The sequence below is a fragment of the Salvelinus namaycush genome, chromosome 3 (genome assembly GCF_016432855.1).
Source record: "Salvelinus namaycush isolate Seneca chromosome 3, SaNama_1.0, whole genome shotgun sequence".
Lineage (NCBI taxonomy): Eukaryota > Metazoa > Chordata > Actinopteri > Salmoniformes > Salmonidae > Salvelinus > Salvelinus namaycush.
This window is the reverse complement of record NC_052309.1, coordinates 79,536,527-79,680,705: the sequence shown is the minus strand read 5'-3', so window position 1 is coordinate 79,680,705 and position 144,179 is coordinate 79,536,527. Positions and strand designations below refer to the sequence as shown.

Genomic DNA, 144,179 nt, shown 5'->3' with positions numbered 1-144,179 from the left:
AGTCAACATTCAAGAGAAGACTTCATGAGAGTAAGTACAGAGGGTTTACTACAAGATGTAAACCATTGGCAAGCCTCAAAAACAGGAAGACCAGATTAGAGTTTGCCAAAAAACATCTTAAAAAGCCTGTACATTTCTCGAACAAAATTCTATGGACAGATGAGACAAAGATCAACTTGTACCAGAATGATGGAAGAAGAGAGGAGTATGGAGAAGGGAAGGAACTGCTCATGATCCGAAGCATACCACCTCATCTGTGAAGTATGGTGGAGGTAGTGTTATGATGTGGGCATGTATGGCTGCAAATGGAACTGGTTCCCTTGTATTTATTGATGATGTGACTGCTGACAAAAGCAGCAAGATGAATTCTGAAGTGTTTAGGGCGATATTATCTGCTCAGATTCAGCCAAATGCTTCAAAACTCATTTGACGGCGCTTCACAGTGCAGATGGACAATGACCCGAAGCATACTGCGAAAGAAACCCAATACTTTTTTAAGGCAAAGAAGTGGAATGTTCTGGAAGGGCCAAGTCCATCACCTGACCTGAATTCAATTGAGCATGCATTTCACTTGCTGAAGGCATAACTGACGGCAAACGCCCCAAGAACAAGCAGGAACTGAAGACAGCTGCAGTAAAGGTCTGGCAGAGCATCACCAGGGAAGAAACCCAGCATCTGGGGATGTCTATGGGTTCCAGACTTCAGGCAGTCATTGACTGCAAAGAATTTACAACCAAGTATTAAAACTCACAATTTAATGTATGATTATGTTAGTTTGCCCAATTACTTTTGAGCCTCTAAATTTGGGGGGCTTTGTATAAAAATGGTTGTAATTCCTACACGGTTCATACAATAATTTTGACAAAACCCTTAAATTAAAGACGCAAGTCTACAATTAAAGCACATCTTGATTGTTTTATTCAAAATACATTGTGGTCGCATACAGAGCCAAAATTATGCAAATTGTGTCACTGTCCACATACTTATGGACCTGACTGTATGTACAAAACAAAAATAACAAACATTGCATAGATTGAGACAGGAACGAAACTGGAATGGAGAATAACTGAAAGTAGGCCTAAGTCCAATAATAAGTTGGGCTCAAAATAGCCAGGCCTCAATCATGGCTGTAACTGGCAGCACGCCAACCTTACCCTGACTCACAAAGGCCTCAATTTAAAAATACCAATATTAACCAATTAACAAGTTCAAATAAGGCATGAAAGTACAAATAACATATTCAGGCAATTATCAGAAATATACACATTTTCATTTTCTGTTTAACCCTGCTTTAAGCAGTAAGTCAACCAGGGAACACATTTATCTCCTTCTTCGGATTAAGCAACATTGCATTAACCACACAGGATAGTTGGTGTTCCTGAACGCAGCTCTGTTTGACCTGTTTGACCCCTCCCATACCCCCCACGCTAATGGGCGTGTTCAAGCAGATACATTTTGTAAAGTTGTTGACAATGTCAGTAGCATTACGACTGAATTAACTTTACAAAAAACATGATAAAAGGTTATCAAGTCATTGCAGTTTCTTCTCACCAATTGCACCATGCAGCCATCACCTGCATTTTGGGAGCCACTATTTGTCAACCAATCATTAGGGTGTTTTTGGTTGGCCCACACGAATGTGACCAAAGACATGACTGAAACAGGAACCAACTTTTCCGCAATTCTAAAGCTACAGGGGATACAAATGAAAGTGATACTTGAGACCTCTCTCTAACCAATTAATTGCACAGGCATTATGCGTTCAGTTAAAAAAAGGATTTCACCTTTATTTAACCAGGTAGGCTAGTTGAAAACATGTTCTCATTTACAACTGCGACCTGGCCAAGATAAAGCACAGCAGTTCAACACATACAACAACAAAGAGTTACACACGGAATAAACAAACATACAGTCAATAATACAGTAGAAAGAGTGTAAATGAGGTAAGATAAGGGAGGCAATAAATAGGCCATGGTGGCGAAGTAATTACAATATAGAAATTAGACACTGGAGTGGTAGATGTGCAGAAGATGAATGTGCAAGTAGAGATACTGCGGTGCAAAGGAGCAAGATAAATAAATAAATACAGTATGGGGATGAGGTAGTTGGATGGGCTGTTTACAGGGCCATGTGATCTGTGAGCGGCTCTGACAGCTGGTGCTTAAAGTTAGTGAGGGAGATAAGAGTCAGCTTCAGCGATTTTTGCAGTTCGTTCCAGACATTGGCAGCAGAGAACTGGAAGGAAAGGCGGCCAAAGGACGAATTGGCTTTGGGGGGGACCAGTGAGATATACCTGCTGGAGCGCGTGCTACGGGTGGGTGCTGCTATGGTGACCAGTGAGCTGAGATAAGGCGGGGCTTTACATAGCAGAGACTTGTAGATGACCTGGAGCCAGTGGGTTTGGCGACGAGTATGAAGCGATGGCCAGCCAACGAGAGTGTACAGGTCGCAGTGGTGGGTAGTATATGGGGCTTTGGTGACAAAATGGATGGCACTGTGATAGACTGCATCCAATTTGTTGAGTAGAGTGCTATTTTATAGATGACATCGCCGAAGTCGAGGATCGATAGGATGGTCAGTTTTACGAGGGTATGTTTGGCAGCAGGAGTGAAGGATGCTTTGTTGCGAAATAGGAAGCCGATTCTAGATTTCATTTTGGATTGGAGATGCTTAATGTGAGTCTGGAAGGAGAGTTTACAGTCTAGCCAGACACCTAGGTATTTGTAGTTGTCCACATATTCTAAGTCAGAACCGTCCAGAGTAATGATGCTGGACGGGCGGGCAGGTGCGGGCAGTGATTGGTTGAAGAGCATGCATTCAGTTTTACTTGCATTTAAGAGCAGTTGGAGGCCACGGAAGGAGAGTTGTATGGCATTGAAGTTCGTCTGGAGGTTAGTTAACACACTGTCCAAAGAAGGGCCAGAAGTATACAGAATGGTGTTGTCTGCATAGAGGTGGATCAAAGAATCACCAGCAGTGAGAGCGACATCATTGATGTATACAGAGAAGAGAGTCGGCCCGAGAATTGAACCCTGTGGCACCCCCATAGAGACTGCCAGAGGTCCGGACAACAGGCCCTCCGATTTGACACACTGAACTCTATCAGAGAAGTAGTTGGTGAACCAGGCGAGGCAATCCTTTGAGAAACCAAGGCTGTTGAGTCTGCCAATAAGAATGTGGTGATTGACAGAGTCGAAAGCCTTGGCCAGGTCGATGAATACGGCTGCACAGTAATGTCTCTTATCGATGGCGGTTATGATATCTTTTAGGACCTTGAGCGTGGCTGAGGTGCACCCATGACCAGCTCTGAAACCAGATTGCTTAGCGGAGAAGGTACGGTGGGATTCGAAATGGTCGGTAATCTGTTTGTTGACTTGGCTTTCGAAGACCTTAGAAAGGCAGGGTAGGATAGATATAGGTCTGTAGCAATTTGGGTCTAGAGTGTCTCCCCCTTTGAAGAGGGGGATGACCGCGGCAGCTTTCCAATCTTTGGGAATCTCAGATGATATGAAAGAGAGGTTGAACAGGCTAGTAATAGGGGTTGCAACAATTTCGGCAGATAATTTTAAAAAGAGAGGGTCCAGATTGTCTTGCCCGGCTGATTTGTAGGGGTCCAGGTTTTACAGTTCTTTAAGAACATCAGCTATCTGGATTTGGGTGAAGGAGAAATGGTGGAGGCTTGGGCGAGTTGCTGTGGGGAGTGCAGGGCTGTTGACCGGGGTAGGGGTAGCCAGGTGGAAAGCATGGCCAGCCGTAGAATTATAGTGGATTCATCTGTGGTGACAGTGTTTCCTAGCCTCAGTGCAGTGGGCAGCTGGGATAAGGTGCTCTTATTCTCCATGGACTTTACAGTGTCCCAGAACCTTTTTTGAGTTTGTGCTACAGGATGCAAATTTCTGCTTGAAAAAGCTAGCCTTAGCTTTCCTAACTGCCTGTGTATATTTGTTCCTAACTTCCCCGAAAAGTTGCATATCACGGGGGCTATTCGATGCTAATGCAGAACGCCACAGGATGTTTTTGTGCTGGTCAAGGGCAGTCAGGTCTGGAGAGAACCAAGGGCTATATTTGTTCCTAGTTCTACATTTTTTGAAAGGGGCATGCTTATTTAAGATGGTGAGGAAGGCACTTTTAAAGAATGACCAGGCATCCTCTACTGATGGGATGAGGTCAATATCCTTCCAGGATACTTGGGCCAGGTCGATTAGTTTGTGAGTGCACGATATGGGAGTATAGAAAAGTTTATTTTGACATTTATAAAGACAAACTTTTATAAACAATAGCAGCTGTGTTGTCACTGCCATTTTGATCTGAGCCTTGCTGTTTGGAAAACCACTACCATGTCTGACTTTTGGCTGTCACAGATATACCGCCCCCGACTTCACTCGCCAATTTCCATCTATAGTCGGTATCGTTAGCCTTTCTGCTAAAACACACCCAATATTAGCGGAGCAACAAACAAATTGTTTTCCAATAAAACAAAATGAATGTTGTCATGCCGACTACAAACTTCAAAAAATCCCTTTTGGATAGGCTACTGGCAAGGTTTACTTTTGTGAACTCTATACTTAATAAACTTTATTTACATAATACAGTATACAGTAAATGTTTTCTTAATGATCCAGAGTGCTCTCCAGGATTAACTCATGGACCAACAGGAACACATTTATAGCTTGATGTCAGTGCTTGTCAGGTGGGCTGCGGTTTCTTTAGGATAGAAAGCCCATTTATCAAATACTTAGACTTTTTAAAGAGTTTAGGATTACTTTCCTTGGCCTTTAACTTAGAAATGTAACACTGGTGGCCTGTGTGGTCCAATGGCTAGTGCCGCGTAACCTGGCACACATGTACAGCCTAGGCTACCAGAATTTGAATCTGCCCTATGCACTTCTGACTTACAATCTATCTTACCTTTCCTGTCTCTTCTTCACTGTCCTATCTCAATAAAATACATGAACATATACAGTATATATACTGTATATACAGTGCTGTGAAAAAGTACTTGCCCCCTTTCTAATTTTCTCTACTTTTGCATATTTATGATACTGAATGTTATCAGATCTTCAACCAAAACCTAAAATTTGATAAACAGAACCTGAGTGAACAAATAACACAACAATTACATACTTATTTCATTTATTTCATGAACTAAGTTATGCAACACCCAATGCCCCTGTGTGAAAAAGTAATTGCCCCCTTACACTCAATAAATGGTTTTGCCGCCTTTAGCTGCAATGACTCCAACCAAATGCTTCCTGTAGTTGTTGATCGGTCTCTCACATCGCTGTGGGGGGATTTTGGCCCACTCTAGCATACAGAACTGCTTTAACTCAGCGACATTTGTGACTGACTGCTTCGATTCAGTCTTATGTAGCAACATTTGAAATTGTGTTTTTTACATTGGATAAAAGTAGAGCAAAAAACATTTATATCATACACTGCAGTTGAGGAATAATGGGAAAGTAATTCTGCTTTGAATGTTGATAAACTTGTAACCCCACGTTTGAGAAGATGTCCCTTAAATGTTTGGTACACATACTGAAGAGCTCTTCTTTGTCTACACCCATTCAGCATCATTCACACCCTCTTAAGCCTTAGCCCCACCCATCTCTTTAAGGATTCACATGTGAGGCCATGTGGTAAACACACGCTATATCAAATAAAATTTATGTTTATTTGTCACATGCACAGGATACAGAAGGTGTAAACGGTACAGTGGTAGTACTTGCATACTTTCATAGTAGCAATATCAAAAACAGAGTGTACAGATGTTCATGAAATACAATCGATGGCCGTAATCACCCCCAGACACACATGCTAATTTGATGGGTCATGTAATAATAATCCGGCCGAAGTGGAGTCTTTTGTTTAGACATGTAGCTAGCTAGGTAGCTAGCTAGCTAGCTAAACAATGAACCGGCATAACCCCAACTCATACAACTACCAATGCAAAAATTGTCATAGCTGTAGTATGAATCTGCAGGTAGCTAAAGCTAACAAACTCGGTTCAATGTTAGTGAGCTAACATTAGACTATAATTAGCAATGCAAATTAATTTCTGATTCAAATAATATTACTATACAGATCATACAGTATGTTAGCTAGCGAGCCAGCAAGCAAACGTTTGCTAGTAACTAACAGCACGCTTTAACTCGCAATAAAAATAACTTTCTGACAAAATTAGAAACTTATATCTGGAAAATGTAGCTAGACTCTTACCCATATACATGGATGAACACTTCACGGCAAACTGGAACCATTTAACTCCATTTTGTTTGTAGCTACATCTTGTTTGGCCAGCTTTGTGTCAAGTCACTCTGGTTCACACTGACCGTGGCGTGTGCAGAAAGTAGCCCATCACTTTTTCCTACTGATCTGTCGATAGCGCCTGCTAAATTCAGGGCATCAATGTTGCTGAGAAAAGTAGCAAAACTTTCGTAGTTCTCGATGGCTAACATTATATCTTTCAAAAACGGCATGGTAGAAAGGACTATCAACACATACTGAACAGTTCAAGTTATAGACAGAAGCATGCTATATGGCAGACCAATCCAAACTCATCTACCGACATGTCCAGCCCATACATTATCTCAGCCAATCATGGCTAGTTGGAAAGTTCCTGCCTTTTTCCATGGCTAAACCAACTAGGCTTGTAATTTTACAATTGTATTCGTATTTATGGATGGAATATATGTTTGTTATTAAGGCACATGAAGGTTCACATGTTCCAGAAGGAATTTCAGCCCAAAAACAAATGTTGATAAAAAACAAATGTTTACGTTCAAATGCGGCTCCTGTGAAGTACTGTGAAATTGTGTCAAGATGTGTGACATACTGTATGCCTAGTTTCCTGAAACGAGTCACATTTGTGGTTTTTCAAGCATGAACTGCTCATTTCAAGTCCTGCTACAACATCTCAAATGGGTTAGGTCTGGACTGCTTATAAACCATTTTCATGTAGACTTTATTGTGTGTTTTGGATCGTTGTCTTGCTGCATGACCCAGCTGCGCTTCAGCTTCAACTCACAGATGGATGGCCTGACATTCTCCTGTAGAATTCTCTGATTCAGAGCAGAATTCATGATTCCTTCTATTAAGGCAAGTCGTCCAGGTCCTGAGGCAACAAAGCATCCCAAAAGCATCACACTACCACCACATGCTTGACCATTGGTATAAGATTCTTACTGTGGAATGCAGTATTTGGTTTTCGCCAGGCATAATGGGACCAATGTCGTGGATGAATACTATCCGAATGCACTGTATATACCATATATATAAAGTACCAGTCAAAACTTTGGACACACCTATTCATTCCAGGATTTTTCTTTATTTGACTATTTTAAACATTGTAGAATAATAGTGAAGACTTAAAAACTATGAAATAACACATATGGAATCATGTAGTAACCTAAAAAGTCTTAAACCAATCAAACTATATATTTTATATTTGAGATTCTTCAAAGTAGCCACCCTTTGCATTGATAACAGCTTTGCACACTCTTGGCATTCTCTCTACCAGCTTCATGATGTAGTCACCCGGAATCCTTTTCCAACAGTCTTGAAGGAATTCCCACATATGCTTAGCACTTCTTGGCTGCTTTTCCTTCACTCTGAGGTCCAACTCATCCCAAACCACCAATATAAAACATTAGGAACAGCTGCTCTTTCCATGACATAGACTGACCAGTTGAAGCCAGGTGAAAGCTAAAATCCGTTATTGATGTCACTTGTTAAATCCACTTCAATCAGTGTAGATGAAAGGGAGGAGACAGGTTAATAAAGAATGATGTTTAAGCCTTGAGACAATTGAGACATGGATTGTGTATGTGTACCATTCAGAGGGTGAATGGGCAAGACAAAAGATTTAAGTGCCTTTGAATGGGGTATGGCAGTAGGTGCCAGGCACACCGGTTTGTGTCAAGAACTACAACACTGGGTTTTCACGCTAAACTGTTTCCCGTTTGTATCAAGAATGGTCCACCACCCAAAAGACATCCAGCCAATTTGACAGAGGTGTGGGAAGCATTGGAGTCAACATGGGCCAGCATCCCCGTGGAATGCTTTCGACACCTTGTAGAATCCATTCCCTGACGATTTGAGGCTGTTCTGAGGGGAAAAGGGGGTGTAACTCACCATTTATGTTTTGTACACTCAGTATATATATATAAAGGATTGCAACAGTGTATGCACTTACTCTAGAGTGTAGGCCTACTGAATACCAAGCAACTGTAGGCAATGATGAAATAATTATTTGAAATAATTGCAATACATTTACACTGATTCAAATCAAATAAAAGTTTATTGGTCGCGTACACACACTTTTGCAGATGTTATCTCAGGTGCAACGGAATGCTTATTTTTCTAACTCCAACAATTGTCACGACTTCCGCCGAGGTCGGTTCCTCTCCTTGTTCGGGCGGCGTTCGGCGGTCGACGTCACCGGTCTTCTAGCCATCGCCGATCCACCTTTCATTTTCCATTTGTTTTGTCTTGTTTTCCCACACACCTGGTTTACATTCCCTCATTACTTGTCGTGTATTTAACCCTCTGTTCTCCCCATGTCTGTGTGTGAAATTGTTTGTTGTAAAGTGCTTGTGCACTCTGACTGGTTCGCGACGGGTTATTTTGTACCCATATTTTGTTGTTCTGGGTGCCGTTGGTTTTGCATATTAAACTGCTCCGGTTATTACCCAGTTCTGCTCTCCTGCACCTGACTTCCCAGCAGCCAGTCACACACCCCTTACAACAATGCATCAATATCTTGCAATACAATAACAAAACACACATAATCCAAAAAGTAAAAAAAACAATACATATAATTTTTGGCAAACCAGAATGAGCAATAGCAGAAGGAGCTATTTCAGAGTCATGAAAGGATCTGTCTTCCTGTGTCCTCTGGATGTGTGGTGTCATGAAGTACTCAAAGGAAAACCCCATTGTTAACCTTTTCACACATACCAACACACAGGTGTTGAACACATATTTAGAACATCCAGTTTCGGTATGATGCAACAATCAGCATTTGAGCTGGCCACACTGTTCTTTCAGAAACATTTTGCACAAACACAGTCCTTACAAAGGTATGTCCAGAATGTGAGCAGTTTATTTTTGGATGCAATGTTCAGACATTCACAGAAGTATCTACAGCATAACACCATCATCCAAACCGGAAAAATGCAGGCTACATTTGTCCTAGAGCTTTCTGAGGAAAGATTGACATAACACAAGCGGTCATATTTTTATAACTCTCAGCTGACAGAAACTACAATATGAATTAGCTCATAGCAATTACTATTTATAATTAATCACATCACGGGTGAGCTCACCATTGATTGAAATAACTGAGTAAAACACTTTATAGAAATCGAAAATAATCTGAGGATGGGTAGTTTCTGCGCGCCGCCATGTTTTTTTTCTTCTCGCATCAACCAAAGATAATAAGAGGAGACAAGATGAGTTTGGTCTGTTTATAGTATGCATGTTGAAGGGGGTGTGTCGTCTATGATCATCCACTTCCCTTCATTCACTTCCAGAAGTTTACCTGAAAGATGAGTGAACCATTCCTTCACCTCATTATAACATCTTTGGTGTGACAGATACGTGACACCCAGAATGCATTGTATAATATCAACAAACATGGTGCCACACATAGCTGGCAAATAGCTTAGCTCCTTATAATCAGTACAACCCTCAAAAAAGTATTTTCCACACATCATAGGTGACCATTACAACATTTGCAATAATCGGAATGCATTATTTGTCACCAGTAATTGAAAACATGTGAATAAAACTGTAAATACATTATGCTCCATACATACATACATACATATATACATACTGTATGCGCCTACAGTTGAAACGACAACACAATATACAGAAAATAAGGAACTTACTTTGACAGGAACACACACATGTCCAAAGTTATTATGTGTAAGGAAAACAACAAAGAAGGCAAAGCGAGCGCCAGCAAGAAAATGTTTCTTGCAAGACTGCGCAGATATATGCATACTTGATCTGCGCAAACATGAGTGAAGTACGGTGCTCTCCTCAAAGAGAGAAGTTTATCCTGCTTAGTAAAGCCTCAAACATAAAGTGTCCGCAACGCAGAAATGGGCTGCTTTTCATGCTCCCAATTAAAGTGCATATCTCTATAAGTTCCACTGCATTGTCTTCCATTACTTTTACATTCATGGTTCTTCTTCCTTTCTGGTCAGATTGACAGTTTCTTGAAAGCATCAGAAACTTGGGAGAGAGAGAGAGAGAGAGAGAGAGAGAGAGAGAGAGAGAGAGAGAGAGAGAGAGAGAGAGAGAGAGAGAGAGATGTGAACTAGAAAGGGTCAAAGCTAAATGAGTAATTCGTTATGAAATGTTGCTCCTCATGAAAGGATCTCAGTCTACCGGTGTCCTCTGGATGTGTGGTGTCATGAAGTAGACTCAAAGGAAAATCCCATTGTTAATATAGTGTTTGGCGCTATATTGGCGTGTTTGGCGCTTTATACTTAAACATTTATCTCTGTGTCTTTGTGTCTGCTCCAAGCTGGATAGACTTTGCTCAGCATCACAACTGGCGAGATAACAGTCTAGCTCTACACATGAATGTAAAACTGGAATAGAGGTAAATCCCAAGTTTCTGCTGCCTTCAAGAGACTGTCAATCAAACTAGTATTGAATCAGAAAGGAAGAAAAACCATGAATGTAAAAGTAATGGAAGACAATAGAAGACAATGCAGTGGAACTTATAGAGATATGCACTTTAATTAGGAGCATGAAAAGCATGGGCTGAATAAGCAGGGCTAATACAATGGCTATTCTTTGCAGGCTAACCTATACAGGAAGCATGAATCATTATACCGTAACTATGAAGCATTAACTGAACAAGCAAGACAGCATTACTGTCATACTTGTTAGATCGAGTGGTTGTATAAATCAAATCACATTTTATTTGTCACATACACATGGTTAGCAGATGTTAATTCGAGTGTAGCGAAATGCTTGTGCTTCTAGTTGCGACAGTCCAGTAATATCTAACAAGTAATCTAACACATTCACAACAACTACCTTATACACACAAATGTAAAGGGATGGAATAAGAATATGTACATATAAATATATGGATGAGCGATGGCCGTGCGGCATAGGCAAGATGCAATAGACGGTATGAAATACAGTATATATACACATATGACATGAGTAATGTAGGATATGTAAACATTATTAAAGTGGCATTATTTAAAGTGACTAGTGATACCTTTATTAAATCCATTCATTATGTATACACGTGTCCTTCAGTGTAAATGTATTGCAATTATTTTTAGCCACTATTTCATCCTTGTCTACAGTTGGTTGATGTAGAGTATGTGCATACAGTGTTACATTCCTTATAGATATATACAGTATCTCACATTTGTAAATGTATCGAATGCTCCCTTAGCTCTGTTCCACCATTTATGTGTTCAGTCTATGGGAAGTTGCCCTTCAAAGTTCTCCTGGGGTAAAGCTGAGAATGCATGCAGTTGATAAAGACAGTGGGCCTTTTCCACTTGTCCTCCACACCATCACAGCAGTGCTTCTTGTTGCAGAGATAAGGAGGCGGTTGCCTTGTGGGATCAGACGCCGTCAAATCACAGATCAGGACGAGGCTGTCGAGCAGGAAGAGGAAGACAGGAGGCAGGGAGTGTGTCTGTGTGTGTGGTGTGTGTGTGTGTCTGTGTGTGTGTGAGTATTCACTCTTGTAATCATGAAGAGACACACCTATTGATAAGCTGCTGTCCTTGTCCACTGACACTGAACATCTGGCCTGACCTAGTATCCCCCAGCTAAGTGAACAGGGCTGAATGATAATCATGTTTTAACAGCCTCCCCACCCACATTAACCTTTATGAACAGGTGTTTGTACAGACCTCTGTTTGTTTGTCTACCCTTCTGCATTTTCGCTAACATTGTTCTACGAGGTCTGACTGCTGCCTGGGGGCATTTTTTAGTACGTACTGTGACTATTAAACTCTCATACTTAGTGAGGATGAATGGAATTGTAGCACTTAAATAGGATTATACAAGTAAAGTGGAAATAGCTGTAAAATATGATCTTGCCTGTTGTTTTTCATGATGCAGGATGTTGAAACAGACAGAATGGGCCAGAACAGCAGCACCTGTAACTTGGCAGCCGTGGAGGAGAGGTTTAAAACAGGAGGATGAACTGGATGTGCCTGTCCTGGTTCTGCCAGCCTAACAGTGACGAACAGCTACATTAATCAACCCCGTCCAGCAGACAAGGGGTGAGTCCAAAATGAACACTTCACCAAATTTAGCCGCTACTGAAAGGTTGCTTCCGCCTCCCCAGGAATACCCTGGCCCACTTCTCCCTCTCCCTCGATATGTCTCCCCCTGCACTCTCCCTCTCCATTCTCTCCCCTGTTTCTTTATTCAAGAGAATCTTCCCTTTGTTGATATTAAGGTTCACTTCCCTGAACAGTTACTATGTGAAAATATGAAGTTGGTTTTGGCAGACTGAAGCACTATATGGTATTGTTATGCTGATGACTTTGTGGTTGGATTGATTACACAATCTAGGCTACTTTGCATTGCTGCTTGTCATATCGAAATAATAGAGGCTACATTGTCAGAGTCAAAACCTGTAACCTGTAAACAAGTGTATAGAAGAAGAGGATCTGATGCACCAATAGGATTACAGTGTAAACACATTGCAGCACCAAACCTACCCAGAATCTCCCTTTAGGGAAACTGGCTCCAGAGTGACCAATAGGATGCCATTTACAGTGTAAACACACTGCAGCACCAAACCTACCCAGAGCCTGGCTCCAGAGTGATGGGCCTGATTGTTCTGGGGAGATAAGATTCAGGCCTCTCTGATGTAGACAGCTTCCTTTCACACAAAGACACAAAGAAGCGGACTGCATTGATTTAGTATCGATTCAAGGGCCCAGACTTTGGAGATCTCTCCAGTTAGTTCTCGTCTAGCTGGGAGTGTGTTGAAGGAAGCAGATAATATTGTGAGAGAGTGAGACAGCCAGATAACACAGTTAGAAAGCAATAGAGAATAATTATATTATTGTGGAGCTATGATTTTCTCGCCCATCTAAAGGCTCCTGGTAGCGTCCCAATGGCCAATGAGATGTAATTTTGTCACGGTAGAATGAGCACCTGTCTGTTGAGCCTACAGGCTGCTGGTGGCCCGTTAGTTATGGTGAGAGAGAGTATGGCCATTTATCAGCTTGGGCGATTTCTTAAATGAGGACATATTGGGGCAGGTGACAGAGCAGCACGAGAGGAGATTAGGCCTGTAAATCGGCTGTAGCCAGAGAGCCGAAGTGACAGCAGGCATCTCCCCTGGATCTAATAGGAGCTAGGCTGTCTGTCTGTGGGCTCCTAATGCACAGGGTCTGTTCCACTATTCCCAGTCAATTCCGGGGGCACTGGAGAGCAAGGTGCTGGTATCACGTTTTGAGGTATGACCCAGGTGCAGACAGTGTTGAAGAAACAAAAGCTTATTCTTTAAACAGGGGCAGGCAAACGACAGGTCAAGTGTAACGCTCGTCTTCCTCCTCGTCTGAGGATGAGCAAGGATCGGACCAAAATGCAGCGTGGTTTGAATACATACTTTTAATAATATCAACGAAGACGAAAAACACTTGATAAACTACAAAACGACGTGAACAGACCTGAACATGAGAAAATAAAACATGAACGCACGAACAGGAACAAACGAACGAACGAAATGAAACAGTACCGTGTGGTGAACAAACACAGACACAGCAACAATCACCCACAAACAAACAGTGAGAACAGCCTACCTTAATATGGTTCTCAATCAGAGGAAACGTAAAACACCTGCCCCTGATTGAGAACCATATCAGGCTAGTTGACAACCCAACATAGAAACACATAACATAGAATGCCCACCCAGCTCACGTCCTGACCAACTAAACAAGACTAAACAAAGGAAATAAGGTCAGGAACGTGACATCAAGGCAGGCAGGGGTCAATAATCCAGAGAGGGTGTAAGGCACCGGAACAGCAGGCGGGCTCAGGGTCAGGTCAGCAGAGGTCAGTAATACAGAATAGTGGGGCAAAGGTACAGGACGACAGGCAGGCTCAGGGTCAGGGCAGGCAGAACAGTCAGAACCGGGAACTAGAAAACAGGAGCAAGGAACAGGCCGGATCAGGGAAACAAAACGCTGGTAGGTTCTACAAAACAAAACGAATTGGCAACAGACAAACAGAGAACACAGGTATAAATACACAGGGGATAATGGGGAAGATGGGCGACACCTGGAGGGGGGCAGAGACGAGCACAAAGACTGGTGAAACAGATCAGGGCGTGACAGCTGGAGTACCTACAGTATCCACGATAGGGAAAAACTGGGGACAGAAGGAAGGGAGTTGTCGCTGTTGTAATAATGGCATGCATGAAGGGGCCCTGGCAGAATTTTTGTCATGGTTTCTAATGCTAAATCAGAACAAGGGAAACAGACAGTCCATCTTGACAATTACCCAAATGTAGAGACTTTAATTCCGCACAAATGTGAACTTGGAATTCAGAGAACTGTGTATCTCTAAAAACAAATGCAAAAACAGGAACCTCATTGTACAATGGATGTTTTCATATTGCCAGATTTGTGACTGTGTCTGTTTACAGATGATAAATCACAGACTTGTATTTTGAGTATGACTGCAGTCGGCCTGTTATTAATTGGCGTAGGTTTTGCTAAATGGGGTTACTTGAAGAACAGCACAGCCTTGGCCATGCAGAGCATGAGAGATGTGACAAGGCCACTGATGAATTTAAAACAATAGAGTCGACCAAGGAAAGAGGATCATATATTAAGTCATACAGACAAGATAAGTATGGGGGATCAATTATATTTGCCGCAGATACAAAGGTTGATGGATTATGGCTGTTCCCAAACAGTAAATTAAAATGCAGTATATTTACCTCTCCAAGTGCCTCTTCTGCAAAAATATGTGACTGGGGCAGTCAGCAGAATTATAAGTGTCTTTGGCGGTTGGTTAAGATTCATTAAAGAGTTCTGTAGTTGGGACCCTACTGAGTCTGTGTGCTTCTGAATAGCCCAGAAAATAAATATTGTGTTTCACCCATAATTCTTTCTCTCCCAAGGATTTATATTAAAGAGAAAGTGGGCATGCGGCAATCAGCTAATGGCTAGGCTGGCCGCAAGCTGAAGGCTATTAGCTGTGGTGTTGCACGGCAATTAGCTTGTGATTGCAAGAGACAGCTGAGACATGGCTGGTTTTCTCTGTGGACGATCTACTGTAGCGTTCGACTTAATGGGATGCAACTTAAAATGTTGTCCTTTATTTTTACGAGTAAAACTTTCCCAAACGTCATAACATGGACAAAATGTGTATTCCTTCACAGCTCAAAGGGACATTTGCAGATCTCTTTCACAAAACAGCTATGAATTGGCAGTACTCATTTAGAACTGAAAAAACATTCCCTGATAATAGTATGCTGTTGACCTCCAATGGATCATCATGACTCTGTCATCCATATGGGTCATTCATGTTCACTACTCTCCATTCTTCCCCCCTCTCCTTCTCTATGCCTCTGAACATAACATGTTCTCTGCCATCGAGCTGTCACCACTCAACTGTAACCATGAAACATTGCAATTTCTGCCTTTTATAAATGTGCAAGCTGTTTAAAAAAAAAATATATATATATATATAATATATATATATATATATATATATATATATAAAAAAATATAAAATATATATATATATATGTATATGTATTCATATGTATGTATGTGTATATGTATGTATATATGTGTATGTATACGTGTGTATGAATGTATTTTTGTGTCTGTATGTACAGTTGAAGTCTGAAGTTTACATACACCTTAGCCAAATACATTTAAACTCAGTTTTTCACAATTCCTGACATTTAATCCTAGTAAAATTCCCTGTCTTAGGTCAGTTAGGATCACCACTTCATTTTAAGAATGTGAAATGTCAGAATAATAGTAGAGAGAATGATTTATTTCAGCTTTTATTTCCTTCATCACATTCCCAGTGGGTCAGAAGTTTACATACACTCAATTAGTATTTGGTAGCATTGCCTTTAAATTGTTTAACTTGGGTCAAACGTTTTGGGTAGGCTTCCACAAGCTTCCCACAATAAGTTGAGTGAATTTTGGCCCATTCCTCCTAACAGAGCTGGTGTAACTGAGTCAGGTTTGTAGGCCTCCTCAAGCTTTTTCAGTTCTGCCCACAAATGTTCTATAGGATTGAGGTCAGGGCTTTGTGATGGCCACTCCAATACCTTGACTTTGTTGTCCTTAAGCCATTTTGCAACAACTTTGGAAGTATGCTTGGGATCATTGTCCATTTGGAAGAGCCATTTGCGACCAAGCTTTAACTTCCTGACTGATGTCTTGAGATGTTGCTTCAATATATCCACATAATTTTCCTCTCTCATGATGCCATCTATTTTGTGAAGTGCACCAGTCCCTCCTGCAGCAAAGCACCCCCACAACATGATGCTATCACCCCAGTGCTTCACGGTTGGGATGGTGTTCTTTGGCTTGCAAGCATTCCCTTTTTCCCTCCAAACATAACGATGATCATTATGGCCAAACAAAATACTCATACAAAATAAAATAAAACGATTCTAATTGTCTTCTATTAACCTCTTGTACAAGGCATTCAAAGCCGTGTGCCCAAATTATTTAATAATTTAACCCCCAATGAGAATTTAAAAAAAAATTTTTTTTGCATCTCCATAACCTAAATAATTCTGCAGTGAAAATATGCAAATATTGCGAGACGTGCATGTTTAAATTCACAAATTATAATATTCAATTTCTTGCTAAGGTTTATATTATAACTATTACATTGATCTGTTGATTGGTCAAAACTACACAGTATTTTTGTTTCATCAGACCAGAGGACATTTCTCTAAAAAGTACGATCTTTGTCCCCATGTGCAGTTGCAAACCATAGTCTGGCTTTTTTTATGGTGGTTTTGGAGCAGTGGCTTCTTCCTTGCCGAGCGGCCTTTCAGGTTATGTTACTGTGGATATAGATACTTTGTACCTGTTTCCTTCAGCATCTTCACAAGGTCCTTTGCTGTTGTTCTGTGATTGATTTGCACTTTTCGCACTAAGGTACGTTATTCTCTAGGAGACAGAACGCGTCTCCTTCCTGAGCAGTATGACGGCTGTGTGGTCCCATGATGTTTATACTTGCGTACTATTGTTTGTACAGATGAACATGGTACCTTCATGCGTTTGGAAATTGCTCCCAAGGATGAACCAGACTTGTGGAGTTCTACAATTTTTCTTGGCTGATTTCTTTTGATTTTCTCATGATATCAAGCAAAGAGTCACTTAGTTTGAAGATAGGCCTTGAAATACATCCACAGGTACACCTTCAATTGACTCAAATGATGTCAATTAGCCTATCAGAAGCTTCTAAAGCCATAACATAATTTTCTGGAATTTTCCAAGCTGTTTAAAGGCACAGTCAACTTAGTGTATGTAAACTTCTGACCCACTGGAATTGTGATACAGTGAATTATAAGTGAAATAATCTGTCTGTATACAATTGTTGGAAAAATGACTTGTCATGCACAAAGTAGATGTCCTAACCGAGTTGCCAAAACTATAGTTTGTGAACAAGAAATTTGTGGAGTGGTTGAAAAACGAGTTTTAATGACTCAAACCTAAGTGTATGTAACCTTCGGAATTCTAACTGTACATATGGACACAAACATACAGATACATACAGTACCAGTCAAAAGTTTGGACACACCTACTCATTCAAGGGTTTTTATTTATTTTTACTATTTCATTTTTTTCCTTTTACTAGGATTAAATGTCAGGAATTGTGAAAAACTGAGTTTAAATGTATTTGGCTAAGTTGTATGTAAACTTCCGACTTCAACTGTATATATATTTCCCAAAAATATATGGGGGATTGGAAGTGACGCAGACATTGATGGAAGCTACAATCTATCTGCAATATTAAAGCTGATCTAACCCCTAAAAAATTAAAAAGCAATAAAAAAACAAGCAAGCTGGTTGACTCTTTCCGGGAACCATTTGTTCTATGCGCAACACCAGTGTGTATGTGTGTGTGCGTGTGTGTCTTTGTGCGTGTGTGTCTGTGTGTGCGTGCGTGCGTGCTTACGTGTGCATGTGTCTGTGTGTGTGTGTGTGTGTATGTGTGTGTGTGTGTGTGATTGCTATATTTCTCCTTTCTCCTGTAACAGTAACACAATATGAAAGCCACAGCACATACGAAGACAAAGAGGGTCATAGTCATGCTAATTTTTGTCTGGTGCATGCTGTCAGGAAGGAGAACAAGGGGGAGAGCTCCAATGTACCAACAGAACTGTAGTGAAGGGACCAGGGCTCTGATGTACCAACAGTACTGTAGTGGAGGGACCAGGGCTCTGATGTACCAACAGTACTGTAGTGAAGGGACCAGGGCTCTGATGTACCAACAGTACTGTAGTGAAGGGACCAGGGCTCTGATGTACCAACAGTACTGTAGTGGAGGGACCAGGGCTCTGATGTACCAACAGTACTGTAGTGGAGGGACCAGGGCTCTGATGTACCAACAGTACTGTAGTGAAGGGACCAGGGCTCTGATGTACCAACAGTACTGTAGTGAAGGGACCAGGGCTCTGATGTACCAACAGTACTCTAGTGAAGGGACCAGGGCTCTGATGTACCAACAGTACTGTAGTGAAGGGACCAGGGCTCTGATGTACCAACAGTACTGTAGTGAAGGGACCAGGGCTCTGATGTACCAACAGTACTGTAGTGAAGGGACCAGGGCTCTGATGTACCAACAGTACTGTAGTGGAGGGACCAGGGCTCTGATGTACCAACAGTACTGTAGTGAAGGGACCAGGGCTCTGATGTACCAACAGTACTGTAGTGGAGGGACCAGGGCTCTGATGTACCAACAGTACTGTAGTGAAGGGACCAGGGCTCTGATATACCAACAGTACTGTAGTGAAGGGACCAGGGCTCTGATGTACCAACAGTACTGTAGTGAAGGGACCAGGGCTCTGATGTACCAACAGTACTGTAGTGGAGGGACCAGGGCTCTGATGTACCAACAGTACTGTAGTGAAGGGACCAGGGCTCTGATGTACCAACAGTACTGTAGTGAAGGGACCAGGGCTCTGATGTACCAACAGTACTGTAGTGAAGGGACCAGGACACTGATGTACCAACAGTACTGTAGTGAAGGGACCAGGGCTCTGATGTACCAACAGTACTGTAGTAGAGACCAGGGCTCTGATGTACCAACAGTACTGTAGTGAAGGGACCAGGGCTCTGATGTACCAACAGTACTGTACTGAAGGGACCAGGGCTCTAATGTACCAACAGTACTGTAGTGAAGGGACCAGGGAATTCAAGTCTTCCTGTTTTATCTCCAACAACTAACTTGGTTTCAAAGATAATCTTGAGCTGAATGCAAAGAGACCAAATGAATACTCTTCTTGAAGCTATTGTATAAAGCCCTCAAAGCATTAAGTCCTGGTTTGATTAAGTCATTTAGATATTAGAAGTACATGAGATTTTGTCTTGATGATAATCAGTGGTCTCTGTAAATGCATTTTTCTTGTTAAAAAAGTTCAACTCTTTCCAGTGACTAGAAAATGACCACCTCTACCTGAACTTTCTCTTAATCTATATTCCATTTTCACAGTGACTGGTGATACCTCAATATTGTATTATAAATAATGTTATATAGGCTTAATCTTTAATGGGTACCAAACATTCACTAACACAAGCACACAAATATAAGTGTGTGTACTGTGTACGGTAACTCATTATTCATTTAACTGCCTTGTTACATCTTTCCCCTCACAGCTGCCCCACGTCATTCTGTTCTTAATGTAACCTAAAAGGTACACTCTTAGAGAAAAGGGTTCCAAAAGGGAACTCCTTTGATTGAGTCATGTAGGCTGCATTTAGACAGGCAATTTTGCTCTTTTTTTCACTAATTGGTCTTTTGACCAATCCAGTCAGCTCTGAAAAAGATCTGATGTTAAAATATTTGATGTGATTTATGAAAAGACCAGTTGGTGGAAACAAGATCAGAATTGGGCTGCCTGTCTAAACGCAGCCATATAGACCTGTTTCTTTATCTGCATTGTCTTCTCAGTAAATATTGTAGTTGTAGTAAGTAGAAGAAACCCACAGTGTCTTTACTCTAAATGCGAATCATCAGTGAGAGCCATCCATCTGGGGCTTCTCAGTGACAGAGGCAGGGGTGTGAGTGACTTTCTTCAATAGGATCCACAAGATTCCTGTCTTTGTTGATGATTCCTGGGGATGTTCCTGGGGAACTTACCCACGATGCAGCCTTTATCCTTGGCCAATTCCCAGAACAGCGGAGGAGCCTGGTGAAGAAACCCAGATATTGTGTGATTTATTTATATATACTTTTTTTGTCTACATTCTTTTTCGTCCCTCCCTCTTCTTCCAGTGTGCCATGTCGAGGTGCCTGGGAGAGCAGCTTCAGTGCCATCAGCTTCATTGTGTACCTTACATGAAAAGAGAGTGAGATGCCTCCCCTGCGGTGGATTAATGATTTACTGCACAGCCTTCTTGCTCTTCTCATCTCACTTGTAAGGGGGGGAAGAGAGAGTTTAACAAGCACGCTTGTTTTCACCCAGCCCTCAGATAGTCCCCATTTAGAGCAATGAGAAATGTGCCATGGTGCCACTCTGTGCAGCTGTGACCCAGTTCATAGACTCTCACCAGCACAGTGTTGGTGGGGAGGACACCAGATCCAGAGTGGGAACACATATTTGATTTTCTGGGGCACACACACCATCCCCCTACACTGGCACTGCCACAGCTTTCTATAGTGCCAACCTTCTAATGACAGACGAAGGCAAAAACGGCATTTGTTGACTTCTGATGTGGCCATCATATCTTATAAAAAAATTGTGAACTTAGTTATTTTTAATTTCTTAGCTTGTCAAGAGACTTGCTGTATTTAACAGGGGTTAATTCTGTATAAGACTAGTCATGGCATCCATTTTGGCAGAGGACCTACAACCTGGCAGAAGAACACTCCCCTTTAGAGAAAGACTGTATTCATGGTATCTGTGCCCAGGTACTCCAGGTCGGAGAAAGGAAGCGACTGCACCTGATGAAACAGAAAACCCCATTGGGATTCTCACTAGCTGACAAGATTTAGCACTTAAAATACTGCATATTGATTTCATACCAAGTCTAAGGGATTAGGGCAACCCAATTTCACATTTTGAAAGGAACATCAAATAAAATGAGCTTATTAAATAGAAAAAATACTTTAAAAAAAGTTTTAAATAGATTTTAACAGTAATAGAGATGAATAGGGCAATATAGCACCTTGCTGCTATGTCTGTGAACTCATATCTACCTTGTTAAAATGTTAACAATTAAGTCCATATTTTCACTTTGAAAGTTTGAGATCTTGAAGTTGAAAGCAGTCTTGACCATTCACTCTGTTCTATCTTGTCTCATCCTGTCCTCAACTTAAACTATTCTGAATAATAGTTGCTAGTGAAATATTGAAAATAATTTCCTTACCAGCATCTGATAACCATCCATTCTAATCCTTTAGTGTGATTAGACCCAAATTCAATTAGTTTCAAATGAACCCCCCTCTCTTCCTTTTTACTTTTCTGGCTAATTATCTTTCATTCATTGTGGGAACATCATATCTTTCATCAGTAGTTTAGAGAGTCTCCATTATTAGAGCCTTAGAAACAGCTGGCCATGGGGTTGTTTTACTATGGGCCTTCTGCATTTAAACTGGGGGATAACTTTACTGACTGTCTGGCACAGGTTGATTCTGTGTCAATACACTATTACACTTGCGTGGATGTACTCAGTCACAACCATGTTGGAGCCAAAACCTCTCAGCATTTTATGGTTTAACCAATGATGCAATACAGTGCTCTCTACATGCCAAATGAATTCCTAGATCTATTTTTATCTTCTTAAAAAAATAATTTCCTACAGTAGCAATACAGTGATCTCCCTCATCTCTATATGAACTATGACCACACCATTCAACAGATTCAACAGTGCATTGGATATAGGAACAGCTTGTGTATAGAGCTCAGTCATCCATGGGGATAGAGTTGTTGATGCACCTGTCAGTTCTGTGTCCTGTGCCTGGAGCTGTCTGAGTGGAGATACCTGCCCTTATTAAGACTCATGTACAATCACTGCATCTGGCTGTTGGGCCTGTGTGTTTTGATGTCATTTCTCCATTCCATACAACACAGGACCCCCCCTTGATGATCTTTTTCATATGACATTGATTTATAAGGAGGTTATTACAACTGACAATGATGGATAATGCTCCTGTATTTAAGATAATTATATTGAGATTAAACATGTTTCAGAAATTTCAAATGTCAAAAACTATTAAAAAGTAAAAGAAGTGAAAGAAAGACCTGTTGCTATGGTTCCTTGATCAGTCATTTATTTGAAAGTAAACATTTGAAGAATGTGAGGTTTACTCTCAGGATATTTCCTCTTTACCCAGACACCATTTTCTTCTATTTTGTCTTGCCTGTAGTAGACAACCTTCCAACAACTTCCATATAGCATAGCCAGCTAAACCTATCCAACAACATATTGTTTGTAAACACATTGCAACTACATGAAAATTACTGTCATGTGAAAACACAGTTTGTCACGCAGTTCAAGTTTTGCAATCAGAAAATATCTATCTCTCGAAAGGTCTCACAGGTTTCAAACAGGCTGTGTGATTGAAGTCTGTCAGTGCTTCAACTACTAGTGCAGATAAATGGAGAAAGCAGTGACATGGGAGCAAAGAAAAGACTGAAGCGGATCAAGCCAAGACCGCTGGGCTTCAGTGAGCCTGTCAATGAACCACATACTTCAAGAGAAAGCTTGAAAGTTTCCCGGGCTGAGAAACCTTCCCCTAGAATGGCATGGTCTTAGTGCCTAATTGGGCTGATTAAAGGAACTCCTAAGCTGGCACATTTGATTAAGTGGAGTGATGGGGGTGATAAAGCCTGCCTGTCAGGTGGGCCAGGCCCATTAGATGGACAGAATGAAGGGGAGTTCACATTTTCCTCCATCACCACATCACAGGGAGAGAAGGAAATGAACACATCAATCGTTATGAAATCATTATGGGCTGTAGCCATCAAATGTACAGTCACATCTACAGTATATACATCTACAAATATGAAGTCACATCTACAAATATAAAGTGGCTCAGGCAGCTCCTGACTCACGGGCGGCTCAGGCAGCTCCTGACTGACGGGCGGCTCAGGCAGCTCCTGACTGACGGGCGGCTCAGGCAGCTCCTGACTGACGGGCGGCTCAGGCAGCTCCTGACTGAAGGGCGGCTCTGGCAGCTCAGGACAGACGGGCGGCTCTGGCAGCTCAGGACAGACGGGCGGCTCTGGCAGCTCAGGACAGACGGGCGGCTCTGGAGGGTCCGGACTGGAGGGAGGCTCTGGAGCGTCCGGACTGGAGGGACACACAGGAGACTTGGTTCTTAGAACAGGCACAGTACTCACCAGGCTGGAGAGATCTACTGGAGGCCTGGTCCTTGGAGGAGGCAGAGGATAGACCGGTCCGTGGAGGCGCACTGGAGGTCTCGAACTAAGAGCCTGAACAACCCGTCCTGGCTGGATGTTGATTTTAGCCCGGCACTTGCGGGGCGCAGGCACAGGACGCACTGGGCTGTGTAGACCCACGGGAGACACAGTGCGTAGGGCTGGTGCCATATAACACAGACCGAGGAGACGCACTGGAGACCAGATGAGCTGAGCCGGCTTCATTACTCCTGGCTCGATGCCCACTCTAGCCCGGCCGATACGAGGAGCTGCAATGTAGCGCACCGGGCTACGTATGCACACTGGGGACACTGTGCGCTTCACCGCGTAACACGGTGCTTGCCCGGTCACTCTCTCTCCACGGTAAGCACGGGGAGTTGGCTCAGGTCTCCTACCTGACTTAGCCACACTCCCCGTGTGCCACCCCCCCAATACATTTTTGGGGCTGCCTCTCGTCCCAGCCGCGCTGCCGTGCTGCCTCCTCATACCAACGCCGCTCAGCTTTCGCTGCCTCCAGCTCTGCCTTGGGGCGGCGATATTCCCCAGCCTGTGCCCAGGGTCCCTTTCCGTCCAGAATCTCCTCCCATGTCCATGAGTCCTGAGATTTCTGCTGCTGCCGATATCACGCTGCTTGGTCCTTGGTTGGTGGGTGATTCTGTCACGTTCGTTATAGCGATGAGACCAAAGCGCAGCGTGATTAGAATGCATCTTCTTTAATCAAGAAAGAACACAGGACGAACTATACAAAAACAACAAAACGAACATGAAGCTATATACTAATAGTGCTGACACAAGCAACTAAACATAGACATAGATAATCACCCACCAAATACTCAAGGAATATGGCTGCCTAAATATGGTTCCCAATCAGAGACAACGATAAACAGCTGCCTCTAATTGAGAACCAATCTAGGCAACCATAGACATACAAAAACCCCTAGACTGGTTACAACCCCATAAACAATACAAAAACCCTAGACAGGAAAAACATATATCACCCATGTCACACCCTGACGTAACCAAAATAATAAAGAAAACAAAGAATACTAAGGTCAGGGCGTGACATATAAAGTCACTTCTACAGTATCTACATCTACAAATATAAAGTCACATCTACAGTATCTACATCTACAAATATAAAGTCACATCTACAGTATCTACATCTACAAATATAAAGTCACATCTACAGTATCTACATCTACAAATATAAAGTCACATCTCCATCTCCAAATATAAAGTCACATCTACAGTATCTACATCTCCAAATATAAAGTCACATCAACATCTCCAAATATAAAGTCACATCTACAGTATCTAGATATACAAATACAATGTCACATCTACATCTCCAAATATAAAGTCACATCTACAGTATCTACATCTACAAATATAAAGTCACATCTACAGTATCTAGATATACAAATATAATGTCACATCTACATCTCCAAATATAAAGTCACATCTACAGTATCTACATCTACAAATATAAAGTCCCATCTACCGTATCTACATCTACAAATATAAAGTCCCATCTACAGTATCTAGATATACAAATATAAAGTCACATCTACAGTATCTACATCTACAAATATAAAGTCACATCTACAGTATCTACATCTACAAATATAAAGTTCCATCTACAGTATCTACATCTCCAAATATAAAGTCACATCTACAGTATCTAGATATACAAATATAAAGTCACATCTACAGTATCTAGATATACACATATAAAGTCACATCTACATCTCCAAATATAAAGTCACATCTACAGTATCTACATCTACAAATATAAAGTCACATCTACATCTACAAATATAAAGTCACATCTACGGTATCTACATCTACAAATATAAAGTCACATCAACAGTATCTACATCTACAAATATAGTCACGGCTATGGTATCTACATCTGCAAATATAAAGTCACATCTACAGTATCTACATCTACAAATATAAAGTCACATCTACAGTATCTACATCTCCAAATATAAAGTCACATCTACAGTATCTACATCTACAAATATAAAGTCATTTCTACAGTATCTACATCTAGAAATATAAGGTCACATCTACAAACATAAAGTCACATCTACGGTATCTACGGTATCTACAAATATTAAGTCACATCAACAGTATCTACATCTACAAATATAAAGTCACGGCTATGGTATCTACATCTGCAAATATAAAGTCACATCTACAGTATCTACATCTACAAATATAAAATCACATTAACAGTATCTACATCTAAAAATGTAAAGTCACTTCTACAGTATCTACATCTCCAAATATAAAGTCACAACTACATCTCCAAATATAAAGTCACATCTACAGTATCTAGATATACAAATATTAAGTCGCATCTACAGTATCTACATCTACAAATATAAAGTCACATCTACAGTATCTAGATATACAAATATTAAGTCGCATCTACATTATCTACATCTACAAATATAAAGTCACATCTACAGTATCTAGATATACAAATATAAAGTCACATCTACAGTATCTACATCTACAAATATAAAGTCACATCTCCATCTCCAAATATAAAGTCACATCTACAGTATCTACATCTCCAAATATAAAGTCACATCAACATCTCCAAATATAAAGTCACATCTACAGTATCTAGATATACAAATACAATGTCACATCTACATCTCCAAATATAAAGTCACATCTACAGTATCTACATCTACAAATATAAAGTCACATCTACAGTATCTAGATATACAAATATAATGTCACATCTACATCTCCAAATATAAAGTCACATCTACAGTATCTACATCTACAAATATAAAGTCCCATCTACCGTATCTACATCTACAAATATAAAGTCCCATCTACAGTATCTAGATATACAAATATAAAGTCACATCTACAGTATCTACATCTACAAATATAAAGTCCCATCTACAGTATCTACATCTACAAATATAAAGTCACATCTACAGTATCTAGATATACAAATATAAAGTCACATCTACAGTATCTAGATATACACATATAAAGTCACATCTACATCTCCAAATATAAAGTCACATCTACAGTATCTACATCTACAAATATAAAGTCACATCTACATCTACAAATATAAAGTCACAACTACGGTATCTACATCTACAAATATAAAGTCACATCAACAGTATCTACATCTACAAATATAGTCACGGCTATGGTATCTACATCTGCAAATATAAAGTCACATCTACAGTATCTACATCTACAAATATAAAGTCACATCTACAGTATCTACATCTACAAATATAAAGTCCCATCTACAGTATCTACATCTACAAATATAAAGTCACATCTACAGTATCTACATCTACAAATATAAAGTCACATCTACAGTATCTACATCTCCAAATATAAAGTCACATCTACAGTATCTACATCTACAAATATAAAGTCATTTCTACAGTATCTACATCTACAAATATAAGGTCACATCTACAAACATAAAGTCACATCTACGGTATCTACGGTATCTACAAATATTAAGTCACATCAACAGTATCTACATCTACAAATATAAAGTCACGGCTATGGTATCTACATCTGCAAATATAAAGTCACATCTACAGTATCTACATCTACAAATATAAAATCACATTAACAGTATCTACATCTAAAAATGTAAAGTCACTTCTACAGTATCTACATCTCCAAATATAAAGTCACAACTACATCTCCAAATATAAAGTCACATCTACAGTATCTAGATATACAAATATTAAGTCGCATCTACAGTATCTACATCTACAAATATAAAGTCACATCTACAGTATCTAGATATACAAATATTAAGTCGCATCTACATTATCTACATCTACAAATATAAAGTCACATCTACAGTATCTACATCTACAAATATAAAGTCACATCTACAGTATCTACATCTACAAATATAAAGTCACATCTCCATCTCCAAATATAAAGTCACATCTACAGTATCTAGATATACAAATACAATGTCACATCTACATCTCCAAATATAAAGTCACATCTACAGTATCTACATCTACAAATATAAAGTCACATCTACAGTATCTAGATATACAAATATAATGTCACATCTACATCTCCAAATATAAAGTCACATCTACAGTATCTACATCTACAAATATAAAGTCCCATCTACCGTATCTACATCTACAAATATAAAGTCCCATCTACAGTATCTAGATATACAAATATAAAGTCACATCTACAGTATCTACATCTACAAATATAAAGTCACATCTACAGTATCTACATCTACAAATATAAAGTTCCATCTACAGTATCTACATCTCCAAATATAAAGTCACATCTACAGTATCTAGATATACAAATATAAAGTCACATCTACAGTATCTAGATATACACATATAAAGTCACATCTACATCTCCAAATATAAAGTCACATCTACAGTATCTACATCTACAAATATAAAGTCACATCTACATCTACAAATATAAAGTCACATCTACGGTATCTACATCTACAAATATAAAGTCACATCAACAGTATCTACATCTACAAATATAGTCACGGCTATGGTATCTACATCTGCAAATATAAAGTCACATCTACAGTATCTACATCTACAAATATAAAGTCACATCTACGGTATCTACATCTACAAATATAAAGTCACATCAACAGTATCTACATCTACAAATATAGTCACGGCTATGGTATCTACATCTACAAATATAAAGTCACTTCTACAGTATCTACATATCCAAATATAAAGTCCCATCTACAGTATCTACATCTAGAAATATAAAGTCACATCTCCATCTCCAAATATAAAGTCACATCTACAGTATCTAGATATACAAATATAAAGTCACATCTACATCTCCAAATACAAAGTCACATCTACAGTATCTAGATATACAAATATAATGTCACATCTACATCTCCAAATATAAAGTCACATCTACAGTATCTACATCTACAAATATAAAGTCCCATCTACCGTATCTACATCTACAAATATAAAGTCCCATCTACAGTATCTACATCTACAAATATAAAGTCACATCTACAGTATCTACATCTACAAATATAAAGTTCCATCTACAGTATCTACATCTCCAAATATAAAGTCACATCTACAGTATCTAGATATACAAATATAAAGTCACATCTACAGTATCTAGATATACACATATAAAGTCACATCTACATCTCCAAATATAAAGTCACATCTACAGTATCTACATCTACAAATATAAAGTCACATCTACATCTACAAATATAAAGTCACATCTACGGTATCTACATCTACAAATATAAAGTCACATCAACAGTATCTACATCTACAAATATAGTCACGGCTATGGTATCTACATCTGCAAATATAAAGTCACATCTACAGTATCTACATCTACAAATATAAAGTCACATCTACAGTATCTACATCTCCAAATATAAAGTCACATCTACAGTATCTACATCTACAAATATAAAGTCATTTCTACAGTATCTACATCTACAAATATAAGGTCACATCTACAAACATAAAGTCACATCTACGGTATCTACGGTATCTACAAATATTAAGTCACATCAACAGTATCTACATCTACAAATATAAAGTCACGGCTATGGTATCTACATCTGCAAATATAAAGTCACATCTACAGTATCTACATCTACAAATATAAAATCACATTAACAGTATCTACATCTAAAAATGTAAAGTCACTTCTACAGTATCTACATCTCCAAATATAAAGTCACAACTACATCTCCAAATATAAAGTCACATCTACAGTATCTAGATATACAAATATTAAGTCGCATCTACAGTATCTACATCTACAAATATAAAGTCACATCTACAGTATCTAGATATACAAATATTAAGTCGCATCTACATTATCTACATCTACAAATATAAAGTCACATCTACAGTATCTAGATATACAAATATAAAGTCACATCTACAGTATCTACATCTACAAATATAAAGTCACATCTCCATCTCCAAATATAAAGTCACATCTACAGTATCTACATCTCCAAATATAAAGTCACATCAACATCTCCAAATATAAAGTCACATCTACAGTATCTAGATATACAAATACAATGTCACATCTACATCTCCAAATATAAAGTCACATCTACAGTATCTACATCTACAAATATAAAGTCACATCTACAGTATCTAGATATACAAATATAATGTCACATCTACATCTCCAAATATAAAGTCACATCTACAGTATCTACATCTACAAATATAAAGTCCCATCTACCGTATCTACATCTACAAATATAAAGTCCCATCTACAGTATCTAGATATACAAATATAAAGTCACATCTACAGTATCTACATCTACAAATATAAAGTCACATCTACAGTATCTACATCTACAAATATAAAGTTCCATCTACAGTATCTACATCTCCAAATATAAAGTCACATCTACAGTATCTAGATATACAAATATAAAGTCACATCTACAGTATCTAGATATACACATATAAAGTCACATCTACATCTCCAAATATAAAGTCACATCTACAGTATCTACATCTACAAATATAAAGTCACATCTACATCTACAAATATAAAGTCACATCTACGGTATCTACATCTACAAATATAAAGTCACATCAACAGTATCTACATCTACAAATATAGTCACGGCTATGGTATCTACATCTGCAAATATAAAGTCACATCTACAGTATCTACATCTACAAATATAAAGTCACATCTACGGTATCTACATCTACAAATATAAAGTCACATCAACAGTATCTACATCTACAAATATAGTCACGGCTATGGTATCTACATCTACAAATATAAAGTCACTTCTACAGTATCTACATATCCAAATATAAAGTCACATCTACAGTATCTACATCTAGAAATATAAAGTCACATCTCCATCTCCAAATATAAAGTCACATCTACAGTATCTAGATATACAAATATAAAGTCACATCTACATCTCCAAATACAAAGTCACATCTACAGTATCTACATCTACAAATATAAAGTCACATCTACAGTATCTAGATATACAAATATAATGTCACATCTACATCTCCAAATATAAAGTCACATCTACAGTATCTACATCTACAAATATAAAATCACATTAACAGTATCTACATCTAAAAATGTAAAGTCACTTCTACAGTATCTACATCTCCAAATATAAAGTCACAACTACATCTCCAAATATAAAGTCACATCTACAGTATCTAGATATACAAATATTAAGTCGCATCTACAGTATCTACATCTACAAATATAAAGTCACATCTACAGTATCTAGATATACAAATATTAAGTCGCATCTACATTATCTACATCTACAAATATAAAGTCACATCTACAGTATCTACATCTACAAATATAAAGTCACATCTACAGTATCTACATCTACAAATATAAAGTCACATCTACAGTATCTACATCTACAAATATAAAGTCACATCTCCATCTCCAAATATAAAGTCACATCTACAGTATCTACATCTCCAAATATAAAGTCACATCAACATCTCCAAATATAAAGTCACATCTACAGTATCTAGATATACAAATACAATGTCACATCTACATCTCCAAATATAAAGTCACATCTACAGTATCTACATCTACAAATATAAAGTCACATCTACAGTATCTAGATATACAAATATAATGTCACATCTACATCTCCAAATATAAAGTCACATCTACAGTATCTACATCTACAAATATAAAGTCCCATCTACAGTATCTACATCTACAAATATAAAGTCCCATCTACAGTATCTAGATATACAAATATAAAGTCACATTTACAGTATCTACATCTACAAATATAAAGTCACATCTACAGTATCTACATCTACAAATATAAAGTTCCATCTACAGTATCTACATCTCCAAATATAAAGTCACATCTACAGTATCTAGATATACAAATATAAAGTCACTTCTACAGTATCTACATATCCAAATATAAAGTCACATCTACAGTATCTACATCTAGAAATATAAAGTCACATCTCCATCTCCAAATATAAAGTCACATCTACAGTATCTAGATATACAAATATAAAGTCACATCTACATCTCCAAATACAAAGTCACATCTACAGTATCTACATCTACAAATATAAAGTCACATCTACAGTATCTACATCTACAAATATAAAGTCACATCTACATCTACAAATACAGAGTCACATCTACATCTACAAATATAAAATCACATCAACAGTATCTACATCTACAAATATAAAGTCACTTCTACAGTATCTACATCTACAAATATAAAGTCACTTCTACACTATCTACATCTACAAATATAAAGTCACTTCTACAGTATCTACATCTACAAATATAAAGTCACATCAACAGTATCTACAAATATAAAGTCACTTCTACAGTATCTACATCTCCAAATATAAAGTCACATCTACAGTATCTACATCTACAAATATAAAGTCACATCTACAGTATCTACATCTACAAATATAAAGTCACATCTACAGTATCTACATCTACAAATATAAAGTCACATCTACATCTACAAATACAGAGTCACATCTACATCTACAAATATAAAATCACATCAACAGTATCTACATCTACAAATATAAAGTCACTTCTACAGTATCTACATCTACAAATATAAAGTCACTTCTACACTATCTACATCTACAAATATAAAGTCACTTCTACAGTATCTACATCTACAAATATAAAGTCACATCAACAGTATCTACAAATATAAAGTCACTTCTACAGTATCTACATCTCCAAATATAAAGTCACATCTACAGTATCTACATCTACAAATATAAAGTCACATCTACAGTATCTACATCTACAAATATAAAGTCACATCTACAGTATCTACATCTACAAATATAAAGTCACATCTACATCTACAAATACAGAGTCACATCTACATCTACAAATATAAAATCACATCAACAGTATCTACATCTACAAATATAAAGTCACTTCTACAGTATCTACATCTACAAATATAAAGTCACTTCTACACTATCTACATCTACAAATATAAAGTCACTTCTACAGTATCTACATCTACAAATATAAAGTCACATCAACAGTATCTACAAATATAAAGTCACTTCTACAGTATCTACATCTCCAAATATAAAGTCACATCTACAGTATCTACATCTACAAATATAAAGTCACATCTACAGTATCTACATCTACAAATATAAAGTCACATCTACAGTATCTACATATACAAATATAAAGTCACATCTACAGTATCTACATCTACAAATATAAAGTCACATCTACAGTATCTACATCTACAAATATAAAGTCACATCTACAGTATCTACATCTACAAATATAAAGTCACATCTACATCTACAAATACAGAGTCACATCTACATCTACAAATATAAAATCACATCAACAGTATCTACATCTACAAATATAAAGTCACATCTACAGTATCTACATCTACAAATATAAAGTCACATCTACAGTATCTACATATACAAATATAAAGTCACATCTACAGTATCTACATCTGCAAATATAAAGTCACATCTACAGTATCTACATCTACAAATATAAAGTCACATCTACGGTATCTACATCTACAAATATAAAGTCACATCAACAGTATCTACATCTACAAATATAGTCACGGCTATGGTATCTACATCTACAAATATAAAGTCACTTCTACAGTATCTACATATCCAAATATAAAGTCACATCTACAGTATCTACATCTAGAAATATAAAGTCACATCTCCATCTCCAAATATAAAGTCACATCTACAGTATCTAGATATACAAATATAAAGTCACATCTACATCTCCAAATACAAAGTCACATCTACAGTATCTACATCTACAAATATAAAGTCACATCTACAGTATCTAGATATACAAATATAATGTCACATCTACATCTCCAAATATAAAGTCACATCTACAGTATCTACATCTACAAATATAAAATCACATTAACAGTATCTACATCTAAAAATGTAAAGTCACTTCTACAGTATCTACATCTCCAAATATAAAGTCACAACTACATCTCCAAATATAAAGTCACATCTACAGTATCTAGATATACAAATATTAAGTCGCATCTACAGTATCTACATCTACAAATATAAAGTCACATCTACAGTATCTAGATATACAAATATTAAGTCGCATCTACATTATCTACATCTACAAATATAAAGTCACATCTACAGTATCTACATCTACAAATATAAAGTCACATCTACAGTATCTACATCTACAAATATAAAGTCACATCTACAGTATCTACATCTACAAATATAAAGTCACATCTCCATCTCCAAATATAAAGTCACATCTACAGTATCTACATCTCCAAATATAAAGTCACATCAACATCTCCAAATATAAAGTCACATCTACAGTATCTAGATATACAAATACAATGTCACATCTACATCTCCAAATATAAAGTCACATCTACAGTATCTACATCTACAAATATAAAGTCACATCTACAGTATCTAGATATACAAATATAATGTCACATCTACATCTCCAAATATAAAGTCACATCTACAGTATCTACATCTACAAATATAAAGTCCCATCTACAGTATCTACATCTACAAATATAAAGTCCCATCTACAGTATCTAGATATACAAATATAAAGTCACATTTACAGTATCTACATCTACAAATATAAAGTCACATCTACAGTATCTACATCTAGAAATATAAAGTCACATCTCCATCTCCAAATATAAAGTCACATCTACAGTATCTAGATATACAAATATAAAGTCACATCTACATCTCCAAATACAAAGTCACATCTACAGTATCTACATCTACAAATATAAAGTCACATCTACAGTATCTACATCTACAAATATAAAGTCACATCTACATCTACAAATACAGAGTCACATCTACATCTACAAATATAAAATCACATCAACAGTATCTACATCTACAAATATAAAGTCACTTCTACAGTATCTACATCTACAAATATAAAGTCACTTCTACACTATCTACATCTACAAATATAAAGTCACTTCTACAGTATCTACATCTACAAATATAAAGTCACATCAACAGTATCTACAAATATAAAGTCACTTCTACAGTATCTACATCTCCAAATATAAAGTCACATCTACAGTATCTACATCTACAAATATAAAGTCACATCTACAGTATCTACATCTACAAATATAAAGTCACATCTACAGTATCTACATCTACAAATATAAAGTCACATCTACATCTACAAATACAGAGTCACATCTACATCTACAAATATAAAATCACATCAACAGTATCTACATCTACAAATATAAAGTCACTTCTACAGTATCTACATCTACAAATATAAAGTCACTTCTACACTATCTACATCTACAAATATAAAGTCACTTCTACAGTATCTACATCTACAAATATAAAGTCACATCAACAGTATCTACAAATATAAAGTCACTTCTACAGTATCTACATCTCCAAATATAAAGTCACATCTACAGTATCTACATCTACAAATATAAAGTCACATCTACAGTATCTACATCTACAAATATAAAGTCACATCTACAGTATCTACATCTACAAATATAAAGTCACATCTACATCTACAAATACAGAGTCACATCTACATCTACAAATATAAAATCACATCAACAGTATCTACATCTACAAATATAAAGTCACTTCTACAGTATCTACATCTACAAATATAAAGTCACTTCTACACTATCTACATCTACAAATATAAAGTCACTTCTACAGTATCTACATCTACAAATATAAAGTCACATCAACAGTATCTACAAATATAAAGTCACTTCTACAGTATCTACATCTCCAAATATAAAGTCACATCTACAGTATCTACATCTACAAATATAAAGTCACATCTACAGTATCTACATCTACAAATATAAAGTCACATCTACAGTATCTACATATACAAATATAAAGTCACATCTACAGTATCTACATCTACAAATATAAAGTCACATCTACAGTATCTACATCTACAAATATAAAGTCACATCTACAGTATCTACATCTACAAATATAAAGTCACATCTACATCTACAAATACAGAGTCACATCTACATCTACAAATATAAAATCACATCAACAGTATCTACATCTACAAATATAAAGTCACATCTACAGTATCTACATCTACAAATATAAAGTCACATCTACAGTATCTACATATACAAATATAAAGTCACATCTACAGTATCTACATCTACAAATATAAAGTCACATCTACAGTATCTACATCTACAAATATAAAGTTACATCTTCAGTATCTACATCTACAAATATAAAGTTGCATCTACAGTACAGTATGTAGCCTGCTGTATCTGTTTCTCTAGTAGCTTCTAGGAACTGACAAACCACATTTCATTCCTGATCTGACGCTAGAAGGTATCATTCATATAATATGCATAATCTAACAGCTCTCTAGTATATCTTGTTTTGGTCAACTCTTCACTATTCGCCGTATTTTTCTCAAGTCTTATGATTTGAGAATTTTCTTCTTTAAACCAACATTTTTCACGGCACAATACAGCACTTGTAATTGGCAGATAGCATACCATTTTCTTTGAAAGATATTGAAACAAAAGTATGATTCAATTTAAAAACAATAACAAGAAAAGGAGAGGAGAGGCTTCTATGAGATCCTGAGGGCATGTGCCATAATTAAATTTGGATGCCACAAAAACAGTTTGTTACTTGGCTCTATTCCAATGACTTACTGTATGTGTGCTGTGTACTCTGCGACTTTGTCAGTGTGCCCCTGCACCCCTGCTGGGTCCGCCTGGTCCCTGTAGGCCAGAGCCTGCATGATCTTCTGGCCATCTTGATAGGACATTTTACATTGCCAACACACAGCAGGGCACACACAGACACACACACACTAAACACAAGGGGCAGGGTTCTCTCGAAGGGCCGGGATGAAACAGAGCCTCTCAGTATAATTTAGGAACAGCAGTCTCTGAAAGAAATTGGGTAGTTGGAAACTTGGCATTGACAGGTTAGGGTGGGATGAAGACTTGTGTGGAGAGAGTCACATTGAGGCTGCGGGTCTAAGGTATCTCTCACACCTGGTTTAATTGGTTGAGTCATTTCAGATCAGATTTACCCTGAAAAATGTGCCTGCTAGTTTTTACACATTTTGTAGTGTGGAACTAATGCAGGCAAGTTGGGTAAAAATAACTTACAAATGACCTCTGATCTGATCAGGACTTCAAATCAAATCAAATCAAACTCAGCAAATGGTATGTGTGAAAGCTACATTAGACCAGAGAGGATGTGCTCTCTCTCTCTCCTTCCCTACTATTCACCTCATCCACTGTCTGTCTTAAGTAGCACTTTGAAAACTCCGCCAGATGCATTTTGCAGAAGCTACTTAATAATGCCTTGTGATCTGAGGGAGAGGGAGCGAAAGAGTTAGAGGAAGAGAGAGAGAGAGAGAGAGACTGGGATATAAGAATAGCTGGTAGTTCAGGATTAACAGATAACTACTCTTTCATATGAACCACGTCATGACAAGATGCCCATTACATGAATCATTGAAGTTTCAAAGATCTGTTTTGCTACTGCCGCAGACATTGAAAAAAAACGGTCAGTTAAAAATCCAGAGCCCAAGAACAATCTATTGAGAAGACATGAGAGGGTATGGCCACTATGGGAACAGGCCTATTCCTAGTCATACTACTGTAGCTGCTTGGTTAAAGCTGTACAACCCTCTAAACTATCCTACTTCAACACCTCCTTACAATAACCATTGGCATTTCAATCAGTTAACTTCATTTTCTTCAATTCACTGACTATCGCGTATCTTATGAAATTCCCTTTGGCCCTAATTTTTATAAAAACGTTTATTTGAAGAAAAAAATAGCTTTACCTTCATGGTTGCCTATAGCCTCACTCATCACTTATCACTACACCATTAATTATTCATATACAAATGCAGTGTCTTTTGTAAGGTTTTGATAAGTACATAAAATCTAAGGAACTGCCAGGGCTGGTCATGGTTACTGTCGCTCCAAGTGCTAAGGTAATTTGATGTATACAGTTTCATGCATGTTAAACTGTGTGCAAATTCCCCCAGAGACTCTCTTTCCACCAGGCATCGGTTTCCTCTCAATCCTGGTCCAGCGACAGTTTGTGATGTAATTCCAAAGCTGTGACATTTACGTCCAAATGGTAATTGATTCAGAGGAAGCTGTTGGTATGCAGCTACAATTTAACAACCCGTCTCAGGGGGTGTCAAGCTGTGGGAAGGAGAAACAGGAAATGAGTTGTACTGAATGTTTACAGAATGCCAATTTGAGACTGCCCACGTTCCACACCACAGAGAGGGCAGCCAAGCCCGGGGAACTGTGTAAGAGGAGATTGGAACAGATTTCTTGTTCTCCACGTTCTGCTTAGCGGCTTACCTTACTCTACAAACATCCAGGCCCAGCACAACCCTGGTAGTGAGACAACCCTGGTTGTGAGGCTACTATTGATTGGCTGCTGCAGGAATAAAGGAACCTAGTGCAAGCTCTGTGCTGTGTTTACTGGTGCGGAATAGTCTCCACCACTGCAAAGCCAGGCCGCCACAACAGGGACAGACAAGCAACAGTAATCCTCCAACTTCCACAGACGCTGTCAAGCTTTTCCCAAGGAAAGTCTGGCAACAATCTCAGTACAAACCACCCAGGATTCCAAAAAATGCTGAAAGAGTCCCTCACAGTTACTTCTCAACAGTATTGACCACGGTCATTTATAAAGATGACATCGTAAAGACGAATGCCGTAATGATGGGCATTAAACATGACCCGTGGCGATCATCAGCACTGGTCATTTTGTGCTATTGTCCTCATTACACTTTTCTATAACAGCTGTGTATACCAATGTGCTTATAGCTACTCATTTATCATGAACCACATTAAGCGGCAATTAAGGAAACATAATGTTATCACGGCAGAAGAAAATTGTATATCTGTTCTCTTAATGTTGTTCAGAATGATAAAAAGAGAACACTCATAATGGTCCTGTATACATTTTCACTGTGTTCGTGTGTCTGTAGCCTACTTGTGCTGGAGGTAATGGAATGTCAGTCTCAGTTAGTGAAGGACCAGGTTAGTGTAGAATTGTCTTTCCCTACAGTGGGGGAGTTATTAAAACAGTGTTTTCTTCCATACAACAACCAATCTTAGCTGCCATGATGCCTTCCCAGAAATGCACGTTTGTTCATCCAAAAGCAACTGTGACATACAGTGCTGCCTGTCCCCTGTTCCCTCACCCTCCCCTATTACTGTCTGGGGGGGTGTTTCTATTTTACTAGTGCTTTTTACACTCACATATTTTGTTTCCTTTCAGTGTGTTTTGCTACACTGAGGTTCCACCATGTGTGCAGATAAACTCTTATAATGTGTTTTACCATTACAGATTTTTTTTTTACCTGAAAGGTCGACATGTCCACATCCAATATGTCCACCTCGACTGTGCAATGATGTTGTTATGTCTCCATTAACTGTGTCCTGGACTTATCATGATGTTCAATACCCAAATAGTGAACTACATCACACAGTGTCACGTCAAGTAAGTAACAAATCAGTCCACATGGAAGTTTAACCAACCCTTCTACTATGCCCTTCCTCTGAATCACAGAGCACTGACGTGTTGGAGGGAGATAAGGTTTTGCTGGCGTTAACCGCTAACAGCACACCACACAGAGAGCCACTCCTTTCATGGTCTGAGTGTGCCAGCAGCAGCAGCAGTTGCCTCAGTCAGTGCTGGCTGTGCAGCTTTGCTGGGGCTGATAAAGCGAAAGAGGGAGAGAGAGGCAGTGCTGCTACAGCTTTGCTCTAATTTTCCCCAGACTGGCTGCTGTTTCTCTTTACTCTGTCTCTCTCTGATAGCATGGTGTGGTGGAACAGACACAGGCCAGAACCGCCTCCTCCTCCTCCTCCTCCTCTCTCTAACCATAACACTCTCCCTCCGTCCCTCCATGCTCACTTTCTCTCCACATGCCACATGGGTTCAAACTTTCTTTGACACATCCCACTGGACCATGTTGTGGTTCTTTACTATGTGCCGGTGCATTTCCCGAAAAACGGCATGAAAGCAACCATATAGATACGGCAAAAGTGTTTGAAGTCAGTAACAACTATGCCGTTCTGGCTTCACTCTGAAATTGGAGATAAGGATTAGGCCACACAGAAGCTGCCTAGTATGCCCCAAATGACTAACTTTGATAACATCAGCTTTGATAACATCGACTAATTTCCCCATGCCTATCTGCTCTTGAGAGGAGATGGCTTGGGCCTGTCAAAATGAAGGAGATAGGGTGCCATTACATATGTTCTCATTAAATTGAAAGGTGTATTGGTAGTTTGAAGTGGGTTTACTTCTACATCTCAGAGGACATTCATGTAGATTTAGCATAACCCTTCCAGACTCAATGATTTTGGGACTTTGGAATACATGGATGTGGGCTGATGGTACTTCTAGGAATTCAAATCTTATAAAATCTTATACAAATGCCTTAAACAATTCATTTTTTAAATAGTATTTGCTTTTTTGATGAAACATTTTTTGACAGTTCCATTAACTCAAACGTACCCAAACATTTCAACATTACACACTACTCTGTTTTGCATAAGAACTGGGGCAGACATTTTGGTTATGCTCTGAGCTGAAGCCCAAACAAGATCCACATACAGTCCCTGATTGAAAGAGCAGGTTTTTAGACACACAGCAAACAGATGTGGTACAGTAGGTGGGGCATATTCATGATGTCATAACAATGACACCTCATTATTGTCACTTAGTCTTCTGTTTGGAGAAAACATAACATTAGACAGTATTGTTTCCAATTAGTTGTTGTTTCAAGATGTTGCTCATTCCACTTAATTGGGAGAAAACAAAAGAGCAGAATTCCCAGGTTGGAACCCTAATGATTCCATTCTTCTGAGGAATGGTCTCATTATTCCTGAGCCAATGTCGACCCAGTCGTTACCTGTCAATGCTTTTTGCTGAGGCTAGCTTTCTCCGCCCTAAGCTGTTAAACATTAATGGACAATCCTTCTTCCCTTTGTGCTCGATATGACATCTGATGTGTCATTTTGACTGACAGAGAGTCGGGGGGCTAATTTGCAAATGCTGCCATCCATAGCATCCAGTGAAGAAACACATTTATCAAAAGCCCTGTGCCCTTTTCTTGCCTCCTTGTCATATTAGCTTCTGAACACTGTCAGGGCAGCGTGGAGTTTATGGATTTCATTTCAAAGGCCTCGCTGTTTTCAACATGCAACTCAACGTGTGGACAAATTTAAAAAAGGCTACCTCATTCAACCATGGGCCACAAAGTAACTTACTGAGTAATAGTAGCTCATCATAGCCTTATACTCATACTGTAATATGGGTCAAACACAACTGAAAGTACACAAACCTGTAAAATGAAAAATGAGGGGGGAAAGTACATCAAATATGTAGAGTTGTCTGAAACGATAGGGATTGTTAGATTTAGATTGCACAAGGTCTCCCAGGAAACTCCACTGAACTAGGGGCTGAAGTCAATTATGTAGGCCATTGTTCTTTTTCAGTCTCCACTGCCTCATCCAAAATTACATGGAGGTTGAACATGATGCAGTGCCTTTCATTCAAAATTAGGCTACTGCGGTTTCTGGAGCCTCCTATAAGTAAGTGTGTTAGCTTTAATGCAGCTTTTTCACTGAATATTAACCAACTGCTTTCCGTTGTAATGTATGTTGTCTCTCTTTCCAACGAGCCACATTCCAGATTAGATATCAATGTCTTAGGAAATATAGCCACTTTTCTGAACACCAGAACGGAACATTCCAATAGCCTGGAGACAAACTCTGCTATCATGGCATGTTAAACTGTGTATTACCAGCATATTGTGGCATGTTATTGTATTACCTAAAGCAGATCATTCCCAATCTCTCGCATAATAGGGCATAATAAAAGCCAACTATATAGAAGCACCAACAATTGCAACATGCTGCTGTTACATGGTATGAGTGAACGCAGCATTGTGCAGTAGAGCGAAGATTTACACCACCAACGTCGCACTCTGAAAGAGAAAGCTCTAATGCAGTTCTAGAATGGTCCAGATTATTGAGTGCAGCCTGTAGGCATGACCGAGCACACTGCTGTCAGGGGCCGTTTTCTAATTAACTGAGGTACCTGTATTGGTGACGTAGAGGCGCTCATGTGGAGGGGGGAGTGAGGGATGGAGTCGGGTCGGAGCAGAGCGGGGTCTCACGCGGAGCTGAGGTACTTTGGTTCAGTCCGTGGCAGAGTCGAGACACCCAGTTGCCGGAGACCATCAACGGGTAAGTGCTTATCTGTTTAGTTGCTGTGTGATTTTGGTTGTCTTGTTTGTACAAAAGTTTCGTTAGATTCGTCTTCTTCTCTCCATGAATAGAGCTGGAGGAAAGTAAACTTCGTACAAGAAAAGAGGGGGGAACTACCAGCATTGAATATGTTAGGCTATTTCTCTGGAAAATGAGTTAAGACTTTTTAGTTGTCTGCGTTATAACTTTGAAGTGGACATTCAAAAATAGAAAGCATAGCACCAAGAACTACTCAAAGATATATCCGCATAGTGTCCGCGCTGGGTTGCGCTGTCCATGGTGCTGAAACAGTTCGCGCGTCTGCGAGGGAACGTTTGTTGACTGAGCAGAATTGTTTTACGCGTGTTCATATGCGTCTGTTAAATTGGCAGTGATACGCAATTCATAAAATTAGATTTAATTTTGTGCAGATTGTTATGTTATTTTTCTTATGCAAAATGTTTGGTCCTTTTTTTTATTTTAACAAAGTATTTTTTTACAGTAGGAATTTACTGAATCCTCTGTCTTTCTCTCTGTCTTTTTCTACAGAACACAATCAGCGTTCAACTGTACAAGATTTAGAGCTTTGCTAATAAAGATATACTTATGGTAGATGGCATTGTCGGAGACAGCCGGAGGGGATTCTTCAGCCCATTTCTCAAGCTGAATCCAAATGACACTTCCTCCAACCAAAAGTCCCCCGATGACCACAGAACTCCACTTATATTCGGAGGATGCTGCACAATGTGTGACACGGTCGTCCGACTGCAATTGATTGGTGCAAGAAGCGTCCTTCCCTCAACCAGAGCATGACACTCTCAGCAGTGGACAGTTGGAAAAGGGCTTCGGAAATGAACCCCTGTGGACAGCCGCAAGACTGGGTCAGTGGCAGGAGCACGGCTAGGTAAAGAAGCAGAGGTCTTCGTGTGAGGAGAGAAAGCATACAACTAAAAAAAGTGGGGGGCAAACGATCGGATCAGCAAAGACATACAACCTCAAATCATGGGGATACAGCATCTTCTGCTTCTTTTGATTTACTTGGACCCGCTGAATGTACTGTGCGCGGCTACAGCCAACAAGAAGAAAAACGCTCCAAAGCGGAATCAGAAGATGAAGGAGGTGAACGGCACGGAGGCGCCTACTGCGGTTCCGCGGCGAAACACTCAGGTCCAGGCACCTTCGATCGCTACCCATGACACGTGCCTGGGCTACTATGACGTGAGCGGAGCGTACGATAAAGTGTTCGAGTGCAACAACACCGAGCACCGCTACTGTTGTGGAAGTTGTTTCCTGCGCTATTGCTGTGCAGAAAAAGGGAAACGCATAGAACAGAAAACTTGCACAAATTATAACACCCCAGATTGGATCAAAACGCAGCCTCCCTCCCCGGCACCAACAGGTGACACTTACGACCCTGACTTGGATCAGACTAACACAACGGTATACATCACCTGTGGTGTCATAGCTTTTATCATACTCATCGGAGTTTCTGCAAAAGTTGCCTACGACAAAGCAACCAAGCCCCCTCAGGAAATGAATGTCCATAGGTAAGTCACCCTGACATTCAGGTTAAGAAATAGTAATTTATTATGGGGGCCACTTTTTTCCGCTGTGTGTGTGTGTGTGTGTGTGTGTGTGTGTGTGTGTGTGTGTGTGTGTGTGTGTGTGTGTGTGTGTGTGTGTGTGTGTGTGTGTGTGTGTGTGTGTGTGTGTGTGTGTGTGTAATCACTGTTAAGAAACACCAACTTCAGTTTTCACAGACATGAAAAGTCTGCTGATGACAGTAAAAATGTGTACAGTGGGTATAGAAAGTTAAATTAGATTTGTGAATAGACTAAATCATGAGTACTTCATCACAATGATGCATATAAATCTGACCATCACAGGTGTGCAGCTATATGCTCAACTTTTGAATAGGGATGAAGCCATAATTCACAATGATGCTCAATTTCATTCCTCTCTGAAAAATAAATGTTACACCACCTGCAAGCCATTATGCAAAGGGAAACTGATCATTACAATCAACTCCTTTTCAAATACCTCTCTTATGCAGATATACGCAATCCCCCAACTGACAGTCAACCCGATTCACCACTACCACCACCACTACTACCACTACCACTACAAACACCACCACAACCACCACCATACATTGGAACATTAAATGTCTCTTGTCAACTAAAGTATTGTTCCGTTTTCATCAGCAGCACAAACAAACCTCCATGAGGCAGGTGTGGAATTGAATGGCTCTGTCAAAGAAAAGGCATCACATTCATGGTCACGGTATAACATTCAGGCTAGGAGCAAGGTTGGGTTGCTTCACTGCTAACAACCCAGAGGACATACTGTACAGATATCACTCTCCCTTCTTTTGATTGGCTTTGTATCTTACGTGATAATGACCCATGGATGGACTGCTGTTGGGAAAGTATGAGCTAAACACATTATAGTGGAATACATCTAACTGCTGAGGAATCAATGTCTCAATGTATTCATTATATTATGTCCCTATGAAAGCATACTGTACCAACAATCCTTATAATCAGGCACTATGCAGTCCAACAATTTCCAAGTATTTGGATAGGTGCTGAAAATAACAAATTGCCTCCGCAATTATTGAAGCTGGTGATTTTTTCCATGACACATTAGAAGCCTTGACTATATTGTTAAGCACTTCCTAGAGCTAGGAGAGTAACTAATGTACTGTAGTCTGAATTGAAAGACTGTTAACCTTCTGAAGTGGAGGAGTATGTTAGGGATTTTGTGCTCTGACATCAACCCGCCATGATGAATTTTGCAGATTAAGCCAGCAGCTATCTCATTCACTCACGGTGTTGTATGTGAGTAGTATACCTATGCCTTGCAAGAAAAGCTTTAACAAGACAGTACCCAAAGAGATGGTTTGGGTGGAGAAACCACATGTGGTTAGCCAATCATTGTGGTTGTCTAATGGTGGTCTGGTGTCTATTAGCCCATAGCAGAGGGGGTTGTCTACCTGTTCAGCCAAAGCTAAGATCTTGATTAAAGCCCATGTGAGGCTAATTGTGCCTTGCTAGGACTGGCTTCTGTACCCTCGTTACCTGCTGGCTCCATAAAATCAAGGCAGTGAGTGGAATTCAGATTGATTGTTCTCAGACTCCATGCAGTATTCATTTGTACCCATTCTTAAGCAAGCCCCTCCCATGGCATCAACCCTAGATAGAAAATGTATATTTCTCCACTATAGATCATTTGTACCACAAACCTAGTGGATATAGTGGCTGGTCTAGCAGACTGGAAGACCTTTGTCTGGAGTTAAATGCAACTTGAACTGTAGCGGTGGCCAGATGTTCAGTATGGGGTAAGCTCCAAGGATGACAAGATGACTGTCATCTTCTCATGACAGGGATCTACAACCATAGATCTGTCTCCCACAACATCCATTAACCTCAGCACCTGTTTTCTCCATTAATACTTCTGCTGTTAGATGAGTCACACTCACACTGTTGTTAGAAGTCCATACTTCAGCCTGTCAAATGTCATTGACTCCTAGCTGAACAATGCATATCAAAGCATTAGAAAGGAAACCTTTTTGTTCCCCTCAGTTTATTAAACGTCTGGTTCTGAAGAGAAATCTTTCAGGTGGACGGTTCTGTTGACAAAATATAGATACGAGAACAAGGCTTGGATAAGTGCCCCCCATTCATTTTTCCTTTCGAAAATTCATGGTTATGTCTACAACCTCAATAGCTATTGATTTAATAGTCACACCAAAAGATGGTGTCAAGTACAGGTCTTTGGTTTAAGAGATAATGTTCTCAGACACATTTTTCTGCTCGTAGAGTGACATTCAAATATACAATCCTTAAATGCAAGCCAAGCCATTACCTTGACAGTTTCAACGATGACAGTACAAGTAGAAATATGATACCAATATCTGTCTGTCTCTAGTGTATTCCTACAGTTCTAGTAAAAGCTATTTCATGCAACCTACCAAACGACTCACTTTGATCCCACTAAAGAGTATTAGACTTCTGAGGCTGTGGCAGTGCCTCCATCTCAGTACTCAGAACTGAGGAGACTGTGAGGATTTCTGGCCCCTTAATGCTCTCCTATCCTAGCCATGGGGCGTACTTTCAAATGGAGATGCTCACTGCCACCACCACATCAGTATGAGTGGTGGTGAGAGAGATGAGACAGATGCTGCCCAATTCAGATTTTTTTTGTACTAATTGATCTTTTGACCAATCAGATCAGCTCAAAAAATATATAATGTGAAAATATCTCATGTGACTGGTCAAAAGACCAATTAGTGTAAAATCAGAATTGGGCTGCCTGTGTAAATGCAGCCAGAGTAGGGATGACTAAACGAGGTGACATTGCATAGTGGACATTCAGTAGCTTTTTTAATGATTTATTTCCAACAATCATTTGGCACATTTGGTAATAATGATCTCTCCCGGGGGGAAAAATTAACTTCTGTGGCTGGCTTGAGACATCCATGCTGATAACCCTATCTAGAAAGCTGTATTGGAACATGGGATTAACTATATACTAGGCAATGGTTTAAATGTATTTAGCCCTGTGAAGTGATTCAGAGTTTTATCTCAGTGACTGGGGCTGGATTGTGAGGGGAATGCTAAGGCATTGGCAGACCTTTGTTGTTTCTTCTGTGACCTTCACGGAGGCACAATAAATGTCGAGTGAAAGCCAAAGCCAGGGATTTGAGTGGTCTATATTGATCACTTTCTCGAAAGCAAACCTGGATGCAATTTAAGATGGATCTGTTGCAAAAATGTATCTACTCTCAGATTGAGTACATATTCGGTTTTGTTATGCCAGTGAGAGTCAGTTCCAATACATTCAAAAGGGATTTCTAAATTGACCTGCATGCAGTGAGATTGAATATGTCATTTTTGAGCGATTTTATCCTAATATTGGGCAGAGAAAGCAGATTGGGTGAGGTAGGTAAGATAGTATGACTTTGCAATGTCTCTTGTATAATATTAATGTATGTAAAGCACACCTACATGGATTTATTTCCTCTCCAGTGTCTGCTTCTACTCCATTAGTGGTTGGCATATCAGTGATATCCTTCTCTTTGCTCACATTGGGAATATTCATTTCTTTGGTGTTCCTGACAACCTAATCTCTCATAGACAGACTACATATACCTAATTGGTACTGGTACTGGTCCTCGAGCATCTGACCAAATTACAAAATATTTTAGTTCTGCATTAACCAAGATTACTGACAACCTGATAGGCAGGGTCAATGCTGCAATACTTTTCTAACATATTCATTCAGCCATGAATCATGGCTTGACAAACATTTTGTGGAGTTCAGGATCCAAGGGGAGTAGACATTCACATTGGTTTCCATTTTTGTCTCCCCAATGCTTTTGAACCTATTTTAATTGGTAAATGGTCCGGTGCAGCAAAGAAAGACCTAGTAAAGCTGCAGCTGGCACAAAACAAAGCAGCCTTGCCCTTAACTGTACACACAGAACTAACATCAATAGCATGCATGAGTCTTTCATGGTTGAGGGTTGAGGAGAAAGGTGTTACTTTTCTTCTAGTCTTTTTAAGAAATGTGTGTGTGTTGAAAATGCCTAACCACTTGTATAATCTATATGCATACACTTCAAACAGACATACTGTACATACTCCACCAGATACGCCACCATGGGTTTCTTCACAGTACCCAAACCAGAGACAGATTTAATGCATCGCTCAGTTACTGTATGTTTAGAGCCATGTCATTGTGGAATGCTCTGCCACAAGACCTTACTCAGGCAAAAAGTAAGTTTAGCTTTAAAAAACGGACAAAAAAAATGTATGTTGTATCACATCATCTCTCCTATTTCTAAAGATTTAATGTATTGTATATAAGAATATGAATATGTGAATACTATGAATAATATGAATATGTAAATACTATTTTTGTTGTCTCTTGGTCTCTTTCAAATATATAACTCTTATTTAATGTGCATTTTTAATTTTTAATTTAATGTAATATCTTATGTTTTTCTTGTCTATAACTGTTCTGTACTTTGTCATGTATTTGTACATTGTATGTGTACCCCAGGAAGAGTAGCTGCTGCATGTGCAGTAGCTAATGGGATCCTAATAAACTAAACTAATCCGTTTAGAATGCAGATGATAGACTTGTTGAACATCTACACCACATGCTCATAATAATTCAATCTCTGTCTCAGTCTGAAATAATTGCAAACATGTCGCCATATCTGTAAACACATTCTAGGCTTCCTTATCTGTTTGACAATGTAGAAATGTGTTAAAATAGAAAAAAAGAGAAGAAAAAAATCCCATTTCACTGCGGAGGCAAGTCCCTCTGATAACCAACAAGACTGAACTACATCCTCTGTCATGTGCTGCAAGTGCAGTGTAAAGGGAATTACAATTTATTTTCACTTCTCTTTACAATATTTACTTTACTTCCTCGATGGATGATGGGTGTATCGTTTGAAGATTATTTTATACGTTCCCATTTCTTGTAGATGTTTTTTTCCCTTCCCATACATAGGAATGTACTGGTGCTATTGAAACATGATTTACCTAAGAGATTTTGTAGGAGAGGAAACTGTGACAGGTCTAGACTTTGGGGCTTTCAAACACAATATTTTTACAAAGCACCTCTATTCCTCCACTGTGTGGGACTGGTTGAACGTGTTCCTGCTATACAAGACACAAAGTAGTCAACTGGGGCGATGTAAACCAGGTCGCCTCAGTCTGTGAAAAGGATATGGTTAAAGTGTGCCCATCCTAGAAGGGAAAGGCTATTAATACATAGCTCCCAAAGTCACAGAGAGTTATGGAAAGAAGTTGACTCAGGTCGACTTTGACACAGTTACATTACCCTTTCAGCTCTTTGAAGAAACCAATATGTCCACCATCCTCACCACTGTACTTCAATGGGGACCAATGTTAAAAATGGTGATAGCAAGATGCTTTGTGTAGAGCCCTTAAAAATTGGTAACTTGGTAGGAGTTAGATTCCCATTTAAACCTTAGTAGTGGGGGCGTATAGCTCTAGCAGAACGTTCTTCAAGGAACATTGATGAATGGTTTTAGCTGTCTTCCCTTGGCCTGAAGGGAAAGGCCCATCTGTACTCAGTGTGGCTCAGTATTGAAACCTGGCCCATTGGCCACCTTGGGTGTAATTACACTTTACACTGTGCCTTGTTCTGGAGCTCCACCAACACAATTGGAGCTGTATGTAACTAAATCAATTAAGTAGACCTTCTGGGGATGTTGAGAATAATGGTTGTCGGTGATTGAAAACAGGAAAGTATTTCTGGTTCTGTTTGTATAGTCTGAAAACGATAAAATTACATCTGTGTTTTTACATTTCTTTTGCAGAGCCCTTGCAGACATTTTGAGGCAACAAGGACTAAATAAGGAGAATGAAAATATTGCAGCGTTGGAGGGTTCACCCAAAGACATAGACACACCTCTCCGAACGTCCAAGAACCATTACACCCCAGTTCACACCATGCTAGCAAACCACGGTGGGTACCTGCACTGTTTTTACTTCACATATTCACAAGAATATCTTGCAAAAATGATTCAAACTGTATTTGTCCTAAGCATAGGTTCTGAAATGGTCTTTACCTCTAGTACGCTGCATGGTGCACTATGAGTTGAATCAAAGTCCTTTCTCTGTATAAAATCGATACCCAAGATGACAGAGTTACTATGGAAACAGAGGTTATGTTAAATAGTTAGATAAAATAAAAAGAGGTTCAATATAAATGTCATGAGAACATAAAAGAGAAGGTGTTATTAAAGCCATATTCTTTGCCCTCAGTTACATTCTCTGAGTGGTGGAGATCCAGTCTGAATTTCATATATACAGTAGTGATTGGTAGGAATTATGGAGGTAGATCTATAGAAATCTCATAGAAACGAGACAAGCAGGGATGACTGAATAAGGAGACATTCTATTATGGACTTTCAATAGCTTTTTATGACTACACAGTAATCTCCATTGTACACGCTTCTATGTAACAGTATATATAACTACTGTCATTAAACTTGGCTGACATGTGTACAACAATGTTATTTCTATGGTATGCGACCTTTGCATTGTAAAGTGGGACCTTATTGCTTTCATTATTGGTCAAAATGGTCTTTGACACACGCACTGAAATAGATGATGGGCAGTGTTGGGGAAGCTACTCTGAAAATATAATTAACGAGCTACCAGTTACTTCACACTATTGTAAGTTAAACTACACTAAAGCTAACCTTAAAGTTACTTTTAAAAAGTAGTTCACGACATCCAAACTACTTAGCGAAAAATTATCATACCTGAATCTGAAATGTCACAGACTACACATTGCAAGAACATATCACTCTGGAGTCAGATGTTAACAGCATGTGTATTCTGGCCTATTAAACTCAAACATGTGGAATTAGGCACACAAAAAGTGTTTCAAGTGAGAATTAGGCAGGTTTGATGCTGAAAAATAAAGGCAATTCTTGCCTACTTCACCAATATTTTATTTTTGCAAAAAAAAGAAAGTTGTGTGTAGTTCCAGTAGTAAGCTACACCACTACATGGCAACAGAGTAATGAACTACTGAAAACACTACCAAGATTTGAATTTAGGTCAACTACCACAAAGCTACTGCAAAAATGTATTTAAATTGCTAGTTAAACCACATGTAGTTCACTACTCCCCCAAATTGATGATGGGGCCCTGCTTCTTAAGTATATATTTTTTAAGACTGAAAACGATATAGCAGTTTAGACAAAGGGCCTCGGCTGAGTCTATTTTCATGCTGGGGTTCCATAAGCCTACTCAGCATTGGCTCAAAATGGAGATGCAAATTAATATGTTCTTCGGGAGACACATGGCTTTTGTCCTGAGATAATTCTGTCTTGCATCGCTGTTCCTCCTTCTTTTATTCGGTCTGCAGATCCCTGCTCCGGGGATCGCTTGCTAAGTGCCCGAGTATGGTGTCCCAGATTCAGTGTTATGTTTCACTCTCGTGTCAAAGTAGACACTCCTCCTCACCCAGGGATTGTGTCAGAGGAGAACTGTTACGTGCTACACCATGGGATATGAGCCGCTTTTCTCAGACTTGACTCGAGCCACAAAAGCCACAGCTGCTGGTATGTGCAGTTTATTAAATGAAACCACTGTAAGGGCTAGCACACAGAGGTAGTTACAGTTATGTTTGCCTGAATTCCAGCACTTGACACTTCAATAATTCTCATTGGAATCAATAACCACTTTGACTGCCATTTTACAGTTGCCCAAAACTAGGATTGTCTAACCCCTTATCGGCTTTCATCCCCTCTAACAGCTCTCACTGTGCTTCATTAATCCATAATGTTAACCCTGAAGTGACCTCCAGACTACCATTACACCCCAGTGTTTTACATAATAATAAGAGAATAATAAGACATAATGCTGGACACATCCCCATAATAAGAGATTATGGACTGTGCTGCATACTTCCCCAGTGTTTTACATTAAGAGATTATGGACTGTGCTGCATACTTCCCCAGTGTTTAACATTAAGATTATGGACTGTGCTGCATACTTCCCCAGTGTTTTACATTAAGAGATTATGGACTGTGCTGCATACTTCCCCAGTGTTTAACATTAAGAGATTATGGACTGTGCTGCATACTTCCCCAGTGTTTTACATTAAGAGATTATGGACTGTGCTGCATACTTCCCCAGTGTTTAACATTAAGAGATTATGGACTGTGCTGCATACTTCCCCAGTGTTTTACATTAAGAGATTATGGACTGTGCTGCATACTTCCCCAGTGTTTAACATTAAGAGATTATGGACTGTGCTGCATACTGTTGGAATCGGCTAAACTTTGAACATTGAGATATTAAATAAATGATAGAGACGAAGCCTTGAATAGAAATAATCTGTAGCAACCCAGAAGGCTTTGGAATGTGTTTGATGGAGGAGAGGAGAGCGATGTGTTGATGTAGGGAAGACAGATGGATATCTGTGGATTAGGTGAAGGAGGGGTGAGGTCAGTTCCCCTTAAGGGAGTAATCAGGGTTAGTATCTGGTTACCTTCTTTCTCTTGGGCATAAACGAAGGATGGAGAGAGGGAGTGTCTTAAGTAGGATGTATATAACTGTGATGGAGAGAAATGTTTTGCTGTCTGATTACAGCTCTACAGAACTTGTAGGAAGAATTACACTTGGTTAAAGCTTCTCTAGTGTCCGTGAGTTATTTACTCTAAAAAATAAGAACCTGACAATACTTCCCCAGTGTTTTACATTAAGAGATTGTGGACTGTGCTGGACACATCCCCAGTGTTTTACATTAAGAGATTGTGGACTGTGCTGGACACATCCCCAGTGTTTTACATTAAGAGATTGTGGACTGTGCTGGACACATCCCCAGTGTTTTACATTAAGAGATTGTGGACTGTGCTGGACACATCCCCAGTGTTTTACATTAAGAGATTGTGGACTACGCTGGATACATCCCCAGTGTTTTACAATAAGAGATTGTGGACTGTGCTGGACACATCCCCAGTGTTTTACATTAAGAGATTGTGGACTGTGCTGGACACATCCCCAGTGTTTTACATTAAGAGATTGTGGACTGTGCTGGACACATCCCCAGTGTTTTACATTAAGAGATTGTGGACTACGCTGGATACTTCCCCAGTGTTTTACATTAAGAGATTGTGGACTGTGCTGGACACATCCCCAGTGTTTTACATTAAGAGATTGTGGACTACGCTGGATACATCCCCAGTGTTTTACAATAAGAGATTGTGGACTGTGCTGGACACATCCCCAGTGTTTTACATTAAGAGATTGTGGACTGTGCTGGACACATCCCCAGTGTTTTACATTAAGAGATTGTGGACTGTGCTGGACACATCCCCAGTGTTTTACATTAAGAGATTGTGGACTACGCTGGATACTTCCCCAGTGTTTTACATTAAGAGATTGTGGACTGTGCTGGACACATCCCCAGTGTTTTACATTAAGAGATTGTGGACTACGCTGGATACTTCCCCAGTGTTTTACATTAAGAGATTGTGGACTGTGCTGGACACATCCCCAGTGTTTTACATTAAGAGATTGTGGACTACGCTGGACACATCCCCAGTGTTTTACATTAAGAGATTGTGGACTGTGCTGGACACATCCCCAGTGTTTTACATTAAGAGATTGTGGACTACGCTGGACACATCCCCAGTGTTTTACATTAAGAGATTGTGGACTACGCTGGATACTTCCCCAGTGTTTTACATTAAGAGATTGTGGACTGTGCTGGACACATCCCCAGTGTTTTACATGAAGAGATTGTGGACTACGCTGGATACTTCCCCAGTGTTTTACATTAAGAGATTGTGGACTGTGCTGGACACATCCCCAGTGTTTTACATGAAGAGATTGTGGACTGTGCTGGACACATCCCCAGTGTTTTACATTAAGAGATTGTGGACTACGCTGGATACTTCCCCAGTGTTTTACATTAAGAGATTGTGGACTATGCTGGATACTTCCCCAGTGTTTTACATTAAGAGATTGTGGACTGTGCTGGACACATCCCCAGTGTTTTACATTAAGAGATTGTGGACTACGCTGGATACTTCCCCAGTGTTTTACATTAAGAGATTATGGACTGTGCTGCATACTTCCCCAGTGTTTAACATTAAGAGATTGTGGACTGTGCTGGACACATCCCCAGTGTTTTACATTAAGAGATTGTGGACTGTGCTGGACACATCCCCAGTGTTTTACATTAAGAGATTGTGGACTACGCTGGACACATCCCCAGTGTTTTACATTAAGAGATTGTGGACTACGCTGGATACTTCCCCAGTGTTTAACATTAAGAGATTGTGGACTATGCTGGATACTTCCCCAGTGTTTAACATTAAGAGATTGTGGACTACGCTGGACACTTCCCCAGTCTTTTACATTAAGAGATTGTGGACTACGCTGGATACTTCCCCAGTGTTTTACATTAAGAGATTGTGGACTATGCAGGATACTTCCCTAGAGGCTGACTATTTTGTTTGGGTTCATGTCAGTCCTGTAATTGGTCTTCATCCCTTGTGGCCTCCTTTCTGAAACGACTCATCTTTCTGTTGTGAAATACTGTACGGGTCTCTCTCAAGTCTGGCATCAGCTGTACTATACTGGGTTAAACTGGCCTTGACTGAACTAGCCTCAAATACAGTATGGTTCCATTACATACTGTATTACAATGCTAGTTGGTGTCTTTGGTGGCTCATGTAGATTATATGTGGATATACCTGGGAATCTGCAGTAATACATAAGATCCTCAAATGATTATATCTGTTTTTCACAATTCAGATTCTATTCTATGTTGTTTTATTTTCACACTTGGAAATATATTATGTTCTAACATATTTTTCTCATTGATGTTGGTTGGTCTCTGCTTGGACCCTAAAGTCTTCTGCTAAAGGAAAATCAGTTAAATTACCCGTTCGAGATAATGTATCAGTGTATTTCAGCATAAGAACACAATGTATCATAGTCAACGTCTCCTACAGTAGAACCTGAATTCAGCCCTTAGGCGCTGTCCTTAGAGTAGACCAAGGTTAGAAAGCTGATTATCCACATCACAGCTTGTCAAACACTGGCGGAGATACAGTGCATTCGGAAAGTATTCAGACCCCTTCACATTTTCCACATTTTGTTACGTTACAGCCTTATTCTAAAATTGATTAGTCCGCCTCTGGCTGGGCCACTAAAGGGTATTCAGAGACTTGTTCTGTAGCCACTCCTGCATTGTCTTGGCTGTGTGCTTAGGGTCATTGTCCTGTTGGAAGGTGAACCTTCGCACCAATCTGAGGTCCTGAGCACTGTGGAGCAAGTTTTCATCAAGGATTTCTCTGTATTTTGCTCTGTTCATCTTTCCCTCGATCCTGACTAGTCTCCCAGTCCCTGCTTCACCATAGGGATGGTGCCAGGTTTCCTCCAGACGTGACGCTTGGCATTCAGGCCAAAAGAGTTCCACCTTTCTTCTCATGGTTTGAGAGTCCTTTAGGTGCCTTTTGGCAAACTCTAAGCGGGCTGTCATGTGCCTTTTACTGAGGAGTGGCTTCCGTCTGACCACTCTACCATAAAGGCCTGATTGGTGGAGGGTTTCAGAGATGGTTGTCCTTCTGGAAGGTTGTCCCATCTCCACAGAGGAACTCTGGAGCTCTTTCAGAGTGACCATCAGGTTCTTGGTCACCTCCCTGACCAAGGCCCTTCTCCCCCTATTGCTCAGTTTGGCCGAGCGGCCAGATTTAGGAAGAGTCTTGGTGATTCCAAACTTCTTCCATTTAAGAATGATGGAGGCCACTGTGTTTTTGATGACCTTCGATGATGCAGAAATGTTTTGGTACCCTTCCCCAGATCTGTACTTCGACACAATTCTGTCTTGCAGCTCTACGAACAATTCCTTCGACCTCATGGCTTGGTTTTTTCTCTGACATGCACTGTCAACTGTGGGACCTTATATAGACAGGTTTGTGCCTTTCCAAATCATGTCCAATCAATTGAATTTACCACAGGTGGACTCCAATCAAATTGTAGAAACATCTCAAGGATGATCAATGGAAACAGGATGCACCTGAGCTCAATTTCGAAGTCTAATAGCAAAGGGTCTGAATACTTATAAGGTATTATAAGGTATTTCTGTTTTTTTATGGGGCATTCTGTGTAGACTGTGTAAATGATTTCATCCATTTTAGAATAAGGCTGTAATGTGGAAAAAGGGAAGAGGTCTGAATACTTTCAGAATGCATTGTATGTGTTGTAGTTGTTTTCCCCTTGGTATTATTCTAAGCCAAGAACACTTCATGAAGGCATACTTCGAACAGATAAAAAAAACTTGCACATTAAAGCCTCTTTTTATTCAGCATAAATTGGACACAGTCAACTTCTTAAATCCTGAGGGTCATTACGTATTTACTAGTTTCTAAGTATGAAAATCCCAAAGTAACAGTGATGGGCAAAATGTTTCAGCAATCAGTTTACAGTATCCGTTGGGCTTGAAAACAGAACCAAACAGGCTTTAGAGAGCTCAGGCCTGTGTCAAACGTCAGTGTAATGAAGACCAGGGCTAATGGTCCCAGGTGTTCCTTCTCATTATGATAATTTGAAATGTGGTTCGATATCTGCCTCTATGGCCCAAAGGTCTGAGTGACGCTATTGACTTTGAAGTTGCTCCATTGAGATGAGGCTGTTGAACTATTTGCCAGCTAATGCAGACTGGCACTAACAGGAAGGAAGAGAGCTAGGGGAGGGGAACTCAATAGGCCTTTGTAAGACAGACCGTCATGTTGTTTCTCCTCTATTTTCAGTTTAAGCTTTCACTGTCTGACACACACTCACTTTCTCAGCCTACCTGCATCTTTTTGTGCACAACATTTTGGTGTTCGATTGGCAGGACAAATGGTTGTCGTCAGACTGCTGGCAGGCACTTTGACGGTCCATTGTGGACCTCTGCACTCTCATTTACAGGACTTGTTCCAGCCAGACGCAATATATCATCTTGGAACAAATTATGTTACATTGTGATCTTTAAGACCAAGGAAATCCAGGATGAAATGTTTTGTTGCAAGGCACATTTTTTATAAACTGACATTTCATAGATACAGTACTACAATGCAGCTGTCATGATTATGAAGATAGATCCAATTATACAGTTCATGAATCAATTATATAAGGTCCCTCCATATTGTAGGTCTATGTGGGGCAAAAGTGTTCTACTGTATAAATTGAGGATGGAATGAATCAGTTTTAAAACACAGGAGAGTGTCTCGGTTAGAAGGGTTCTTTAGAATCTCTCCACATCTTCAGGGTCAAGTGCCCAAGCCTGAAAGACATTTTGCCATCCAATTAAAGTTTGAATGTCTTACCTGCTTTGGCAAAAGGGCAGGGCTTTTGACCCTAAATGGGAATCTTTGTTTAATTTGTGAACGATATGAGAAGGGGAGGTCTTCACTAGCTCCCCCAGCTCGCAGCTTTGGGGAGTGTGACCTTTTGCGGTGGTGATGATCCTGAGTGTACATCAGACAGCATAAATTGTTAATGTAAGACCTTCCTTTCCCTCTGTGTCCCTGTTCCTTTACCAGTTGTCTGAGCCAAAGAGGGAGTGAAATACAGAGGCCTCCTCACTATCTGTCAGAGTACTGGCTGAACTGAACTAAGACTCCATAAAAGACAAACTCCCGTGAACACAGCTATTCAGCTAACTAAAGAATGAGGCTAATGCATCATACAATACGTTCATTAACTAGGGTGGTTGGATGTATTAAGACCAGAGGTGGGACCAAGACATTGTTTTACAAGTCACAAGTAAGTCTCAAGTCTTAGCACTCAAGTCAAGTCCCAAGTCAAGGCAGGTAAGTCCGAGTCAAGTCTCAAGTCCTAATGTACTCTTCACCAAATGTAATACCATTTCATATTTTTAACAAGAGTAATAGTTAGTATTGTCACGAACGTCGTCACGAGAAGGAGAAGAGGACCAAATTGCAGTGTGATAAGTATTCATAATACTTTTAATAAATATGAACACTCGAACAAAAAACAACAAAACGACCAACGAACAGTTCTGAAAGGTGCAACAAACACTAAACAGAAAATAACCACCCACAATTCAAAGTGGGAAAACAGGCTACCTAAGTATGGTTCTCAATCAGAGACAACGATTGACAGCTGCCTCTGATTGGGAACCATACCAGGACAAACACAATAGAAATAGAAAACAGACATACAAACATAGAATGCCCACCCACATCACACCCTGACCAAACAAAAAATAGAAACATACAAAGCAATCTATGGTCAGGGCGTGACAAGTATACTACATTTACGCAAATCATGAATGCTTTATAAAATATATATATTTATTACTTTCCAAATAAACATTATATTTCCATGGAAATACATGGGTAGCCATGAGAAAGACCCCCCATAGCGATCAACTATCACGCGATGTAGGCTTATACACAATCGCCCAACCTAAACACACAACACACAAACCCTCTCTGTGTGTGGTTACAGTAGGCTAACGTATGTCAATAGATTTAGGAACAGCAGTAACATCAGGCAGGATTTAGGCTACCAACTGCCTAGCCAGTTGTAGCTCAATCTTGGGTCCAATGAACACGTTCCCGCACTGACTGACTGTATGGAGGCTCATTGACTTAATGTTACGTTAGCCAACATGCTGTACAAGCAAAGTTATATATAGCTGTCGGCTATATTAGCCACGACTTACCGTTCTTTGTGCAGCTTCAAATGTCGAACCAAGTTGGAAGTAGTTGTGCCTCCGTCTAATTTTCTTCCCGCATGTTTTGCAAGTTGCAATCCGTTTTTTTGTTGACTACAGCGTAGTCTTCATATCCGAAAATAATAATTTGGGGTATCATCTTTCCAAGGGCTCCATCTGAATTCACTTGCCGACATTCCTCTACACTGCCACGCGCAACTTTTTCTCAGCTGGCACAATTTGATTGGCTGCCGTCCGATTCAATAATCAGTTAAGTGAAGAGTTGATGCGCTGCACACTTTTTTAATAGCATAATTTTTCATATTTGGGCTTGGGGAGGGTATCAAGTCAGTTCGAGTCAAAGGGCTCAAGTCCAAGTCAAGTCACGAGTCATTGGTGTTAAAGTCAAAGTCGAGTTGCAAGTCATCATATTTGTGACTCGAGTCTGACACGAGTCCAAGTCATGTGACTCGAGTCCACACCTCTGATTAAGAGTGTCCCAGACTCTGATATGTGTACACATTTGTTTGTGATTTCATATGTGAGGGTTGGAACGAAAATCAGCAACGAATATGCTTAGTGAATTGTCTCGGTCAGATAAATGGTGTTGGTCATCTCATGCTATCTTAACTCTGCATTTCTCCCACAGGGCACTACGGGAAAGAGAACTTCCGCCAAGGCCAACTTGATCATAACTTCATCTCCTCTGGATTCGTGACACTGGGACGACCGCACCTAAAAGGTATTGTCCATCTCCATTGTCTGTTGGTCTGATGACAATTACTCTTCAAGAGTAAAGACAGCGTTGTGGTACAAACTTCTAACACAAATCTCACTCTCATTTTCACCTTGCCTCTCACCTCCACACATTTCCTCCACTCTTTGTCCAAAAAGTCTTCTTCCATTTTTTGAACCACTGTTTGAGTAGATCAGGGGGAAACAGTGCAATAGCCCATCCAATTATTTTCCTTGCTCACTTCTCAGCTGGCAGTCACCTTGGGAAATGGGACTGAAGCTTTTGGCAGAACAATAACGGCATTTCTCAAAGCTAATTGAAAAGAGAAATGCCTCAATGAGTTACTGCTTTGTTCAGATTTGAAAAGTACTCTCTCCTTTTTGTTATGTTTTTCCCCTTGACTGACTCATATAGGCATTTACACAATGGCCATGTGTGGATGAAATAACACTCAGCATTATCAGCACTGCATGCTGTACTTGTCACATCCTCCAACTCTTCTTCGTGCCAGATCACTGTGTACAGAACTGTCTACTGTACGAGAACAATGGAGTCAGTTGAGCTGACAGAGTCTCGTCTCCGCTCACTAAGGAGGCTTAAAATCATTGATGATAGTTGTACATAAGTGACTTCCTGTCAAATGCCAAGAAAACTACATTATGATATACACCTATTGAATTTATCAGTCGAAATATAAATAGACTGAATTGCAACATAGAAAACTAAATGTTCTTAATCTGGTAGTATAAGATGGTAATAGCTAGAGTTGGTGCATAAAGCTAAGTAGTAAACAAGTGGCTGTTCTCTGTCTTTGCAGCGCAGCACTCTGTAGACGATGTAGGGCAGCTCTCCTGGCAGGGAGATCTGGACGTTCCTAATATCTCCTACAGTATGTAACTCATTCTCACTATGGAGACCCCTGCTTCCTGCCGGAAAACAGCCACACACCTGCTTTCTGCTCCCGCCAGATAAGACCACTCTCACACACTTCACACACCTAGACCCTGTGCCCATAGAGTGGGTTTGACGGCTAATCGCACCAGCTCCTCATAATGCAGGGCATCAGAGCAGACGCCCTGCCACTATCATTAACCAGCCCAGTACAGCTTTCAGAAAGCATGGCTGTCTGGTGTACCTAATGCTGAACATAGAGAAACAACTCCACAAGGAGGAGTGGAAAGCAGGCTTCAATGTCTGTGCTGGTCTGTTCTCCAAAGTATGAAGCAGTCATGGGTTCTGTAGATGATTAGGATAGACAAGGAGGGTGGCAAGCATTAAAATGGTTGCTATGTCATGATTAACAGTGTGTGTGTGTGTGTGTGTGTGTGTGTGTGTGTGTGTGTGTGTGTGTGTGTGTGTGTGTGTGTGTGTGTGTGTGTGTGTGTGTGTGTGTGTGTGTGTGTGTGTGTGTGTGTGTGTGTGTGTGTGTGTGTGTGTGACGAGACACATTCTGATGGTGTTATTGTGTCTGCAATTTTATAACCACATCTTGTAAATTTTAGGTGTCTGCAAGGTAAGTGGTATTTTACCAAGTGACAAAAACAAGTACTGTTTTACATTTGCTTCTAATTCAAATTCAAATATTTCCTTGCAAATCTATATAGTTGTTCAATATGTTTATATCTTTATACAAAGAATGTATGTGAAAATTAGGTAGGCTAATTGGGGTTTGAACAGCAATCCTCTGCCTTCCTGTTAGGCCACATCACTGCTGCCTGGTGTTACAGTAACTGTCATTACAAAGCCGAGGGCTTTTCCACCTCAAACAGCTGGCTGTCAACAGGCTCTCTGTCTGCTCCCTGTACCTCCTGTTACTATCACCAGTTTGACAGCCAGTATTGGCACTGACCCAGTATACAGCTTACTCTCTTATTTCTTATTTCTCGTGTTTTCTTTATTATATTTATATATATTGTAGCGACCTGCACAGACAGCTGTGTATTATGTGTTATGCTGTTCGTTGGTTGTGTTGTACTTACCAGTACCCAGTGTTCACGGGGTCCGACATGCCAGTCAAACTGCTATCTGCCAACCACGGGAATGCCTGGAATGTTCTGGTGCCCGGCATCCTGATGGTTGGTGGAGCGGCGGGTGGGGGGTGTGGGGGGTTTTGGCTGGGGGGTGGAGCATCACCAGTTTAAGACCACGCTTAGCCATTGTTCTCTCTCTGACGTCTGGTCTTAAGAAGAGACGGTCACGGTTGATTAATATGGGTATCCTTATTTGGCGTGGGCTACGGCCAAACAGTAGCCTGTGTTGAGTTTGGTTAATAAATTGGGAATTTGTAAACTCAATTCTCTGTCTGAACAATTGTTCATTTATGATCTAGCCAGGTCATGACAATATATACAGTGCCTTGCAAAAGTATTCACCCCCCTTGGTGTTTTTCCTATTTTGTTGCATTACAACCTGTAAATTTAATAGATTTTTATTTGGATTTCATGTAATGGACATAAACAAAATAGTCCATATTGGTGAAGTGAAATTTAAAAAATAACTTGTTTAAAAATTAAAAATAAATTAAGAACAGAGAAGTGGTGTGTGCATATGTATTCACCCCTTATGCTATGAAGCCCCTAAATAAGATCTGGCGCAACCAATTACCTTCAGAAGTCACATGATTTGTTAAATAAAGTCCACCTGTGTGCAATCTAAGTGTCAAATGATCTGTCACATGATCGCAGTATATATACACCTGTTCTGAAAGGCCACAGAGTCTGTAACACCACTAAGCAATGGGCACCACCAAGCAAGCGGCACTACGAAGACCAAGGAGCTCTCCAAACAGGTCAGAGACAAAGTTGTGGAGAAGTACAGATCAGGGTTGGGTTATAAAAAAATATCAGAAACTTTGAATATCCCAAAGAGCACCATTAAATCCATTATAACATTTTTTAAAGAACATGGCGCCACAACAAACCTGCCAAGAGAGGGCCGCCCACCAAAACTCACAGAACAGGCAAGGAGGGCATTAATCAGAGAGGCAACAAAGAGAACAAAGATAACCCTGAAGGAGCAGCAAAGCTCCACAGCGGAGATTGGAGTATCTGTCCACTTTAAGCCGTACACTGCACAGAGCTGGGCTTTATGGAAGAGTGGCCAGAAAAAAGCCATTAAAGAAAAAAATAAGAAAGAACATTTTGTGTTCGCCAAAAGGCATGTGGGAGACTCCCCAAACATATGGATGAAGGTACTCTGGTCAGATGAGACTAAAATTGGGCTTTTTGGCCATCAAGAAAAACGCTATGTCTGGTGCAAACCCAACACCTCTCATCACCCCAAGAACACCACCCCCACAGTGAAGCATGGTGGTGGCAGCATCATACCGTGGGGATGTTTTTCATTGGCAGGGACTGGGAAACTGGTCAGAATTGAAGGAACGATGGATGGCGCTAAATACAGGGAAATTCTTGAGGGAAACCTGTTTCAGTCTTCCAGGGATTTGAGACTGGACACAGGTTCACCTTCCAGCAGGACAATGACCCTAAAGCAACACTCGAGTGGTTTAAGGGGAAACATTAAAAGTCTTGGAATGGCCTAGTCAAAGCCAAGACCTCAATCCAATTGAGAATCTGTGGTATGACTTAAAGATTGCTGTACACAAGAGGAACCCATCCAACGTGAAGGAACTGGAGCAGTTTTGCCTTGAAGAATGGGCAAAAATCCCAGTGGCTAGATGTGCCAAGCTTATAGAGACATACCCCAAGAGACTTGCAGCTGTAAATGCTGCAAAAGGTGGCTCTACAAAGTATTGACTTTGGGGGGGTGAATAGTTATGTATGCTCAAGTTTTCAGTTTTTTTGTCTTATTTCTTGTTTGTTTTACAATTTTCATCTTCAAAGTGGTAGGCATGTTGTGTAAATCAAATGCTACAACCACCCCCAAAAATACATTTTAATTCCAGGTTGTAAGGTAACAAAATAGGAAACATGTCAAGGGGGGTGAATACTTTCGCAAGCCACTGTATATATTTGTTTTTTAAATACAATTTAAATTGAAAAGCATTTAACTGTACTTGTACATGTGACAATAAAGCTTAACTTGACAGACATGTTACGTGTCCCCACCACATCATTATAACCCTGCTACAATACACCATACTGTAACCCTGCTACAATACGCCATACTGTAACCCTGCTACAATACATCATACTGTAACCCTGCTACAATACACCATACTGTAACCCTGCTACAATACACCATACTGTAACCCTGCTACAATACACCATACTGCAACCCTGCTACAATAGATCATACTGTAACCCTGCTACAATACACCACACTGTAACCCTGCTACAATACACCATACTGTAACCCTGCTACAATACGCCATACTGTAACACTGCTACAATACACCATACTGTAACCCTGCTACAATACACCATACTGTAACCCTGCTACAATACACCATACTGTAACACTGCTACAATACATCATACTGTAACCCTGCTACAATACACCATACTGTAACCCTGCTACAATACACCATACTGTAACCCTGCTACAATACACCATACTGTAACCCTGCTACAATACACCATACTGTAACCCTGATAACAATACATCATACTGTAACCCTGCTACAATACATTATACTGTAACCCTGCTACAATACACCATACTGTAACCCTGCTACAATACACCATACTGTAACCCTGCTACAATACACCATACTGTAACCCTGCTACAATGCACCGTACTGTAACCCTGCTACAATACATCGTACTGTAACCCTGCTACAATACACCATACTGTAAGCCTGCTACAATACGCCATACTGTAACCCTGCTACAATACATCATACTGTAACCCTGCTACAATACACCATACTGTAACCCTGCTACAATACACCATACTGTAACCCTGCTACAATACACCATACTGTAACCCTGCTACAATACACCATACTGTAACCCTGCTACAATACATCATACTGTAACCCTGCTACAATACACCACACTGTAACCCTGCTACAATACACCATACTGTAACCCTGCTACAATACACCATAATGTAACCCTGCTACAATACACCATACTGTAACCCTGCTACAATACACCATACTGTAACACTGCTACAATACACCATACTGTAACCCTGCTACAATACATCATACTGTAACCCTGCTACAATACACCAAACTGTAACCCTGCTACAATACACCAAACTGTAACCCTGCTACAATACACCATACTGTAACCCTGCTACAATACATCATACTGTAACCCTGCTACAATACACCATACTGTAACCCTGCTACAATACACCATACTGTAACCCTGCTACAATACACCATACTGTAACCCTGCTACAATACACCAAACTGTAACCCTGCTACAATACACCAAACTGTAACCCTGATACAATACACCAAACTGTAACCCTGCTACAATACACCATACTGTAACACTGCTACAATACACCATACTGTAACCCTGCTACAATACACCATACTGTAACCTTGCTACAATACACCATACTGTAACCCTGCTACAATACACCATACTGTAACCCTGCTACAATACACCAAACTGTAACCCTGCTACAATACACCATCTGTATCTCTAGCATCTCTCTTCAGTCCCTAAATTCCTTTCAAGTTCCTTTCAAGTGTGTATTATGATATTCTGGATCTTTTCCCCATGCATTCATGTGGAACTATCAATATGTATTAATGAATATCCATATGCTAATAGGGAGATATAACGCAGTGTACAATCAAGATAGTTACAAGAAAAACAACTGCTTAGCACAATAGGAATGACCTCAAATTTTATTGAGCAAAATCCTTTAGTTCTCTGTGGGGGCGTACACTCTACTCATACAGACACTATGGGGCTGCAAGCTAACGTACAAGCTCATATAGCTCACGGTAGATAGTTTTTGTGGCTGGCTATTGAAGTGTCTGTTGGAAGGCTTGTGGAGTGACTGTGATTTATAAATGATATCAGTGAGTGGTTTGAATTGGCAATGTCTATCCATCTCCACTCTTCCGTGATGGATTGGCCAGGCAGACGTGTCCATTTAGCCACTGTGGACCACAACAGATTTATTAGACACAGCTAAAGGCCAAGCAGCTGCCACACAGGAAATGCTTCAGTAGATTCCACTTCATTCATCTAAATGACAAACACTGAATTGATAAAAGGTGTTTTTGAAGCTGGTGAAGATATATCTGCCAGCTGATATAAGTATCTCCACTTGGAGGAGTTTCTGAAGAGGGGTGGGCTTCTTCCTGCATTGTTTGGAGGTCATTGCGAGGTTGTTGGAGAATTTGAGAGAGAGAATCGGATTGTTACAATAAAACTATCCAAGATGTTTGACAGATTAGAGGTATGTTGGAGTGGAACAGCCATAAATCAGAGTTAGAAATGATTTGTCCTCAAATGAGACATTAACCTTGCAAATGACTAATTGGTTGTGAAAATAAAAATCTTACCAAAGCTAAGTTATGTCACGAATGTAATAAATGCTAATCTGTTTGTCCTAACTGACTTAAGACAAGAATGTGAGGGCATTGCCAGTGGGAGTAGACTAATGTGGGTCGAATATTTCAGAATATTGTTATAAATGTAATTTCGTCATTCTGAACCCCAGGCCTTTTGCCTTCAAAAGTAACTCCTTTCACAAAACCGAACTGTTTTTGAGGTCAAAAAAATGATCCTTTGTCCATTGTGACGCTTTCAGATATCAAGTGAACAAACATTACCCTCGTCTTAAGGATTTTTTGTGTCCCCCCCTCACCCCTCTGGCTGTGACATCCACTGATGTGCATCCTGCTTAATTATTTTTTCATGTTGCTCCCTGATTTTGTCCCAGGGGGAATTGGTTTCTCCTCATCCCAATCCATTTAAGGTGACCTTGTCTCATAGGGACAGTGCTGCAGCCCTCCCACATCCCTCCCTTTTTCTCTAATCCCTGAGGCTCCACATTGGTAGGGGAGGTCAAGTACACCAAGCAGGTGTCACCTGACCCATTATGGAGATCTCTCCATGTCTCAGGTCTAAAGGCAGACATTTCAGCTAAGTGATATCCCAGAAAGGAGGGGTGTAAGAGGAGGTAGGTACTGAAGAGGAAACTGTATACAGTATATTTGTATTTAACTAGGCAAGTGAGTTAAGAACCAATTCTTATTTACAATGACTGCCTAGGAACAGTGGGGCAGAACGACAGAGTTTTACCTTGGCAGCTCAGGGATTCAATCTAGCAACCTTTCAGTTACTGGCCCAACTCTCTAACCACTAGGCTACCTGCCGCCCCACTATATCACTATGAGGGACAGTCAAAGACCCAGTGCAGAGGAGTAAAGGGGTACCACGCCCTGTAGTGAAATGTTGCAGTTCCAAGACAAGTGGAAAAGGAAATGGCTGGGCAGAGTGTCTTAGATGTGACCTCTACTGTTCACGCCAGATTGGGAGGGTGTTAAAAGCTTAACCCCCTGAGGGACCTCCCAGTAGCGTGAGCTGCCCAGCCGTCCATCACCCCTCCTGACCAGTCTACTGTGACCACTTCACTGTGCCCTTCGGCTGTGTGACAGCCAGGGGAGGAGGAGAGGCATGCCACGCATGGCCCTGCCAGCTAGATCCTAATGGACAGGCCTGAGCACCAAGACGGACTGTAATCCAATAATAGTGGGCCATTGTGACGGAGGCACAGAACTCTCTACCTTCACACGCATACGACTCTCTCCCCACTATTATGAGTTTTCTGTCTAAAAAAATACAGGAAAAAATTCTAAAGGATTTATTCATGGTGATATAGTTGATGGGAGAATATTCTCTTTGTTGCCTGTCTTTGGAAAGAGGCGCAATCCATTTTTATTTTAAGAACCAGGGCACTATTCAGAGTTGGCGCTCTTGCAAGACATCTAAAGTGCTTCTTGTTAAGGTCATGTCTGTTGTGACATAACAGTTTGTGTCATAGCGTGCCAAATGTTGCGTTAGATATGGAAATGTGGACAAATTGTTTGCAACTGGTATTTTAGATAATCTGACATTCTTTTCGATCGTAATCCAAAATCAATCAGTCAATCAATGCAGCAGGGTGAAGGTAATAAAAGATGTATAAAAGATCCTTGTGAATAGTTCACAAACTCATAAAGGCTATCGAGCGACACTGCTCTCACTGACCTTGTTCCTTTCTGTTCTCAGCAAGAGCCTCATTGGCACAAGCTGTGTTTTCCTTCTCTCTCCTGATGAGCATGTCTCTGAGCAGTGTACAGCCTCTGCTCTGTGCTGTAGGAATCTGGAACAGCCAAATGCACAATATGAATTGATTATAATCCTTATATCCTGTCTATTAAAGAAGCAGGCTAAAGGAAGTGATTAGGTTGGCTTCATGAGTCTCATGCTCCCTTAGTCCCACATGCCTTTAACAGTGGCCTGGGTGGCTGTGGGCTGGGACTCAGCTCTCTAACCGCTAGCCTTCTGATTTTTATTATTTATTTTATTTGTTTTATTTTACGTTTATTTAACTAGGCAAGTCAGTTAAGAACAAGTTCTTATTTCTTTATCTTACTGATTGTCACGATCGTCTTCGTGAGAGAGAGAGGACCAAGGCGCAGCGCGTGAAAAATACATCTTCTTTAATGAAGGAAAAAACAACCACTTACAAAATGAACAAAACAAACGATCGTGAAGCTAAACAGAGCTAAGTGCACAACTGCAACATAGAACATAGACATAGACAACTACCCACAAAAGCCTACTGCCTATGGCTGCCTTAAATATGGCTCCCAATCAGAGACAATGAATGACAGCTGTCTCTGATTGAGAACCAATCTAGGCAGCCATAGACATACCTAGACAACTCTACTCTACTCTGCCCCATACACATACAACACCCCATAGACACTACAAAACACATACATTCCCCATGTCACACCCTGACCTAACTAAAAAAACATAAAGAAAACAAAGAATACTAAGGCCAGGGCGTGACACTGATAAACACAATGATACCCTCACATCACCTCTAGTGATCCATGGTCATTTCATGCATTATGCACTGCTGTTGTGTGTGTTTGTCCAGTGAAATCACATTTGAAGTGCCGGAGATGGATCAGCATGTATGGTGTGTGTGTGCGCGTGCAAGAGCAATATGCATATTGATGCCATCTGAGTTTTGATGGTACTCTGCATTATGAATTGGCATGGAAACACCTAGATATGCATTCATTCATTGCTTACTTATCCCAAAGTGTCTTTATGTCAAATTGGAAATATAATTATCTTTCTCCCATCTCCATATCAGGAGTTGGTGCATTTATTCTTGAGGACGTACCACTTCAGAATAGAATCGCAGAGCCTCCTTGAATTCCAATGTGCCTGTTGAGCTTGAGTTAGGATTCAGTGTGTACGACAGTGTTTACTATTCAGTTAAATGATTTTCACATTTGTATCATGTTGTATGAATGTGCTTTGTGAAAATGATACACCAACTTGCACAGCAATACAAACATATTTGTATAGCCTATTGTAGGGAATTAGTATTTGTGATCTCACACATTAAAGCACACGTTAAGTGTGATGCAGGTAAAAGTCCTTGGGAGGCTAGTATGTCTTATTATAGTTCTCCTCAGGTTTAAGAGACTCCTATTCATTCTATCCTTTACATAGCATTCCATTCATAACTGTCTGTATCTCTTACTATGTTGAAAAGCAAGGACACTGTACACTATAACGTTGTGATTATCTCTGTGTGACTTAATGTTATGAGCTCCTGAAGGGGCGGAAGGTAGCCTAGTGGGTAAGTCAAAATAAATCAAAATCAAATGTAATTATAAAGCCCTTCTTACATCAGCTGATATGTCAAAGTTGTAACGACTTACTTCCTGAGATGAAGGAGAGGACCAAAATGCAGCGCGGTTAGTGTTCAACATGTTTAATTTGAACATAAACGGTGAACACTTACAACAATACAAAAACAACAAATGTGAAAGTCGAGACAGTCCTATATGGTGCAGAACACAAACACAGAGACTGGAAACAAACACCCACAAAATCCCAACACAAAACAAGCCTCCTATATATGAGTCTCAATCAGAGACAACGACTACCATCTGTCTCTGATTGAGAACCCACACTAGGCTGACATAGAAACAGACAAACTAGACACACAACATAGAATTCCCACCCAGCTCACGTCCTGACCAACTAAAAACATACAAAACAACAGAAAACAGGTCAGGAACGTGACAGAACCCCCCCCTCAAGGTGCGAACTCCGGGCGCACCCCTAAAACTCAAGGGGAGGGTCTGGGTGGGCATCTGTCCGCGGTGGCGGCTCCGGCGGTGGACGAGGGCACCACTCCACCCTTGTCTTTGTCCACCTCCTTAGCGTCCCTTGAGTGGCGACCCTCGCCCCCGACCATGGTCCAGGAACCTTCACCAACTCCCCTCTACAATAGAGGAGACAACTCAGGACAGAGAGGTAGTTCAGGACAAAGAGGTAGCTCAGGACAGAGAGGTAGCCCAGGACAGAGGGACAACTCCGGACTAGTGGCAGCTCCGGACTGAGTGGCAGCTCATGACTGGAGGGCAGCTCATGACTGGAGGGCAGCTCATGACTGGAGGGCAGCTCATGACTGGAGGGCAGCTCATGACTGGAGGGCAGCTCATGACTGAAGGGCAGCTCATGACTGAAGGGCAGCTCATGACTGGAGGGCAGCTCATGACTGGAGGGCAGCTCATGACTGGAGGGCAGCTCATGACTGGAGGGCAGCTCATGACTGGCTGGCGTCTCTGGCAGCTCCTGACTGGCTGGCGTCTCTGGCAGCTCCTGACTGGCTGGCGTCTCTGGCAGCTCCTGACTGGCTGGCGTCTCTGGCAGCTCCTGACTGGCTGGCGTCTCTGGCAGCTCCTGACTGGCTGGCGTCTCTGGCAGCTCCTGACTGGCTGGCGTCTCTGGCAGCTCCTGACTGGCTGGCGTCTCTGGCAGCTCCTGACTGGCTGGCGGCTCTGGCGGCTCCTGACTGACGGACGGCTCTAGCGGCTCCTGACTGACGGACGGCTCTAATGGCTCGGGACAGACGGGCGGCTCTAATGGCTCGTGGCAGACGGATGACTCAGATGGCGCTGGGCAGACGGATGGCTCAGACGGCGCTGGGCAGACGGATGGCTCAGACGGCGCTGGGCAGACGGATGGCTCAGACGGCGCTGGGCAGACGGATGGCTCAGACGGCGCTGGGCAGACGGACGGTTCAGACGGCGTTGGGCAGACGGGCAGTTCAGACGGCGTTGGGCAGACGGACAGTTCAGGCGCCGCTGGGCAGACGGGCAGTTCAGGCACCGCTGGGCAGACGGCAGACTCTGGCCGGCTGAGACGCACTATAGGCCTGATGCGTGGTGCCGGAACTGGAGGTACCGGGCTGAGGGCACGCACCTCAGGGCGAGTGCGGGGAGGAGGAACAGGGCTCTGGCGATGCACTGGAAGCCTGGTGCGTGGTGTAGGCACTGGTGGTACTGGGCTGGGGCGGGAAGGTGGCGCCGGATATACCGGACCGTGAAGGAGGACACGCGCTCTTGAGCACCGAGCCTCTCCAACCTTACCAGGTTGAATGGTCCCCGTAGCCCTGCCAGTGCGGCGAGGTGGAACAACCCGCACTGGGCTATGCAGGCGAACCGGGGACACCACCTGTAAGGCTGGTGCCATGTACGCCGGCCCGAGGAGACGTACTGGAGGCCAGATACGTTGGGCCGGCTTCATGACATCCAGCTCGATGCCCAACCTAGCCCTCCCAGTGCGGCAAGGTGGAATAGCCCGCACTGGGCTAAGCACGCGTACTGGGGACACCGTGCGCTTTACCGCATAACACGGTGTCTGACCAGTACGACGCCCTCTCACTCCACGGTAAGCCCGGGGAGTTGGCTCAGGTATCCAACCTGGCTTCGCCACACTCCCCTTTAGCCCCCCCCCAAGAAATTTTTGGGTGAGCCTCTCGGGTTTCCAGCCACTCTGCCTTGCAAGCGCCTCATAATGCCGCCTCTCTGCTTTTGATGCCTCCAGCTCCGCTTTGGGACGACGACACTCCTCTGGCTCTGCCCAGGGTCCTTCTCCGTCCAGAATCTCCTCCCATGTCCATTCCTCCTTGTACTGCTGCTGCTGTTGCTGCTGCCCGTTGCCACGCTGCTTGGTCCGGGTTTGGTGGGTGTTTCTGTAACGACTTTCTTCCTGAGATGAAGGAGAGGACCAAAATGCAGCGCGGTTAGTGTTCAACATGTTTAATTTGAACATAAACGGTGAACACTTACAACAATACAAAAACAACAAATGTGAAAGTCGAGACAGTCCTATCTGGTGCAGAACACAAACACAGAGACTGGAAACAAACACCCACAAAATCCCAACACAAAACAAGCCTCCTATATATGAGTCTAAATCAGAGACAACGACTACCATCTGTCTCTGATTGAGAACCCACACTAGGCTGACATAGAAACAGACAAACTAGACACACAACATAGAATTCCCACCCAGCTCACGTCCTGACCAACTAAACACATACAAAACAACAGAAAACAGGTCAGGAACGTGACAAAAGTGCTGTACAGAAACCCAGCCTAAAACCCCAAACAGCAAGCAATGCAGGTGTAGAAGCACGGTGGCTAGGAAAAACTCCCTAGAAAGGCCAGAACCTAGGAAGAAACCTAGAGAGGAACCAGGCTATGCGGGGTGGCCAGTCCTCTTCTGGCTATGCCGGGTGGAGATTATAACAGAACATGGCCAAGATGTACAAATGATGACCAGCAGGGATGACCAGCAGGGTCAAATAATAATAATCACAGTGGTTGTCGAGGGTGCAACAGGTCAGCACCTCAGGAGTAAATGTCAGTTGGCTTTTCATAGCCAATCATTCAGAGTATCTCTACCGCTCCTGCTGTCTCTAGAGAGTTGAAAACAGCAGGTCTGGGACAGGTAGCACATCCGGTGAAGAGGTGAGGGTTCCATAGCCGCAGGCAGAACAGTTCAAACTGGAGCAGCAGTACGGCCAGGTGGACTGGGGACAGCAAGGAGTCATCAGGCCAGGTAGTCCTGAGGCATGGTCCTAGGGCTCAGGTCCTCCGAGAGAGAGAGAAAGAAAGAAAGAAAGAAAGAAAGAAAGAAAGAAAGAAAGAAAGAAAGAAAGAAAGAAAGAAAGAAAGAAAGAAAGAAAGAAAGAAGGAAAGAAAGAAAGAAAGAAAGAAAGAAAGAAAGAAAGAAAGAAAGAAAGAAAGAAAAAGAGAGAGAATCAGAGACAGCATACTTAAATTCACACAGGACACCAGATAAGACAGGAGAAATACCCCAGATATAACAGACTGACCCTAGCCCCCTGACACATAAACTACTGCAGCATAAATACTGGAGGCTGAGACAGGAGGGGTCGGGAGACACTGTGCGTTGGGCCAGTAACTGAAAGGTCGCTGGGTCAAATCCCCGAGACGAGTAGGTGAAAAATCTGTCGATGTGCCCTTGAGCAAGGCACTTAACCCTAATTGCTCCTGTAAGTCACTCTGGATAAGAGCATCTGCTAAAATGTAAAACATTCCCCCTGTCTTCTCAGCATAGCTTTATATTTCATTAGTTTGCTCATACAGTTGGAAACATCACACCATATTAAAGACAATGTCAGGCGGGTTATTTGAAGGATTAATTTACATCTATATATTGTATATAGATACACAGCCTTTTATCAGGGCAGGTATATATTGTTGTCTCTATCTGCATTAGGGTTGCATGCTCCATGAGCTCATTAATAAGAGACATGCATTATTCATCAACTGTGCATTTTGATGGCAAGGTATAAAACAGCATTTTTTATGTAAACAGGGAAACAGTCGGACACTAGCGAGAGATGAGGAGACCACGCAGCCTTCAGGTTGGGGGTTGAAGTAAAGATGAAGTATAAGACCACTGGCAGGGCTTATTACCTACTGGGCTGGAGCACGAGGAACCAGAGAAGAGAGGAAGGGTGACAATTACACAGCCATTCAGCTACAGGGCACGGCGTATGCTAGCATGAAATGCTATTAGCGGGCCGACAAAGTTGTGAATTGAATGCTATAATGATGAAAAAGCCCTCTATGACATATCCAATTGTGTTAGGATGGAGATTAGTGTTATCTGCACTCCACCTGTCAATATCTATTATGAGGAGAGAGCAGCACAGGGCAGTGGTGGACATGGAATTGCTTCTGTCAGCATGACGCCAACAAGCTAGCTGACACCAGAAGAGCAGCAGTGACCATACCACACCTGTCTGAATACTAATACCAGGGAGAGCAGATCTAGCATGCATAGCAGGACAGCTACAGTACTGTGCTGTATGTGGCCCAGACACTCAGTGCTGCTATTGAAGAAAGGCTGTTGTTCTGTAAAGGGAGGTTCTGCCATTACGTTGAAGGGATAGCTCATTCAAAGCTGGACCAAAGCTGACACAAATGGAGCAAATGGCTGAGAGATACAAACCATCTGACACCCAAATGCGAAAACACTGCAAGAAGCCCAGGCCAGGCTGTGTATTTGGGGGTTTGTTGGCTGTGATGTGTACAATGTCTTAGCTAATGTGGAAAGCCAATGGAGTGTCTACATTTTTCAGAATGTATTTACTCATAAATAGAGACACAGGTGCATGCAAACACACACGCACATACACACACACACACACACACACACACACACACACACACACACAAACACACAGGAATATCCACAATCAGCTCATCAGAGAGAGAGGAAACTGCAGTGAGTGCAAATCAGTGCCCAGTAGGGTGGAGAACGAGCAATGAGATGTGTGTTTTGTTATGCACATCAAATCCTCTAGCTTTTCGGCATAATGGTGGTGGAACATTGAGCTGTAAGCGACAAGCTCTCATTCCAGCCACAAATGGCTGGTAATTGCAGCTCGGTGGAATGGCGTCCCAAAATCACAATTGCGGCTGATCCATAGTCATCATACACTCTCCGCTGGCTGCTTCATTAGACAACGCCTCAGAGTAGATTTAGAGTGACAAGAGGAAGAAGGACAGGTCCATACACTAGAGCAGTACATTTTCCCTCACATATATCCTGTATATATATACTGAGTGCACAAAACATTGGGAACACCTTTCTAATATTGATTTGCACCCCCTTTTGCTCTCAGAACAGCCTCAATTCGTCGGGCATGGAATGTGTCGAAAGCATTCCACATGGATGCTGGCCCATGTTGACTCTAATACTTCCTACAGTTGTGTCAAGTTGGCTGGATGTCCTTTGGGTGGTGGACCATTCTTGAAACACATGAGAAACTGTTGAGCGTGAAAAACCCAGCAGAGTTGCAGTTCGTGGCATACTCAAACCGGTGCGCCGGGCACCTACTACAATACCCTGTTCAAGGCACTTAAATATTTTGTCTTGCCCATTCACCCTCTGAATGGCACACATACACAATCCATGTCTCAATTGTCTTGAGGCTTAAAAATCCTTATTTAACCTGTCTCCTCCTCCTCATCTACACTGATTGAAAGAGATTTAAAAAGTGACATCAATAAGGGATCATAGCTTTCACCTGGATTCATCTGGTCAGTCTATGTCATGGAAAGAGCAGGAGTTCCTGATGTTTTGTACACTCAGTGTATATCCTCTATATCCTGTACTGTATCCTGTAGTGTTCACTCATTCAGGGAAGCACAGCGTGTTAACTCTCTCTCAGACCTGTAACACGAACATAGTATTGACATCCTAAACAAATCCATAACCCATTCAGAAACACAGCTCTGTGTTGTTCACATTGAAGACACCCTGATGAAGGGAGTTGTTGCTTAGGGATATGAAAAATCTCATATTTGTGGCATGAAGGAAAACGCGGGTTGACTTCAGAACTGTGCTATTGAATAAAATAGAGGTGTGAGAGTCGAGAGTGGGCCGGTATGACAGGCCTGTTATCACTGTCCCTTGGCTGTTGTCCTGGAAAAGAAGGAACCAGGCTTCAGTAGCAGGCAGTACTGACAGAGAGAATGAGAGAGAAGTAGAGAGAGATGGAGAGGGATAGAGATAGGGAGAGAGGGCAAGAGAACCAGGCAGAAGACAATGGTTTTGGAGTTCTGAGGGGTGCAATCCCCAATAATGTGAGACATCAATCAGGACCATTTCCTCATGCTGTGTGGCCACTTTTTATTAAAGCTCATTAAGAGAATGCAAGGAGTATTTTATGCTAATTTCCCGTTCATCATGTTGCAGTGTGATATCGGCAAGAGGCTGGTCCCATTAATCTGGCCATGGAGAACAGTGGCTTTGAAGGCCATATCTTATAATAGCAGCTATTTGTCTTCAAACAAATCATTGTGGTGCACGTTCTCATGAACTGTCGACACCGCCCATCAGTAATGGCATTTTCTAACACCAAAATCTTGAGAATCTTTATTTTTTATATAGCCAAGCTGGTTACAACATAAAAAAAGTATAGTCAAGTTGTTGACAATGGCAGACAGTCAGCCAGGCGGGCGGGTAGGGAAGCAGGCAGGCAGCACAGCGGTTCTATCAGACCAGATCTGTCCCTGGCAAAAATAATGTTGGTGTGATATGGTTCAATAATATAGAGTAAAATACAGAAACATGACTAAATAACATCTAAGATGTTTTTATAGGAAAGGAAAATAAGTAATTTGCCTTTATGGAGCAGTAATGATGCATTAAGCACTCTCATCTACTCTTGTATCCTTATCATTTCAGGTGTCTGGACACTCTCATCTCCTCTTGTATCCTTATCATTTAAGGTGTCTGGACACTCTCATCTCCTCTTGTATCCTTATCATTTCAGGTGTCTGGACACTCTCATCTCCTCTTGTATCCTTATCATTTAAGGTGTCTGGACACTCATCTCCTCTTGTATCCTTATCATTTCAGGTGTCTTGATACTCTCATCTACTCTTGTATCCTTATCATTTCAGGTGTCTGGACACTCTCATCTCCTCTTGTATCCTTATCATTTCAGGTGTCTTGATACTCTCATCTACTCTTGTATCCTCATCATTTCAGGTGTCTTGATACTCTCATCTCCTCTTGTATCCTTATCATTTCAGGTGTCTGGACACTGTCATCCTCTTGTATCCTTATCATTTCAGGTGTCTGGACACTCTCATCTCCACTTGTATCCTTATCATTTCAGGTGTCTGGACATGTTTTTTCTGTGTCTGGACACTTGTAATATGTGGCAGAGAGGCAAGCAGGCAGGCAGGCAGGCAGGCAGGCAGGCAGGCAGGCAGGCAGGCAGGCAGGCAGGCAGGCAGGCAGGCAGGCAGGCAGGCAGGCAGGCAGGCAGGCAGGCAGGCAGGCCACCAGCCAGGCGGGCGGGCAGGCAGGCAGGCAGGGAAGCAGGCAGGCAGCACAGCGGTTCTATCAGACGAGATCTGTCCCTGGGCGAGTTGAGTCTTCATGGGGGGAGAGACTGCAGCTCGAGGCACATCATATTCTTCCATCTCTCTCCAGCCCCAGACAACAGGCTGGGCAAAAGGACTGTGGGTGCCGCCAACTGTGAAATTAATTGAACTTGTGATCTGAGGGGTAGGGACTAGTATTCACCCTGAGGAGGCATGTGTGTGTCCACGCAAATATTAGCCCATGACAAAGGAACAACAGAGCCCAGAGGCAATGCATCCCAGGTCAGTTTCTTTCCACACCAAGATGTCTACGGACATGGCTGGATTACTGCATTTTGGGGAAAAGAGGGATAAAACATTTTGGGGAAAAGTAATGTTATAATCTGTAGTGTTAAACATGTCAGATATTTTTCAATCATTAATATTCTTTCAATGATAATCTTTCAAAGAGCCACATTATTGTTGTAGGAATATACTTTCAACCAGTAAATCAATGATTACCCAGGGGACCAGAAGGTTAAGAACACTGCCTGAACACACGCTCACCATTTTGGGGATATAATAGAATTTTATCAGTGGACTCAAGAATTCAATTACAGTACAGCCTGCTTCTGGACACACTGATACATATTTGTAGGGGGCTGTTACATTTTAGTGGAAAATATATTGTCTGCCCACCCGACACAGAGGGGATGGATGGAGGCTTGAAACAGACTGCTGATGCATGCAGTGCGGCGAGTAGGCCATCACAAGTGCATTGCTTTAAGAAGTTTGTGTGCCTCCAAAGGCTCCCAGAAATGCAGTCTCTGGCAGGCCCCATGGATACAATGCAATCTCTGCTGCCCCACATTAGATAACTACCCTGAAACCTACATTGAGGTCAAATTGCACCAGTCACACAGCAGCAGCACTGAAAGACTCTGCCTTAAGGTGGATGGTTGTGGTTTAGAGTTTAGAAGTGACAAAAGGCTCTATCAGGCAAAAAAGTGTCTAAACTTGCAACCAATAGAGCATGATTTCACAAAGTATATATTTACATCCACTAATTCAGCCAAGTGTAAAGGACTTTAATGCAAGGATACATGGTGAGAGGAGCAATAATATAACAGCTATCTAGAACCTGGAAGGGTTCTTCCCATAGGAGAACCCTTTGAAGAACCCTTTTTGGTTCCAGGTAAAACCCTTTTGGTCCAAACTAAAAACCTATTGGGTTCCATGTAGAACCTGTCGTGACTTTACCTTCATTAATCTGATTACTGTTATTCATTTAATCCACTAAATATGTTTAATTGTTACCCGATTAAATTAATCATGTAACAATTAACTCATTAGGATTTGGGGCACCATGGAATAAATTGTTAAACGAGTTACCATCTCCCGAATTAAACTCCAGAAGATATATAAGTTATATATGGATAACAGTCATTTATTAATCATTACCTCATATCAGTCTCATAATTCTGAATGGTCACAACCTTCTTGGATACGCAAAAACCCCAGCCTTGAGTACTACACAAATTAGTTTCAATATTTATTTATTAGCAAACAAAAAAATAACACAGTATACACATACACACTTCCATGAGACAAAGGTCCATAGTGTACTGTCATGACGTTGGCCTAGGGGTAGGTTTATGACAGTCATAAATACCTCTTTCCCCCCTTTTCCTTCTCCCTACTATAACTGATGTGACATAAGAAAACCCCTTGGTTAACATAGAGATTCTGGGGACATCAGAAAGTGGGGGGGAATTAACTATATTCTGGTAATCCGACCAACTGAACATATGCGGTGGTACTTAAGGTATATTATGTCAGTTCGGTTGCCCTCTGACACATTCTCATCAATGATAGAATGACATAAACTCTACTGTGGAAAGTCTAAACGTCAGAGGTATCGGATTCACATGGAATTGTTGTTTAATTCAAATGTTTGAATATGAAATTATTTGTGAAGAGATTAAATGTAATTTTAGCTTCCAAATGAGAGATTTGGATTTTCATAAATTTGGGCTTCTGCTCAACTAGGGGCCCGCCCCTGTGAAGAGACATGGGTTATAAACTTTTCAGACACACCCCTCTCCCTCCACTATAAAAGCCATTGTCAAAAATATAACTTCCTGTTCCGGGACGCTAGGATGACGATCCGGTGTCAGAATGGTTCAGATAATAACTACAGAACTAAGCCAACAGCAGCATGGACTTTGATTGTGAATGGTATGAACTTTGAACTCGTATTCACTACAGAAGTGATATCTCCTAGCCGTTGATTTAGCAACAGCTGCTACAAACGCAGGTTAGGAAGGACAGTCCGAGTATCCCGTCTACTACACACAACGTTACTCCAACGTATCCAGTAAGGCACCAGAGACATTCTTCAAAGGACAGAGGACTCGGGTTGGCGACATGGTCCATCTACCACCAACCTACTGAAGCGCAGCTCAGAGTAAATATTTATTGCATTTTCCTTCTTCAAATGGGCGGTAATTTAGAATGCATAAGATACTGTATTTACGATAGCACAGCTTCGCCTCTGTTCCAGTCTCCCGCTCTTTCACTAAAATCCCGCCCCTTTTCTTTGTGTAACAAGCTGTCATATCTATTCCGCCCGCTAGGGATGTTTTTCTGTATGACGGCACTTTGTAATCAAGTTATGATTTAATTGTATATGTGTGATTCTGTGTGATTAGTTAGGTATTTAGTAAATAAATAATTAAACCCAATTTTGTATTGCTGATTCAACTTGTTAGCCAGGATTCTTGCAGATAATCAAGGATTTACAACTTTCAGATGAGACTGAATAAACTGACGATTAATGTGACTGCTATGGACGTAAAATATTACTAAATCTTTAAGAGTTTATTCGGAAGATAACAGCTCTATAAATATTCTTTCGTGGTGCCCCTCTCTAGTTAATTAATATTTACATGATTAGTTCAATCAGGTAATATTAATTACGGAGAAATTATTTTATAGAATAGCATGTCATAGCAATTAATCTGGCATAGTCAAAGACACGACAGTACTGACAAGATATGATGGCTTGTTACATATATGGAGAGGGGGTGGGTAAAAAAAATGAGAAAAGGGGACATTTATCGTGGATACATTCTAGGACTGTCCACACATTAATCATACACCTTGCACACGAACCACCAGCCATTTGGAATAAGAAGTAATGAATGTATTTACGTGTTGAAAACCGTTCGCCATTTCTCTGTCGGAACGAGCCCTCCTTCGGAAGAATGTTGGTTTGGTGAGCCTTTCCTGTGGGCCACCTTTGCATGCTCTGATTGTCCACCAGAGGTCAAAATGTTTTTCTTCTTAGTTGTCTGGTCTCCAATGAGCTGTTTCCTAAGAACAGCTACTTAGCCGTACCAGTGATTGTCTGAGAGGGGAGTTTTCTTCTCCTCTTACTCGGGTAGATAGTCAAAGTTCCAAACCACTTTACATGCGCAGCTGCAGACTGGCGGTGTCCTGGTCTAGTCTAGTGAGTTTCTTCTTCACCTCGTGTTGAGGTTAAATTCTAACCATTTAAAATGTGTGGACCACGGTCTCACGTCTTTCTGGTCTGATATGATAATTCTTGGCCAGTCCTTTTAAGCACTCCGGTCGAAAAGGGCGGTTCCATCACACTGACACGCTTTTCTGACCTCACTCGGGGTGTGGCTAGTTACTCTGCAAAGGATATGATTAGAAGTTATCCCTTATGACTCCTAAAATCCCATTTCTATCTTAACACAAATATCATTTGTTATATCCTATGCACAACGTATTGGATGGAAACTTAACATATAAAGGGGGTATCCATTCCAAGTTACAGTATTTGGTCCATACAGTGTTTAATAACATCACAAAATGAAAAACAATATCATATTAGTTTTCTACATCTCCCCACTGACCATTTCCCACATTCTTTATGATAGAATTATTGTTCCATTATCCACTTTTTGGACATCAGAGGTTTTGGTGGGTAAAAGTCTTCTGGAGACGAAGAACATTTCAATCCCAGTACTAGAGAGACAGAAAGAGAGTTCTCTCCTGCTTACATTTTACGACCGGGTGTGAAGGTGTCAAAACCCCCACCGTTCCCTCCTCCCCCCCTTTGCGGATGGGAGAGAGTCTGGTGATTGTCAGTCATTGCCAAGCTGATCTGACCCATTGTGATCCTCACGTGTAGAAATGACAAAAGCCTTTCCCAAAAGTGTTCCACCTGGAACCAAAAATGGTTATCTTATGGGGAGAGAATAACTCTTTTGAAACCCTTTTTTAAAAGAGTACATAATGAAGGGTAACATTTTGTTGAAAACGGTCAAACCTTGCAAGTAAGAGCATCCTGATAAAAAGGGTAATGCAAAGATAATGAGACAAGCCTTTAACAACTCTAAGTACAGTGGATTTGCAACATAATTAAGACAAACTAACAAGAGTGATATAAAAAGCTGTGACAATAGACTGGAGAATGAGTGGTAAAATACCCCTCTACTGCAAGAGTCTGTACTCCAGGCTAGTCTACAAGTCATGATTAACAACCTTAGTGCTTCTCCCTGATCTGAACAGTATTTCAGTTCAAAACTGACCACAGATCATTTGTCAAGGAGAGATTTTTACCTCCAAAAATCGCTTGTTAATCGCTTGTCCAAAAATCGCACATTAAATATGAATACCTCTCCAGAATACATTGTTATGGAAAATTTTCAGGAAGAATGAGTTGCTTTACTAGGCATATGATGTTCATGTCTCAAGGCGATGCTGGTCGAATATCATCTTGGTGTTGCTTTCCTGGACTAAGGAAATTACATTCACTTATATACGGTGCATTCGGAAAGTATTCAGACCCCTTGACTTTTTCCACATTTTGTTACGTTACAGCCTTATTCTAAAATTGATTTTAAAAATGTAATCAATCTACACACATTACCCCATAACGACAAAGCGAAAACAGAAACTCGAAATTGAGCTCAGGCGCATCCTGTTTTCATTGATCATCCTTGAGATGTTTCTACAACTTGATTGGAGTCCACCTGTGGTAAATTCAATTGATTGGACATGATTTGGAAAGGCACACACCTGTCTATATAAGGTCCCACAGTTGACAGTGCATGTCAGAGCAAAAACCAAAGCCATGATGTCGAAGGAATTGTCTGTAGAGCTGAGAGACAGGATTGTGTCTGCAGCATTGAAGGTCCCCAAGAAAACAGTGGCCTCCATAATTCTTGAATGGAAGAAGTTTGGAACCACCAAGACTCTTCCTAGAGCTGGCTGTCCAGCCAAACTGAGCAATCTGGGGAGAAGGGCCTTGGTCAGGGAGGTGACCAGGAACCCGATGGTCACTCTGACAGAGCTCCAGAGTTCCTCTGTGGAGCTGTGAGAACCTTCCAGAAGGACAACCATCTCTGCAGCACCACCAATCAGGCCTTTATGGTAAAGTGGCCAGACGGAAGACACTCCTCAGTAAAAGGCACATGACAGCCCACATGGAGCTTTCCAAAAGGCATCTAAAGGTTACTTTCAGACCATGAGAAATAAGATTCTCTGGTCTGATGAAACCAAAATGTAACTCTTTGGCCTGAATGCTAAGCATCACGTCTGGAGAAAACCAGGCACCGCTCACCACCTGGCCAATACCCTCCCTACGGTGAAACTTGGTGGTGGCAGCATCAGGCTATGGGGATGTTTTTCAGCGGCAGGGACTGGGAGAATAGTCAGAATTAAGGGAAAGATGAACAAAGCAAAGTACAGAGGGATCCTTGATGAAAACCTGCTCCAGAGCACTCAGGACCTCAGACTGGGGCAAAGGTTCACCTTCTAACAGGACAATGACCCTAAGCACACAGCCAAGACAGCACAGGAGTGGCTTCGGGAGAAGTATCTGAATGTCCTTGAGTGGCCCAGCCAGAGCCCGGACTTGAACCTGATTGAACATCTCTGGACAGACCTGAAAAGGTGTGTCCTGCGACGCTCCCCATCCAATCTGACAGAGCTTGAGAGGATCTGCACAGAAGAATGGGAGAAACTCCCCAAATACAGGTGTGCCAAGCTTGTAGAGTCAAGCTTGTAGTGTCATACCCAAGAAGACTCGACGCTGTAATCGCTGCCAAAGGTGCTTCAACAAAGTACTGAGTAAAGGGTCTGAATTCTTATGTGAAGATTTCATTCTATTTCAATAATTTTTTGAAAACATTTCTTAAAACCTGTTTTTGCTTGTCATTATGGGGTGTTGTGTGTAAATTGACGAAGGGGGAAAACGATTTAATCCATTTAAGAATAAGGCTGTAATGTAACAAAATGTGGGAAAAGTGAAGGGGTCTGAATACTTTCCGAATGCGCTGTATAGCATTCAGAATATAGCGATATTTAATTAGAATGCTTTGAATATGGCGTTCAAATATTATGACCTTCATGAACACAACCATCTGTGTTGCAAATGGAGGCTGCTTTACTTAATCAATTAAAACGTCTAAGCTTTTAAGCCGCATTCCACCAAATATCTGAGATATGCATAATAATGACCTCATTACAGAAGGCACGGCAGAGTGCTTGGGCATTGTGTTGGGGAGATTGGATGCAAAACCCACTTTTATCATTTGTAATCTATCCTTCAGAGGACCCCGAAGAAAATGAAGAAAAAAATGGAGGAAGGCAGATTGTAGGGGAACAAGAAAGCGTCAGCCTTTTCTTTGAGAAACCAGCCAGTCAGTTCAAAATTGAAACCAGACTTATTAATTCTGGGCACGAATGCAGCTCCAGTCATCTACGGTATTTGTGATGCGGTCTAATGCCAGGTTCATGAAAAGACACTTTGTCAAGGACATGGGCTCCAGCATCTACAAATAAAACGTATCAACTGTTACCAATTTCGAAAAAGCAGCCAGGCAAATAGATCAGAAGAAAATAGTGGTGTTCACTGAGAATATCTTAGATATTTCCCCTTTCACCCTAGACTTCTCACAGTTCTTTAATTTCTCTAACTTTAAATATTTTGCCAAGCTGCACTGCTTCTTGACACACTGCTTGCTTAACCTGGAAGCCAGCCGTACCAATGTATCGGAGGAAACACCGTACAACCGAAGTCACAAGGAGTCACTAGAGCATGATGGGACAAGGACATCCCGGCCGGCTAAACCATCCCCTAACCCGGACGACGCTGGGCCAATTGGGCGCCGCCTCATGTTTCTGCTGGTCGCGGCCAGCTGCAACACAGCCTGGGATCAAACCCGGGTTTGTAGTGATGCCTCAAGCACTGCAATGCAGTGCCTTAGACCGTTGCGCCACTTGGAAGGCCTAACAACAACAAATATAAATGTACCACAGTAACTATAGCTTGTGGATAGATATCAGCCAGGTGACATGTAAACATTGAGACATAGAAGAGTACTGTAAAAGAGACTTAGCTCTCATGTATTCCTCATCATGTGTCACCCTCAGAGGGAGGTATTCCCATTAACACTCAGATTACTGCACTCCATCATCTGAGATAAAATTTCAAATAAATTGCATACAGCGTAATGCTGTGTTATATTCGGGAGGAGATAATCCTCTCAACAGCTCTCTGGTCTTACGGAGCATGATGCCCGATTTCCACTTACAAGTCTGTGTGTTCGTCATATGTGCAGTGTGGTAATGCAATATATAAAAAAAGATGTATCAAAAGTTCCTGCTTTACTTCGAGGCTGAAGCATCTCCATGAGCCAAACTAACAAATTCTCTCTCCTCTTCTCCAATGCCCTCTGACTCCAATCAACTCTTCACCACATCTATCTCCATAACATTATTTCACCCAGTGTTCCACAGAATACCAGGTATGGTCCACTTATTCCATTTCAAAATCATGTTACTTGTGGTGCGTAGTGTATGGTGCTCAATGACCACTTTAAAGTCTTTCAGCAGGAGATTGACAATTGCCAGACGTGCTAGACGAAAAGTGATCATCATAAGCCCTATTTTGCACCAGAGAATAATCAGATGATGGAAAGGCCTATTCATTGTAGTGGAGGGAAGTGAATAAGAGTATATTTCTTCAGTCATCTCAACATCTCAGTACTTAAGACAATCACCCCACTCCTACTCCACTTCTAAAGCTGAATCGTCATTTCATCTGATCCATTAGCTCCAGTCAGCAGATGAAAAGTCAACCTGAGGCCTGATCCAGTTGACCATGCCTTAACATGTCTCCTAATGGGATCTCAAACATGAATCACTTTCACATTCATAAAAAAAAAATGACATTTACAGTATTATAGCTTAAAGGCCCAATGCAGTTATTTTTATCTCAATATCAAATCATTTCTGGGTAGAAATTAAGTCCATTACTGTGATTGTTTTCAATCAAACACAAACAAAAACAACTTCTTACCAAGAGTGGTCTGGGAGTGTTCTGAGTGGGGAGGGGAAACTCATTTACCACCTGGTGATGTCACCAGGCAGGCCAAAACTCCATCCCACCAAAACAGGCTGAAATTTCAGGTGGTCTTTTCAAACAGCTCTTACACTAAAATGGCATTATCATAATTTTCTTTGTTTTTGACTGCACCGGGTTTTGTGTGTATCCACGTACACACACACACACACACACACGCACACACACAAAACACACACACACACACACACACACACACACACACACACACACACACACACACACACACACACACACACACACACACACACACACACACACACACACACACACACACACACACACACACAGTACGCAGCATTCCAAATAATTTACAGAACTTGTTCCGGAGTGTTGAACTTTTCATAGTAGTTCTCGCAATTAGATGTAAATGGTTGGCAGGGATCCAAGATGAATCCTGTCTGAATGGAGTATAGCATCTCATCCTATGATAATTTGTTCTGCATCCCATTGCAGTGATGTCCTCGGTGGCAACGTAAAGTTTGATCAGCAACATTGTTGTATATCATAACCACTGACAAAGAGCCAGGGTTGCTCATGAGAGAGTGTATTTTATTACAGGAAGACCTCCGGCTGGCCTACGTAGAATAGTGTATCACAACACATCACATTCAACCCCATCTGACGAAACCAGTTATGCTCTGCTGGTTTTAACATGATTGTCTTCTCTTTGAAGACATCACCATTCTCTATTGGACTTGATATCATAACCTTAAAAGGCCTCAGACTGTGGCCAAAGTTAGCTGTTAGCCCAAAAAGTCGGGCAGAGCGTACAGAATTTCATTAGCTTCTGTCTGTTCACGTCTTCTGACGTTGTATGCATCGAGGCACTGTGCTGTAGTCGTACAGCCATGTGGGCATCTCTTCTCTGAGCCCGGCATTGCATCCACAGTTAATTAAATGTGTACATTTGGTTTGATAAATCTGCCCACAGGAGTTTGTCAACGTTATTTATGATAACCAAAATAATGCAGTTCAGCTCTACACATCCATGTTGGGATGTAAGAAAGCAGAAACAAACTCCAAATTGTAAATGTTTTTTCACAGAAAAAAACGTTTGAATATTGCCTAGCATTTTAAATGCATAACATTTTCTATATGAAATGAGTAATAGGCCAACAACAAGAAAAAAAAACTCCCTCAAATTGTATAGACGTACTGATTACTGCATGTTAAATCAAAGCGGTGTTGGTCTTTAGCAAATTAAAGCCATTTAGAATACGATTACACACATTACGATTTAAATGACTTCATCGGGATGCATAGGTGTCTGACATTTTGCCTTGGCAATGCCAGTACTCAGTGGAAGTGACTAGACAGACAATTAAAATGTCAGAGCCAAGGAAAAGGCTTAAAAACGCAGACTGACAATAAGACGCAATGAAGCCCAAGCCAGATAACGAGATCAGGGAGAGGAAATGAAATCTACAGTGAGTGCTGGCACTTGACCCCATTATTCAGAGTGAGCGGGGAGTTGTGTCTCGGCTTTATTGCCCTTTGCACTGACTGCGTTCATTTGAGAAAATGATATGATCTTTGTTGCTGCTCATGGCCTAGTTTCACAACTGAAACGAATGAAGTTATGATTAGACACCTCATTGGAGATTTTTATTTGAAATGACCTCCGATTGGATTATTTTAGAGTGTTTAAAGTTGTTCTGTTTAACCACTCGAATCTACCAATATGTAGTAGAACTACAGAACTTTCTGATTCATGTGTTTTTGAGGAAAGTTTTAAACCTAACAATTACCAACAATGACGTAACTTGTTTATTTAGGTGTGTGCATAGAGATCATACAATTTATTACATGTTTTCATTTCTTTCTGTGGGTGTGTGTTTTTCAGGGTGCAGACTATCACAGCAGCTGTCGTTCTTATATCAACACCTCTATCAGAGGCTGTCACCATATATGAGGTTACCATAGAAACACGGCCCAGGAAATTGTGTTTTCATACTGTTTTGCAATAGATTGATGTTTGATATACCGTACTTGGGGTTGGGTGTGGACCTGAAGTTTACACTCAATATGCATGGTAATATCCCTCTGGTCCTGCCTGGGTTGTGTGCCGAGAGGCTCCAAGACATGTTCTCACAGCTGCAGCCAGCCTGTTGACATACTGTGTGGAATGGCTGGATTCTAATGAAACCAGGGGATCCACAGGCTTAATGAGGTGGAGAAATTATCGAGTTTTCCCACCACGCTCCCTGGGAAGACAGATGCTCAGTAGGCAGCGGTTTAGCTTTTCATGTCGGGAATGCAGAACACATTTCAATGCACACTACGTTGTCTGGAGTGGTTATTGCATGAAACATATTCTCATTACCAGGGCTTAATGGAAGATAGAGTGATCTGATGATAATTGACATTCACGTTGGCTGTGTTGCATCGGCTGAACAGGGGTACATTTTTGGCAAGGTTTGGTTACTGAGGGACCACAAATCCATTAAACTCTTCAATTGGTTGAGAGCAGTTCTTTTTATAGCCTGCCACAATAGATAATTCAGCCAACCATCTTGTTCGTTTCAATAACGTTGAATATGAGAGATCTCCGGATTTTCCACATTTGAAGGTTCTTATTATTATGTGGTCAAATAATTCTCCTAAAATAAGTCCCTCTGTAAATTCGATCTGACGTAAACAAATGTTTTTAATATATATTTGCAAACTTATTATACAAGTAAACGTGTTAAATTATTATTTATATTAAACTTTAAATTCTTAGTGTTACCAGCACCATGCTCCTACCAGCGGAATCATTTTGACCTAGTTGATCTTTGAAAAGGACTGGTAAGAATTGGGTGGGTGTTTTTGTGAATCTTAGGTAATCTAGCAGAGGCCAGGACCAGCCCATGGCTGGCACTGTGTGGAAGACAAGTCAACAGAGTTTTGTGGAGTGTAATGCCAGGCCATTACCTGGAGCTGGGGAAAGCATGACTCACATTAGATTAGAGCAGTCCTCTTTCATGGTTCCCAAAGGAACACATTTGTCTTGTGGCACTCACAAAATATTGGCTAATTGTGACAAATGTGTCCTGCACAGCACAACACTTTACAATTTATACTGTACTCTCCTGTACAGCGCCCGTTCATTACTAGAATTCATTATGCACTGTGGACAGGCCTGGCGGACAGGCCTGGCGAATTGAAAGGTACCAATTTACTTTAACAATATGCAGGGCGTCCTTAATCCCTTGCTAGACCTCATCAATGAAATGGATGGCTGTGAATGCAGAGCCCATGCATCTTCAAACACCCTACTATATCAGCTGGGTTTAGAGGCCTGATTACAGAACTTGCTTAGTTGGCAACCTAAACTTTAAAATGGAAGTGCCAGACTTTATCTTTGGCTCTGCCTGGTTGCTTTGGGGGCAGCTCACTTGTATTTGGGTTCCAAAGTCATGACATCTGTGAGTGACTCGTGGCACTCACCCCTCCCCTTGCACCTTTCTATGGACCACAAGGTCCTGAGACGTGTTGTGTGTTATATAAGTGCTGTCCTGGGTCCAGACAAATCTCGAAATGAGCTCGTGAGATCAAGTTGCTGGGTCTGTGGACAGGTTGTTGGCACTGCGGGTCGATGCGGGTAGTGGTAGTGCAAATCGACCCCAAGCCTCCTCGCGCTGCACAGGCTGCCCTAGTTAAAGGGGTATTTTAAGACTTCCCAGACGGGTTTATTTGCCCTCTAACGGCAGTCTGTCTCTTTCTTAAGTTCAGCCTCTTCTTCCTTCTGAAGCATCCATCTCCTACAGATTGAAGGAATCAGCGTAAGACAGTCAGCCTCGTTGTACATATTGTGGCACCATGTACCTGTCTTCTCTCAGTGAATTGTACGCTACAAATACTGCTACCAAAACAGAAGGTCTCCCACTGGGCACACACTGGTTGAATCAACGTTGTTTCCACATCATTTGTGGACGGTCAGTGATTATCTGTTCTACTCAATAATATTGTTGTCTGCTAAACAAAGAATTCAAATGAAGTGCGTATTACAAGAATGAGATTGGGAAGGCGACATTGTCTTGCAATGTTGAAGTGCTTGTATGATTAATGAAAAGTAATTGAATGACTTGTAAAAACTGCATGATACATCAATAACTGAATCCGAATCAGAAGAAAAATGTTTGATGCTGTGAAACCCTTTTAGAGGGTAGTTTCTATAATAACTAGATAAACGTGCACATTGTTGTTGAATACTGAGTCATCTGGGTGAAAGCCCTTGCATTAAGTATCCTGATGAAAAAGAGGAAAAAGTGAATTGATGATCGTCATGACCCAACACAGCAGTGGCTTTCAGTTAAAGTATTTCACATAGCACCATTTTGTCTTCTGATGAGTTTCAGACAAATGTGATTTCAAAATCAAATCAAATCAAATTGTATTAGTCACATGCGCCGAATACAACAGGTCTAGATCTTACAGTGAAATGCTTACTTATAAGCCCCTAACCAATAATTCAGTTTAAGAAATACGAATAAGAATAAGAAATAAAAGGAACAAGTCATTAAAGAGCAGCAGTAAAATAACAATAGCGAGACTATACACAGGGGGTACCAGTACAGAGTCAATGTGCGGGGGCACCGGTTCCATAACGCCATATTGCACGGGTCCATATTGGTGTCATTTTGAATAGCCTTTACCAGACTTACATATAAGAACATGTCATTAGCAGGGTGTTGTTTGAAATGGTCTCTCCCATTGTGCCCTGTTATTTGTGTCTGTTTCCATGCTCAACGCTCTCTCCTCTGACTGCCTCTGTGAATAATGAGCCACTCCCCGTTTTTTTTCCTTCATTTTTTCATTCAATATCCCAAACGGGGATGTGAATGATGAATTTCCATATCTACCGTTGATTGTTTAATCTGACAGACTGATAATAGATGTTTAATGGAGTCAGCAGAGAGGGCGGTGTCAGCCAGTTCAGTTTTTACAGACCCATTATCTCTAACACACTTATGATCAGTGTTTCCGGAATGTTGCTGAAGACCTTTTGTAATTGGATTTACATCGCCTTCTTTGACTATTTGGAAATCCTGACAGGTGTGGCGTGTCAGCTATGTAATTTTCAACACTGGTGGGTGGAGTGGTGTATACTGTACCCTATGAGACATGCTGTGTGTAAGACTGACTCAACAGGCAGTTCTTTGTTTTCCCCCATGTTCCCCTTAGTACATTGTGTTCTGAGTTCTAAGGCAAAAGCAGACAGCACAGCTATGAGATTGAATGACCAAATAGATCATAGTCCTTTTATGCCTGTTGACTATTCATCTCCGAGGAGTCAAAACCCACAAAACCAATGGATAGATGTGCCTTACACCCCAAAATGTGCAAAAAGGAGTGTGGTGGAAATATGAGACTTTGAGGAATACCTGTAAAATCATCCCACTCATAGTCATAGGGGTACTTTCGCCTCCAAACCCCATGCCTTCAAGCCATTTTAGCCCATACAGTCTGAGTTCAAAGTCATCTCACAGCTCGATGAGGTGTCATTTTCTATTAACACAGATTTACAGCACCCTCTATCTCTCTCTGATCAAACATATTAGCTACAGACCTATACTTTCTGTAAACAGTCTGAAAACTACCTTGCTGAGCATGGTCTCTTTCAGTGGAAATGGGTTTTTCAGGGACATCTTGAAACAGGCAGCCTTGAAAAGGCACAGTGAAATGATCTCTTCCTGTTGTCTAATTAAAGAGCTGAGCTGTCTGGCTGGGGGAAGAGAGAGAGGGAAAGAGAGAGAGAAAGAAAGAGAGACATAAAAGAGAAGAGCAACATTTGATCTGTGCAGGCATATTGACAGCAGAAGTCTTCAGACGGAAGACAACAAGAGCAGTGTAGAGATAGCAAGTACTTCAATTATCCTACAGTTTGATGCCTTCCTAAACACGTCACAGCTCAAAACAAATTGTTCCCTCAAATTGTTGTTTAATTTCTTCTATATGTGTGCTTAACCCTTTACACTTGTGGAAATTGGCCCATGTGGACATGGACTAATTAAAACGTTTCTAACAGAAAAACTACACAAAGCATATAAGCGACCATGGTAGCAATTGAAAGAGAACACTTTGGAGATTATGGGGAAATTATCAGACCAAAGGTTAGGACACAACAGTTCACCTGGCACAAGACTGAATCCAAACGTTACACTGTTGATTTTATGTGCATTTTACATTAACTATACTTTTCACAGCATTTGTCCAGAACGAAATCTGAAAATTCTCTGGATACATTCAGTAACATAATAAGAATATTTGAGAAGGTGCAAGATCAGACAAAAACAATTACAAGGGTACTGGTGGTCCAAGTGCACACACACCTCTCCAAACTGTACATTTCCTGAGTAATTCTAACTCACTTTTATGACAAGGAAAGAGCCTTCAACTTTAAGGTGCATTTCCGTGCTCTCCTAGTTTTCCCATTGAGGAACTGAAGCAAGCATCCTTGTAACTGCTCACTGGACACACACTGGTAAAATCAACTTTGTTTCATCGTCATTTCAATTAAATGTGTAGGGGATGGTAGAAAAAATAATGTCAAATTAGGTTATATCTACAGTAGCTTTGATTGGACTGATACATTCAAAATCTTATCTAGCAGTCATCATCATGAATCAAGTCGACAATCTACTGGCAAATCCTTTTTAATCCTTGTCATATGAAGATAAATAATGGAGAGAAATTATAGATAAAACGTATCGGTGCTCATCGGCCATTGAACATAAACATTACACAACAAGTTCGAAATCGCAAATTCAACGATGAGTGATTTGGAAGGAATCAGTGGCTAACTGCAAGCATTGCAAAGCAATCACTAGCCTGCTATTTAGTGGAGTGTTTGTGTGGGACCCAAGTCTTGTTTTAAGGGTGTCTTTTCCAAGCTTAAAATGATAAACATTCAACATTGGTCATGCTGTCAATCCAGCATGACTTCTGACGTGCTCAAAACAGCTGGAAACTGGGAACTGGGAAATCTGACTTCAGTGAGTTTAAGACAACTGGGAAATCTGAAAAAAGGAGCTCCGGCAGAGCAAATACGCTTTGAACGGCATCCAACTCTGAATTGTAAGTCGGGAACTCAGGCCTCTTTCTAGAGCTACGACCTGAAGATCACTGGCATAATCATGATTCAAGCTTGTTTTTTTCTGAGTTCCTAGTTCTCTTGTAAGCACCATAAATCCAGAGAATTCCAGACTTTGATGACAAAGTTTGATTACAAAATTTGACCACGAAGGACCGCCGCTCCACCTTCCTGTTCAAGTGAGCACAGCACAACAAGGTGAGTCCAAAAATGTATTGTATGCTGCTGCATACATTATGTAATATGCCCGGGAGATATGTATACTGTAACTAACAAAGTAATAATAAGTGTATGTTGTGTAGTAACCTGTTAGTAGTCCATGTGCCTCACCCTAATAATTTTGCCTATTGTTCTGACTTGGTGGTGCACATGTAGCCTATAACCTGTTTTAGAGAAACGTAATCATTGAATATTGTAAGAGCTTTCGTTGTCTGCTTATATGCCCCCTTTGTTTATCCTACAGTTCTGACTTGATGTACAGGGAGAATACTGTAAGAACAGCCCATGTTCTGAATTCTGTTGCTGTACATTTCAAAATTGCTGAACAAATAGTTATTTTGACTACGTCCGTCCGAGCTTGCTCATTAATGTCTTAATCAAAATTACAGATTGCCTCTTATCTGCTCGTCATCCCTTCATGCCATAGTTTGTACATCTCAATTTTCAGTAGAAACCACATTTGTTTAAGCAAGTCAGCCATATCAGCTATGTTTTTTTAAAGAATAAATGAGGCTGAATGATCTGTGTCGCTGCCAGACAAGGCTCTGTTGATAGGCAGGTGTAGCAGTGGTACGGTGTTGGGACTGCTGTTGGGACTCTGCTGTTGGGACAGCTTTATGTAGGCCCTAACAGTTTGTGGACACCGTTTGTCACCATTATAGTGCAATTAATGTATTGATTAGTGTTGTGTTGTGATGTGTAGTGGCTTTGCTGGCATGCAAAAGAAAAATGTTTGGGGGGTTTGCCCCACCAAGATTTACACTCTAAAATCGGCAATGGCGGGAGGGATGGGGGCATCATCTTGTCGTGCGCAGTGCTCAAGTTTATAATTTGGGACGGCAAGGAGCCTAGCGATTAGAGTGGCGGGACAGTAACCGGTTGCTTGTTCAAATCCCTGAGCCGACAATATGCAAAAACTGCCGTTCTGCCCTTGACCAAGGCAGTTAACCCCCACAACAGCTGATCCCCGGTTGCTGATGATGTCGATTAAGGCAGCCCCCTGCAACTCTCTGATGCAAAGGGGTTGGGTTAAATGCGGAAGTTGTGCAACTGACTAGGTATCCCCCTTCCCTTTCCCTAATGGCTGTCAGTCAAAACCAGATGAGCAGAGAACCTGAGCTCTGACGTCATGTATATCATTTTACTGTACAGCCACTGCGTTCCAATTAAAGCGCCTATTAATGACAAAATCTGCCATTTTCAACCCGTATAAAGGATGACAAGGGCTGTGAGTGGAAAGGGCTACTGAGCACTTTGGGGTCTCCCAGTGTAAGTAACGTGTACCTTTCAGGTATAGACTGGGATGCAGATAATTATGTGCGATGAGTAAGCATGGTTTGTCGTAGCTCATAGGCATTGCTGAAAATGGTGTACCGCCACATTTATATGTTTAATTTAACGCCTAAACTTACGCTCATCATAGAGGTACCTTTATACGTACATACAAGAACATTATTTAAATAGCTGCATTCACACAGCACATCACACAGATTTCTTTTGTGATGGATGTCTGGCTCAATCTGGAGGTGAAAAAAGCCTCTCAGAAATGCTTTTAGGGCCACTTTGCTCTTTGATTTTCCCATTGAGTCGCCACATCAGGTATCTGACTCAGGCTCTCCTGAAGAAGAAAAGAAGGTTGCAGGGGGGATATGGTGATCAGAGAAATGCCATTACTAGAGGAGACCATAACAGAGAATGCTCGTTTCACTGATACTCACAAAGAGATGTGGCTTCTCTGGGGTTTTCTTGTGAGAAATATTGATCCTTTTCAGACAATGTTTAAGTAATATGATCAAGAACAGAGCTAAGCAATAATGGAGACTGACTGCTAATCATTGATGTTAATCACATTAACTTCTGTTTGTGATTGACATAAGCATAATATAGATCATGACTATAGCTAGAGGGTTGTGGTCTTATCAGTAAATTACAAGGTTTCACATACTTTTTGGGTGTGATTACTCCATTCAGAGACATGTAGACATGAGTATTTCTGTTTCCTTCACAATCAGATCACATTTCATTCTCTCCTCTCTTCATCCCCCTTAGCAGACTGCAAGCAAATGCTCAATGTATTCCCCTTCTGGCATCTCACCATCAACCTAAATTGTCTTTAGCTTCTCTATGAATGTCCCCTTATACTGCTGATTGACTTGGCTGCCCTTTTCTGCCCACAAATATTTCTGATTCTCTTTGTTTAGTCATTTCCTGCTCCCTTCACCATATGTCTTTGGTAAATTTCACCCTTCTGACTGCCTTCATCCCCTTCACCTCTCTCCTCTCTGATCCTGTCAAACTCTCCTCTGCTGCAATGCACAGCCGTCTACCCACATCAGTCTCTTTCATGCACTCCGCCCTCCTTCTCATCATTTCTCTAGCCTCTCTCTCTCTCTCCTATCCCTCATCTCCCTCATTTCCTCTTGTCCCTTTTCTCATCTCAGCTTCTCTGATTGAACCTTTCACATTTCAGAATAAAAGTGTTCTCATGATACGCTCTCCCATATCATGAAAGCTAATATCCCCCCCCCCCTCCCTCGACTCACCTCAATCTGGCAGGACCTGTCTTTTCTTGTTTCCCTTAGAAATATTCTGTCCATCAACATCTCGGCTTCAACATGCATACATTTAGATAAGCCTCAACCTAAGCACCTCACCTCTCTTCCCTGACCTCCATCACATGTTCAATGTCTTCTAATACTTCACTTGCTTCTTGACGTACCATCTTCTCTGATGTTATGCTAGTTAGATTTTAGACTAATGCAGTTCTACTATGAAAACAAAAAGGACAATGTTCCATAATAAGGAACTATGTGGATGGAATCAGTCCGTATCCTACCAGTCTGGTGTGAAAGCCCCTAAAAACATCACTGCATTTATCTGTGTTCGATCAATATCTCCCAGTGCCATCTATCAATGTTTCTCCCTTGAATATAATCCACCACTGGTTCAATCACTTCCATCTCCATCTCATCAATACCATATTTTGAGAAACAGATTCTCCCTTTCTGTCTCTCTGCCTCCCCAGTGGTAAGGAGAAAAGGTGATTAAAAGAACTGTTATGAGGAGAGGAGTGGTTAGATATTTGAACAGTTACCAGGCCTGTGTTTCTCAGAGCTACTCCGCTGATATTTAATTAGTTGTCACTCCTCAACACAGCATCAGAGAAGGGGTTACTGGGTAGAACACTGGACACCCAAACAAACACTCCTCCACCAAACAAGTCAATTAATGAGCCGCCTCTACGAGCCGACAGTAGCAGATAGTGATCACCTTGATGTATGCACACTAAGTGCCTCTTGATGCCAAGTTTCTGTGGTTGTACATTTAGAAAGCATGGGGATAGAAAGGTGACACAACCCTCACCATGGGATGTGGAATGCCAGACGAGCTGCGGCGCATTGTGCCACCACCCGCTACGGTAGCATGGGGGACAGGCATATGGCGTCAATTATTTCCCTAGTATGCTAATTAAAGGGAGACCCACCACTTTCCAAAGAAGCCTCTCCAATCCTGCCAGTGTGCAGGATCTGTAATTAATATGGGCATAACTGCGCTGGAGTGCAGATTGCAGACACTGTTTATCTGAGATACATAGAAGTGCGCTCATCATTATGGGCGAAGGCACATGGAAAGGCGACTAATCAACGTGGTCCATATATTCTCGAGCGGCGCTCAAGTGTGGCATTCTCTCCATCACTCGAAGTCTGGGGATGCAGCTCTGGCTCTCACCCTATCATAGAACAGCACACCATTAATCACAAGTGTCTTAATAAATGCTAGGAAACGAATGTCAGCCAGTGCAACACGTCACACGTAGCGCCTCACTGCGTCCAACGACTATTAATTAGCGTCATCATTGTCCCCAAATGTTTGCGGGCTGTGAGCGATCATTTCATTAGCGAACTTTAGATGGGAGATACGAGGTAAATATTTTGAAGACGGGATAACAAGATGAACAGCAAACAATTCATGCAGATACTTGGCCACGATAAACAAACTGAACTCTGTAGGACTAGTATCTATCACAGTCATTATGTAAATAGATACAATCACCTCGTGTACTCATCTTGTGGATTGATTGTTGCAGGATTGGTTACTCGCAGGAGGGCTGGGTAAGAAATTGGGTTGGGTAGGAAAAGAGGCCAGCCATCATCTGAAAGGCTGGGATAAAAAAAGCGAGATGAAGCGACTGATAAACAAAGGGATACTGAGCCAAGTCATCTCTCACTCCCTGAAAAAGTTGTAAAATAACACGAAGCTTCCTGCTAAGAGTTTCTATAAGTCATTCTCAAACGATTGGGCATTGATGGCATATCACCATCCTTTATCGTGGCGTGTCAAGGTGAGTGAAGACTATTTTTACTAAGGGGGCTAAAACCTCCACATTGCTCTTAAAATGCAGTTTAAAAGCTATCCTGTCCAGGGCTCGGTGTTAGATGTGATTCCCTCCAGTCCAGGGCTCGGTGTTAGATGTGATTCCCTCCTGTCCAGGGCTCGGTGTTAGATGTGATTCCCTCCAGTCCAGGGCTCGGTGTTAGATGTGATTCCCTCCAGTCCAGGGCTCGGTGTTAGATGTGATTCCCTCCAGTCCAGGGCTCGGTGTTAGATGTGATTCCCTCCAGTCCAGGGCTCAGTGTTAGATGTGATTCCCTCCAGTCCAAGGCTCAGTGTTAGATGTGATTCCCTCCAGTCCAGGGCTCAGTGTTAGATGTGATTCCCTCCAGTCCAGGGCTCGGTGTTAGATGTGATTCCCTCCAGTCCAGGGCTCAGTGTTAGATGTGATTCCCTCTAGTCCAGGGCTCGGTGTTAGATGTGATTCCCTCCTGTCCAGGGCTCAGTGTTAGATGTGATTCCCTCCAGTCCAGGGCTCAGTGTCAGATGTGATTCCCTCCAGTCCAGGGCTCAGTGTTAGATGTGATTCCCTCCAGTCCAGGGCTCAGTGTTAGATGTGATTCCCTCCAGTCCAGGGCTCGGTGTTAGATGTGATTCCCTCCAGTCCAGGGCTCAGTGTTAGATGTGATTCCCTCCAGTCCAGGGCTCGGTGTTAGATGTGATTCCCTCCAGTCCAGGGCTCAGTGTTAGATGTGATTCCCTCCAGTCCAGGGCTCGGTGTTAGATGTGATTCCCTCCAGTCCAGGGCTCAGTGTTAGATGTGATTCCTTCCAGTCCAGGGCTCAGTGTTAGATGTGATTCCTTCCAGTCCAGGGCTCAGTGTTAGATGGGATTTCCTGTACATGAGTCACAAGGTCAGGCTGAAGGGGAGAGGAAGGCTTTAGCCTCCAGTTGACTGGAAGCAGTATGCCACCAGAGCATGATTCACCTCAGCCTAAGACAGTCAGGAGGCGATATGGAAGGTGATACAGAATCGATGGAAATGGATCAAAGAGCCTCATTCCCGGGGGCCCATAATGGGACGATGTCATGTGGAACGCTAGACCAGCACTCTCAACCTACTGTCATTGGCCTCTCTGAGGGAAGGGAGGATTGACAGAGAGATTCAGAGCCTCACAGTCAGAGACACACTGATCTGTCATTGTAATAGATGGACCTCACAGCACAAAGCTGCAGTAGAGGTGCTCAGAGATCTCAATACTCATGCTCAAGGTTGTTGACCGGTCTACCTTAGCTACACAATTGACTTTGTCTCTTCAAAATGTGGGTGAAAACAAATTAGCCGAACTGAATGAAAGCAAATTGAATTGAAACGTAAATGTTTACACTTTGCATTCCATACCTTTGTGATTAAATGCCAGTGTGCAGTCAACCCAAGCTCATAATTGCAAAGTCATTTCAGTTGTTATTTTTCCAGCTTGTTGTCTTCACAAAGCCTGGCATTTCTCCTTCATTCAAATGTTTCATCACCTCCCCCATTAACAATTGCCTTATGCTGAAAATACATATATAATTGCGGGAAAACATAGAAAGTAATTATTCAAACAAAAAAATAAAGAAAGGGAAATTAAAATGGAAATTAATTGATCATTTGTATTCGGTAGGATTTTTGCATTTTTTCCATGAAAAACTGACTCCTTTTATTTTTAATTAGCGTCACTGAAAATTAAATGAATTCGGTTGTTGAGCATTCTTGAATATGGCTTATTCAATGAATATGAGAGCTCTTGTCATGACTTCCGCCGAAGTTGGTCCCTCTCCTTGTTCGGGCAGCGTTCGGCGGTCGAAGTCACCGACCTTCTAGCCATCGCTGATCCTCTTTTCATTTTCCTTTGGTTTTGTCTTCCATCACACTTGGTTCCAATTCCATCATTACATGTTGTGTATTTTACCCTCTGTTCCCCCTCATGTCCTTGTCGGTGATTGTTTATTGTAAGTGCTTGTGCACGTCTGTCCTGGTGTGCGTTGGGTTATGTACCCATTTATTTTATTATTCTGTTTTCCGGTGGGTTTTGTTAATGAACTGCGCCGTTGGAAACATAGTTATTTCTCTCCTGCGTCTGACTTCACTGCCGCCAGTTCGCACCCCTTACAGTTCTTTAGTATAGACATCTGTTAGTAATAGAAACAGCCGTAGAAAGAGTGTGCAAAAGGCTGATATTAGTCTGATCCTCAAATCTTATCTGGGGAAGGTTATGGGAGAAATGTTCCTGTATGCCAAACATTTGCTCGGCTCTGGATTACCACTTAATAGGTAGAGCTCAATGTCAAATTCTGTGTCTTTGAGCTTCATGCATTTCTTTTCAGAGTTAGAAAATAACCTTTCCATTAGAACTGATCCAATCCCATCAATTCATATCATATGACTCTGCTGTTTAGCCATTATAATTGCAGTTTTTTAAATGTTTGTTTTTGTTTTTTTAGTTACATATCCAATCTATAGAGTGCTGTTTTTGCAAGTGGATACCGTATGCTTCTCTCCTACATGATTCCAGGTGTTGCTGTTCTATTCAACTTGGATCCTTCAAGAAGATGATAAGATGCTAAGGCAGGGATAAAGGCAGCTTTGAATGATGTTACTTCTTTCGAATTGAAGGAGACATCAGATAAATCTGTGCTTATCCTTGTTAGCAAGTCACGAGATCAACAAACTTCAGGCCACCGGAGGAGGTTTGGTAAAGTTGCAACATGTTTTTGGTTTATGTCATGTAACTGTTGCTTTTTATGTCTCTCCCAATATGGTTGTTACAACAATTGCATAGTGTAAAAAAGTATCACTGGGATCTCTTTGCAGTATGTGATGCAGAAAACTAACAGACGTTGTGATGGCATTGGCAGATGAGCTGGATGAAAAATGTCCTGACCCCCTAAAGATTTGTCAATGTAGGGCAGATACAGTTATAGACCAGCATTAGTTCAAGCTCATGTGGCTCAGTGTTTCTTAAAGCAACAGTGATGTATCCAGACATGCCTTGCAACCTGTTCAAAGTGTCATCTTTCATTGTGCCTCATGACGTGTGCCACATGAATTGAGGTTTACTCTCACAATATTGTTTTGTCTTCTCTTCCAAGCTTTATTGTTGTTTTGTCTGTAGAGTGACTAATATTCTTTCTTTGAAGTACAGGGAGTTAGTTCAGTTAGTCATCTTGAACTTAACAATTAGAAGTCCTGGATTTCTTCTGAATGTGTGAAGAGCTGGGATATTCACTTATTATGAATTTTAGCAACAACTACGCTGCTGTACACTGAAACAAAGCAGCACCTGCAAACCATAATCACACCCCAAAAACATCCTGCGTTGTGCACAATAGAACCCCTGGTCTCAGCGCATATCGATACAAAGCCCATATTCATGCAGAACCTGTCTGTGTTGATGGTAGGTTCTTGCAGTGCATCTGCCCCAGCAGGCTCCTGTCCCTCCCTCTACCACCGCAGGGTGTAAAGGGGAGAGATGAGGTGAGGTGCGCCTCAGCCCCAGCCAGCCACCCTGCAGGGCCCACATGACACTTTACACACTGCCAGGGTAATGACACGGTGTGGGCTCTCATCGTTACAGGCAGTCCATCAGGTTTCCCTGACAGGGGCAGAGTGAGGCTTTCAAAATGGATCTGGGTAACAGTGGGATCCCTTCTGTCTTGTCCAGCCGCTGGAACCTGGAAGGGTTTCACTCAGTGGTTCCCAAAATGCCTGCATTATGTTCAACCAAGCATGTTTGACATGTTGAGGTGATGTTAAACCATTAGATATGTAGTATGTATGTAGTTCCTATGTAATAACAAAGTTTATTCATTATAATAACCAGCGATATCGGTTTGAGGGTTATGACAAAGTACAATGTTGACTCATAATGGGTAAAATGCGAACAATTGTTGGTATCAAGTAAAGCATCGTCTGGATGAAGACTTTCACACAACAAAGCCATTCCAAATGAGCTCTATTACAGTAGATAGACTACACCTGAAGTGCAGATGTGTATAACTCCAACAATACTGTTTTATGGCATTCATTATTTCAAATTCTCACAAAGCCCCTCCACTGACAGGCTCCAGAGCATAGAAATAAGAATGAATAGAATGGGCTTTCCCATTCAAGCCAACGATGGCATTATGGGATGGGCATGGCGGTCTTTGCGAGTGTACCCAGGAGTTTACCAGTAAAATTGCCAGATTTAGAGGTTCCAAGCCTGTTCTATTCATTCTTATTTTTATGATCCAGAGCCCTGCAGGCAGTACAGCTGTTCATCCAAACATTCCTGTACCTGTTTCTGGACACGTTACAGATTGGAATGAAATGACTGGACACCTCTGCATTTCTGAGAGTCGTGTGACTTATCTACTGTACATCAGATTCATGAGTTGATGCATTTACATAGTGGTGGGTGGATATGGGAGTCCTGGGGCATGACATCTTCCCACCTCCTTACAGACAGGATGTGGGTGTTCTTCAGCAAACAACATCATCTGCGGTTGTTCACATTTGCTTAACTTTTTAAGGCGTGCAACTGTAGGAGGTCCACTCTGAGAAGATAATCAATGGTGATGCAATACAAAATGGATGCACATACTGTATAAGAAAAACGGAATGTTACCAACGTTTATGAAAAGCCAAAGGAAAGCCAATACAACAGGAAGGCAGATATAGGAGCAGTCACTCCAATCAGTTTTTAAACAACCTTTTTTTGGGACGGCCTGATTGTTAGACAGTTTGTAGATAGCAGGGAACCTCTTCTTTTCAGTGTAAAACTTTTTCCCTGGCAAGCTCAAAGCAGGTTAGTTTAGCTCAGCCATCTGAAGATTGTGTAATTGGTCCCTTGATCAAACAGGGTGATTGAACAGGGCAATACAGCTATAGTGTGAAGGGAGATTGGGCACAAATCTTGTTTTATGTTCGTAAAGGATATTGGGATTTGGAATACCGGTACATTGCCATTTAATTGGATGGTGTCCATTGGTTGTTGTTCTACTCCGTTGTATTGTTTCTAAAAAGCTATTCCTTTAGAACTGTGGTAAAATCCAGTTTAACAAGGTACTTTGCCCTACTGTGCTGATTGCTTTGACATAAATCTCTCCAACAGGAAGCACTTTTCCCTGCAAAATGTATGTTATGCGCAGTTCCAGCTACTTATCCGAAACCAGAAGACGAAATGAAGGCTTGTGTTGCCACACATCTTTTTTGTAACTGTCACAACTCTCCATTAGCAACGGAAAGAAAGCAACTGTTGTTCTAACGCCACGGACATGCTCTCCTGTCACTTCACGTTAAACATTCTAAAGAGTTCACATTTTATTTGAGTTTCTTTTGTGTTTAGGGTTCTAATGGGATGATCAATGAATTTGTTGAAATGCAAATAAGGTACAGTGTCCTGCATCTGCTGCTGTAGCAGAGGAGAAGCTGTGCTCTACATTGACCAAATAGACCTCATCGAATAAAGGGAACATATTCACTCCCTCACATGACATGAAGTCCCACAGATGTCAGGAAGTTGACGATTCTGATGAAATCTGTCTTACCTCATTCTTTGTTGCTCAAAAGGGAATAGCACAAAATGCCTGCCTTAAAATGTGAAAACTGTATAGTAGAGTAAAGATGCACAAAATCCCATAAATCATCAGTCAGATATCAAAGCACACCACTGCTATCTTTAGACAGATCTCATACTTTGAATTTAGTAACGCATAGACAATTTACTAAAATGTCTGTCAATGGGACATAGGTTAATGTGATCATTCACAGTGGTGTCCAGTCAGCCTGCATTACAAGAGTCAATGATCACAAAAATGAGGGAAAAGTTGATAATATTGTCATGTATTAACAGCCATTTATTTGACATGAAATGCACATAATGTGCATCTATGGTAATGTTTAATTTGATTTCCAAACCTAACCTTTTCATTGTTTTCCCAATAGGCAATCACCAACATGATTATCAACATAGTCACCTGGATCTTACCCAGGCCCACACACCTAAAATTGGTAAGGATATTTAAGGTTTGCATGTTCACATAAGTACAGTATATATAATATGACTGTGGTTGTTTGCTAATATTTCACTCTTTCCAATGAGTAATAAAAATGTTTAGATAGTAACTAACCGTCTGTAGAGATATATGGTAGATGGAAAGTACATTATGGATACTAACCATGCCCTTTTAAGTGTGAGATTATACTGCCACACAACACACAGTGGCTCTTGGGTATGCTACAAAGATATCTTCATTTCCCCCAATAAATTTGAGGGAGGATTAGGTCATATTGATTTCCTGAATGCATCAGCTCCAGTACGACACATGAACTTTGACTAAATTCGAAATAAGTCAAAATATGCTTTTTTAGAATTCAAGCGAGGACAACACTATTTTTCTTGACAGGAAATGAATAGCTTGGATAGCAAATTAAACGGGTTCTTGTGGAAAATGTATTATAATGGCATCTGTATGGCTTACTCAAGTTATTGAAAAACTTCAATTACTTATATTGTGCCTTATCTATTTTCCTAAATGAGATTTTCTATGAAAAGAGAGATGCTTTTTAGCATGAAATTATTGAGTGGTCACAGCTCTAACACTGCAGTGAAACACCATGAGTTCAGAGAGAAAAGCTATTTGTGCATTGTTGCACAATGCACTGAAACTCTACACCATGCTACAATGTCTGTTTCAACATCAGTGGAGCTGTGGACTCCAACCTCATGGCAGGATAGTTTTCCAATTGTATGTTTTGAGGCCAACATTTTCAAAGGCAAAGGGACTTTTGAAAGTACCCATAAGTAGATAGATCTCTCCAACACAGACACCAAAGGATAGCTTTCAAGGTGGATCAAACCAGAGCTGATTATGAATCACTACTATTGAGAATGGCCACAATACATAGGAATCTGATTACTTTATTTGACTAATACGATCATTATAAATAGCATAGACTTTCAACAACTCATTTGAAACAGAAAATGTCAGACACATTGGTTTGGTTATTAATACATACTATGAATAATGTTTGTTACTGATCCATTTTCTCTTACTTGGATTTGTTATGTAGCCCACAGACAAATGAGACATGGTAAGTAATACGCATATACACCTGCTGTACATGTGTATTCCCTTTCTCTTTTATGTACTGTATATGTCGACCTCTTGTTGTGACAGTTGGTGACAGTGACGTCTTGTATATCGCTGGGGTCAAGGCGGGGGGTCACTCTTCCTTTTTGTTCAGACTGAATGAACCAAAGTTGACACCAAACTCTCACTTAACTTCTCACTCTGCTCTGCTCTGCTCTCTTTCTCTCTCTCTCTCTCCAGTATCTCTCTTTGTTGGGTTAGCTTCCACACAGTGTTTGCAATTTGTAGAATCTCATTAAGATCTGTGGTAACGCTTCAGAACCGGACCTTTGTTACACAAAATACACATTCTACTCCCTTCCATCTTTTCTTGCTCACACTCACACTCTCTTTCACTCTGTCTCTCTCTCTCACGGAATGCCTCACTTCTGTTCCACATGGTCCTTGGTGTTGTGTGTCCCTGTCCTCTCTATCACAGTAGTCACCCAGCCCTATTTATAAACCTGCCACCGCTGACCAGCACCTCAGAGGACTGCTAACGCTCCAGCTGCCTGCGCCACGACCACTTGTCCCACATAACCATGGCCACAGCAGCCAGGCAGGCAGCATAGCCACCCGCAATGGCGCCACGCCTACTAGTGACAGCTAGTGTGGCGAGTGCACTTGCAGTCGAAACCAATCCTAGCACACCAGAATTGCACTCTGAAATAACATTTAAAAAACCCTTCAACAAATCATGTTAAATCCCGGTTAGAAGAGTCGAACATAACAGTCCCCACTTCATCTATTCTCACCCACATACCCCCACCGCACCCACACACCCTCCTTACACCCACACTCTGTATCCTCCTGTCTCCTCCAGTGAAGACCCCCTGTGTACGCGCCCCTCTCTGTGGCATCCTCCAGACTGTCTGATTGTAGCCTGATTGCACTGTGTCAATCTCTCCTGTCTCCCCTGCAGAGAAGCCCCAGCGCATGAACAACATCCTAACCTCGCAGACAGAGCCGTACGACCTGGACATGTCCTTCTCACGCTCTTTCCAGAACCTCACCCACCTGCCTCCCAACTACGAGCTGGCGGCAATGAGCAAAGCTGACTTAAGTAAATACTCCTCTCTCCACAAATTAAGTAGGTGGTCTTTCATTACATACACCATCATGTTTGCTTGATCTCCTGCCTGGACCCCGCCAGTCCACAGGGGGGAGAAAAGGTTGATCTTAACACATTGTGTTGAAGTCCACATTGCATTCAAGAACTGTGATGCAATAGTAACCCTGTACGGATGCCTATTACAGGGATGCAAACATAAGTCATGAGCACAAAGTCATTGGGGTTATGAGCTGAATCCATAGGAAGACATCTCTGTGTGTGAGATGGGTTTCTTGAAATGCACAAGCACATGTTAAAGTCACTGGATTCAGCCCCATTGTCCCCATCTACTGACCCATTGACTGACATCTAATTGTCATGTTATTTGGCTCCATCTGTGGCACATGTCATGTAGCTAATGTCTGGTAATGACATATTAACAGCCATTTCTCCATACCCACATGAGTCTAGACGCCAACAAGATGGGACTAATGTCTCTGAGATGAGATCTGGGTCAGCCCGATTATTATCATTATACTTCCTCTGCATGATGGCTTGACTTTCACCATTCTCCATATCCCCTATGACAGCTGCATGATCTACAGTATGCTCCTCCTCTAGAATCCTGTGGTTGGTTGCGTTGCATGTGTCATGCAAAAGCATTAGTTCCTTCCTGCTCGAATGTTCATTAGTGCTGTATTAAAATAAATAGGGTGTGGTATTCTAGTGCAGGCTTGTATGTTATGCTCAGTGTGGACACAGAGAATCAATGTGACGAAACCTTCGATGTGGACAACATTGATAACATCTGAATTGTCTATACTCAGCAATGCGTTGTACTGCTTCTTCATCTAGTACTGCTCAATAGAAACATTACCCACTGGGCACACACTGGCTGAATCAACATTGATTCCTCCTCAATTCATTGTAATTACGTTGAACCAACGTCTATAATAGACGTTGAATTGATGTCTGTGCCCAGTGTGTAGATATAAGACCATAAAATAATCCAAGGATTTCATAACCTTGATGAAAAAATTAAAAATCTCATACATGTTATGCACCAATTTAAACTCCCTTCATAGTATGTTACATGCCTTTAGATCGTAGATTGTGTCTCTCCCTTATCAAACCAAGGGGTCTTCTCTTAATGTCATAGGGCATTGTAAACACACTGACATCACAGAGAGGAATCCAATTAAATGAAAAAAACTGTTTGAGCTGGGACCCATAAACCCTAAAGTATTTGTCAGAAAAGTGAATATTTCAGTTCTCTACCTACCTACAGTACAGTGACAGCTCTTCTGAGAGCAGAGGTCCCTCATACCTCTGATAGATGCTGTGGCTTTGTGCAAGGAGAGAGGCTTTGGAAAAACGCCAAAAACGTATATAATGAGTTGCTTTTTTAATGAAACCATCTGGAGAGATGATGACGAAAATCTAATTAATATGGTTCATTTGTGATTCTAAATGCACATACTGTAGTCTGTGTGGGATTCCTCCTCTTCCTCCTCCTCCTTCGTTCTCCCCTGTCCATCAGACAGGACTGGAGGGAGCCGGGGATGGAGATGGAGGACACTACTCTAAAATAACCCGCTCAGACCCTCCAAAGAGCTAGCGGGTGGAGGCAAGGGAGGAGGCAGCAGCAATCTTATCTGGCTCGGTCTTCTCCTTCTTTCTGTAATCAACTTAAAAGGCATTAGAACACTCGTCAGAACAACAGAGCCCTTTTAATCCCCATGCCAAGCAAAAAGCGAAATGATATTATTGTGGGCCCCTTTCTCTTACCACGCCTTATCTTAATCCCCTCTAAAGATCCCTTTATAATTGATGTTTCACAAGTTTTTTTTACAAGTGTATGTGCATTATGTGATTACTGCTCCGTCTGGGCCGGATGATGGCGTATTGGGATCAATAGCTACCACAGATGAATATACTCACCATATTGAATTTAATCTGGGAGAGTGGAGACTTTAGTTTAATTAAGGGTAAGGAAAGGGAAAGGGGATACCTAGTCAGTTAGCCACAGCTAGCAGGTTTGTGGTTTCACCTCACCTTTGAGACCCCATGCCCTCTCAAAATCAAATGCAAGTTAAAGTGCAACGTCTTATTCAAAGCAGCAAAGAAATGAATCCAGCATATATTTCTTTAACATAAAAGTAAAAAGGAAGGAAATTAATTTGTAACATCATGAGCATGGACACAAAACACACAAGGTTGACCTGCCTATGGATTGCCTAGTTTAGTGAGCTGTCAGACTCCATGCTCGCCATGATAAGAGTTACAAAGTTGCATCTTTCATACTAATAATGTGGCCTAATGCCCTATGTGAATTATTTACGAAAGGCCTAACATTTTTAACAGCAGTTAAAATGTCAAATTTAAATTGATTTTGAAATGTCAAAACTAAAGCATCTGAGGAGAGTTGGTGGAAATGTCTCTGAGTACAACATGAAATCAACCCCTATTTCAACATGGCATAGTATTTTCAATGCAATGATGTCAATTCTAATGATTTGATCTATAGGCTTAGGATAAACTGAACCCTAATCCTTATAACTCTTGGCAACGAAGAGGAACTTAAATGAAGCTAAGGGACATGTCCTGTCTACTGTGGGCAAGCTATAGCCTCTGGGTCAGTGTTGTTGACATTTCTTACCATAATGTCACACCTAAAGGGACCCCTGGAGAAAAAGACAAAACGCTAATGCCAGAACTCTAACCCATGTCTTCTTCATTAGTGATGCATGGCTGGGGAAAATAAATCCCTTACGTAGAGAAAAAAAGGTGATCTTCTCTATCCAGGCGTGGCATCTAAGGAGGAGGGTTTAAATATCCATACTAAAACAAAATCCTTATCATCCAAATCTTAGTCAAGCACAGTCTGGTCTCGACATTTTTAGACCACCTCTGTGTGTTCTTGAGGCCTTGGGAAATTAGCTTCCGCTGAGGTATCTAACCCCCAGAGATGACAGTTAGTCACAGTAGTTTCAGGGTGCCATCAATCTGATGTTGCCAGGCCCAGCCGGTCTAAAAGCCTGTTTAAAAGTCATTTGAGAGGAGCCCGCCGCTTTCCTCATGCAGATGTAATGACTTTAACATCAGGAGAGTGTTGGCACTCGCTCTGTCAAACCACTGGCTACCCTGCAGTGCAACACTCGCATCACTGACAGTTTGATTGTTTTGCCTCGCGGCAGGCGTATAGTCCTTTCCACACCAGAACAGGAGTGGAATTATTGTGATGCGAGAGAGCCCCTGCCTTCTCCCATGAAAGCAGAAGGACAGAAAATGCAATCATAATCAAAGTGGAATTGTAGGAGTTGTCACAGTAGAACTGCTGAGCTGATCCAGTCAGGAGGAGGTATAGAATCATTCTTTATATAGAGTGTAATGTTTCTCCTGTCCTTCTCCCTCTCTCCTCCCCTCACTCCTTTCCCACTCAGGTGATAAGGACATAGATGAGTACTACACGCGGAAGCGACACCAAGACTTGGCAGGTCGGCAGATTCTGCAGCCGCCACACATGGTGAAGCTGAACACAGAGCCCCACCAGCAGCACCGTCAGCGGCCTCACCGTGTCCAGAGGACCATGTCCCAGGACCATGTGCTGTCCCCAGAGAGGACCCCACGTCATGGCTACGGCCTCTCAGCCTACAACATGGGCATCTCTTCCTACGGCAGCCGCATTCTCTCAGAGGAGCAGCTGCTCTCCGCAGACCGCCTCCAGTCCCAGGACCCCCTGCTCTCGCCGGACAAGATGCTGTCACTGCGGCGCTCCAACTTCCGGGAGAAGGCCATGTCGCGGGCCATGTCCCATGTAGACATCAACTTTGTGCCCACTACACCTGTCATGGACCGCAGTGAGCGCTACGCTAAGATGCAAAAGATGCACTCTCATCCCACTACCATCAACGACTCATACAACACACTCACCGTCAACCACCCAACCACCAACAAGAGGCAGCAGTTTGCCTCACGACGGACACACACGGTGGACCATCTACAGTACATCCCAGGCCACCAGCACAACAACCAGTACCGCACGGCCAGTAAGAACGAGGTAACTGTTTAACGAGAGGGTGGCTGGCCAAGGATTCCTGTGTCAACAGACTGTCAACAGATGAAAACAGCAGATACTTCCAGAGGTGTGCAACCTCACCATAGGTCTTCTTTTCAAAGTAGCCAACAACTAACCCTTCTTGCTTTCAGCTCAAGCTCTCTGTTTCATTCAGATTTGGATTATCACAACTAGAATCAACAACCACAAAGACATCTGTTCTTTCTCTATAGGGCAACATAAGGGCTTTGCACGTTGACACATAAGGAATGCTTTATGTGAGGTTATTCGTAAGAAGACAATATTTTTTAAAAATGGGAATTGGAAAGGAACTGGATCAACTTTATAAATATATACATATATTTACTATTTGTATTTTCAGTCCTTGTTATAGCTTTAGAGATTCTTATTGAACTTAACTGGTGTTAGAACTTCAAGAGGTGCCTCTCGAAATTGTTCCCAATTCAATGATGACGTGGACTTGTGGGTTAAAAAGCACAATTAATGGGTTTTTTCTCTGTTGATTTATTCTTGTTTTTTGGTAACGGACAGCACATATCAGCTTATTAGTGGATATAGTGGCAATTTCCGTTGCATAAATGATTGTAAATAGGCTATATTAGCAGAAGTATACACTAAATGAGAAGAGCTGGACAAGTGGAATTGTTGAGTTTCTACCCAAGAGTCTACAGTCTTTTCACAATTAAAGATCACAATTTCAGATTAGTCCAACCCCTCAACAAATACTTGATACTAACAAACATGTACAATAATGTGTGTGCGTATGTGTGTATATTTTTGTAACTGTGCTTGTAGGATGATTGTGTATGGCTAGGGTTGAATCAACCTCATGCCACTGTTAATTGGCAGCTTTAGACTGTAGGCACACTACTCCACAGGTGACCATGTAAACTAATGCTTCTTTCAATAGCTTCATTTTCTGCACTCATTCCCTCGCTATATAATCCAAGTGGATGACATCCATTTTGTTTTGAGTTGGGAAAAGCTGCTTTCATTTTGATATACAGTATTGTTTTATATTTGACTCCATTCATCAAAGTTGAATAATATTAGTTGTTGTTATGTGTTTACAATTGTTACATTGTTGCAGGTGTGTTGACGTACCTGAAACAATCGACAAAGAGGACATCAATATAATCACTAGCTAAGCAAGGATTAAAACTGTGATTTTTATGTCCAGATGTTTTCATTAAAGCAATGCCTTATTGTGTGGAAGCCCATACTCATGTTCTTAATTGTATAATCACGCTTGTGTTTTTATGTCTTGTGACTAACGTGTTGATCCATAACCAGCTTTGTATGTCATTTTTTATCATGAATGATTTACCAGCACTATAGAAGCAAAGGACAGAATCAGTTTCGGTGATATACCTCAGAATCTATAGGACACGCATTTTACAAGGATGAAATTCTTAAATTAACTAAATGTTCTTTGAAAAGAAGCAAAGGAAGTGATTATTTTAAGCAAAAAACATAAGAAACTAGAATTGAAAAAATATTTCACATGATTAAAAAAATGTCTTACACATTTTCGAATTCATCCAGACTTCCTTGTGGACTCCCACTGTGTCCTCTTATACTTACAGAGTAACAGACACATCAAGTACATGATTTGTCGTTTTTACTTTTCAACTATCTCTTCAGTTAACAAGAAAGTCCAAATATTATCGTAAAATCCTGGGTCATGGAAATGGGTATATAGACATTTACTGTAGAGATGTTATATAAATTTGCTGGTCATTGACAATTTCAAACATTGTCACTGGTGTACTACCTGAAATGTTAGGAGCTTGCATAATATTGTTACAACTTGTGCAGTGTGTCCATATTTAAGACTTAATTTTGCTTAGAATTTGTCATTACAACAGAGGCTAACACTGCAATTTTTCTTATTAAATGATATGCGTATATCATTATATGACTAGCTATATTATACTGTATGTTCACATGCAATGTAGACACAGCAGAAATTGATGCACTTGAAATATTAAGAGCATCTATTACACTAGTTTCAAGCCCCTGTATCAGCTAAGATACTGAGAGGATAGCAACTAAAATGTCATTTCTTTTGAGGTTCAAGTTAAGGCCAGAGTACCAAAAAAAACGTGATAGTTCAATATGGAGTTTCATAGTCCTTGTCAAGCTCCAATGATAGTTTTATAGCCATTTGTAGCTATCTCAGAGCAACAAAAAAATTGAGCAACGAAAAAATGACATTTGATGGCCCTGACTCTGACATGGTGGACCTGCAACACTGTGTTGTACTGATGTTACACCACCGGAATCTTACAGACATGTCTCTAAGCAACCATCTGTCTGGCTCAAATACATCCACCCCATTGCAGAGCTCCGGTTTTACTTTCCAGTCAGTCAATGATATTGTCCACAAGAAGCTTTTCCCACACACATGAGGCTAGAGCTCAGTTTTGGCAGTAGGTTCTGAGACTAACGTGCTGCTATGTTGTTGCGTCCCATCATCTGTCTGCTGTAAAAGCACTGTTTACTTTTGTTGCAAATATTCCTTGCCATTTATTAAGCTTTTTATGTGTCAATGTGGTATGAATGAAAATTCCTTTGTGTCTTTGTTGCACAAACAATGGAGGACTAATTTAAAAAGCTTCAAAGCAAGCAGTATATGACTGTTCCTGTGCAAATGTTTTTGTTTACAAATGAATTATTAAAGCACATCCCATGTGTATTGTACAAAACAATAATCAGTTTAGTAAATATGGAGTCTGGGGGAATTTTTTTCGCATGTTTATTTAAACAATATTCACGAATTAGAGAGTGAATTGGTAATATTGGTATGTTTTTTCATGGCTGAGGTATAAACATATAACTAACTGTTTGTAAAGAATGACAGAGAACCATAACCCACATCTACTGTATATATGGAATTATACAACTTGTTTGACAGTCTAATAAATGTATAAACCTAAACATTTCAACATCAAATTAGCATGTACCCCATAGATATAATACTATGGACCTCCAGGTTAAGTTACAAATCGTTGTTATCCTGTCACCTATATTAACTAGACTAAATGCTACTCTGCGATTTTTGCAAGAAGTTGCCCAAATTGCAACCTCACCCACAAGGTCTTACACGCCACACATTTGGAATACACATGAAACAAGATAAAGAAACAGCATCTTTATCCACTGCAGTGCATTGATGACAAGACCTGCTATAGTATATCCCTTTGTCCTTTGTCATTAAATAAAGTTTCCAGTGCTCTTCCACTGCTGCAGTTTGTATAATTCTATTGGTAGGTAAAGTTGTTAACTACACATTAATGATTAAAATCAATAGGGGAGCATTATCAACTCTTTTTCCCCCTCCTCTTCCCCTGAGAGTTTTAATCTACTGTATTGTACTATCGACAGAGGTCATTGACCTAATGGCACTCACAGTAACAACAGAATACATTATGACTGCCATTACTCTGATGACACACATATTAATACCCACTGTTTCCAGAACAGCCAGTGCAATTTCAAAGCCTCTTTAAATTCATAGACTCAGAAGAAAACATTTCCTCGCAACATGAAAACAAAAGCCTTGTGGTTACAATTGTGTACAGATAAATGGGAAACAGCTAGGGTTTTCACTTTGTGTAGGACCCTCCCATTTGCATTTAGATGGGAAAAGGTCATGGCTATTGGAACATGTGAGGTAAGAAGGAAACAGCAGTGGTCAGACACATTAACAGACAGAAAGGAAAATGAATCTGCGCAAAATTGGTCCATGGCAGAGTACATTAACCAACTGAACTTGTTTTCCACTAATAGTTTTTAAAATAAAAAAAAGAGTCCTGCCAAAAACAAACTTACAGATGTAGGGATCAATTTGATCAATCTTTTGTTGGTGAGAATTTTCCTGCACCGCTTTAGGATTTACATATATTCACTGAAAACTCAGACTAACAGTATTGCATTTTCACGTAGTCTACTTTTGGCCAGCTAATAGCCTAACCACCAATCAGGCAACATTATAGAATAAACGTTCAACTCCTGTTGCTGCAAGATTATTTTGCTCTGACAATATAGGTCAAACATCTGTATATTCTAAGCCATACAACTCAAGGGAGTTCTCTGATATCAGAGAAGTTGTGGCTTTACCTCAGGGTAAACAGTTCAAAGGAAATGCCACTGCCAACAGGAAAACGGCCATGTTGTTTCTGCCATGGCACTTGTCATTCACTGCACATTTCGCCAGACTACTGCTTTTAGGCCAGGTTTTTTATGGAGTGACCTTTCTATCCTTCTGGGAAGAATTTGAGCAACATGACAACTTAAGAGTATGACAGACTTCTCGCTGTATTTCATTCCTCTGTATTACAGTTGGCATTTGTTGGTTAAGCTGACTTGTGAGGTGAAGGAATTCAGAGAACTGGGGTTGACCTTCTGTCTCACCACCTACGTACCTGATCAGATCAGAATCCACAACACCATGGAGAATAGGTTGTCTAGGATTGATAGCACAGTACAGGGTAGGAATACTATGAGGAATGGAGACGGGGGTAGCACACTGCCCTGTCACTTACAGTAAAAACTCAAATGACAGGTGTTGACCAACCAGAACGGATATAGTAGCCATTTCCTCTACAGCAATTACACTTTAATAACCTATTCAGAAACATACCAAAAGATTGGACGACATTGATTGGATGTGTGTAATGTATGGGTCACCACTGCAGCTCCAGGGCTCATAGGTGCAATGTAGGCTATGAATGTGGGCAACATGTAAATGCAGAGAGTAAGCGTCGGTGCTAAGGGAGGCCTGTGTGTGAGGAGTGTTAACAGCATGACATTCAGCGCTGACCAGCCGACCATGGGTGTCAGATGATGAATGCACCTAACGGGGCGCGGCACTGCTCCCAGCACTAAATCCCCAAAGCTCACACATATGCCCACACAGCCCCCACAGGCTGAAAGTATTGATCCCCCCAACACTGCCTCGCCACCACTTAAATGAGAGCAGTCAATTGGATACCGTACAGGCTCGTAGGCGGCCAAGGTATTCTCTCTTGGGAATGGTGTGGTTGGGTGGAGGAAGGAGAGGGGAGAACTAGTGTAACTACAGTTGGTGAGGTTTGGTGTTGTAAAAGCCTGTAGGCGTCTATGATGATGTTCGACTTTCAGTTAAACATATAATGAACCTTCAGTCAACTCAAGTCACCGGCCACTCAGCTGCTTAGCCAACCAGAACTTCCCCTCATCGAGTGGTAAATTAATGGACGATCATGAGAAGTGGCTGTATGCAGGTAATGATACATAATGGATATACTATTAGGGTCATTTCATAATGAGGCTTGACGAAGCGCCACCAGACCACGGGCGGCCAATCATGTTCTCTCATATCGTTGATCTGGGACCTCATCACCTTGGCTGCTTTCAGCCACAGTGTGAGGTTAAGAGCCTACTGTGAAAGAGGACTAAGTGGGAAAGGGCATCTGCCCAGCAAATGATGATGATGATGATTACTGTAATAACCCTAATTACAACAATCAGGGGAGTAACTATGGAAAACCTTTCTACTGTACAGCTCATGAGAATAGCTGTTCAATGTAGCACTGCAGTAAGAGAGAGGGGTTTAGGAGAAACCACATTACATAGACCATAATAATAAATAAAGCGTCATCACATAAACATTACAGCCGTGGGTTTCATCTTCGTAGCTATGTTGGTTAATATATTAAAACGTTTACCTTGGGGTAAGTTGAGCCAATGACCATAGGGTGTAAGGTGAGCCAATGTTTGAGCCAATGGCAAGCTGAGCAAATTTAAGTGTTTTCTTCCCAGGCGTAATGTAAGGCATTATTGCTGGGATATGAGGTAACAACTGGGCCTGGCCTATGTTAAAAGTGTTTTTAAAAAGTACAATGTCTTTGTTAGGTGTTAATCCTGTGTTAATACTGTGTTAAAAGATGCTTAAAATGATTAAAAGACAAAAAAGTGATTGTGGTCGTGTTGAACTGTGTTTGGGAAATAAAGATAGACATGGTTTTAAAAAGGTTGATTTAAAATTGAATTCAGTACAGAAATGTGTAGGCGACTCAACTCACCCTGTCCTAGGCTCAATTTACCCCGTACCCAGAGTAAGTTGTGCCAATAGATCATTTTTTGGGGATATGCTATGTTTTCAAAACTGTAATGTTTCCATGAAATCTGATTATTTCCAGCGATACACAACGTCCTGCAATATATATAGATATCGCTTTTAGAAAGAATATAATATTTCCCTTGACGGAGTGATGCTGAATGTAAAAGATGGTTAAACTTACCCCACTCTCCCCTACCTATTTCTTTGGCGTTGCACACAACAGACTGCTATTGCCTAGTAATCATATTACATAGGCTATATTACATAGACGTGTACACCTAAATGTAGGCCTACAACGCTTTGCATGCATTTTTATAATCATCTGCTTTGTCACATATGATTTATTTGGCACGAGGAGGATGAGCATTACAAAGTGTACGTATAGTAGGATTGAAGTTTGCACTCTAGTTATCATCCTACAAATGGCAGTATTGCAGTTATTTTAAAGAAGTTTATCGCAAATCCATAGGACTTGAATCGACAGTCTTAATGTAGGAAAACACTTCCTATTAGTAGCAAGTAGCCTAGTCAAAGATGCATCATTGCAATGTTGGCCCACAACATTTTGTTACAGACCAATTTAACAAAAAGTAAACCTTGAATTTGTTGATTTAAAATGTTCCTCTAGTGGCCAGGGTTGACCTATTTTAAGAAATTCCATTGGTTGGTCGATATAAAACCTCAGATCTTTGATAGGCTGATGAAGAATTTGTATAGGGTTAGCATATGTCATGTTATCTGATGGGAACAGCTACAATTTAGTGTTCTGTCACATGCAAGTAAATCAAGTCTGCTATGCATTTTGTGCAGGAGAACCTGTTTAAATGTGAATGTTTGCTTATGTTCGCAAGTAGGCCTATGGACCTCATGCATTTAGGTCAGAACACTCATGCCCGGTTTGAGGTGGATGTCTGCTTTACCTTTTTTTATTTTCTCATATTACATCATATGGTGTTACATTATATTAGCACCTTTCTGACACCTTTCTGACACAATGACTATATCAAATACAGTGGAGGGGGAGGTTTTGGTCGATGTGCCCTTGGGCGGGGCGCTTGACCCTGGTTGCTCCTGTGGGTCGCTCTGGATGGGAGTGTCTGCTAGATTACTGAATGTAATGTAAATGTTGAGTGGCTTCACTGCAGGTAGATTGTATGTTTTAAAATCCTCCCCCCCAACCCCAAAAGGAAAAAAAAGAAATGCATCTAAATATATGCATATTCGTCTCTGTTTCAGCACCAACTGGTAGATTAAAAATACTCTGATTTTGTAGATTATTGAGGCACATTTTGGGGTGAGGAAAGTATGTATGAATCATTCAAAAAAACATGTTTGGAGAGCCTTTATACACAAAATATACTGATTAATCAGAAATACAGTGTTTGGCTCATCCTGAAAGTTGTCATATTCAAGTTCAATCCATTAAATATTGGAAGCTGGAAAAAATGGTACAATAAGGATTGAACAATAGTTTTATAAATCTACCTTAATCCTCACTAATCATGGAATTGTGATGTCAACGGTCCAGTAGTTGTGAACCGTGCACCAGGCTCCAGGTTTAAACTGCTACATGTGTTCTGAGTTCCATAATGATTCAAATAAGCAATGTGTCCCCAATTATTGCACAACGTTAGCCTAATATGACCCAGCATTGCTAGCAATCCTCAGGAACAATTTACACAGGTTGACAGAGGAAAGAAAGGTAAATGGGATGGAATGATGCAAAATGTAAGCTACAACTTGAAGAAAACTAACACTAAAGTCACAGTTATAAATGTATGTGGGTATTACTGATGGTGGCTCCTGATGGTGGCTAACATTTAATATGATATAAATTGTAAAATGGATTAAAGTCCGGGCATATAATTTAAACATTCTAAAGTGCATTCATCAACTCGGCAGGTTCAGCCCTACAGAAGCCTATAGCTTGGATCTACAAATCTCATCCATGCAAATTATGAGGGCATACAATAAAAATTTTGAATAATGGCACAGCTATTTATAGCCTACTTCACTTTAGAAATGGGGCCGCCACACATGTCATGTTAATATGATTTTCTGTTAGCTTCCATATGACTGGTTTCACATTCGTATCCAGGGATCATAGGGAAAAATCATCGAAACAATTGCTATGTGTATTTACAATCCCCTTCTCTAAACAGATTACTTATTTACCTAGCTCTTATCAATAGCTCTTATCATTTTATAAATTACAGTCCTTTATTTCTATCAGAAAAAATGAAGTAGATTCTTTTTCCACTGCTTTTTCCACAAAGTTGGTGGAATTATGAGGGAATTAAGTCAAGGTCAGAATAGGACGTATCTGTAGACACACCTCCACCACACCCTCATTTCTTAGATCTCCACCCCGACCGAATAGTGTGTGAATAGCATGCTATTCTTATGCTTAAATTCAATGTCAGAACAGGCATAGAGAGAAAAGTGCAGTGGTGACCCGTCATTTAGGGCAGGTGGGGCAGAGCCCCACATGTTTTGAGCACCACATGTTTTGAGCACCACATGTTTTGAGCACCACATTTTTGGGTTACCTGTTTTGTCACATATCAGTTTGCAAACAATGTAAAAAAATATATTAAAAAATCATTGAGTTAATAAAACAGCATACAAAGATGGTCTATTTTATGCTTTCTTTAGTAAGGCAGCTCCAAAATGCAGGTGTTTCAGCCTAGCTCAGTGCTTTATGTGGTGGTGGGGCAGCCAGCGGAAAATATGGAGCATAGGGGTTGGTAATGTTCTCTAGTTGCGTCGTGATTGGCTCGGTGTTCTGTCACTCATGGGGCAACACAGTCTCACATTCAATTCGCGCATATATGTACAAAATGTATTTCAGCAGATTTCGTGCGTTGTTGTGCATTTTTGGGGTGGTTCAATTCGTTTGAAAATACACGAATTTCTGTGCTACTTAATTCGTGCGAAAAGACACGAATTTAACCAGTAGGCGACACACAAGCCGTTGCAACAACCATGTAGACGCGATAATTTGTATTTCATTTTTGTTCTTCTTAATGGCTAATTCAACGTCATGAATATACAGAAATGTTGTCTTTGTTTAACCATGTTTTAAAATGTGTCGTTGTATGCCTATATGTACTGTTTTAGACTTGCTGAACAGAATTTTTGAGAAAAGACGCACATTTACGTGCGACTTAATTCGTGGGAAATATTGTTTTATTAATGCCAATGCTGTTTTCTGTGCTTGATTTCGCTTAATACTTTGGATACTGTTGCACTTGTAATCAGAACGCCTTTTTGTCATGTAGGCAACCATACACGATTTTCTTCATAACCCATTTCATATTTCGTGGAGCCTAAATTACACCATTTTCTTCATAATGCATGTATTACATGTTAAACAGGTTAATGTAAAATAATGAATTATGTTGGCTTACACTTATGGCCTTTCCAAGGCCTTTCCATACCTTAAGGGAACATTTTAGCACTCGCCATATGGTTAGTGAGAAACGCCACATTGCAAATGTACTAGAGGTCCGGCGACGTTTCTAAAATTCGTGGACGGCGTCGGGCCTTGCGCGGGGGAGAGATCTTTCAGGAAGTCATCAAACGAAATCTCTCGGACGTTCGGTTTCCGTTTTATAAAAATAACACATTTTGGTCATTTTTCCGCAGTCTCGGAAATTCCCACCAGAGGGAAAATAAATCATATTGCAAATGTACAAGCACATTGCAAATGCACGTGGCCTTTTCTCCTAAACTTATTTCGAAGACGAAACTTGGTGAGCGTAGGTTTGGCGTAATGGACAGTTGGCCCCGAACAAGATGGTGTCGAGGCCTCAACGCTTTTTGAGTTATGGCCATTTTTCTGGGATTAAAGGTCAAAAACGCAAAGTAGGGTGCTAATTTGACCGCTTCACGTCAAAGTACATACGCATACGGTGTCAGGAAAAAAAGAACCAGCCATTTATCTATCGTAATTTAAGAGAAATCGTACATTGACAAATTGGTAATGTTCACAAAAAGGAGTTTAATTTTTTTTTTTTTTTACAGATCCAGTTGCAGTGTGATCAGACGAACATTTTTTAAGTGGGTCTCGAAGCTCTGCGAGAATTCTGTGATTTTATGTGATTTTATGAAATAACACACACTCATTTAACCCTCTGTAAATAAGTCAGTTCTTAACATAAAGACTTAAAACTCAATATTATATAAGAGCCTACCCCAAGGAGGATATGTGTTCACTTTCAGCTTCCTATGTCAACCGGAAGTACCTTAAAATGGTGCCATAGGGTCAGTTTCGAAGGGTTAAAAAGGTCAGATCTTTTCAAAACTTCACTTGTGTGATTAGGCAACCCTCATGAACTGTAAATCAGTAATTTCTCTCAACAGATGTCAAAGAAAAGCTCTCACACACACACACACACACACACACACACACACACAGCAAGGGTGGAGTGAAAAAGTACGGTGCTTAAAGACACACAAAGCCTGCAATGGCATTACCATTATCTCCAGGCCATGCCGAGTTCAACGAGATGCCCCGCTTGACCGTAGCTCGCTCGGTCTGAGTGCAGCGACAGTGACAAGAAGAAGGACCCAAATGACCCTTTGACCTCAATTTCATATTTTTTTGCTTTTGGGAGACAAAGAGAGAACCGTTAAGGTTAGAAGCACAATTTGACCTCAGGAACGTTCCTAAGGTCCTCCCGATCTGTGCAAGCCTAACATTGACCATGTGGCATTAACCCTTAACAGTTAAAAGAAGGTGTTAACATCAAACAGTTTACAATGACTGTTTGAATACATTGCCTGCTCCCCTAAATTCAACATGAAGCCTATGTGGGTTAATAATGCCTTATGAACCTGTCTTCGATGACAATCCATCAGGCCACTATGAGGTCTACCTGTGTCGATTCTAAGCTTCCTGGAGCAACCGGAAGTGGTTAAATCACCCTAAAAGTGTTTGCCATACCCAACCTGCAGTTTGAGAGAAATAGTGCATTCAACCCTATGTAAATCAGTGAGTTCTTAACGTATAGACTTAAAACTCAGGATTCTGTAAAAGCCTACTCCAATGAGGATATGTGTTTACTTTCAGCTTCTTGTGCCAACCGGAAGTGCCATAATTGGTGTCAAAAGGGCTGTTTCGAAGGGTTAAAAAAGTCAAATCTTTCCAACACTTAATATATGTGAATAGGCAACCCTCATGAACTGTAAATCAGTCATTCATCCCATCAGATTTCAAGGAAAAATTTACACACCCACACAGAAAGGATGGAGTGACATACTGAGGGGCTTAGAGGCAGACAGTGCCTGCAATAGTTACTTTTGTTCAAACTTTTAAAGAACCGTCAGACCTAGAGTTCTGAAACTTTACAAACCTGTTCTAGAGCTCAGGTCGATTAAGCACGGTGAGTTATGTGGCTCTAGAAGTTTCTCGGACCGATTAAAAGCCTCGTGCATTTGCAATGACTTCAATTCATTTTGAGCATTACAAAATGGCGACATTTAGAAAAGTCCCAGAGTTGCAAGACTAGGTGCATTGAAACCGGCTCGGCCCATAGAGACGGACCCCGACATTTCTGTCCGATAGCTCATTCAAGGACCCCGTAGCAAGGCATGGAAATAAGTGGAATTTCAGCACCAATTAAGGTTTTGCTCGGGCACCGAATGACCTATCGAGCCGAAACTTGGGATTCGAGGTCGCCTCACATAGGGCTAAACATAATGTGAGAACTGGACCCGCAGCTAGAACATAACTACGTATTATTTGTTTTATTATGGTTTAAATGGAAGGCGCTGTGAATTTCGGGCCTGCTCTGAAATATGTGATAGTTGGCTTCTAAACGAGTTGGAAAAAGTGAGTTTGGAGTCAGATGGTATCAGTTTGGTGTCTGAAAATATCTAATTGACTGATGGACACTGACTTGCTAGTTGACTTTTGTGCATTTGCAATATGTTTCAACAGTGAGGTACCATCACCAAAATCGACATGATGAAATTTAACACAACGAGCGATGGAGAGGAACCACTATCACTGCCCGGCCATCCCGAGGTCATCAGGCCAGTCATTTTTGCATTTCTGCAGTATTTAAGAGAATGCCAAATTCATGGCCAAATTCATGGTACATGCCCATTGAATCCTATTGCAAATGTAACGTTACATTTGCAATATGATGTGATGTTTTTCACTGTTGAATCATATTGCAAATGTAACGTGCATTTGCAATATGTTTAAACAGTGAAAAACCACCAAAATAGCATTCTGAAATCACCACTAAAAATGACATCACCATAGTCTCCAGGCCGTGCCGAGTTCAACGAGATGCCCCGCTTGACCGTAGCTTGCTCGGTCTGAGCGCAGCGACAGTGACAAGAAGATGACCCTTGACCTACATTTCAAGTCTTTTGCTTTTGGGAGACAGAGGGAGAGCCGTTAAGGTTTAGAAGCACAATTTGACCTCAGGAACGTTCCTAAGGTCTCTGTGCAAGCCTAACCTTGACCGTGTGGCATTAACCCTTAACAGTTAAAAGAAGGTGTTTACATCAAACAGTTTACAATGACATCTCACCCCATAGGAGCTCATTGCCTGCACCCCTAAATTCAACCTGAAGCCTATGTGGGTTATGAATGTCTTATGAACCTGTCTTCAATGACAATCCACCAAGCCACTATGAGGTCTACCTGTGTTGATTCTAAGCTTCCTGGAGCAACCGGAAGTGATAAAATCACCCTAAAAGTGTTGCCATACCCAACCAGCAGTTTGTGATATATAGTGCATTCAACCCTGTGTAAATCAGTCAGTTCTTAACGTATAGACTTAAAACTCAGGATTCTGTAAAAGCATACCCCGATCAGGATATGTATTTACTTATAGCTTCCTGTGCCAACCGGAAGTGCCTTAAAATGGGGTCATAGGTGCTGTTTCGAAGGTTTAAAAAGTCAGATCTTTCCAAAACTTTAAATGTGTGAATCGGTCAACCCTCATGAACTGTAAAATCAGTCATTTCTCTAAACAGATGTCAAAGAAAAGCTCTCTCTCTCTCACACACACACACACACACACACACACACACACACACACACACACACACACACACACACACACACACACACACACACACACACACACAGCAAGGATGGAGTGAAAAAGTATGGTGCTTAAAGACACACAGAGCCTTAAATTCTTTTAGGGGGGGATCCAGACTTCCATACCCGCTCTGGGAGCACTATACTACCGCCCCAAATCAATGGGTGCTGGCCTGAGTGATTTATGGAGGTTTTCAAAAAATATTCAAACTTTTCGTGCACCTGGTATTTTTTGGGGGTTACCAGGCGTCATTTTTCAAAACGGTTGAAATTGCTTTTAGGGGGCATCCAGAGTGTCACATGACCGGATGAGGTAACTATTCTTGTTCTTCTTGTAACTTTCCGGTAGGCTAGAAGCTTTCCGGTGTTTTGCTGCTCGACACAGGTCGACGCAGGTATTGCACTTGATTTATCGTTATCGTAACCGTAGGTGCAGCCAAGTGGAAATACGAAAGCTTTCTAGCTATTTCGCACTGACGGTCATTTGAATACAAGAACGTTTCTAGTGAAAAGGTGCTTACACTCAGAGCCATGTATTTACACTCAGCCACCCTAGCCTTATTACAGGTTAACATTTTGGTAATTTTGGTTGGCCAACAAAATGTAAGACTACAATGACTGCATACGTTTCCCCAAATGTTATACGAAAAAAAAATGTTTTTTTATTGATGGACAATGGCAAGGCTGCCATTGTATTTTCAGTTACATTCTGGTCAATAAAAATGGTTTACACGTTTGTTTTTTAAGAAATACATGGAACTACAACCGAATAAAACACCATTAGCCATCATGCATTGCTTACATTCATTCTATACTGAAAAGTCTGTTCAGAAAAATCGAAAACAGTACATATAGGCATAAAACCACAATGTTTTAATAGGGATTAAATAAAGACAATATATATATAACCTCTTATGGTTATATGGTTAAAAAAAGACAAAATATCTATATATTCATAACGTAAAATAAATAAATACAGGCGATAGCGTCTATGGTTGTTGCAACGGCTTGTGTGTCGCCTACTGGTTAAATTCGTGTCTTTTCGCACGAATTAAGTAGCACAGAAATTCGTGTATTTTCGCACGAATTAAGTAGCACAGAAATTCGTGTATTTTCAAACGAATTGAACCACCCCAAAAATGCACAAAAACGCACGAAATCTGCTGAAATATATTTTGTACATATATGCGCGAATTGAATGTGAGGCTGGGCTGCATGGGGACACTACGTCACCGTCAAAAGGGTAGGGCTCGAAAATCCAAGCCCTTTGGGTGCTGCCATAGAGTTACATTAGAAGTGCCCATCCAAGAAGGCTAAAGGTCATTGGCCACATAATTGTTTTTGTCAAATCATGTTATATCTACAGTAGCTTTTATTGGACTGATCATGTCAACATCATACTTTCAAAATCTTAGCTAGCAGTCATCATCATGAATCAAGTCGACAATCTACTGGCAAATCCTTTTTAATCCTTGTCATATGTAGAGAAATTATAGATAAAATGTATCGGTGGTCATTGGCCATTGGACATAAACATTACACAACACGTTTGAAATCGCAAATTCAACAATGAGTGGTTTGGATGGAGTCAGTGGCTAACTGCAAGCATTGCACAAAAATCAATAGCCTGCTATTCAGTGGAGAGGGTGTGTGGTCCTAAGTCTGTGTTTAGGGGTCTCTTTTCCAAAATATTATTTTCCAAAATGATAAACATCCAACATTGGCCATGCTGTCAATCCAGCATGACTTCAGCCGCGCTCAAAACAACTGTTAACTCGGAACTGGGAAATCTGACTTCACTAAGTTCAAGACAACTGGGAACTCAGGGAGAAAACGAGCTCTGACTGGGAAAACAAGTTTTGAACAGTCATCCAACTCGGAGGAATTGTAAGTCGGGAACTTGGGCCTCTTTCTAGAGCTACGACCTGAAGTTCACTGGCGTCATTATGATTCTACCTTGTTTTTTCCCAAATTCCCAGTAGTCTTGAAAGCCCCATAAATCCAGAGAATGGCAGACTTTGATGGCAAATTTACCCACAAAGGACCATCGCACCACCTTCCTGTTCAAGTGAGCACAGCAAGTCCAAAAATGTCTTGTATGCTCCTGCATAAATGATGTAATATGCCTAGGAGATATGTATACTGTAGCTAAGAAAGTAATACTAAGTGTATGTTGTGTAGTAACCTGTTAGTAGCCCATATGCCTCACCCTAATCACTTGGTATTTTTTCCCCTCTTAATTTCACCTGCTGTTCTGACTTGTTGGTGCACATGTAGCCTATAACCTGTTTTAGATAAATATAGTCATCGAATATTGTAAGAGCTTTCATTGTCTGCTTATATGCCCCCTTTATTTATCCTTCGGTTCTGACTTGGTGTACAGGGAGAACTCTGTAAGAACGGCCCATGTTCTGAACTCTGTTGCTGTACATTTCAAAAGTGCTGAACAAATAGTTATATTGACTACATCTGTCCTAGCTCGTTCATTAATGTCTTAATCGAAATTACAGATTGCCTCTTATCCGCTTGTCGTCCCCTTATGCCATAGTTTGTATATCTCAATCGTCAGTAGAAAACACATTTGTTTAAGCAAGTCACCCATATCAGCTATGTTTTTTTTAAAGGCAGTAAATGAGGCTGAATGAACTGTTTCGCTGCCAGACAAGGTTCTGCTGATAGCCAGGTGTAGCAGTGGTAAGGTGTTGGGACTGCTGTTGGGACAGTTTTATGTAGGCCCTAACAGTTTGTGGGCATAGTTTGTCACCGTTATAGTACAATGAATGTATTGTTTAGTGTTGTGTTGTGTAGTGGCTTTGCTGGCATGCACTACCCCGCAACCCAAAAAATGGTTTGCCCCACCAAGATTTACATGCTAAAATCACTACTGGAAAAGTGCATAAAAAGGGAATTACGTTCCATTTACATGCACTTAACTCAGGTCGGAATTCCCCCCCTTAAGGGTTAACTCATGTTTAACAAAGTCAGTCATGAATTCTGTAATGTTGAGACTCAGAACCTGTCAAAACAACTGCAGTCATATGGATTAATTATGCATGTACTGCTGAAGTCAAAAGTCTCGCAACTGCTTACATTTCTCCAATCTCGACTTCCCAACTACTCAGGAAGTGTTTTCAATTATTGTCAGTGGTTTCTGCCACCTTAATGAATATGCTGTCTGCTTTGTCTTATTGACAACCGCTTCCATTAATCACCACACATACATACACAGTCCACAATTCACTCTCCATCTGGTCCTCCTCCTCTCCCTCTCTCTCTCGCTCTCTCTATTTTTCTCTCTTCTCACTTCTTTCTTTCCTTTCATCTTTTTTTTACCACAGCAAAGTCACTTTGAATTTACGTGCTAAACTTCAAGTCAGGAGCTTCACCTCCCATCCAGACTTCACATGGCCAGGATCAAGCAACGGATCAATGCACCTCAGACTGGAGATGAGGCAATCCCTCAAGTCATTGGTGTGTGATTGGCAGATATTTCCATTTGATCAAATGCCAGCAAAAATCATTCAACGAGAAGGCCGCACTCACCTTATGATGCAGGAACATCACCAGGAATGTGTTCAACCACTAGCATGCTGTTTTGTTAACAACAAACTGATAGGTGTCATTCCTTGGTGGGTATTTTTTTAACAGTTTCTTATGTAATCCCAGGCAGGTAAATACATAAAACCCATTTTGTATACTATAAAGTGAGCTCCAAAAGTATTGGGACAGTGACACATTTATTGTTGTTTTGGATCTGTACTCCAGCTCTTTGGATTTGAAATGATATAATGACTATGAGGTTAAAGTGCAGACTGTCAGCTTTAATTTGAGGGTATAGCCTCGTAAGGCATTTTTTGTTTCATTATTATTTAACTCTGAGTAATTATTTATAGGCATGTTGTTGACGTGCTGTTGTTGATGTGTTGTTGAAATGCTGAGTTCTCCTGCCAGCCTGTAGCATGTCACAAATGCTTCACAATTGATTTCTTAAATGGCAGGCTATAGCCTTGAAATAATAATATTATAAACAAAAGTATTTATTTCCGTTCCTTCTTAGGCTACCTGGCTTGCTCCTGACTGATTTAGAGTCAGTATGTTGTTATATAGCCTGTTGAAATGTCAAACATCAATTGATAGTGACAGAATCACACATTACTTCCCAAGCAAAGTACATTTTTTGAATCTCCTATCAAAGGTTGTAGCGCAGCCTCTGAATATCATAGAGACAAATCAAAGATATCTTATATGCATCTGTCACGTCTTTCGCAACATTTTACAGCTTGTTTCTTACTTAAAGCATTGTGGACTAAAGTGTTGTTACAGATCGCGTTATATAATCAGCCATTTCCTCAATTCAGCCCTGGTTTTAACTCAACACACCAAGCTCTTCACTGACACTGGGATATTTAAGGAGTGCATGGAGACTAGGGTTGAGTAGCAGGAACTGCTATTACCGAGATTTACCACCCAAACCCACCCCCTTTTCCAGGAATAAATAACTGTGAGAAACTGGTCAATTATAATACATTATTTATATGAACAGCATGATGTAAAATGGAACTGTTAAATCATATGCAATGTCTAAATCTGGCTTCTCTACGGTCTTCTCTCTGCTATCTGCATGATCAGTCATCAACGCCCAGGGTGGGGACGGAAAGCGCATCTCAGTCTGGAGCGCAGTTCACAATGCATTGAAACCTATCATCTCATCATGGTAACTTTCTTTCTTGTGACTGGTAGGCCTGCATTTGCTGCTGCAGCATAGTCTATGCTACAGTAATATAAGGACTGAGTGTGCGTCTAATTTACACATCTCCATCTGGCTTTCGAGGGTCACCTTATTTTTTGATTGTAAACATACATTTTTTGATTGCAGCTGCAGAGTTTTAAAACAGCCTATCACACGCCGGCTTCCACCCGGTTATGTAACCCTGCACCTTAGAGGCTACTGCCCTATATACATAGACATGGAATCACTGGCCGTTTTAATAATGGAACACTAGTCACTTTAATAATGTTTAAATAATGTTTACATACTGTTTTCCTCATCTCATATGTATATATTGTATTCTATTCTACTGTATTTTAGTCAAATCCACTCCAACATTGGTCGATCTAATATTTATATATTTCTTAATTCCATTCTTTTACTTTTAGATTAGTGTGTATTGTTGTGAACTGTTAGATACTGCTGCACTGTTGGACCTAGAAACACAAGCATTTCACTACACCCGCAATAACATCCGCTAAATATGTGTATGTGACCAATACAATTTGATTTGATTTTAGTCTTTCTCACTCCATCAGTTCCATTCAAATTGCATCCAAAATAGATAATCCACTTCAAGATATATATAGCACCTTATGTACTCCCCTTGGTTATTACTAGCTATGAGCGTATACAAAATCCAAATTACAATTGATTTAGTTGCAGTCAAAACACCTTTTATAAAAGTCTGTCAGTGGTATGAATACTGTAATACAGAAACCAGCTATTCTCTGAATGTACAGAGATGTATATATATATATAGATAGATGTCCTAGATGACCTCTTTCAGGTAATACATTCAATGCAGTATTATCATTATACTTAGCTAATAAATGATAGGTTATGCATATTAAGCTTCTAACTTCTCTCTCTCTCTTTCTCTCGGAGGACCTGAGCCCTAGGACCATGCCTCAGGACTACCTGGCCTGATGACTCCTTGCTGTCCCCAGTCCACCTGGTCGTGCTGCTGCTCGAGTTTCAAGTGTTCTGACCCTGCTGACCCTGTTGGTCATCTATGAACATTTGAACATCTTGGCCATGTTCTGTTATAATCTCCACCCGGCACAGCCAGAAGAGGACTGGCCACCCCTCATAGCCTGGTTCCCCTCTATGTTTCTTCCAAGGTTCCGGCCTTTCTAGGGAGTTTTTACAAGCCTCTGTGCTTCTACAAATACATTGCTTGCTGTTTGGGGTTTTGGGCTGGATTTCTGGACAGAACTTCTTGACATCAGCTGATGTATGAAGGGCTTTATAAATAAATTTGATTGATTGATTGATCTAACATTCTCAGCCTTTCGGCATAGTTAGGATTTGCATCGCTGCTGAGGTCAGCGATCAATCTTTCCATGGGTGATGGTTCACTTATTAGTGAGGGAATGGGTCTAACAGCTTGCTCATTTTTATGATTATTAGCTATTTAAATGTATGTAAAGTTTGGGTTGTTGGACGCTGCACAAACAATTTTTATCAGTTTATAGACGTCAATGAATCATCAATGCTGGATCAGTAATGTGGGAGTTGGGCTATTAATGAACTTGCAAAAGCAATTTTAATTGATGAATCAATGTTATTGATTAATCATACCTGTATAGGCCATTTGGGAATGAAACTTCGCATCACTTTCCTCTTACAGCTACCCCCCCCCCCCCCCCTTCTTTCAATTTCCGCCTGAAGACATACCCAAATCTAACTGCCTCTAGCTCAGGCCCAGGAGCAAGGATATGCATATTCTTGGTACCATTTGAAAGAAAACACTCTGAAGTTTGTGTAAATGTGAATTGAATGTAGGAGAATATAACACAATAGATCTGGTTTAGATAATACAATGAGAAAACCATACTTTTTTTTTTTAATTGTTGTATCATCATCTTTAAAATGAACAAGATAAAACAAACATTTAGATATGAATATGGGGACAATTTCTGTGAAAAACATAAGAGGGCAACAGTACTTGTGCAAAGTTTCAGAATGACAACTTCCAAAATGAGTGTGCTACATGACATTTATCATGAAGTCACCCAGGTGTCCCACACAAGTAGCCCAAATGTACCCAAGTGGCCAAATTGGTGAAGGTATACATTTTGAAACAAATAACTATATACAAAATACCAAAATGGTATTCTAACACACCCCCCCCCAAAAATGGAGGGGAAAAAAGAAGAAAAAAAATTGGTTAAAAAATATTGAAAAACAATATGAAGAAAAAATATATATACATTTACAAAATAACATGGGTAACTATTTACACATTTTCAATATTTGGAAGACCCTCAGTCCTCTATTAAATCAAATCTATTTATATAGCCCTTCGTACATCAGCTAATATCTCAAAGTGCTGTACAGAAACCCAGCCTAAAACCCCAAACAGCAAGCAATGCAGGTGTAGAAGCACGGTGGCTAGGAAAAACTCCCTAGAAAGGCCAAAACCTAGGAAGAAACCTAGAGAGGAACCAGGCTATGAGGGGTGGCCAGTCCTCTTCTGGCTGTGCCGGGTGGAGATCACAGTGGTTGTAGAGGGTGCAACAGGACAGCACCTCAAGAGTAAATATGAACAGTTTAGGGTTCCATAGCCGCAGGCAGAACAGTTGAAACTGGAACAGCAGCAAGGCCGGGTGGACTGGGGACAGCAAGGAGTCATCATGCCAGGTAGTCCTGACGCATGGTCCTAGGGCTCAGGTCCTCCGAGAGAAAGAAGGAGAGAAAGAGAGAGCATACTTAAATTCACACAGGACACCGGATAAGACAGGAAAAGTACTCCAGATATAACAAACTGACCCTAGCCCCCCGACACATAAACTACTGCAGCATAAATACTGGAGGCAGAGACAGGAGGGGTCAGGAGACACTGTGGCCCCATCCGATGAGACCCCCGGACAGGGCCAAAGAGGAAGGATATAACCCCACCCACTTTGCCAAAGCTCTACACAATATTGTGCTGCTGATGCCAGATGCCATAGCAGTCTCTTTCTGCTGTAAAGCAGAGGGTCGCCAAGCATGTGGTGCAGGTGATGGGGGACTTCATCTTGCAAACAACACAGCAATGCCTCCATGCTGTGCCCTTTTGGCCATTAGGCACATCCATGCCTGCAGAAATATATTTGGGCAGATGAACACTTGTGTCAGGAGCAGAAGGGACAGGGCGTGGTGCAGTGGTGCTGTAGCCAGCTAGCTCCTTGATGAGCTGCTCTCTGAAGGCTTTCTGTGAGAGGAAGGGCTTTCCACAGCTCTTAGCCATTTCCTTGTGTAGGATGAATGCATTCACCACAGCAATGTCGATGAAATGATAGAAGAAGGTCTTGTACCATTTCATTGTCTTATGGAGAACATTGTAATAGCCTATCAGCGCATCTGATAGGTCCACACCTCCCATGCTCTTGTTGTAGTCCTTTACTGCAGTTGGAATGGGGACATTTTTGGTGGTCCATGCCCCGGCACCGTCCTTCACACGCCTGACAACATGATCCCCACTGAAGGACTTGTGGATTATTGTGCACATCACCACCTCTCTGGTATCCATCCACTTTACAAAAAGCAGGCCATCTTCACGGATCCATCGCATGGTCCCCCGCTCAGCCCGCTTAGGCATGTCGTTCACCTTCGTCTTCGGAAAGCCCACCCTGTTGGTACGAATGGTGCCACAAGCCCACACTTCCCGCTTCCTAAGGTCTGCAAACAGGGTAGGGCTTGTGTAGAAGTTATCCACAAACAGTTTGTAGCCCTTCCCTAGCAGTTGAAAATCCAATAACTCCATTACAGAGTCATAGCTAAGTCCCTTACCGGTAGCAAAACTGTTCTTCCCCTCATAGACAAAAAAATTGCATGTGTAGGCACACACAGAATCAGCCAACACAAACAGCTTGTAACCCCACTTGGTTGGTTTGTTTCTCATGTATTGTTTGAGGCCAATTCTGGCCTTTGAGGCTACCATCCTCTCATCTATTGACACGTTCTGGGCTGGCTGAAAGTACGTCTTGCAGGCCTCAACAATGCTGTGGTAGAGAGGTTTGATTTTGCACAGTCTATCAAACGTTGCTGTTTGTGTTGGCTGATTGTCATTCGCTTCATCAACCTTTGGGTCACTGATATGAAGCGCCTGTGAGAGAACCAGAAACCTTTTGCAGGACATAACAGTCATGGGGAAAGGCAGTTGGTAGAGAGATGACGTTTTCCAGTAGTCCCTCAGGCTTTTCAGCTTCACCAGCCCCATGTAGATGACCAGTGAAAGGTAGCAGAAAAAGTCTGACATGGATATGGGCTTCCATGCTACCTTTTTGCCTGCTTGCTTCTTCACCCCATACTTATTCGTGTTAGACACGAGCAAATCTACAACGGATTGTGTGAAAAACAGCTAAAAAAGCTGAAGGGGGGTGTAAGTTGTGGTCGTGTTCACCTGAGGTCCTGGCTTCCTTTTCGGCCTAAAAGTTGATTGGGGTGGCTCCACATCATCTTCTAGGACAGTGTGCCAACGCTCTTCTGTCCCTTTGTTAACAGGTGGCACACTTCCCCTCCTCCGCTTCTTTGTCAGTGCCTTCACACCTCTAGATGGCCCGGGAGGTGTGGAGCCAGAGACAGCAGGGGTCCAGCTGGATGAACCAGCTTCAGAGGGGGATGGACAAGTTGGCACTGGGGGCTCCCAGTCGGAGTCAGTGTCACTGTGAAAGAAAATGTTCAGTTAGAATAGTTTCACATATGAGCCCTGTATCAACAGGTATAATAAACAGATATATTGAGTACAGGGAACATAAATTGCTGTTCCATTTCACTTTGGCCATTGTTGTTGGCCTGCCTCAAATAGGCTATTTCATGTGGGGGTGGGGTGGAGCAGCAGACTGACCATATATATATATACTGACCACAGCGACCATATATATATATATATATATATATATATATATATATATATATGGTCGCTGTGTTGAGATGTGAGTTTGCTGTTACATTCTACACCATACCATTTTTATATATACACACACACAAACATAGGCTATGGGTCGTTCACATACATACAAACATACCCTCACTCACAATGAATAGCCAACGTGTACTTTACACATTTCATTACATTTTTATATATTGCAAATAAAATGTAAAAACAATCACAAATAATATTTTATATTATTAATTTCAAACAACGGCATTAGCATGAGAAGAACTTACCAGTCCAAAACAATGTCCTCTCCGTTCAAAAAATATGCCTCCATTTGAAAATCATAGCTATGGTCGCTAATGGAGTCCTTATCCAAAAGCAGATCTGTCTCACTTTCACCATCAATTTCCTCTATAATTTTGTCTACATTCGTATATCTAGTCTTAGATTTAGCTTTCCCTGACTTATTCGCCATGATGTTAGATATATAAACAGCTGAAGATGCGAGTTAGCGAAATAATGCTGTGCGTAACAAGCTTCGCTCCTTCCAGTATGAAAATGCATTGGTGAAAGTCCGTCTTTACGCTGGAGTTTACTATATGGGTTGGTCTTCCAACGGAGAACCATTAGGTATTGCCGTTTACCTCTGCTCATTGGCTATCTACCCAGCTAGATTTCAAGACGATCAGTGGTCATTGGGTAAAAATACAGTCAATCAACGAAACAGCGGTCATATAATTGGTGCACAATGAGGTCGTTACTTGTTGTCTTCCAATCGTTTTTTTCAGGTCAATACGTCCCACGAAATGACCCATCAAGTTTGGTTGTGTTACAAACAAACAGTTGATTGCAAGGAAACCAAACATGACTGAATAAAGTCAGGTTTAGTCTGTGTATTTACGTCGAATGTTTAGTCGAAAATTGAATGACACGAAATTCAACGAGATAAGCATTCACAAAATAATTCGTGTTAGGCTATAAAAATGGATTTAACCGAACAAAAGACCATTCATTGTGTAACAATGAGCCTTGGGATTGCAAACAGAGCAAGCTCTTCAAAGGTAAACGATTTATTTCATTGCTATCTGTGATTTTGTTACGCCTGTGCTGGTTGAAAAAGTAGTTTGGTATGGGGCTCTGTGCTCAGATAATCGCATCGTATTCTTTCGCAGTAAATCCTTTTTTAAATCTGACAACGCAGTTGGATTAGCAAGATTCTAGGCTTTTGAAGCATGTGAGACACTTGTATTTTCAGGAATGTTTAATATGACTATTTGTGGCGATCACCGTATGTTGTCGAATTCAAACCCGCATCCGGTATCCGTAGATCAGAGAAGTTAATGTGGGAACATTTAAATTGTCTCATTGGTTGGAACAAACTAATTTGGTCCTTATCCAAATGATCAACCTGGAAGAAGGTTTGTTTGGCAATTTATCTTCCTTGTTAAATTGAATGAGACAACATATCCAATCAGTTGAGATTGGTTGGATATCATACAGTGTAACCCGTTGTAACAGAGGTGAGAAGGCGTGTGCCCTCACATGAAATGTTTTTCTTCAAAAATGACTGGCGAACCTTCACCGCCAGTGGTCACTTATCCCTGAAAGCTGAAATCAACGGGATTTACACATGGTGCGGGATTTCAGTGTGAACAAAGGAAAGATGGCTGCTCTCCCTTTTTTAGCTTAGCTACTAGTGCAAAGCTAGCCCTTCTTGTACAGGAATCTCACTTTCAAGCACAACAGGGTTCCCTTCATCAGACTCAGGTAGCATCAGGCTGGAATTTTCATGCCAATTGAAGCTCTAATCAAATCCAGATATACAGTAGTTATATGTGTTTGAATGACACTGCTGGTTTTGTCGGGAAATACCGGGAGAAAAGTGATTTTTTTTTCGGGATGGAACATTTGTAAAATACCGGGAAAATATTAAATCCTAATGGTGACTGAAGGAATTGGCTGACAAAATCTATGGATAGTAGACTATAATCTTGTCTGTGAAATATTTTCTTGAATAGGAAGAAATAGGCTCCATCACAAAGCCCTCATGTTGTTAGTAGCCTAAAGTCAAATTAAAATGAAGACTGTTTAAATGAATTAGGCCTCCTCGAATTAGCCTACTTTCGGCACCCATGTGCTGTCATCTCAGCAACTGCCGCTTCATAGTAATGTAAGTTATGTAAAATACTAGAATATGGCTTATTGTGAGGTCAATAACTCTGATAAATAGCTTCATTGTGGGCAACGAAACATATTGTTTTTATTTAAATTAATTATAGCTGTAGTATGCTTACCTTCGGTCCTCCTTCTCATCTTCACACTCTCCCTCTCAAACTGAACAGGACATCAGTTGGCCTAGTCAGCGTGCACAGATATTGTTTCTTTTTTGTTGTTGCAAATTGCCTTGCCTCCTGAAGTGCCACCATACACAGCACAATCATTGGTTTGGCAGCACAAAGCAAGAGAAGGGAAGGCCGAGGCTCATGATTGGGAATTGCAGTGTGTAACGTAGTGTAGCATATTTTATATACACAATCCCAGCAGCTCAAAAACTCGGGAAGGAAGTATAATTTCTAAGGAAATATAACTTTGTCCTGTGCTTCTCTGAGCATGCTCTTCATATAACTTAGGCCTATAGCCTATAGAATAGGCTATGGATCATTTGATTGAGACCACACTAGGCGCAGTTGATATTGCGCGCCCAGTCGAGGATCAGGGATGAGGGGCATCATCGGGACACATGAGGTACTATAATAACCAACTAATTCTCAAACCCTGAGCAATTTTGTGGGCTCCTGAGTGGTGCAGCGGTCTAAGGCACAAGCGGTCTAAGGCACAGCGGTCTCAGTGCAAGAGATGTGTCACGTTCCTGACCTGTTTCTTGTTGTTTGGTATGTGTTTATTGGTCAGGGCGTGAGTTTTGGGTGGGCAGTCTATGTTTTCTGTTTCTATGTGGGTTTTGGGGTTGCCCGGTATGGCTCTCAATTAGAGGCAGGTGTTTGATGTTTCCTCTGATTGAGAGTCATATTAAGGTAGGTTGTTCTCACTGTTTGTTTGTGGGTGATTGTTTCCTGTGTCAGTGTTTGTTGCACCATACGGGACTGTATCGTGAGTTCGTTTTTGTTTGTAATCAGTACTTGTTCGTTCGTTCTTCGTTGTATATAAGTTCGTAGTCCAGGTCTGTCTACTCCGTTTCGTTATTTTGTTAATTATTCAAGTGTTTTCGTTTCGTGTTTTTTCGTCTTGTTTCAAATAAATCATTATGTATTCACAACCCGCTGCACGTTGGTCGAATCACTACTCCTCCTCTTCATATGAAGAGGAGGAGGAACACCGTTACAAGATGTCACTGCAGTCCCTGGTTCAAATCCAGGCTGCATCATATTCGGCCATGATTGGGAGTCCCTTAGGGCAGCGCACAATTGGCACAGTGTGGTCTGGGGTAGGCCGTCATTGTAAATAAGAATTTGTTCTTAACTGACTTGCCTAGTTAAATTAAAATGCTTTAATCAATTACAAATTACATGATCCTCCCCCTGAACTAAATTGAAAATAATACTAAACCTTCCCCCTGACTGAAATTTGAAAAGCATGACCCTCCCCCATCTTCCTCCGGGTAACTGTTGTGTAAATTTCGATCTCTCCTTAACTGAGCAGGATTGTTTAAATCAACTACACTGTTTATGATGGTAACAGAGGAGCAGGAGAGCTGGGACCTGTTTCTTCTGTCTAAAGAGAGAACTAAAGTCGAGGTGTTAGCCTCCATGTAGTTTAATATGCTGTAAATGGAGCGTTCACAGCACCTTCCTCTGTCAACAAGATGCGGGACTAACCACCAACAGAGGTGTGTGTGTGTGTGTGCGTGAAGAGAGAAAGAGAGAGAAATCCTCTCATGACTCACTGTATTACATAACTTCTTGTGGTTCCACTTGTGTGCACAGCATGCAACAAATACATTCTCATCAAGGGCCATGAAGGTCTTAAGAAGTGTGTTAACTCTATATTTTTTTATATTTGCAAAGGGGGCAATTTACTTTTGCAAGAGCTCTCTGCTTGTTTAACAGCTCCCCTCTACGGCAGAACAATTTAATCTAGGAAACTAGGCTGAGATCCCTCAGAGGATTTCACTGCGGGAGCACACAAAAGGAAAAATACTCTTGTTCCCTTTTAAGTTTCTCTAAAGCAAACAACGCTGAAAGGCCTCCAGCAGATCGGTAGTTCAAAAGTTCACAAATCCAATCCATTAATCAACAATGCTGGAGTGGAGAGTGCAACATGAGGCCTAAGACCCATTCACCAAGCACTAGGTATATTTAACACACACGCACGCACACACAAATGCAAACACAGGTTTATGAAATTCAGCTAGAATGGTTGGCATATATGCACAAAATTCCCCTTCAATCTACCAAAACTCCAATCAAAATCCCCATGTCCCATTTCACTATTCCCTGTGCAACAAATATCCGACTAACATTTGAGCAGATTGCATAGTAAACTTTGAGGAGGTCTAACCATTTTGCCTACACAATGAACATCCTGTTATCTCCCCAATTGCAACTGACATAGCAGTATTGTGGTGCACACGGTCTACACGTGTTGGAACCACCGTTCTGCCACCACACCATGATAATAGGTGTGAGATGAACGGCAGGTCTCACAGGGCGAGGCGTCCTAGATTCTGAAGACACTCCGTGACCTTGATTTCTGCAGGAGTGAAATCCATGGAGTACGGATTATTAAAAAGCCTAAACACCACCTCTAAAAGACTCAACCTTCCTTTGTCACTCTTTCACCATTATGAGTCCACACTGGAGAACACGCCTTCCATCTTATCTTAATTATTGAATGTGAAGTATCCCTTTAGTATTGAGTCAAAGTACACTGAAGCTGCCAGGTCAAGTCTGGAGAGAAAAGGAGAGGGTAAAACTTAAGATCTTCTGAGAATAAATTGTATACTGACCTTTAAACTGGTTTTGAAGCTATGACTAATATGTTATTTGATAAACACCACAACACCACACAGAAGTAATGAATGTGCGTTTCCCATTGTGAAAAGATAACAGCGTTAAGGTCAAATTATTTTTTATTATTATGGTTGAGCCGTCCCTGAAGTCTGAAGAGGCTTAACAATGCTTAAAATGCAGGAAGACAGTTTGTAGAAGGCAAAAACTGATACAAAGGAAGAAAAACACTCATGAATTATTCAGTATCTTAGTCCCTCAGTAAACACCACTTTATAATGAACTGTGAGAGCAGAAAAATTAAGGCTTCCTAGAATATGTTAATACTGACAATGTTCAGCATGTTATTACGTACCACCAAAAACTGTTTCTCATAAAACAAATCCCCAGAGTACATTGACAAGGCTATAAATCAAAAAGCTGTGACTATCATATTTTAACCCAATATGAAATGTGTTACAGTATGATACGTAGATTGATTGCATGATATACATCAGTTATATTCAGATTAAGAAACAGATATATTATGTAATAATATGAGGAGATTTGACTTGAGGGGTCACTGTGATGACATTTTCATTCCCTTTTTGGTGAGGAAATAAAGAAATCTATTTTCTCTCAAAAAAAGGATGAAAATAAGAGACAAAATCAATATAATCGACATAATCCTGGGGCATGAGTGTTCCTTTGTCTGGACAGATCAGAATTGGAGCCTGAACAGAACAACAAAGTCTTTCAACTAAAATGTGAGTCTTCCACAGCCAAAGGAATTGATCAATGTGAAATATTATCCAAAAGGTTCAATGAGTAGATCAAACATTGGACCATTCTTGATACACAAGGGACACTGTTGAGTGTGAAAGAAAACAACAGCGTTGCAGTTCTTGACACCCCACTCAAAGGCACTTCAATCTTTTGTCTTTCCCATTTACCCTCTGAATGGAACATACTGTATACACAATGCATGTCTCAACAATGCATGTCTCAAATGTCTCAAGGCTTAAATCCTTCTTTAACCTGTCTCCTCCCCTTCATCTACACTGATTGAAGTGGATTTAATAAGTGACATCAATAAGGGATCATAGCTTTCACCTGGATTCACCTGGTTAGTCTATGTCATGGAAAGAGCAGGTGTTCCTAATGTTTTGTATTCTCAGTGTATACATTTCATGGTGTTGTCCAATAACCGCCTTGCCTGACAACATCCACCATTAGGCTATATATCTAGGAAGAGTTTGATAGTTACCCGTTTTGACATGAACAACATTCACTTGTTGTCTTAGAACCATTTGTTGCTATTTGTAGGGTTTTGAATCATTGAGGCTATTGGTGCGATCTAAACACTTTGTAAATGGTTGTGAAAACAATCTGCAAAAAACTGTGAACGTCAGCCACCTACACATTTCAAGGATGAATAGATGCTGACAGCAATAGTTAGACTTTGCTGAATGGGAAGTCCAGCATAATCTAACAAGATGTGAAACAATGTACTGAATTCACTTCATGAGGACACATTGGTTTGAGGGGACAGAAAGCCACATCACCTAGCCACCTCTTATTGTTATTGAAAGCTAGTCTCCAGGGTTTCTGTCTGGGCAGTGTAATATCCAACTGCCATGTTGCCTCTCACTTCAAAATCGAGGAGGTTGCACTTGGACACAAGGATGAACCTTCCCCTCAGACTGACATTCAAAAGCATTTGAAGATAAAAATACATCCACTCACAAATATATTTAGAGAAGCCATTGTGACAGAGGCCAAGTGTTCACTATATACCAAAATATTGCAAATTCCCTTTAAAAGCAATACATTAAAGTGAAAACTTTATACTTACTTTCTACATACTAACATAGGTATTCTTCTACCAGTTCCCTGTTAATTTAAAGTCTGCAAGGCTACATACCCCACAGAGAATACTAACAGGTAACAGTCTAGCTGCCATATTGGATTTTAAGCATGAGGCAAAATAGGCCTCCTTTGTCTTTATTAGGCTTCAACATCTGCACTGCCTTAGCCATCAAGCTGTCATTGAAGGTTAGCCCTGACTAAACTCTGAGCACTCCGTTCCCCTTTTGGTACAAACAAGTCATCGAGGTCTGTAAGAATGAGGAGGGATGGTAGAGCACTTTCCCATGAGAACGAGGGACCTTCTCCACAATGCTGATGGGCATGTTGGATCAATACCATCGACTGGACCCACCGCTCACAGGGGGATTAGCATTTCAAAAGCTTCTATAGTTACGGCTAGGAGGTTACGTCCGCCGGGGGGGGGGGGGGGGGGGGGTCCAAGGGAGACACATCCCTCGCCATAGTTTGGCAGTGTCGAGACAAACAAACCCTCCTCCCCACACGGTTGGTAATATACTGTACCCTTTGACCTCTAGTGTCACAGGCAGACCTTTCCTCACTTCATGGGCATCCTTCAAGAGTATAAATCTACAGCACTGGCATGATAAAGTGTTGTTTGTCAGAGAACAGAGATATTTACAGGCAGAGATACGTACTTCTGGGTTGCCTACACCTTGTTTATCTCTTTGACCCCTTATCGATTGCTCTTATTTCCCAAGACTCAGGATGGTCTGACCCTTTGATGCCATTAGCCTTTCTCTTAATACCTGGAATTAGAGGTCAGATTCTCATGAAGCACAATCATAACTTGCAGTATATTGCTTTACCCGACGTGGACAGCTTGCAAACTCCGAATGAAACTCTCTCAACCCCACTTTGGTGCTGACACCATACCGGCTTTATTGCTTTTAAGGGGATTATATAGAGCAGAAGGGATGGCAGACAATAAAAGTTTGTTAACCACCAAAGGCCATTCAATCTTTTTGTTTGGGACTCTACATCCTCTGTGAGGTCTGTGTGAACGGGAGTTGGATGTACAGCAGTCCTCTAAAATCGTATTGTCTTTGCTAAATTAATTTTCATTTTCAAGTGTAAGGCTACAGAGAACATCGGCATCGGCACTCTTGAAAGCGTCTTGACCTCAAATGACATCTAGGGGATGCTGACAGTAGTGTAGGTTGGGCTGACAAGAACTTCTCAGCCTCCTGCTCCACATATCCACCAACACTGTGTTCCAGCTGACAGTAGTGTAGGTTGGGCTGACTAGGGCTTCTCAGCCTCTTGCTCCACATATCCACCAACACTGTGTTCCAGCTGACAGTAGTGTAGGTTGGGCTGACTAGGGCTTCTCAGCCTCTTGCTCCACATATCCACCAACACTGTGTGTTCCAGCTGACAGTAGTGTAGGTTGGGCTGACTAGGGCTTCTCAGCCTCTTGCTCCACATATCCACCAACACTGTGTGTTCCAGCTGACAGTAGTGTAGGTTGGGCTGACTAGGGCTTCTCAGCCTCTTGCTCCACATATCCACCAACACTGTGTGTTCCAGCTGACAGTAGTGTAGGTTGGGCTGACTAGGGCTTCTCAGCCTCTTGCTCCACATATCCACCAACACTGTGTGTTCCAGCTGACAGTAGTGTAGGTTGGGCTGACTAGGGCTTCTCAGCCTCTTGCTCCACATATCCACCAACACTGTGTGTTCCAGCTGACAGTAGTGTAGGTTGGGCTGACTAGGGCTTCTCAGCCTCTTGCTCCACATATCCACCAACACTGTGTGTTCCAGCTGACAGTAGTGTAGGTTGGGCTGACTAGGGCTTCTCAGCCTCTTGCTCCACATATCCACCAACACTGTGTGTTCCAGCTGACAGTAGTGTAGGTTGGGCTGACTAGGGCTTCTCAGCCTCTTGCTCCACATATCCACCAACACTGTGTGTTCCAGCTGACAGTAGTGTAGGTTGGGCTGACTAGGGCTTCTCAGCCTCTTGCTCCACATATCCACCAACACTGTGTGTTCCAACTGACAGTAGTGTAGGTTGGGCTGACTAGGGCTTCTCAGCCTCTTGCTCCACATATCCACCAACACTGTGTGTTCCAGCTGACAGTAGTGTAGGTTGGGCTGACTAGGGCTTCTCAGCCTCTTGCTCCACATATCCACCAACACTGTGTGTTCCAGCTGACAGTAGTGTAGGTTGGGCTGACTAGGGCTTCTCAGCCTCTTGCTCCACATATCCACCAACACTGTGTGTTCCAGCTGACAGTAGTGTAGGTTGGGCTGACTAGGGCTTCTCAGCCTCTTGCTCCACATATCCACCAACACTGTGTGTTCCAACTGACAGTAGTGTAGGTTGGGCTGACTAGGGCTTCTCAGCCTCTTGCTCCACATATCCACCAACACTGTGTGTTCCAGCTGACAGTAGTGTAGGTTGGGCTGACTAGGGCTTCTCAGCCTCTTGCTCCACATATCCACCAACACTGTGTGTTCCAACTGACAGTAGTGTAGGTTGGGCTGACTAGGGCTTCTCAGCCTCTTGCTCCACATATCCACCAACACTGTGTGTTCAAGCTGACAGTAGTGTAGGTTGGGCTGACTAGGCTTCTCAGCCTCTTGCTCCACATATCCACCAACACTGTGTGTTCCAGCTGACAGTAGTGTAGGTTGGGCTGACTAGGGCTTCTCAGCCTCTTGCTCCACATATCCACCAACACTGTGTGTTCCAGCTGACAGTAGTGTAGGTTGGGCTGACTAGGGCTTCTCAGCCTCTTGCTCCACATATCCACCAACACTGTGTGTTCCAGCTGACAGTAGTGTAGGTTGGGCTGACTAGGGCTTCTCAGCCTCTTGCTCCACATATCCACCAACACTGTGTGTTCCAGCTGACAGTAGTGTAGGTTGGGCTGACTAGGGCTTCTCAGCCTCTTGCTCCACATATCCACCAACACTGTGTGTTCCAGCTGACAGTAGTGTAGGTTGGCTGACTAGGGCTTCTCAGCCTCTTGCTCCACATATCCACCAACACTGTGTGTTCCAACTGACAGTAGTGTAGGTTGGGCTGACTAGGGCTTCTCAGCCTCTTGCTCCACATATCCATCAACACTGTGTGTTCCAACTGACAGTAGTGTAGGTTGGGCTGACTAGAGCTTCTCAGCCTCTTGCTCCACATATCCACCAACACTGTGTGTTCCAGCTGACAGTAGTGTAGGTTGGGCTGACTAGGGCTTCTCAGCCTCTTGCTCCACATATCCACCAACACTATGTGTTCCAGCTGACAGTAGTGTAGGTTGGGCTGACTAGGGTTTCTCAGCCTCTTGCTCCACATATCCAGCAACACTGTGTGTTCCAACTGACAGTAGTGTAGGTTGGGCTGACTAGGGCTTCTCAGCCTCTTGCTCCACATATCCACCAACACTGTGTGTTCCAGCTGACAGTAGTGTAGGTTGGAATGACAATGGCTTCTCAGCCTCTTGCTCCACATATCCACCAACACTGTGTGTTCCAGCTGACAGTAGTGTAGGTTGGGCTGACTAGGGCTTCTCAGCCTCTTGCTCCACATACCCACCAACACTGTGTGTTCCAACTGACAGTAGTGTAGGTTGGGCTGACTAGGGCTTCTCAGCCTCTTGCTCCACATATCCACCAACACTGTGTGTTCCAGCTGACAGTAGTGTAGGTTGGGCTGACTAGGCCTTCTCAGCTTCTTGCTCCACATATCCACCAACACTGTGTTCCAGCTGACAGTAGTGTAGGTTGGGCTGACTAGGGCTTCTCAGCCTCTTGCTCCACATATCCACCAACACTGTGTGTTCCAGCTGACAGTAGTGTAGGTTGGGCTGACAATGGCTTCTCAGCTTCTTGCTCCACATATCCACCAACACTGTGTGTTCCAGCTGACAGTAGTGTAGTTTGGGCTGACTAGGGCTTCTCAGCCTCTTGCTCCACATATCCACCAACACTGTGTGTTCCAGCTGACAGTAGTGTAGGTTGGGCTGACTAGGGCTTCTCAGCCTCTTGCTCCACATATCCACCAACACTGTGTGTTCCAGCTGACAGTAGTGTAGGTTGGGCTGACTAGGGCTTCTCAGCCTCTTGCTCCACATATCCACCAACACTGTGTGTTCCAGCTGACAGTAGTGTAGGTTGGGCTGACTAGGGCTTCTCAGCCTCTTGCTCCACATATCCACCAACACTGTGTGTTCCAGCTGACAGTAGTGTAGGTTGAGCTGACTAGGGCTTCTCAGCCTCTTGCTCCACATATCCACCAACACTGTGTGTTCCAGCTGACAGTAGTGTAGGTTGGGCTGACTAGGGCTTCTCAGCCTCTTGCTCCACATATCCACCAACACTGTGTGTTCCAGCTGACAGTAGTGTAGGTTGGGCTGACTAGAGCTTCTCAGCCTCTTGCTCCACATATCCACCAACACTGTGTGTTCCAGCTGACAGTAGTGTAGGTTGGGCTGACTAGGGCTTCTCAGCCTCTTGCTCCACATATCCACCAACACTGTGTGTTCCAGCTGACAGTAGTGTAGTTTGGGCTGACTAGGGCTTCTCAGCCTCTTGCTCCACATATCCACCAACACTGTGTGTTCCAGCTGACAGTAGTGTAGGTTGAGCTGACTAGGGCTTCTCAGCCTCTTGCTCCACATATCCACCAACACTGTGTGTTCCAGCTGACAGTAGTGTAGATTGGGCTGACTAGGGCTTCTCAGCCTCTTGCTCCACATATCCACCAACACTGTGTGTTCCAGCTGACAGTAGTGTAGGTTGGGCTGACTAGAGCTTCTCAGCCTCTTGCTCCACATATCCACCAACACTGTGTGTTCCAGCTGACAGTAGTGTAGGTTGGGCTGACTAGGGCTTCTCAGCCTCTTGCTCCACATATCCACCAACACTGTGTGTTCCAGCTGACAGTAGTGTAGGTTGGGCTGACTAGGGCTTCTCAGCCTCTTGCTCCACATATCCACCAACACTGTGTGTTCCAACTGACAGTAGTGTAGGTTGGGCTGACTAGGGCTTCTCAGCCTCTTGCTCCACATATCCACCAACACTGTGTGTTCCAGCTGACAGTAGTGTAGGTTGGGCTGACTAGGGCTTCTCAGCCTCTTGCTCCACATATCCACCAACACTGTGTGTTCCAGCTGACAGTAGTGTAGGTTGGGCGGACTAGAGCTTCTCAGCCTCTTGCTCCACATATCCACCAACACTGTGTGTTCCAGCTGACAGTAGTGTAGGTTGGGCTGACTAGGGCTTCTCAGCCTTTTGCTCCACATATCCACCAACACTGTGTGTTCCAACTGACAGTAGTGTAGGTTGGGCTGACTAGGGCTTCTCAGCCTCTTGCTCCACATATCCACCAACACTGTGTGTTCCAGCTGACAGTAGTGTAGGTTGGGCTGACTAGGGCTTCTCAGCCTCTTGCTCCACATACCCACCAACACTGTGTGTTTCAACTGACAGTAGTGTAGGTTGGGCTGACTAGGGCTTCTCAGCCTCTTGCTCCACATATCCACCAACACTGTGTGTTCCAACTGACAGTAGTGTAGGTTGGGCTGACTAGGGCTTCTCAGCCTCTTGCTCCACATATCCACCAACACTGTGTGTTCCAACTGACAGTAGTGTAGGTTGGGCTGACTAGGGCTTCTCAGCCTCTTGCTCCACATATCCACCAACACTGTGTGTTCCAACTGACAGTAGTGTAGGTTGGGCTGACTAGGGCTTCTCAGCCTCTTGCTCCACATATCCACCAACACTGTGTGTTCCAGCTGACAGTAGTGTAGGTTGGGCTGACTAGGGCTTCTCAGCCTCTTGCTCCACATATCCACCAACACTGTGTGTTCCAGCTGACAGTAGTGTAGGTTGGGCTGACTAGGGCTTCTCAGCCTCTTGCTCCACATATCCACCAACACTGTGTGTTCCAACTGACAGTAGTGTAGGTTGGGCTGACTAGGG

At 41.3% G+C, this 144,179-nt stretch overlaps 1 protein-coding gene across 2 annotated transcripts; it reads left to right on the top strand.

The window, feature by feature from the left end:
• The first annotated feature begins 42,977 nt into the window (after positions 1 to 42,977).
• On the top strand, positions 42,978 to 108,611 carry LOC120044637 (protein shisa-6-like). Of its 2 annotated transcripts, XM_038989309.1 has the most exons (5): positions 42,978 to 43,522; positions 49,336 to 49,484; positions 58,861 to 58,953; positions 104,411 to 104,578; positions 107,983 to 108,611. In XM_038989309.1, the coding sequence occupies exons 1-5, from the start codon at positions 42,978 to 42,980 to the stop codon at positions 108,609 to 108,611; spliced, it is 1,584 nt and encodes a 527-aa protein (XP_038845237.1). The 2 variants fall into 2 exon arrangements, with proteins under 2 accessions (XP_038845237.1, XP_038845238.1); XM_038989310.1 differs by lacking the exon at positions 58,861 to 58,953.
• Positions 108,612 to 144,179: the final 35,568 nt, after the last annotated feature.

Coding starts and splice junctions, on each gene's coding strand:
- LOC120044637 (XM_038989309.1), top strand. CDS start 42,978: ATGGGGATACAGCATCTTCTGCTTCTTTTGATTTACTTGGACCCGCTG. Junction 43,523..49,335: donor CAGGAAATGAATGTCCATAG/GTAAGTCACCCT, acceptor TTTCTTTTGCAG/AGCCCTTGCAGACATTTTGA. Junction 58,954..104,410: donor GGGACGACCGCACCTAAAAG/GTATTGTCCATC, acceptor TCTCCCCTGCAG/AGAAGCCCCAGCGCATGAAC.